Source organism: Apodemus sylvaticus, chromosome 10, assembly GCF_947179515.1.
Source record: "Apodemus sylvaticus chromosome 10, mApoSyl1.1, whole genome shotgun sequence".
Classification (NCBI taxonomy): Eukaryota; Metazoa; Chordata; class Mammalia; order Rodentia; family Muridae; genus Apodemus; species Apodemus sylvaticus.
Window position 1 is genome coordinate 66,749,235 of NC_067481.1, and position 101,343 is coordinate 66,850,577.

The following is a 101,343-nucleotide window of genomic DNA, read 5'->3' on the forward strand; positions in this document are numbered from 1 at the left end:
ATATGAGAACAACATTGTGTTTGTGTCAGTTTGTCTCCTGAGTATTAGTTGTTGCTGAGATGATCTTTTAGTGTGTGTGTGTGTGTGTGTGTGTGTGTGTGTGTGTGTGTGTGTGTGAGAGAGAGAGAGAGAGAGAGAGAGAGAGAGAATTTATGTGCACCACCTGTACACAGGTGCCCATGGAAACCAGAGGAGTCAAATCCCCTGGAGTTGGAATTACAGTTCCAGCACCTGTGAACTGCTATGTGGGTGGTGGGAACCAGACCCAAGTCCACTATAAGAGCAGTAAGTACTCTTAATCACTGAGCCGTGCCCACAGCAGGGGATGGCACCAGTTCCTCACAGTCTTTACTCTCTTTAAGTCTGCATATGTATTTGTCTGTGTTCGTGTGTGAGAGTGCAGGCACACACATGGTACAGTGTGTATATGGACGTCTGTGCTCACCGCTCCCGTGTTTTGAGCCCTGATCTCATTATTGGTTTTCCTCTCTGTTCCCCAGGCTAGCTGGCCTTTGGTTTTCTACGGTCTCCCCCATCTCTGCCTCTCGTCTCTCAGTAGGAACTCCAGGATTACAGATGAGCACACTACTCCATCTAAGTTTTATGTAGGTTCTGGGGTTTCTGACTCAGGTCTGCCCACTTGTGCAGCAAGTGCTTTGTCCACTGAGCCATCTCTCCAGACTTCACGGTATTCTTTTAGTCCAATCTCTTGGCTTCTCCTGGGCACAGCTGTATCTTTAAATTTTCATCTACCTTTTCTGAGTGTCTTGAACGTTCACATCTGGGGTGTAGGTTCTTTGTTATACAAGCAAAATTTAAGTTTCCATCCAGAGAGTTCTTAGAAATCAATAGACCATGTTACTTTTGCTGATAGGTAGTACCAGGTTCCAAAACAGATTTCTCTCATTTGTGTGTTACTCATGCTGCTCCATTCTATTCGCCTTTTGCTTGACACATGCAAAAAACTCAGTTAGAGATACTATATTTTTAAACCTTCTAAAATAATTTGATCATGGATAGAGAGAGAGATGACTTAACCATTAACATGTCTCTTGAGCACTGGAGTTGGGGTCCCAGTACCCACATCATATTATTTACAACCACTTATAACTCCAGCTCCAAAGAATCCAATGACTCTGGCCTCCACGGGCACTTGGGGTATAAACCCCATGCCCCCACACACATATACAGATAATTTAAAATAAATTTTTTTTAAAATAAAACAATTTGAGTGAGAAAATAGGCAATTCAATTTGCTAATAAAAGTATTCAAGGGGGGGGGGGGGCTGGCGAGATGGCTCAGAGGTTAAGAGCACTGACTGTTCTCCCAAAGCTTCTGAGTTCAAATCCCAACAACCACATGGTGGCATACAACCATCTGTAAGGAGATCTGAAGCCCTCTTCAGGGGTGTCTGAAGACAGCTACAGCAAGCGGGGCCGCAGTGAGAGCTGGAGAGTTAGCTCAGTGTTTAAGAGCACGGACTGCTCTTCCAGAAGTCCTGAGTTCAAATCCCAGCAAGCACACAGTGGTTCACAACCATCTGTAATGAGATCAGATGCCTTCCTCTGGTGTGTCTGAAAAACAGCTACAGAGCAACACTATGTATAATAAATATAAATAAATCTTTTTTAAAAAGTGTTCAAGATAAAACAATGTCCCCATTAAAAGTGAATAATGCAAGCTTCCAAACTGGAAAAACAACAATAACAACCACAAAGACAACAAACCAACCCACAAACAAGGGCTTTCTGGTGTGCTCTGCTCTCTGATGCATTTGTGTTTGCCAGTGCAAGTCTGTTCTGCCAGCCAGAATTGAAATCACACCATGACCCAAGCTCTTTGTCCCTACTATATACAAATAGTTATGTTTCCCAGACTAAGGGGCAATCACTTTCTCTTTCTATTAAGAAATGAGGGCTTAGTATGTAACACTGACCCCAGGCTGCTACTATGTGTGTATTTCACAAGGAAAAGAATGTATCTCCCAAACTAGTCTGCAGTTGTGACAGTTATCTATTCTTCCTTCACCCCTCCCCTCCACAGTAAAGCCTGGGCCACCCACATGCCCTGTGGGTCAGGAAAGGTGAGCACAGCAATGATGGACAGATGCCCAGCTACCAACAGATACATCCACTTGGAACACATTCCCTGCACTGCATGGGCTATTTGTCCACAGCCTTCTTATAACTACTCTCAATCCAGTATCTTAGTTCCAGAGATCTAGAGGTGCTTTGTAGCCCTGTGGGTAGTAATCAGCAACTCACCTTCCACTTTTGTCCCTCTGGTGTCCTGCTATCGCTTTGGGTGGTCCTTATCTTCCTGTAGGTTTTGACAGCTGTTCATTATTGATGCTATGTAATTATAAATTATCAACGTACATTTTATTGTAGGTCTAGCCACGCAGGAATCCCAAGTTTGGGTCCTCCTCTAAGTCTCAAGGTCCCATAATCACAAAAACAGTTTTCTTTTCCTGGAAATGCTCATGCTGCCCAGCAAGAAGCTAAAGCTTGCCTGCTTGGTTTTATTTTAGATGTTTGTGAAGGTGAGTCTCAACCAGACAGCTCCTTCCTGACAGAAGGACACAAGCCAGAGACTATTCCAGGCCTCATTCCAGGGGCTGTTTTATTCCCCTCCCCCTGCTTTCCATGCTGACATAGGAGTGTGTGCTTTTCTGAGCCAGACATATCTTTGGGATGTTTGTGGAGCCCTGTGCTACAGTGGCCACTTCAAGAGGCTCAGCATTGTCCACTGTTGGGGTGATGTTTTTAAGTTTTGGATCTGGTTGGTGCCAGAAGGGTTTTTTGTTTGTTTGTTTGGCTGGTTTTTTTTTTAATTTGTTTTCCTTTATTCCTTTGTGAATTTGGCCAATGAGAACCCTTTAAAGGCCAAAGAGAAGGGTCAGTGTTGGTACCAGGACCTCTGAAACCTGTGACATCACATTGGTGAAAGCATGACCTATATGCCTGTTGCCAAGGCAACGGCCACCAAATTCCCAGAATCCATTGGGCTCACCTTTCTTTACCTGTGATCACGTCGCCATCCCTATATATGAGAAGCACACCCCCTCTTCCCCTCTTCTCTTTCCACCGTCGCCCTTGCCCTTTCCCTTCTCAATAAACCTCACATGGAACTGTTTGGCCTGGTGTGGTCTTTCTGGAGCTGCCGCTGCTGCCCGCTGACCCCAACAGTTAGGGTACAGAGGTGATAGACAGATCCCTAGCTCAAGATAAAAGCTGCCAAGCCTAGGGACCTGAGTTTAATTCCTGGGTCCCACACAGAGAAAACAAACAAACAAACAAACAAACAATTCCACAAAGTTGTTCTCTGACGTGTACACGGTGGTATGCATTTGTGCTCCCCACAGGGAGAGAAAATAAATCAATAAAATGTAATAAAAATACAAAAAAGATAAAAGAAAACCCTTTGGACCTGCAGAGAGAGAGAGAGAGACAAAGACAGAGAGTGGCATTTTGTGCTTAGAGCACTTGGGGAGACACTATCAGACAGGCCCGGAATCAGACCACCATCTTTCCATAGAACCTGGGTCTGAAGATGCTTGCTGTTTTGCTAGAAAGTCAAAGGAATATTTAGGTTATTCAGGATGCTTACAAGGCCTCGCATGAAAAACCAGGCAGTGTTCACTCTAGACTGACTCTGTTTTTCATAGCTAATCACAAAGCAAATACGGTCTGTTGAGATTACTATGACCCCACCCCTAAGGACTCCCTCCCCAATGAACAACCCAAGCCCTGAGGACCTCACCCCTGAGTTCCCCATGTCTGAGAACCCTCCCCCTGGTGACCTTACCCTTGAGAACCCCAGCTGTAAGGACACTCAACCTGAAGAATCCCTGCCCCAAGGACTCCACCCCTGAGAACCCCCAACCCTGAGTACCTCAACACCTGCTGACCCCATCCCTGGTGGCCTCACCCCTGAGGACCTACCTTCATTAATAGTGGCCTCACCCTGTCAACCCTCACCTCTGGTGACCCATACTACCAGAGACCCTAACAGAAAACGAACACAAAGGCAAAGAATCACAGTCTAGACCCATTTTCTTTTTCTTGAACTTTACTGAGGCATAATTGACATTTAAAAATATTACAAGGTTTGGTAGATACACACCTAAGTTTGTTCTTTAAGCTTTGTAAATGCTATTATTTTAATTGTGTCTCTTTTTCTGCAAAGTTATCATTGGTGGAATCCTTAGGAGTGTTGTCTTTTTGGCTAGGGTTCACCCGGGGTGGGAGGCCTTAGGGGTGGTGTCATGTAGACCTCAACAGACAGCATTTGTGATTAACTATGGAAAGCATACAGAGTCATGAACCCAAATGACTTACACTGAACAATGCATGGCTCTCCACAGGAGGTGGGAGGAAGGTTAGGTCTCAAACCTGGGACCGATGGCTAAGTGAAGTGCCTATTTATCATATCAAAATGAAACTGGCTGCCAGGTTCTCCCAGCATCCCTCAATCCATACCTGTTTCATGGTATGGCTGCCCTTCCCTATATAATCCAAATGGTAACCCAGTCTTTTTGTCTACCCTTTACCCTCCTGGCCTTTTGGTCTCCTGGTCTCTTGACTCTCCTCTCCCCTTTCCTCACACGGCTGGGCTCAGGGTCATGTTCACTCTGGACTCTCCTAGATGTCCCTGCCTCGCTCTGCTCTCCCTCATGTCTACAAGAAACCTTCTCCTCTACCATACGTAGGAGCAGTCATGGCCTCCTTTTTTATTTCTCTTTATTTTTCCCCATTCAGGGATCTGAACAGTCTAAAGTATTGATGGAAATGTGTTGTATGTTGTAGTTGCCCGCAGCTACTACGAACTGGGTTGCTGGAACAGAAGCTGAGGGATAGATGGGGAAGGGACGAAAAGAAGGAGACCGGGACGATTCTTTGCCAATCGAGACCCAAACTTTAATCGAGGTCAGACCTTTTAACAGTTTGGGCAAATCCCTCCCCCCAGACTCTGGGCTGAGTTCCAGGAAAGGCTTCTGGAAGTCCTTGGCTCTCCTGCTCAGGCAGCTAGGTGGGTCACCTGCTTAATTCAGGAATTCGTAGACCTGGAGGAACAAGGAACTTAACCTTCACTCTGAGCTTCTCTCCACCTAGGATAAAAATTCCTGCTATAACCTACTTCCCTATTGTCCTAACATTAGATTCCTGCCCGAAAGCCAGTGATTGTCATTGGCCAATGTCAAGTTCCTACCATGAGGAACACCCCAATATGACTCTGTACAGAAATGTTATACAAAGAAAAACCTCCCTTTGCCAGGGTAGTGGCAGCTTTTATCCCAGCACTCAGGAGGCAGAAGCAGGCCTGTGAGTTCAAGGCCAAGGCCCGCCACCTAGTGAGTTCCAGGATAGCCAGGGCTACACAAGGAGACCCTATCTCAGAGAGAGAGAGAGAGAGAGAGAGAGAGAGAGAGAGAGAGAGAGAGAGAGAGAGAGAGAGAGAGAGAGAGAGAGAGAGAGAGAGAGAGAGAGAGAAGGGGAGGGGAGGGGAGGGGAGGGGAGGGAAGGGAAGGGAAGGGGGAAGGGAAGGGAAGGGAAGGGGGAAGGGAAGGGGGAAGGGAAGGGAAGGGAAGGGAAGGGAAGGGAAGGGAAGGGAAGGGAAGGGAAGGGAAGGGAAGGGAAGGGAAGGGAAGAACTACCTTCAACTTTTGAAAAAAAATTTAAAATTTTATGAGTGCTCTAGCTGCTTGTACCCCTGTATGCCAGAAGAGGGCATCAGATCCCATTACAGATGGTTGTGAGCCACCATGTGGTTGCAGGAAACTGAACTCAGGACCTCTGGACGAGCAACCAGTGCTCTTAACACTTAGCCCTTCCCAGCAGCTTTTATTTTAAAGTGTAATCTATACAAGTAAGGCAAGTTAAATACTCCCATGACAGTGATGGCGCACACCAACTTCCTCTCTCACAGTTTCCCTGCTGTATTTCAGAGTTAACCACACCTTTTTGGCTTTACTATGGCATTGCTGGTTTAATCTCACAGTTTGGTTTCCCTGCACTTGTCACACATATAGATTTCAGAGCAGCCTCGTGTTCATTTGTTCAGGAGAAACAGTCTCAAGCTGTGTTCCACTTCCCTTGGCACAACCCCAGCTGTGCCATATCGTCAGTAAAATCTCACATTTATTCTGTTCCTCTGTGCAGTGCTATAACTCTGCTTAAAAAATAATCAAATTGTATTCTTTAAGATATGTATGAGAATATACTTTAATCTTGATTTTCTGTAGACCAGCAGAGACTCACTGGGCATATTGTGTCTACATCTAGGGATTTGCATCTAGGAAGGAGACTACAGAGACATAGGTGCTATCCTTGATCTTCTGTCTGGTTGTCAGGCAACAGCCTGGGTGCTCTATCCCCTATCAAGGAACATTTGAATTGTTCATAGGCTTGTCCACATTTCTTAAGGATTTGTTTTCATGTTTAAGTATGTGTCTGTGTGTCTGTGTCGGGGTATGTGCTTGTGAGTGCAGGTGCCTTTGGTGGCCAGAAAAGAGCATCAGATTCCCCTGGAGCTGGAGTTATAGGGGATTGTGAGTTTTCTGGCATGGGTGCTGGGAACCAAACTCCAGTCCTATATTAGGATAGTATGTGCTCTTAAACCTCTGAGCCATCTCTCCAGTCTCTAGACACAATCAAGCTTTAAAAGTCCCACAGCTAATAACCCAAACATAAATATACAAGTTTGCACTGTTTGGCAATGTTTAGAGAGTGTCAAAGAATAACTGCATGTGTAATTTCCTTCGAGGTCATGCCACTACACACATCATGGGCTGTGTCAAGATTTTTGTGTTGACACCCACACTGCACCAGAGACATTGCTTATCTATGATCTCACTTGCAAATTCAACTTCCTCAAAGTGGCAGGACTGCTAATTTACATTTCAGTCTTTGGATGGGAGACTGAGTTCTTTGCGCATGATTAAGGAAATTCTGTATTTGGGGGGGTGGGGAGGTCCTCTTCAATCACTAGTGTCTTTCCTTAATTTCCTATCCTCATAATTCATGCACAAAACATCATCTGTTAACACGTGAGGACTCTCCAGTGTGCAAACCCCAGACTGCATTCCTGGCTTGTGTAATGGCACCTCTGCAGAAATGCTGCAGCAAACACTGTGACTCAGGCGGTGGTTCCCTGTTGTTTTCTGTTACACTGTTATATGAACTGTATATATGACAACCGTAAATTATGTCAGTCAGCCTGCTGTCACCAGAGCAGCACAAAGCCAAGTCATGTGGTAGATAGATGTATTTTATTAAAAAAATAATAATTTCTTCCAGGTGTGGTAGTGTATACCTGTAATCCGAGAATTCAAGAGGCAGAGGGAGAAGGATTTCTGTGTGAGTTCGAGGCCAGCCTGGTCTACTTCTGTCGAGAAGGAGATCCAGGAGAACCACAGTAAGATCCTGTCTAAAAACAAAGTCACTTCTGAAAACTCTGTGCCCAGAAAGGTTGTACCAGCACATTGTACAAGACTCTTGTTGGGAGTGACATAACCACCATGTGGCATAATTCTGATCCCTTTATTTTCCCAAGGGTCACAAAGCCTAAGAGATATCACAGCCTGGCCAGGGTGCCTCGGGAACACCCTCAGCCGTCTCTCCAGCGTCCTGAAAACACTACAGTCACCTGAGTCCCACACCAGCTGCCTCACTCTCTCAATCTTTAGAACCTTATTCAGAGTCCACACTCTCCTGCAAATAGACTTTTTTCTTAAGTAGAACTTTAGCATCCTCGGTCACTGTGTCAAGAAAATAATTTTGCATATAGTAATTCTTTCTAAAGTAAAGGCCAGTGGCCACGAATCCACCAGTGACAGCAAAAACTTTCTCCATGATTTTTACCAGCTTGTTTGCCACGGATTCATTCGGCTCACTTGACAGCAAATGGGGTGAGTTAATGGTGGACTTCAGTTCCTCTACAGACATGGACCACTCCCTGGCCATGTTTTCCAGAGACTCGTCATCCAGCCCAAAGGAAGCCCTGTAGTGGGTCAGGGTCTTCTCAAGTTCCTCAATGTCGTCGCTGAAGAATGACATCATAGGGATGGTGGCCGCTGCTCCAGCCTTCAGAGCCTCCAGCCAGATGGTCTGTCTCAGGGCATCTCTCCTGCGATCAATAGCAGTCTCGGTAATGTTAGGGAGGCACTGCATGAAGATGTGACGCTTATGTGCCGGCAGCTCTGTCAAAAGGGTGGACTCAAGCTTAGGAAAATCAAACTGTGCTACCTCAATGCTGGAGACCAAGAAGACACGAGTAGAAGGTACGTTGGCATTCTGCAGGTTCACCACACAGTCATTTCGGATATGCTCCAGGATTTTTTCCCTATTGTAGGACTTGGGTTTACACTTCTTCTCATTCCACAAATCACTGTCAATTTTAGTCCGAACAAAATAGAACTTCTTTGTCATTTTTCTGATTGCTTTGGCCAACTGGGCATCATTCTCTGAAAATCGAGTAGCTGAGATGATGAGAAAAAAGTCATATTCCTGGAACTGCATTTTCTTCAGATAGTCTTCTGGTTTGAAATTACTTGTGCCGACCCCAGGGAGATCCCAGATAGTCACGTTAGGGAACTTAGGGTGGATGTATTCCTTCCTAGACTTGGTTGTCTCTACTGCTCCAGTCTGAGCTGCCCCATTCTCCTCATGTCCCACTCCCCGAAGGGCATTAATGATCGTGGACTTTCCTGCCCCTGTCTGCCCTGTCACAGCAATGTTCAGGGGAGCTTTCTCAATGTCTGCCAAGGCAGTGTCGATTATAGAAATCACCTGCTGTATGTCTCCTTTTTGCACATTCGACTGAATTGAATTGATAGTCTGCTCAGAAATGATCTTACTTTCCAACTTGAAATTCTTGAAGAATGCCTCAAAGCTGAAGGCCATATTGTGAGCCTTTGCATCGGGGTTAGAAGAAGACTGACCCATGGCTGTGGGCACACAGGACACTGGAGGGGAGGCAGAAGTAGGAAAGAAGGTCAAAGTTTAGAACATCACAGAGGCACTCAACTCTGCAGGTAGGGCAGAAGCTGCTCTCCAAACTTAGGCTAGGACAGGGAGCATTTCCCTGCTCAATTCACTGCTATTCCTAGGACTTGGCTGCTTTGCTTCCTCAAGAGTGTTCATTCATTGCAATATCTGATTTCTCAAGCCAGACTTTCTAAACTATATCTTTTTCATCTTTTAAATTTTTCACTATTTTGAAAAAAACAAAAGTTAGTACCCAGTACCATCTAATAAGCAAAAGGAGAAATGCCACCACCCTGCAGCCCATTTGTGCTGTGACAGTCGCTGACTTTGAGATGTCCTGGAGGATATAACACAGAGGCACATGGTTTGCCTAGCTTGCACCAGATCCTAGGTTATGGTACATTAAGTTGGTACAGATGGTTTATTTCTTTTATTTTAACTTGTTTAAATTATTATAATCAATATAATGTTAAACTTTATGGTTATATTGTTCCTCTGGGAGCGAGGTCAAAATAAGGGAGACCTCCAAAAGACTAGATTCTAAAATATTAAATAAAAAAAACTGTCTTTATGATACTAAAATCTTGTTTTAAGATTTACATTACAGAAAATAGCACTCCTCTTCATATCAACATCCATGTTCAAATTAAAGAAACAGCCTTTCTAGAGAATATAAAAATGGTCAGATTTAAAACAGAGAGAAAATAAAATTAATTTCATTTAATAAAAATCTTTATAATTGTTATTAAGTTCAAAGCATAAGTTTCTATTTGATACAGGTTTTATTTTGATACAAAATCAAGGTTTTCATTGGTATAAATACTAAATTTAAAAGTACAAGATTTACACCCAGTTCTTTGTTATTATTACTGAGCTGAGATGTTTAAGCCTGTGAGTTTAGGGCCAAATAGAAGTTTAAGGCTCTGCGTTTATTGTTAGGGTGTTTTCTAGGTTTTAATCAAAAATAACTAAAGATAATTTAACAGACAACAGTCCATATTACTTTACATAGATAGTTGGTTTTCACAAATGTCAAAAATCCATAGACTATAATGTTTAAGTCTTAAAAGCTATGTTAAGCTTTCTATATATATTTTTAGTTAATATTGGTCACTGTTAGATTTCTGATGGTATTGAAGACTGTTAGTCTCGCAGACAGCCCAAGCTGTTTAATCCTGAGAAAGCTGATATAGATTTAAATAAATGATTTTCAGGTAACATAAAATTTAAAGCCAGGACATGAGTCAATTCTTACAATGTTAATTTTTAAATGTTAATTCTGACAGTCTTTTAAGATAATACAGTTTAATTGACAGGGATGATAAACTGTTATGTCTATCTCATAGTTTATAATTTACAAAATGGTAATAATTATGCTCAATTGATATTTAGAGAGAACTACAGAATGGAGCAGGAGAGGACCTGAGACCACCTATCCTGATACCATGGTAGCTCTCTCACTAAGGGTATATTTCCCAAGAGACTAATTAATCTCTTTGAGACTGTTTTATTTGTAATACAAAAAGCCAAGAAGATTACCCCCTCAGACAAAAGGTAAGAGGCACCTGAAAGACCAACACACCAGACTCCATTGGCAGGTCTCGAGGGCATGGCAGCCCACAAATTTGACCAAGGTATGTAAGGTTAAGCATGAACCAGATGAGTCACCTGCAGCTTTTCTAGAGCAGTTCATAGAGGCATTCTGTCCATATACATGCTATGAATCCAAGGGCAAAGAATATAAAGCTATTATATTATGACAATGGCTTTTATAGATGGGGCTAATAGAGATATCAAAAAAAAAAGCTTCAAAAGCTAGAAAAATTTGGTGCAGATTGCTGAGAAGGACTCTAAATATGGAGAGGGCGTAATAAAGGGATAGAACCTTTAGAAGATGGTCTTTAAAGATAAAATCTAATAAAAATGAGGACAAATGAGGAACAGTTTAGAGGCAAATAGAAGAGCTGGTTTGCTCCTTCAGCTACGTTTCCTTGCCTTAAAAATAAAAAGTCTATAAAAAGATTTAGTACAGTTTGCTAATACAGAGAGTCAGAAAAAGAGAAAAAAATAATAATAACAGAGAAAAAAGCTACAGAAGATCCTGGCTATAATAGTTTAAAAAAAGCAGAAAAGAGAGACAGAAAAGGACCAGTGTGCATACTATAAGGAAAGAGGCCACTGAGCCAGAGTGTGCCCTAAGAGATAGAAGCCGGGAGCAGAAATTCCCAGGTCTTGAGAAAAGTGCACCCAAATGGTAAACCCAGGTGTTAGCCCTGGGTGAAGACAATGACTAGGGGAGATGGGGTTTTCTGACCACCTTCCCCAACCCAAAAAAAACTGTGGGAATAAAAGAGAAACCCACTCAGTTCTTGGTGGACACACGGGCTCAACACTAGGTCTTTCAAGCCAATGGCGCTGTTTCCAAGAAAAGATCTTGGGTCCAAGAAGCCACTAGCACCAAAATGTATTCATGGACTACCTGAAGAACAGATGGGATGGGTAGCCCATTCATTTAGGATCACCCCAGACTGTTCCTACTCTCTGTTGGAGTGAGACATACTCTCCAAAATGGGGAGGAAGGGCAGATATGCTTCCTGCCCAAGGGGCTGCAACTAACTGGCCCAAAAAGAGAGACTGACCCCTGCTGAAAGTCGCTACAAACCAGAGCAGTTTTCTCCATGATAGAAGCAGGTGCTGCTATGATAGACGACACAAATGTCATCTGGGTAGAAGAATCTTTACCCCCTGGCATGTCAACGCAGAAAGTAGAGTTCGTTGCTGAAAGGACTTTCGGCACCAGGATGAAAGGGCTTAAAAAGGAAGGAGTATAGGGGGCTAGGTGAGTGTGGCTAGGTGGCGTGGGGGAAGGTATCCAGGCGGGCCCTTGCCTGGGCACCTCTGCCCCTGAGGGACCACACACACACAGAATGGTATAGAATAGAGTTTATTCAGGGTAGGGGATGGGAGTTAGTGGTAGAGAAAGGTAGAGAGAGAGGGAGAGAGAGAGAGAGAGAGAGAGAGAGAGAGAGAGAGAGAGAGAATAGAGAGAGTGGAGGCCAGCCATGACCACGTGGAGAGAGTGGAGGCCAGCCATGACCATGTGGAGGGGGGAAGAGCCCCAGGGGCAGAGAGGTGAGAGAGTGTGGGAGAGCAGAGAGCAAAAGAGGGAGAGGAGCAAGTAGCCCCTCTTACAATGGGCCAGATCTCTGGGGCGGGGCATACCTGGCTATTGCCAGGTAGGTGTGGGGTGGAGTTTAGACAAAACCCCAACAGTTGCCCTCACCAAGACCTTAGAACTTAGAACCAACAAGAAAATCAACAGCCATATGGATAACAGGTATGCCTTTGCCACAGCCCACGTTCACAGGGATATTTGCCAAGAGGACTGCTCACATCAGAGGAAACCAACAGGAATTCTTGGACTTCTTAGATGTCCTAATGAAGCCAGCCACTGTGAATATTCACTGCCCAGGACATCCAAAGGAAAAAGACTAAATGGGCAATAACCAGGCAGAGCAAATGGCTCCAGAAATGGATATGCAGGAGCCTATACTGGTTATGTGTCTATAAGAGACAGCCACTGGGAAATAGAACAAAATTAAAGAACAGCCTCACTTAAAAAAGACTAAGATTGCTAACCACTCTACCAACTATTGCCAAGAGAAGGTGCACAGAAAAAGGGAGAACTATACTCCCCAGAAAGTAAGCCAAAGACTCACTAGGCCAAATGCACAGATGGACTCATTTAGTGGATTAAAAACTTTGTCCTGGCAGTTAAGGGACCAAATGTATATATTTATGACTCAGGTTATAATAATAAAACAATATAAAATATGCCAGCAAATAAATACTTATACAGTAAAGAGTAAACAGGACAAAAGACCTAGAAGAGAACAGCTGCCAAGGTTAAAACAAATTTTCCTCGAGTTTCAGAGTGCCCAAGGTAATTAGATCAGATAATAGTTCTGGTTTTGTTTCTAAGGTAAGTTGACAGAGAGATTGGGGACTAATTGAAAACATTATTGGACGTACTATCCCCAGGGCTCAAGACAGGTTAAAAAAGTAAACAAAATCCTATTTGAGACCTTAACTAAATTGACCTTGGAGACTGGCTCAGGCTGGGTGGTGCCTCTCCCCTTGTTTCTGAACAGCTCCTACCATTTTAACCTGATCCTCCTAGAGATCTTCTTTGATAACCCAACTCCTTTGGTGTCCACTGGGCCCTCCCAGGAGGTGTCCCACACTATATAATTTGCCTTAAATGCTCCAGGCATGCCAGAGACTCTTCACTGCTTCCAGATAGGTGACTAGATCTATATAAAAAGGCTTCAGAAACAGTTGCTAAAACCCTGATTAAAAAAAAAACAAAAAACCCTCACCAAATTGACCACAGAGACTGGTGTTAATGATTAGATAGCTCTCCTACCCTTTGTACTCTTCAGGCTTTTGTTCTCTAGGCTCAAGGCGCTCGAGTGGATGAGGCAACGAACATAGAAACAGCTCCTACTCAAGAGGAGGCTTGGAAGTCCCACAATGTTTCCAAGTTGGAGATTCGGTCTACGTTAGACGCCACTGCGCAGAATACCTTGAGACTTGATGAAAAGGCCCTTATCTTGTACTCTTGACCACCCTGCTTTCTGCTTTGATGAGACCCTTTATAATTTTACTCCCTTTGCTTACAATTAGAACCAATATAATTAACCAGTTAATAGTTTTTATTAAAAAAATACATAAATGCTATGCAGATTCTTATGCTATGCCAACAATATCAGAGATTAGGGCAGGACAATCCAAAATATATAAAGTCAGAGATTTAATTCTATAGTTCTAAGATTAGAACTCCTAACAAAAAAAAAAAAAAAGAAGAAGAGGGGAAATGAAGGGAGTTGGGACTTTTCAGAATCCATAGTTGAGGCAGCAAGCAGACTAGAGCCGGGCACGTTGGACAAGCTTGAAACAAGGTTGTGGTTGAGCCATTCCACAAACAGACCGGCCATAAAAGATAAGGGGCATGCTGGGGAAACTCCTATGGGTCATACACTATCTGGACTGGAGTCTCCTGTCTCCTGTCCTTGGACGCAGTTTAAAATGACCTTCCTGCTAACAAAAATAAACCGCCCTCCTACATTGCTGACGGCCCGATCTGCACTATACTAAAAAAAAACTACCCTGCGCGCCAGAATCCCCTGCCAATGTTTGAATCAGCAAATCATGTGTAACCGCGCCAACACCCCTGACAACCCCCCTGACTTTTCCTATATAAACCCCTAACTTTTAAGCCTCAGGGTCAAATCCTCTGTCTCCTGTGAGATACAAGTTGGTCCAGAGCTCTGATAATAAACTACCTCATGTGTTTGCATCAAGTCGGTCTCTCGCGTTTCCTTGAGTGTACGCTATCCCGAGAATGGAGTGGGGGGTCTCCCCAAAAGGAGGTCCTACACTCTTTGGTATGTGAATGAACTAAACAGCTGTGGAATCTCCAAGATGACCACATACTGTTCAGAAGTACAAAAACTGAACTGTGAAACCATGAGAAGTCTGAGTGGAAGACACACCTGCAGCGGCAACATGACTCCTACAGCATGTCATACATGCTCAATGACCCTCTGTATACAGCAAAATTATGGAAAAAATCAAGTTGGTGGTGCCATGCGTCGTAGGGGCCTGAGTGAAAAGGCAGACTAGAGGGCAGTGGGAATCCTCAGTGGCACCCTGATTGGGTGTGTGCTGAGATGCATCTCGGATGTATAAGACCTGGAGGAAACTGTCACGTAATCTTGGGGCCTTGCCTGAGCACAAGGTATCAGAGACAGTTCACCATTCTGGTAGGGGATGCTGGTGATGGGCGAGATATATCGTGCACGTGTAGAGAGGCAGTATAAGTCGCTACCTTTTTTTTTCTCTTTTCCTCTGTGGAACTAAAACTTCTCTTAAAGAGTAAAATCTTAATTAAAAAGGAAAAAGAAAACCCCACCAAATGCTAAAGAAAAGACAACCACCCTCTAAGATATTTAATGAAATTCTTTTAAATTACATTTTATTTATTTTGTGTGTGTATGGGGGTGGGGTGAACATGCAGGGGTAAAGTAACTTGTGAGAATCGGTTCTCTCTCTCTACCACGTGGGGACTGGAGGTTGAATTCAGGTCATCAGACTGTGACTAGTGCCTTCACCTACTGAGTCACCTCATCTCTCAGTGGGATTTTCTAAGAGTCAGTCTACCTGAGCTGATATACCACTCCTTGCCCCATTCCATCTTGTGTATATAGAGTTCACACACACACATGCCAGGAAGTCACTAGGGGACTGACTGCTGCAGAATGTGTCACAGACAGAAGAGATGGTGTGGATGATACATGTAGGGGTCGAAGAAGACATTTGCCAGTCACACCAAGAAGATTCCCCTGTCACTTTGGAACTCACATGACTTCACAGGACTCAGAAGATTTTGACATAGGTAGGACACAAGAAAAAAAATCACACACCCAGGACTAAATATAATGAATGAGATGCAAATCCTCTATACTGAACCTCATAGAGAGAGGGGGCATTTGCTAGATCAGGAAACCAGACCATCCCAAGTCTGAGCAGCTGTTGGGGTAGAGAGCCGGCTGAAGGAAACTGGCTACAGTGAGGGAGCAGGTCTTTTCACTGGGGCCTCCCTGACAGCCACTTGTTACAGAAAGAGAAGAAAGGGAAAGGGTAGTTTGGGGAAGAATTCATCTGAGCAGGTATATAGATCTGGTTTAGTGTGTATATGATCAGGGATGGCAAAAATTCTTCTTAACAGAACTAAAGACATCTGGCCTGTCATTGGATGGGTGAGGGAGTTGTCAGATACCATGAGTACTCAGAAGATTTTGACATAGGACACAAGAAAAAAATTCACACACCCAGGACTAACCATAATGAATGAGATGCAAATCCTCTATACTGAACCTCATACAGAGAGGGGACATTTGCTAGATCAGGAAACCAGACTCACTCAGTGTGAGTATCCAACATGAATGCCCACACACATACTCCAGTGTGGACACACACACACAGCAGATTGAGAATTCTTAGGCATCTGACAGGGACCAACAGCATCCCACTATGTGGCAGCTCTGAGTATATGTGCTAAGTCTTAGAAGGAGGACAAAAAGGGTGGACTCCCCAGAACCTTGTCTTCTAAACACTGAGAGTGCATCGATCCACTGAGAAGAGGCCAGGGCAAACTGAGAGGGAATGCTGGGATGTGTCCTGTGAACCTCGAGTGGGCTCTGTACACACTGTCTCGCTTCATCCCGACAACGCTGCTGGCATAGTGTAATGATGCTCACCTTCAAACTAAGCACTTTTTGGGTACAGTCCTAAGGGTTGAACCAGAGGTCTTGCATGTGCCAAGCAAGTACTCTGCCACAGAGTTGCAGCCCCAGCCTTCTCCACCTTAAAATGAAGGATCAAAGAAACTGAAAAGTTAAGCCACAGGCAGGAGGGAGTCCTGCTGTTGACTAAGATCAGCTCTGGGACCCAAGGCTGAGGTTTGGCCCTCTGAGCTCAGAGTTCTTTGCAGAGGCCAGGACGAGCCTACAGTTTGGTGGAGAAATCAAAGTTCAGGGAGACACACAGACTCTTGAGTTTGTGCTTAGATAATGTTCCTTATCTTCCAAGTAGAAGGTGTTTGGGTATTAGATAAATGGTGTCTGCTGTCAGGTTATCTCCAGTACCATCCCTATCCATTAATACCCTTTCCATAGCCTGGATATGACTGCTTCCTAAAAATATTCCAAATATTAAGCTCTCTGAATGCCTTTTAGCTGTCCTCCACCCATCCTGCCTCTCAGCCTAAGGCTATGGCACCCCAACCATGTCAAGCATGCCTGCAATAGCACCTCCAGACTTACAGCCTATAATCTTGTTTGTAGACCTATATTAACTTAAAGAAAATGTATACATCGTCTCACTCACCAGCTCCTTTGAGAAAAAGAGATTTCCAGTGGCAGAGTGGAGACCAGTGAAGAGCTTCCCTCTCCACCAGGCACGGCAAGCGTACACAGACATGTACAGCTCCGTCTTTGCTACTTGGAAGTCCAAGTGTGCTGTGTGACTACCACAGAGAGCGAGCTGTGTATGAAGAGCTCTGAGGTTTACCCCTGGATGCTGTCCAGCCCTCACAGGAATCTAGCCAACAGAGGGAGGGAAGCACTGACAATGCAGAGTATGAACTTTCAGGAACATGAAACTGAAAGTAGACTACTTTTCATAACATAGAAATTTCTAGGCATAGAAACCGAAAGCCAGCAGGATCAAATGTTGCGTCGGTCAGCATGCTTTTGGCAGGGTATATAGGGGAGAGTGCAGGGATCCAGGCAGGAGGACTGAAGAGGGGAAGCTTCATCTAGAGCCCAGATTGTATCCCTGCCATCCAAGAGCTGAGCCAGAACTGAGCCCACAAACCTACTCATGGCCTTGCCCGCCCCCCAGGTCTGCACAACCAGGCTCCATGGGGATAAAATAATGGCGTGTTTACTTTACACCTCTTGACGTGGTGCAGACTTTCTGAAACTCCCTGGGCTTCCTCATTAACTCACTACGGGCTCCCAGCAAACCCTGAGATCCCACATAGGAAATAAAAACAAATGTTTGCTCAGACTCAGCAATTTGCTACATTTACAAGTTCAGTTTCATTGCAGAGAGAACATGGATGGCAGGTCTAGGAGGGAGCACAGGGCATCCCGCTCTTCCTCCCTGGAATCAGGGTACATCCGCCTCCAGGAATATTGATACATTCATCGCGTACGGGGCTCCACTGAGCGCAGTAATCCAGGGATTATGCCAGACTATCTGTCTCTGGGTTCCTTCCCCTTCACAGGTAACACTCATTGTGAGAGCTGTCAGGGGATCTAGGAGCATCTTCAGCACCTGCCAACGACATACCAGTAACACACGGGTTCTCGAAAGGGGAGAGAGAGGTAGACCCAGTTGAGGTACGTTAATCCAGAAAAAGAAAAAATTCCAATATTGAAATAAAAAATAATATCACTCTATTAAACACTCAACATCCTGTTGCTACTGTAACAATCTGCATAGTGCAAACCCATCATGGTGCTGCAGCTAAGAAGTTCAGAAAGAGTTCCAGCAGGCTAAAATCAAGACATCTGCAGGGCTGGCCTGAGACTGTAACCCAGCAGGGAGAGTGCTTGCCTGGCATTCATTAAGCCATTGGTCTATCCCCAGCACTGCATAAAATGGGCACAGTAATCACAACTGTAATTCCAGCAGTTAAGAGGAGGCAGGAGGACCAAGGTCAAGGTAGGTCAAGGATAGTCGGGGCTACATGAAACCATCTCAAGAATGAAAGGAAGTGGGTGGGGGAGGAAGAAAGAAAAAAAAAGACCTCTGCTGTATTGTTTTCTAGAGACCATAGGAGAATGTTTTTGTTTTGCTAGTTCTAGAAGCTTCTCAGATTCCTTGGTTCTCTTCAAAGCCAGGAAAACTGCCCTTCTCTGACCTCAGCGACTATGCCTCCCTCGACTTTTCCTTCTGTCTCCCTCTTCTGGTTGGAAAACTATGATCACAAGAAAAACAGGACAACTCTCTTAACGTGCACTCAACGAGCACTTTCGCTTCACAGGTAGCTTTACATTCCCTTTGTGACCTTGCACATTCCCAGGGCATTCAGTATTCTGGGGATGAGGATACAGGGGTATTTTGAAGGAAGGGTATGTTGCATTATTCTGACAGCTGCAAACACAGGATATTCATGCAGATGCATGCTAGCAAACTTGGAGACAAAAATAACTTTGAAAACATAAAACAAAACAAAACAAAAACACTTTTACCAAGGAAGCTGCAGACTTCACACAGTCCAGGTGGTTTCACTGAGAGCTTCAGAAATGATCAGCCCAGCCTGGAGGCTTTTTCTGAGAACCTCAGTACCACAGAAAGACTCTGGTTTCTAGCTTAAGGCAGGAAGCCCCAAACCCTCAGCTCTGACAAGTCTTTCTTTTCACATCTACCTAAGTGGCAGTCGTTTTCTGACTTCCTAATGTGGAAAACCAGACTTTCTTCTGATTCCCTTTTATCTCCTTATTTAATCTACCACCAACACGGCAATTTCAGGTGAAATTCCTAAAGTAGTCCTGACCAGACCCCCTAGTGACCCAGAGAACTGCACCTGTGGGAAATGATGAAGGTGGACTGGGAGGGGCTCAAAGCTCTGAGCTGGGCCGCAGCACCACAAGCCTGCATCCTGCCCTCAGCAGCAGCAGCAGCAGCAGCAGCAGCAGCAGCAGCAGCAGCAGCAGCAGCAGCACAAGCCCGCTCCCCGCCCTCAGCAGCTCAGAGTCCAGGCGCTGGCACTCAGCAGCCCCACAGCCCTGCACTTCTAACTTTAGCAATGAGTACCGTCGAGACATTTGAAAAGAATCCGTAGTTTTTTTTTCACGTTACTGACACATATCACTTGTACATGTTTTCCTGTTAATTGCACTAGCATATTCTAATTGTACAGTGGTTTCCTGACACTGTGTGTGTGTGTGTGTGTGTGTGTTATAAATGACAAGGAGCACATTTAGTGCCACTGCCACTTTGTCATCATTTGCCCAGCATTCAGTATGGCATTTCCACACTTAATGACAGTGTGTGTGCTGGCCAGTGCACCTCGCCTCCCCACCAGACCCCCCACCCAACTCCCGTGATCACTCTCAGTTCATCTGGTTTCCTTGTGTGCACTTTGTCACAGTCTCTCATTACTAAACACAGGCTTTTCCGCTTCTGCCCACTTTGCTGTAAACAGGATCTTGTCCTGGTTCCTATGTGAAAAGTGGTCTCCTCTTCTCTGCAAGTACGAACAGTGTGAGTTACCACCTTTGGACATCCCCTCTGTGTTTCCCCAAGAGTGACAGGGATGGACCCGAGGGCAGTCCTAACAACACAGTTCTCATCTACCCCTGGGCTACTGACACTTCTTTTTTCCCAAAGGGATAATCACATTGTCTGTTTATTTTAAACATCGGGGTTTTTTTGTTTTGTTTTTTGTTTTTTTGCTTTGTTTTAGAGACAGAGTCTCACTATGTAGCCCTGGTTAGCCTAGAACTCAATATGTAGACCAGGCTGGCATCAAACACACAGAGGCCCACTTGCCTCTGCCTCCTGAGTGATGGGATTAAAGGTGCTCAACTCCTCTATGGGCTGGGTGCAGCTCCTGTGGGGTGGGTCCTGCCCTTTTCCCTCATTGGAGATTCTGCTCACCCAGCGGCCTATGCCGCTTGGAGACTATTAGCTAGACAGAAGCCACATGTGGACTGTCTTTACCAGTGTCTTGAATTTTGTTTTCTCTTTCTCCCCATTTCTAGCTGCACTTGGGTCTTTGATCCATTCCAAGCTGCAGTTTGCAGAGGCAGAGGCAGACATCTTGTTCTTCTGTGTGTGCATACACATACCCTACCTGTCATTTCTCCTTGTTTCTTGAACCGTTGTCAAGAACGTGCAGGCTGGAGAGAAAGCACAGCAGTTAAGAGCACTTGCTGCTCTCGAGGAGGACCCGGGTTCAAATCCCAGCACCCACATGATAGCTGACATCCATTTGTCACTCTAGTTCTAAGAGATCTGTAGCCCTCTTCTGATTTCTGCAAGCACTGTGCTAACATAGTCACAGACACATATACAGGCAAAACATCAACACACATAAAATAATAAAATTCAATGGGGAAAAAAACCCTGTGGTAGTTTGAATAAGAATGTCTGCATAGGCTCATATATTACATGATTCAGCCCCCAGCTACTTGAACTGTTTTGGAAGGATTAAGAAGTGTGGCAAGATCCAGGACAGCCAGGGCTACCCACAGAAATCCTGTCTCAAAAATCCAAAAACAAACAAATAAACAAAACAACAAAAAAAGAAAGAGCCTGGAATTGAGGGTTTTGGTTAAAGTGTTCCTACTATGAGTAACACAGTGATTCAAGCAATCCGCATCGAAACACCAATGCCATTTTTCTTTCTTTTTTTTTTTTAGTTGGATTTTTAAAACATTTTTATTACATAGATTCAGTCAGTCATTGCCGGGGCTCACTTATGCCATAGTGCACTGAAGAAGGTGAAACCACAAGCTGCTTGAGTCATTTACTCTTTTTAATATGTGAGACCCCGGGGGCAAACTCCAGTCACCAGGCTTGGCAGCAAGTGTCTTTCCTGGCTGTTTCTATTTTGTGAATGAAGTTGATCAGGTCAAGAAAATCTCATTTAGGAAGCTGGAGCAATGACTCAGCAGTTAAGAGCACTAGCTGCTCTTCCAGAAGACCCAGGTTCAGTTCTCAACACCACGAGGTAGCTCACGGCCACCTGTAACTTCAGTTCTTGGGCATCCAATGCTGCCTTCTTACCTCTGCAGGCACCAGGTCCTCATGTGGTAGCCAGATATACAGGCAGGCAAAGCATTCACATATATAACATAAAATATAATAATAATAAAATTTAAAATAAGAAAATATCCTACAGTTCTTAACCTGGCTAATGTTTTTTGTTTGTTTGATTTGTTTTTTTATTCGATATATTATTTTTTTTAATTTATTGATATATTTATTTACATTTCAAATGATTTCCATTTTTCAAGGAGGGAGGGAGGTATCTATGAGAGTCACAGTAGTACTTTAGTAACTGATTATTGCCATGAGGAGAGCGCCACCTACTGTCTGGTTTTAGAATGCAGTGGTAAGGTTTCTTCAAGTCCACTTGAAAAATCCTCTGGCCTCTGCACATGCACATGAGGATATGTACCGCCACCCCCAACACACACACACCCACACCCACACCCACACACACACACACACACACACACAAACTTTGCAGTTATACACTACACTTCAATAATTTAATGAAAAAGCATAAAAATCATTTGTTTTTACTTTTTAAAATGAATGTAAAGTATATACACTGCGTAGCCAGAATGACGGGCACAGATCTCATAGAGTATGGATGATGGTCCGGCTGCGAAGCTGCTCAATATACTCCTTGGCGTGGTCAACTGCCGTCTTGGGTGCTTCAGGTCGGGGTGGGGGTCCTTCTACCAGCTTCACAAAATAGTGGCAATAGACCTTCTCCATGATGCCAAAGCGACCTCGGCCATGGTAACGGATGCGCTTCAGGCACTGGCCTCGACCTGAGGTAGACTCAGCTACAGAGGAAGGAAAGAGAATTATGGGAAATGTCTGCTATCCATAGGACTGCATCTGCACCAGCTGAGCAGGTCCTGACCCGCCCTTTAGTAAAGCACAGGAACTTGGTGGTTGGCTAGTCCACAGTCCTCTCAAACGCAAGTCTCTTGAGCACTATCCAGGAACCATGCACTGCTCCAGATGAGGCATGAGCCCACTGCTAGATCACAGTGGACAGAAGGACAGAAAATATAGTAAGAGCTTCAATTAATGGCAAGTTTCATGGATCAAACAAATCTGACTAAGGCAACACAGACTGATAGGATGGAAGAGATGCCAAGAGGCATCCTGAGACTAGACATAGTACTGGTACCTGTAATCCAGGAAGCAGAGGCAGGAGGATCAGGATTTCAAAGTCATCCTTAACTATACAGCAAGTGTGAGGTCAGTCTTCACTACATGAGATTAAGTCTCAGAAACAAAAATAAAAGTCATCAGAGGGAGAGAGGCCTGACCTGAGACTACTCTCCCCATCCCTGTTCCTGATGCAAGCACACTTGGCTTGCTTAGGATGATGGGGCACACGGACAGCGAGCGTGTTTAAGAGGCGAGAGATGAGACGAGCCTGGGAGACAGGTTATACGTGGTCCTACAGGCAAAGGGAAATGCCAGCCCCCGCACCCAGGAAGACAAGGCAGGAATGGGACTGCAAACAGCTCAGCACATGAAGCAGTTGCCATGCACACCTGACGTGAGTTTGCCCTTGGAATCCACATAAAGGTACAGAGACGAGACTGCAGCACTGCCTTCTGACCCCACCGATGGCGCGCACCGTGGCTGTGCAGGCAGTGCTGGCATGCTGACTCAGTCCTTGGGCGTGTGCTCAGGACGGGGCAGCTGCACCAGGCGCTCGGTCTATGTTTAGTTTCTGAGTGTTTAAGGCTCCCACTGCCCAACCTAGCTACGGATGTTGATTTTTTTTTCATGTATTTTATATAATTCTCTTAAGAATTATGTAACTCATTTGCTTGCTCATTGTTAGGATGATTCTGTGGTCTTGGTCTGCCTGTGTTTCTCTCACTCGTACAGATCAGCAGGTCTTTCAGCCTGATTACTTGAAGGCTCCATTTCATTCATTCTTATGACAGAGGCACATTACAAAACAACCTTTAGGAGCTGGAGCAATGACTCAGAAATTCAGAACACTGGCTGCTCTTCCAGAGGTCCAGACCCAGCAACCATGTGGTAGCTCACAACCAACTATAATGGAGTCTGACGTCCTCTTCTGGCATGCAGGTGTACACGCAGATAGAGCCCTCATACACACAAAATAAGTCTTTAAAACAAAACAAAAATGACCCTGAAAGTTTACATGTGAACCTTTATTCAACTCCCTCCACTTGACAATTCATCTATCTTTTCTGTCCACCACCCCTGTGCCCCCAATAATCTATGTAACTCTAGTTGTCCTAGAACTTGCTGTATAGACCAGACTGGACTTGAACTCACAGAGAGCCATCTGCTTCTGCCTCCTAGGTGCTGGCACTAAAGTGTGTGCACCATGATTAAAGATGATCTTTTAGGTGATTTGTGGTCATTCTCAGCTTATTGTGAGTAAAGGGTGGGGCGTGAGCTGCTCCTAGAACCTGCTGGTGTGAGACTTCATTCCCTCAGCCCTATTCAGAACAGGCTGTGAGACGCTACCAAGTCTACCACTTATGACACTGACACTGTGGTGCCAAAGGCTACAGAAAGAAGGACCTTGCCAACAGGCAAGCTGATACCAGAGACATCCCAGGTGCTGAAGACGGAAGAGTCTTACCTATGTGTAAGTTGGATCTGAATTCCACATTATGGTCTCTCACTGCCATGTCTTGTGCTTCTAAGAGAACCTTTAATGACAAAAGAAGCCGGCTCATATAGTGGGATTAAATATCTCTCTTTTGTCGTCTAAAACATACCAGTTCAAGCCTAAACTTCACAGTGAACTTTTATTAATTATTCATTTATTGGTGGGTTTTGTTTTGGTTTTTGAACGAGTTACCATTTTGTGCTCTCGATACCTTGGAACTCAGAGACGGCCCTGCCTCTGTCTCCCAAGAGTGCACGTGTAACTACACCCAGCCACAATCAACTTCAACTGCTGGTTGTATCAAGGAAAATGGTACAGTGAGGGTTTTTTCCTCAGAATGAATTAGGAGCCACCCTCCCTCCTGCTGAGCCTTGGAGGCTCTGTGTAAGGGAAGGGAGGACAGACCACACCCTTAAGCCACGCCATCAGCAAAAGACATTGAATCTGAGTCAGGGAACAGCCACATGCCAGCACACTGGTGCTGAACCCAGGGAGGCGATGGCAACCCTAGGGCCCACCTACGTACAAATACAAACCTACGACCACAAGAGAAGTATTCGAGACAGCACACTTGCAAGTTTCCTGGGTAGATGCCATGGCTTCCTCCACTTAATCACACACATAAAACCATAAGCTCTCATTGTGGAAGCTGGCTCCCCACCCCTCCCGAAAGAACTCTCTAAAAACAAACAAACAAACAAACAAAAAACCCATACCAAGTCTGGGGTGGAAGTGCAGCTTTTTGGTAGAGCACCTCCCTGACATACACTAGGCCCTGAGTTTTATCTTCAGTACCACCCTCAAAAGAAGCCCAAGTCATTTTATTCAAAAAGCTTCCAATCATTTCCCCAACAATTTAAAAACAGTGTCTGGTGCATGTAAAGGCACCTGAAGAAACCCATGTGAAAAATGAAAAGCACCTATTTCTCAGGAACAAGGGATGTGAGAGACTTAAGAAAAACCGGGAGCAACAAGTCTCTATCTCATAAAAAAAAAATACATGAATACCAGGAATTTCAGGAATCCAAAGATGGCCGCAAGCCCATCCCTCCGACCACCACGTCTGTCTTACCTCTTTAATTATCTGAGCCCCCTTTTTGTCACTGAACTCCAGCTGAGCCAAAGCCTGATCAATGGACATGCCTCGTATCTAAAGGGGGACAGATGAATGAACAAACTCAAAAGCTATATTCCCTGTCAGTAACAGTAATAGCATTACAGCACGATTCTGGAAACTTTTGAGTTAAACTCAAGCAAAACAGAAAAAAAGAGGTTTGAAAGAGATCCTACCTCTTGGTTATAACCAAACTTAAGTGCTGCAAGATAAAACCAACAGCTTTATGCGTAACAGAACTATTACGGCAGACATAACTGAGAGACAGGCTTCCACCAACCACACTCCTCCACCTTACATGAAATAAATGACTCTGTGTCTGCTGCATTTCTGCTCCTCACTGAGAATACACAAGAGCCAACAGTACCCTGGGATAAACCTCTGTGTACAGGTAAGTAAGCAAGCGTCCTGGGTTCTCTCTCCCTTCATCACCAAGATAAACACTCAAGAACCTACTGCGTCACGATATTAAAACTACTACAGGTGAGCAAGCAGGTGCCCTGGGTTCTCTGGCTGTTGGCGGTTCTGCTGCCCTGGCTTCAAGTATAGGTTTCCACTGTGATTTAGTGTCTCCCTTGATGGCCTGTTGGTCACTGAACATACAATGACACCCTCTACTCCTTAGGAAAGTGGGGTAACAATCATTTATCTTCCAGTCTTTAGGAAGAAGCCACAGCTGCTTTTCCTGGGAATCACATGGGAGGAGTCAGTTAGCTTACCATCTTTGCCAGGTACCACATCTTGTCCTTGCTGTACTTTATTTGTCTCCGACAGTGGTAAACTTCCTTGCAAGTAGGAAAAAAAGAAAAACATGGTACAGCAGGTTTGTTAAAGTGACAGTGGCATAGCTATTAGTTCCCGTATTCAATGCCCAATGACTAAACTGTTGTCACAAGAAATAAAACAAAACACTATAAAGACTCCAGAGAGTCTTTAGACAAATTTGCCTTTTTTCAAAGTCTCATTGTATTATGAAAAGATTAGTAATAAAGAAACAGAAACTGTAATCTTCTCAAATCTACTTCCTTTCTATGTGTGCATGTTTTGTGCATAGATGTGCATCAGGTGCACACCTGGTGTCCTTGGAGGGCCGAAGGCGCTAGTTCCCCTGAACTGGAGTTACATACGGGTGCTGGGGATTGAACTCAGCCCTCTGCAAGAACAAGTGTTTTAACCACTGAGCCACCTCTCCAACCCTGAGACTATAATTTTTAACCAAGTAGATATTAAATAATTCACAATTCATGAAGCACCTTTTTAGAAAGTTCAGTTGGGATAGGAACAATCTTATAATCCTTTGGTAAAGTGAAACTGACCAAGCGATTTCATCAACACCTAAAAACCTGTGAGCAAAAGGGACAGCCAGGTGTAGGAGGGACCAGGTCCAGCATGGTGCCTCCTGTGGTGGTGTGAAGAGAATGGCCCCCACTGGCTGACAGGGAGTGGCATTATTGTGATGTGCCCTTGTTAGAGTACGTGTGTCACTGTGGGTGAGCTTTGGGGTTTCAGAAGCTCAGGTCATGCCTAGTGCTTCTCTCTCTCCCTGTCTGTCCATCTGGATGGGCAACTCTTAGCTTCCTCTTCCACACCATGTCTGCCCGCATGCCACCACGCTGCCCACCATGGCAATAATGGACTAAACCTCTCAACTGTAAGGCAGGCCCAAATAAATATTTCTCTTTATAAGAGTTGTCATGGTCATGGTATCTCTTCACACCCATAGAAACCCTAAGAAAGACACTCCCAAAGTTCCCCGCAGATGCTAAAAGTCCACCTTCTTCCCTCTATTGGCTCTCCTACCACTTAAAAATGTTTAAAAAAATTTTAAAAACTCCTTTTTTAATAGATGGTTGGAGTTGTAGCTCAGTTGTTAGAACGTTTGCCTGGCTTTGAGTCACAGCACTTCATACACGGGATGTAGTAGTGCTCACGCACAATCCCCAAACCTTTTAGCAGCTGTGTGTGCCTGCCTCCACAAATTCACTTCAAGCTGCACTCTGCTTTACATGTCCTAGAATAATCTCTGACAGTGTGATGTATGCAACGTAATAATTTTATTACTAAGCAGCTTAAAAAAAAGATACATCTTTGGTAGGCATCCAGCGATTCAATACAAACCTGAGGTTTAAAGGTTTTCTGTAATTGTGCCTAAATTCAAAGACACAATGGTTACAGCAACATTTCCCAGCTCATTCTGCTTCACAGTCATAAGTTATCAGCTGGGTGTGCTGGCACACAACCTCAATCCAGCACTCAGGATGCAGTGGCAGGCAGATCTGTCAGTTCAAGGGCAGCCTGATCCACAGAGAGAGAACAACCAGGGATACGATGATGATGATGATGATGATGATGATGATGATAACAACAACAACAAAGACTCACCAGCAAGCCTCATATAGTCAAAATCAGCTTCTCAAGCCCTAGGTCAGTGTAGGAGGGTAGGTCAAGCCAAGCAATCACGAGGGTAATCTAAGACCCAGAGGCAATCTGGTCTGGGTAGGTCAGTTAATTGGAACATGTAAATTACTTCACAATGCCTCTTTAACCAGGAACAAACACCTCAGTGCTTGGCACGTAAGAACACAAGTACTGGTCAGGCAGGGCATGGTGGTACACACCACCAGTCCCTGCACCTGGGAGGCAGAGCTCTGTGAGGTCAAAACCAGCTTGGGCTAAGTGTTGAATTCAAAATCAGCATAAGACCTGACTCACAAGAAAATAAAAATAAATTGAAAAATTAGGGGATTACTTCTCCCTATAAACTTACTGCTGGTCTCCGAGGTTCACCAGGCAGTTGAGGTGGATAAACGATCTTATTCTTCTTCTCCCATCTTCGAGAAATGTCAAGAGAAGCACTTGTGTGGATGCATGACTGGGGTAAAACTCTGAAAGGAAGGAAGCCCATAAGACAACAGAAACTTGGAACTTTCTGCAGTTCCGGGAGCCATGTCACCACCACCTTGACAACTTCAGGCTCTCAATCGGAAGTTCCTTAACAGAAAGCATTTTCTAGACTCTACAGAGCTGGTTTACTGGAGGCTAAGAGTGAATGCTAGTGACTCTGTAAGGCAAATGGGAGTTGGTATTGACCCGCACTCTGCCCTGACTGCCTGCTGAATGCTGACTCTCTGTGGTAAGTCAGCTTAGCCCTACAAAAGACAGAAAGAAGAAACAATGGACTTATTCTTTATCTGACCTGTGCAGGTACCCAACCTTGCTGAATACACAAGACAAAAAAGTAAGAGAGCCAGAGGCAATGTAAAACTAAAGCACAGGAAAGGCTGCAGAGGACTGCAGAGTGACGGCACAACTTTTTTAGAAGGGGTGGATTTGAGATAGGGCCTCACTATGTAACCGTGGCTCTCCTGAAACTCACTGTGTAGACCAGGCTAGCCTCAAAATCAGAGACCTACCACCTCTGCCTCCCCTGGCAGAGTGCTGGGATTAAAGGCGCGCATCATCAAGGCTTGAAGATGGCTCTTAAAAGCCACCTTCACGATTCACCTGGAGAGATGGTTCGGTGGTTAAGAGCACTGACTGTTCTTCCAAAGGTCCTGAGTTCAAATCCCAGCAACTGCACAGTAGCTCACAACCATCTGTAGTGAGAGTCTTCTTCTGGTGTGTCTGAAGACAGCTACAGTGTACTTATGTATAGTAAGTAAATCTTTAAAAAAGATTCACCTCAGTTGGGTGTGGTGGTGCACACCTGTAATCCCAGCACTTGGGAGGCAGAGGCAGGCAGATTTCTGACAGAGTGAGTTCCAGGACAGCCAGGACCACACAGAGAAATCCTGTCTGGAAAAAACCAAATCCAAAAAAAAAAAGATTCACCTCGCAGAGGATGAAGATGCACTCCCATGGGCAGAGGCCTTTGTCACCTGTGCAAAGGGACAGGACTGAGAGCTGAGGGCTGTGCTGTCACAGGAGAGGTCAGTGCTATCAGTGAATGTCAAGTGCTGAAGCCACAAGAGAGGCCAGTGGGGGTTGGAAAGACTTCTGTTAATCCACTACTCCATGGCCTCTGCACCCCAAATGTTCAGTTATCCTCCCGTCTTCGCCAATAGCACGACATCACTAAATACATCACTAGATAAACCTTTCTTGGATGTCCTACTGTGCATCTTTGCCTTCTCTGTCAGAGCCAGTCACCAAGTATTATTGATGCTACCAAGAACTCTCTCAAATGCTTGGCCTCATCTCCCTCCTACTGCCACCACCCTAGTTCAGGACTGCTGTCTGCCACAACTAAACAGTAGCCTCTGCCCTCACCTCACCAAATTCCAACCCCTCTTCCTGTGTTTGAGCACGGCCTCAGTGGAGCCCCTTCTGAAACAAGGATGCTTATGTCTTCCTTCAACTGAAAATCTTTTGTTGAGGTAAGAAAAATGAGTGATTATTTTATTATTTATATATTTTAATTTTGTGTGTGGCGGTTTTTGAGATAGCTTCTCTCTATGTAGTCCTGGAGCTGTCTAAAGACTAGACTGGTGTACAGACACCCACCAGCCTCTGCATCCGAGTGCCAGAGTCAAGATATGCACCACCTATTGTATGCATTTGGGTATTTTGCCTGTGAGACATCTGCTCCACAGATATGCATTAGTCTTGGAGGAGAGAACAGAGCATTGGATGTATTGGAGTTGGAGTTACAGACAGTAGTTAGTCAACTTGTGGTTCTGGGAATTGGGCCCAGAGCTTCTGGAAGAACCTTTATAATGGTTTGAATGAGAATGGCCCCATAATGGCTGGGCAGTGGTGGTGCACGCCTTTAATCTCAGCACTCTGGGAGGCAGTGGCAGGCGAATTTCTGAGTTCGAGGCCAGCCTGGTCTACAGGGTGAGTTCCAGGACAGCCAGGGCTACACAGAGAAACCCTGTCTCAAAAAAACAAAAACAAAAACCACAAAACAAAAAAGGGGGGGAACAATCCAAACATTAGTAAAGATAATACCTTCATGGTATCATCTTTGATAACTAAACCTATCAAATACATTTAAGACCATAGCAAAATAGCACAAATAGTAAGATATTTAGTAAAATCCTTAACCTGGCACTTAGGACTGTCAATTAATTTCAGATATAATTACATGTAGTATGAGAGCAAAATGGGCTTCATTCTGTTGTTGGATGACTAATTAATACTTCATACCCTGCAGTATTCAACACAGCATAGCACTTGACGGTCAGTGTTATTGAAAGTGAGATCCACTGAACAGTTATGTCTTGTCTCTCCTCCAAATATGCCTGTGCTCTCTAGACCTTCAAACCTTCTTGTCCAGTTTGAATCACGGGTGTTTACATTTCTACATAGCTAAAGCCAGTGGGCGCACTGTCACTTCCATAGGCCGTGGTTTTCATATATGCTTTCATACATCACTCACAGCAGGACGATGGAACCATGAGCTGCTCAGCTCTGACTTCAAGACTTCTAAGAAGCCACTATGATAAACTATTAAACAGGATTTCTTTCAGAGTGAAGTACACACTGTCTGTTATCCCTTATGAAGCACTGCCTTGACCTTCTCAAAACCTCAATACAGATTTGGCCATTAATATGATGTTTGGTAAATTCAGTATGCCATGAATTAACAGTGACCAAGTTTCATGAATACTTACAGGTTTTATGAATACTCAAGATTGAAATGGGTCTTAAACGGAAACAAGCAAATACACAATTATATTAAATCAGAATATTACTCCAAACGAAGCAATCCATTTACAAGTACTATATATGCAATTTCGATTGCATATACCTATGCACCCTATGGATCCATGCCAGTGCTAACTCAACTGCACAGGAACGCTTGTTTCCTGGCAGGACATTGCATGGCAGGGGATCCAAGCCTCTGACTGGTAAGCAGAAGCCAGACTGACTTATGTAGAGAGACACAAACAAGCAAACAAAAGGCGTTCTCGAGAGGCTCCTGAATGCTCTGCAGGCAAAACGTTCAAACTTCAGTTGCGGAGAAACAACACCGAAGAGTTTACAAAGTCAGGCAAGCTTCGAGTCTCCAAACAGTCCTTGCCCACCCACGGTAAGTGAACAGAGAAATTACTAGGAATGTTTGTTGGTATACCACACAACGTCGAAGAGTCGAATCGTGCCTATGGAATCGGGAGAGGCTCCTCAGAAAACACTGTGAGGGGCCCTCGGAGGCAACAGTCCTCACGGGGTTACAGAGCACTCTCGGCCGGGCCGCCCTCTACCTGAGGCCTAAAATACTGCCTGGTACACATGTACACTGTGAAAGATGCAGACCAGGCGCAGCCTGCTAGAATCTTCGTGGCACAACTCTTACCGCAGCGTCTGCGTTGCCCAGATCCTCAGGTTAGGTACCCACAGTGCACCTGCAATAAGAATTCGAGCTGTCAACTTCGATTCTCACTATCTTCTCTTTCTCAAATTCTAAGAAAGTCTTAAGCCTTACCCAACTCTCGCAGCAGTGCCGCCGCCATGCTGAGCCCTACGGAAGCCTCGGGGTTCAAACGGCGGCTGACTGTACGCATGCGCAGTCCGAGGCCAGCTTCCCTCCCCAACCCGAAACGTCAGAGTGCGTTGTCATGGAGATCAGGAATGCGTCCTCCCTATGTAGTCTGGTCAAACCAGTCTTTTTTTTTTCTTTCTTTCTTTCTTTTTTTTTTTTTTTGGAGTGAACGATCTCCATTTCACTTCTGGAGTGAAAGACTGAAAATCAGAAAAATTGTGGTCTTATAACAGCCTGAAAAGGGAACCTGTTAATCCCAAATATTTAAGGTCAAAGATACGAGAAAGACCACCCATCCAAATCATCATGGCCAAATTAATTAAAGCAAGCGATTAATTAAAGCATGCTTTGCCAGGCGGTGGTGGCGCACACCTGTAATCCCAGCACTCGGGGAGGCGAAGGCAGGGGCAGATTTCTGAGTTCGAGGCCAGCCTGGTCTACAGAGTGAGTTCTAGGACAGCCAGGGCTATACAGAGAAACTCTGTCTCAAAAAACAAAACAAAACAAAAACAAAAACAAAACAAAAAAGAATCACCAAGATACACAAACCAGACCATGTCTCAAAAGAAAACAAGCCTGGGTTAGTGGCACATGTTTGTAATCCCAACATATGAGAGGCTGAAGCAGGAAGATCTCCACAAGTTTGAGGTCACTGTGGGCTGCAAATTCCAGGCCATTCAGAACTACACAGTGAGACTCTATCTCGAAGGAAAAGAAGAAAGAGGAAGGAAAGAAAGATCACTCTGCATACACAAATTTGTGAACATTACTGAGAAAAGTGTTTCAAAAACCAAATTGCCTGGCAGGGTGGCCCACACTTTTAATTCTAGCACTCAGGAAGGCAGAGGCAGGCAGATCTCTATGAACTCAACACAGTCTAGTCTACAAAGCAAGTTCCAGGCTAGTCAGAGCTGTATAGTGAGCTCCTGTCTCAAGAAGAAAAAAAAACAACAAAACCAATGGGGTAGGGTGTCATCCAGATGTTTCAGAAGATTAAGAAGCTTTGTACCAAGTCTGACAAGCTGAATTCAGTCTCTAAGCTCCATAACATGGAAAGAGAGAACCAACTCCTTGACCTCTGATCTCCATACATACACATTGTGAAATATGAACACACACATACACACACTATAAATAATAAAGACCAACATGATGTGTAATACACTGTTTCTACTAACCTCAAGGTTTGCTAAGAGATGAGCTAAAGCATTTGTGTGCATTTACCACCATATATACCTGTATTTTACTAAGTCTCCTTATTTTGTCCAGCAATCCAGGGAGGCAATTATTATTAAGTGAGAAACATCTGGGACAGGTTAGACCTAAGCTGGCAAAACTAGTAATCAATGTGGAGCCAGGTAACTCTGAATTTAGTGCCCTTGGGCTATGCTAGCATAGGTAAGGGCTCTATTAATGATAGCCATTGCAAGTTTTCATTTACCACATCCAGGAAGGGCGAACAGCAAATACAGAAGTACAGTCAAATCTGAGCAAGTTGCTTGTGTTTGAGTTGTAAGCAGAGTCCAATTCTTTTTTCCTCCATGCCACTAACCAGTTCTCCTCAGAGCACTGGCACTCCATCAAGCGGGAGGCAGAATATTAAACCTCTGCTCTTTAATCTTTGAATACCAAGAGCCCAGAATCAGAATTCCCACCCAACTACAGAATCTCTTCCTGCCCTTTCTGATTGCTGACTCATTTTATTTATTTTGACAGGCTCTCACACTATAGTCCAGGCTGCCTGGTCTGGAGCTCATGGCCATCCTCCTGCCTCAGCTTCCCACGTGCAGAGCCAGAGCTCAGATTGATTCTTTTAGTATTTTAGTTAAATACACTCTTGCAACCATCTTTAAAATACCTCCCAAAACTTGCAAAGTACGCCTCTACGTAGCATTAAAAAAACTGAATTGGGATACTGAATTGCCTTGAATATTAAGCCTCAACGGTTGGATGGTTGGTTGGCGGGTTCCACAGGTCTAAATCCTTAATTAAGGAAAATGCTTAGCCTCAGGGCCTAGAATTCAGTCCCAGGCGGCGCACCAGAGTGAGAGGCGCGGCTTGGGCCTCAACGCACACCGTAGCGCCCGCCTTCAGGGGCGGGGTTTAACTCGATCCCGCCCCCTCCCGCTACACGCCGCGGTTGCGAACCACCGTACCGGAGCTCCTCAGCCGAGCCTGGGCGGCCGCGGAGATGAAACCAGAGCCGCGGACGCTACCGCCGTCCCCCAACTGGTACTGCTCGCGCTGCAGCGACGCGGCGCCCGGAGGCATCTTTGGCTTCGCTGCGCGGACCTCCGTCTTCCTCGTCCGCGTGGGCCCGGGCGCGGGCGCGAGTCCAGGGGCGCCCCCGTTTCGAGGTGAGCCCCCCACGGGCCGGCGCAGTCCTTCCCGCCGCCCTCTTGGGGGTCTGTAAGTCGCCGGGTCCGGCGGTGCGCGCACGTGGAGGGGCTGACCCAGCCTAGACCAGGCATTTATGGCGCTCCTGGCCTTCCTACTTCGCCGAGGCCAAGCCGGCCCCTAGGACGCCCCCTGGGGTGGGGGCTGTTCTCTGTTCGCTGCTCCCGCTAGGCAATTAGGAGATGCTGGTTTCTGTTAGATGAGTGGGGTGAGTGATTTTGCGCCAGACGCGATGATGGCTTGTCTGTGATCCCAACTTCTTGGGAGGTTGAGGCTGGATGATTGCCGCGCGTTCAAAGCCAGCCTAGGCTACGTAAAGTGAGTTCCAGGTCAACCAATGGCTCCATAGCAAGATCCTAACTCAAAACGAAACAAAAGCAAAGGTTTATCTTTTTTTTTTTTTTTTTGTCTTGCGTTAGGAAATATCAACTTACTAATATTCCTTATGACCTATGGCAAAATTAAATAAATATGGCTTTCACGTTCACCGCTGAGCTAGGACTAGTCCATTGCCTGTAAACCTGGCTCGACAAAGGACATGAACATTGCTTAATAGATGAGAATAGAGAGATTCAAAGAAAATGGACCTGTACGAAGTCCCTAAGTACAGGCATCACTGGCACCCAGCGCTTCTGTCATTCCTCATGGAAGTTTCTGTTCCGTGTTTGTCAAGTGACTTCTATTTATCTGCATATTGTTCGTACAGCAGCATGCAGTCTAATTGTCTGGATAGTGGTTTAGTTAACCAAGTCTGGTTTTACCTGCAGTTGTAGGAGAGTTGGTGGGACACACTGAAAGAGTATCTGGTTTCACTTTTTCTCATCATCCTGGACAATACAACCTCTGTGCCACCAGCTCAGATGATGGGACTGTGAAGATTTGGGATGTAGAGACCAAGGCTGTAGTGACAGAACATGCACTCCATCAGGTAATGTGCATCCTGAGTCCTCAGAATGTTTTAATATCTCATCCAGGTGGAGGAATGCTAATAATTTGTGTTGGTTACTTAGATATGTTGGAAAGTCTCTCAAAACCTTTTTTTTTTTTTTAGATGCATGTTTTGTTTAGAAAGTAGAGTTTCTGGTAGGGGGTGTAACTCAGTAGAGTGCTTGGCTAGCATACTCAAAACCTGGGCCCAGTCCCCAGTCCCCAGAACTGCATTAACTGGACATAGCGGTGCATACCTATAATTGCACCACTTGGGACATGGAGGCAGAAAGATTAGGAGTTCAAGACCAGCTTGAGCTACAGGAGAACCTGTCTCTGAGTGAGAGAGGGGGGGGAGGGGGAGGTATGTGTTAACTAAGCTACCTATTTATGAAAGTAACAAAGCATGGCTAAATCTAGTCAGTCTTTTATATATATGGGCAATTTTTCCCATATATATAAAAGAAGAAGAGGTGAAAACTGAAGTTACTGGTGACTGTGTCACCATATGGGTGCTGGGAACCAAAGCTCTGCAAGAGCAGCAAGTGTTCTTAACCACTGAGCGGTCTCTCCAGCCCCTGAGCAGTTTCATCTCTGGAGTCCGCATGAAAGTAAGAGGGAACTGGCTCCACAGAGTCTCCCGACTTCCACATGCTCAGCTGTGGCACATGCTCCCCCAACACAATAAATAGAAAATTTAGGGTCTGGAGAGATGGTTCGTCCATTAAGGCCTCCTACTGTCCCAAAGGACCCGAGTTGGGTTCCTATTACCCTTGTGGATTGACTCATAACCGACTCCAGATCCAGGGAGTTCAGAGCCCACTTCATCTCCACACACACGCAGGGCATTGGTTTGTACAAACACGTAAGTAAACAGTGTGTGTCTGAGCGCACTGCACCCATTCCAGTGTCCCCAGGCATGATAGTACATGGCTGCAATTCTAGAATGCTAGTACTTAGGAGACAGGAGGATTGCCTTGAGTTCCAGACCAGCCTAAATTACAAAGTGAGACTGTCTCAAAACCACACAAAAAGTTCTAACTTTAGATTTACTGTATTGCTGTACAGGTAGTTATATTTCTGTAATGTGCATAGCATTAGGCTAGTTTACAGCCCAACATTGACAAATGAGACTCACCTGGCTTTGCTTTGTTTGAAGCATACAATATCAGCACTGCATTGGTCTCCGACAGTTAAGGACTTAATAGTCTCTGGGGATGAAAAAGGAGTCGTTTTCTGTTACTGGCTTAACAGAAATGACAGCCAGCACCTCTTCACAGAGCCCAGGACAATATTCTGTCTGACGTGTTCACCTCATCATGAAAACTTAGTAGCCATTGGGTGAGTATCAAGTACTGTGCTGCCTGCTGATGGTTTGGCTTAATTAGGGTCATGCTTTTCATTCCCCTTGCCTTGTGTACTGTAGTCCTCAAAGGAAGACTGCAGCCGCCTGGCGGTGGTGGCACACACCTGTAATCCCAGCACTCTGGGAGGCAGAGGCAGGCGGATTTCTGAGTCCGAGGCCAGCCTGGTCTACAGAGTGAGTGCCAAAACAGCCAGGGCTATACAGAGAGAAACCCTGTCTCGGGGGGGAAAAAAAAGAAGAAGAAGAAGAATGCAGCCCAGGGTGTCATATGTACCTGTGATCTCTAGATCTAGACTTTTCTCTGCTCCCCGTCACTTTCTGTCTAATTTTTCTGGCTACCCTTCAAAAGTTACAGGTGCCTTCTTTCATTCTTGGCTGACTTAGATTGTCCTTGGATGTTGCATTAACTATAGTGTCGGGTGACTCTGCTTCATGTACCTGAACTAGGGATATGTGTATCTAACATGTACCTCACAAGTAGGACAAAGAAAGCCAGCTTCATGATACCATTTATGAAGCCTTTGGATATACAAAATAGGTTGTGTCTTACTTGGGAACATTTATAAAGAAAGGCTAGGGATGCTAGATTATAACTCAGAAACATTGACTACCACTAGGAAAAGCAGAAATTTGGTAGGAGTAGATATAAGCTATTTTTCTTAAGCTAAGTATAAAATACTTTTAAGGTTTTTTGGTTGGTTGTCTTTTTACCATGTATGATTATTTTGCTTACATGTGTGTTTTGTGTATCATGTGTTTGCGGTGCCCTAGGGGACCTGAAGAGGGCACTAGATCCTCAGGGTCTGGAGTGACAGATGGTTGTGAGCCACCTAGTGAATACTGGGACTTTGGTTCCTCTAGAAGAGCAGCTGGTGCTCTTAAGTGCTGAACTATCTCTCTAGCTCCCAGTAGATACTTTTTAATGTATTCAAAATAATTCACTTTTTAAAAAGCTGTTAGAATCTCTCAGTTTCTGCTGAATTCATATGTTCACACTTAGGTATAGCTTAACAGTTCTTGTTAAGTTTGTAGTTAGTGTCATTTGTGGAGCTAAGGCTGTAGCTCCTCTGACAGAGTATTGTCTAGCACACACAAAGGCCGGGGTTCAGTTCTGAGTACTGTATAAAGCAAATATGTTGGTTGACTCATGCCATGATCTCAGCCCAGGAGGTGAATGAAGTTCATGATCATCCTTGGCATGTAGTAGCTTTGTGGCTAGTCTACAATGCGTAAAGCTGTCTCAAAAAAAAAAGTTTATTAACTGTTTTTACTGCTAAAGTCTTTTCCCCTTTCAGGGCATCAGCAATGCAGGCAAGCTGTAAACTTAGTGGGTACTGAGAGGAGGGTAGAGAAGAAGAGGAAAGCCTTGTCTTTTTTGAATTAGGGTCTGCCCTGGAGGTCTGCAAACCTGTAAGAGGAGGTGGGGCATGATGGAAAGTGAGTCTTCAGAAAAAGAATGGAGTCAAAAGTCTCAGCATAAGCATATGTAGGATATGAGCTAGTATCTAAACAGACAGGAAGGAAGAGAAAGGAAGGTTGTGCTACTTGGGTTAGGACTTAGACACGTGAGAGGTTTGGCAGTGTGAATCTGCAGGCCCCTGAAATGTTTCTAACTTATCTTTCAGCTACAAAGATGGCATAGTGGTTCTCATTGACATCAGTAAAAAGGGAGAAGTTATTCACAGGCTTCGAGGCCACGATGATGAAATTCACTCCATAGCCTGGTGTCCTCTGTCTGGTGAAGACTGCTTATCCGTGAACCAGGAGGAAAACTCGGGTAAGATGGTGGAAGGAGGGGCTGGGGAGATGGCTCAGTGGTTAAGAACACCGACTGCTCTTTCAGAGGTCCTGAGTTCAAATCCCAGCAACCACATGGTGGTTCACAACCATAACGAGATCTGAGGTTATCTTCTGGTGTCTGAAGACAGCTACAGTGTACACACATATAATAATAAACAAATCTTAAAAAAAAAAAAAAAGATGGTGGAAGGAGAGCTCTGCTCTTTCAACCCTGAAGAACCAAGTGCTGGACTGCAGCTTCTGAATTATACTTAGAACGTACAGCTTCTGAATTATACTTAGAATGTGAGCCTCACTGATCAGACTAGGAAAGGGGGAGGACAGTTTGGACAGTTACTTTGCAACTACAAGTTCATATTCGGTGTAAATTAAAAATAAGCAGCTATTAAGTACTCTTCCAGAAGTCCTGAGTTCAATTTCCTGCAACCACATGGTGCTTCACAACATATATGCATGCATGTGGGGTGTGTGTGTGTGTGTGTGTGTGTGTGTGTTCATTCTTTAAAAAAATAAAATGTCGCCGGGCAGTGGTGGTGCACGCCTGTAATCCCAGCACTCTGGGAGGCAGAGGCAGGCGGATTTCTGAGTTTGAGGCCAGCCTGGTCTACAGAGTAAGTTCCAGGACAGCCAGGACTACACAGAGAAACCCTGTCTCAAAAAAAAAAAAAAAAAACAAACCCAAAAAACCAAAAAAAAAAAAAAATGTCTATCTCTTTCCTAGAAGAACCTGAGATTCCCAATGGGAAGCTTATAGCAGAAACCCCCATCACAAAAGGCTGCTACTTAGCCACAGGAAGCAAGGATCAGACCATTCGAATCTGGAGCTGTTCCCGAGGCCGGGGTAAGGTTGATGCCTAGAGTTTATCCTGCTTTCTTTTCTGTTACTAAGGTAACACAACAAACCACCTTGGAGGGACTAAGTGATTGCAGGTTCTGGTCCATTATTTTGTTATTTATTTATTTTTAAGGATTGATTTGCTTTTTTGTGTATAGGTGTTTGCATAGACATATGTCTGTGTACTATGTATGTGCCATGTGTATGAAAACCAGAAAAAGGCACTGGCTTCTCTAGGAACTGGAGTTATGAACTGTTCTTAGTCACCATGTGGGTGCCAGAAACTGAATCTGGCTCTTGTCCTCCTGATGAGCCGTTTTCCTCCACTGCTCTCCAATCCATTGTTCAGAGTAATCGGGATGATGCGGCCTGTCTCTTCCAGTTAGGAGCAGAGAGGAGAGAGCTTGCATGCCCACCTGCTGCTCAGCTTTCTCTGCTCTCTGCACAGTTCAGAACCTAAGCCCGCAGAACGGCGCCACCCATCTGCAGGTTGTGCTCTAGCTCCTTTCTGCTGCTCTGATAAAACACAGACCAAAGGAAACTTGGGGGAGGAAAGGTTTTGCTTTGGTGTCTAAGTTACAGTCTGTCATTGAGGGAAGTCAGGGTGGGAACTTGAAGCAGAAACCATCCAATGGAGGCGTCCATGTGGCAGCTCACTCCTGGCTTATGCTCAGCCAGCTTTTTTGGATAGCCTGGGACTGCCTACACAAGAAGTGACACATCCCATAGTGGGCTGGGCCCTCTTGTATCGGTTGACAATCAAGGAGGCCAAACTAATGTAGAAAATCCCTCACTGAGACTCTTCCCAGGTTTTCTGTGACTTTGTTACGGTGTCTCCTCGGTGGCAAGTCCTGTACTGTTACAGTAGAGTTATCTACTGTATACAGAGTTATCTTGTTTCATCTTGTTCCAAGAATATCATCTGTCTAAAATCTTTCTTACCAAAAAGTTGCTGTCCCCTATAGCCTGTTTAGACCTCTCTGTTCTGGACATCTGGCGTGTTTTCTGGTGCCTTCTAGAAGCCAAGAACCCCATCTTTGCTGCAAGAGCCTTGCCTGGCATGCAGAGTAAGGCTGTCCTAGATCTTGCTGTATAGACCAAGCTGGCCTCAGACCCACAGAGCCACCTGAGAGCAGGATCTTTAGTAAGGACAGGAATAATGGGCTTTCCTTGAGTGTTAAGAATGGAAAAACTGAGTGATACTCAGCATGTGCATTGAGCCCATATACAAGCTTGCTATGTTTACATTGTCTTCAATTTTTTTTTTTTGTCACCGTGAGGTAGGGCCTTTGTGTGTGTGAAGGTGCACATCACCTTTATGTGAGTTCTGGGGATCAGACTCAGGTGGTGGCAAGCACTTTGTCAAGAGCCATCTCACCAGACCCATCACTTTGTTCAAATTAGGCTAGACATTCCCCTCCCCCCAAGACTCCTGTCTGAATCTGTGAACATGATGGCTGTCCACAGTGGCCTCGAGTTCTCCGTGAACAGCAGACCTGCTAGAGAGTACTGGAAAAGTAGTGTTTTCTTTCTGTATTCCATTTGGAATCGCCTGAATCACCTCTCTGAACTTGGACTCTGATGTGTATGTGTTGCTTTTTTTTTTGTTTAAGACAGGGTTTCTCTGTGAAGTCTTAGCTGTCCTAGAACTTGTTTTGTAGATCAGGCTGACCTTGAACTCACAGATGTGCCTGTATCTGCCTCCTGAGTGCTGGAAGTAAAGGTGTGGTCCACCATACCCAGCTGGCATGTATGTTTTTAAAGTTGGCCTTGTGGTTCTGATGGCCAATACAAATTACTGGGTCAGTGCTGGTGAAGGTTTCTTTTTGAGGGCTAAGCGACCCTTTCACAGGAGTTTCATGTCAGTTATCCTGCATATCAGTTATTTACATTATGTTTTATAACTGCAAAATAACAGCTATGAAGTAGCAACAAAAATAATTGTATGGTTAGGAGTCGTGAGGTTGCAGCACTAGGAAGATTAAGAACCACTGAACTAGGAATAGGAGTTAACTAGGAGAATTCCACTATCCTGCAGTTGTTGTAAAGTCTCAGGTTAGATTCTCATTCTAAGTAGGAACTCAATCCCCACACAAAGATACTGACAGGTGTGCATGTTCATGCATCTGCAGACCAATAACCTTTGGTGCCATTACTTAGGCGCCATTTACAGACAAGATTTGGAACTTGACAAGCTGGAGAGGTAGCCCGGGTACCCTGCTTCGCCTCCCTAGCAGTTGGACAAGCATATGTTACCCTGTCTGGTTTCGCATATGAAACCATTGAGTTTCAGATCAAACTCAAATCCCAATGCTTGCAAGGCATTGTCTCCCAGGCCTATCCCAGACAGAGATACAATTTTTTCAAGTTTCAAAGATAGCCTGAAAAGGTTTGTTTGACCTAAACATGGCTAGACTGGTCTTAACCTCTATCATAGTACTATCTTCATAACAAAAGGACATGTTCTTTCATGTGTATGCACATGTATGTAGAGGTGATGTTGCATGTCTTCCTTGGTTCTTCATGTTTGTTTTTTCTCTCAGCCTTGTTTTGTGAGACAGGTTTTAACTGACCTTGCTGCTCAGTGATAAGGCAGACCAGCAACTGGTCAGCAGCTCTAGGGATCTGCCTGTGATTGGGCCCCAGCAATGGGGTGATAGGTATACCCACTGCCCCAGGCTGCTGCTGCTTTTTCAGTGGGTGCTAGGGGCCTAAGCTGAGGTTTTCATGCTTGCACAGCAAGCAGTTTCATCACTCTAACCCCAAGGTTTTACTGTTAATTAGCCAAACAATTTATAAACCATAGATTGAGGGTTGCTGGGAGGGTCACACTACTGTTTCACTGTCTTGAGAACAAATTGACTTTCCTCTAATCTACAGGTGTAATGGTTTTGAAATTGCCCTTCCTGAAGAGACGAAGTGGGGGTGTGGACCCAACAGTTAAAGAACGGCTTTGGTTGACACTTCATTGGCCCAAGAACCAACCAACACAGCTGGTATCCAGTTGTTTTGGGTGAGTGTTGGGGGGGGGGGTCATACTTTCTAATAAATACTGTTTTCCTGTTGAGATTTAGAATTTCTAGGCTTGTATGTTCAGAAAATAGAGAAATAACAAAGATTTATGTTATCATTGTTTTTCGTTTTTCTTTTTCTTTCTTTTTCTTTAAAAGACAGAGCCTCACTTATGGCACAGATTGGCCTAGAACTCAGGATCCTCCTGCCTCAGCCTCTCCAGTGCCTCACTTTGCTCAGTCAGCTTAGCATGATAAATGAAATGATAGATGGGAAAATTCATGAGGCCTGTGCTATTTACTGACAAGAATGACTCTATAGGCTATGCCATGCCTCCCCCACTGTCACCCCTCTTACACATGCTAGTTGAAAACCCGAGGTGGTTCTGTAGACTAGGATTTCCACAGCCTCATCCTCTGGTTCAGGTCACTGGTACAAGCCACTGATAACCTGTGAAGAAGGACATTCAGGGGTATGGTTGAGATGCACAGGGCGGCCTGGGGAGAGAGACGGCCTTTCTGTTCTCTCTTTAGGTTTATGAGATCATTGCAGACATGTGATTGATGACATCTGTGGCTGTCGGTGATCAGCTTATCTTAACCCCTTCCCTTTCCCTAAGATGGAACTTGGACCTTAAGTCAGACCCCTACCCTGCCTGGGTCTACTGAGTGACTAGCCCACAGCTTGAAGCTACCTAGAGACTGCACCTACCAGCCTAACATGCAAAAAGATACTGCTCCGAGACACGTGCCAGAGAAGAGCAGATACTAAATATGTATGCCACAGTGTCAAGCTGCCCTGCTCTCCAGAGACACTGAGAATTTCATGGGCTGGTTCCCTGCTTTTTAAGTAAGACAATACAGAAAAGCACATACAAATTGCCCAGAATATTAGCCACATCCCTTCCTGACTACTTCTATCTCAAAAAAGATAAATCTTGAACTTTGCAAGTTATGGTTGACTTTTATAAATGAAAGCTAAATATGAAGAGAAATTATTTAAAAGATAGATCATGGATATGGTACCTTCAGAGGCTGAGGCAGGAGGATCTTAAGGCTAGCCTGGGCAACATAGTGAGTTCCAGGCTAGCCTGGGATACATCCCAAGACTCCTATCTCAAAAAACGTTTCTAAATTTATTTTTACATACATTGGTGTTTTTCCTGAATTGCATGTATGTCTTGGTGAGTGGGCCAAATTCCCTGGTCCTGGAGTTATAGATGGTTACCAACTGCCATGTGGGTACTGAGAACTGAACCCCAGTCCTCTAGAAGATCGGCTAGTGTTTAAAACCAGAGCCATCTCCAGCCTCTCAAAAAACAGTTTTCAGAAGGTAGTCCTGTACACTGAAGTCTCGGGAATACAAGCACACGTGTCCTTTCCTCTGCTCCCTGCCTTGCCCCTCCTATAGATAAACAGTAAAGGTGGCCTGTGTTGCAGGTTCTTTGCTTTAAGATTTTTCAAAGATGGGGCTGGAGAGATGGCTCAGCAACTAACAGCACTGGCTGCTCTTCCTAAGGACCCAGGTTCAATCTCAGCACCCACATGGAAGTTCATAACTGACGGTAATTCCAGTTTCAGGGGATCCAACATCCTCACATAGACATACATGGAAGCAGAGACTTATTTGTTTGTTGATTGTATGTGTTTGCACATGCATACCATGGCATGTGTGAGAAGTTGAGGGTACAGCTCTAGGTGTTGGTTCTCTGTTTCTATCATGTGGATTCCAGAAATAGAACTCAGCTTGGGCTCAGAGGCAAGTACTGTACCCACCAATCCACACCACCAAGCCCTTTGTTGGAAACGTACATCACTATATATTTGTGGTTTTCCTGAAACTATATAGATGAAGATGGTCTCAAACTCACAGAAATACACCTGCATCACCCTCCCAAGTGCTGGCATCAAGGGTGTGCACCATCATGTATGGTTTAATTTGTGGGATACTGTATACTGTATAGTAGAGCTATGCTTGAATTTATAATCCTGCCTTGAACTGAGTTCACACCACCATACCCAGCTCAAAAAACGTTTTTCTGGTGGTGATGGGTTGGGTGGTTAATTTTTCAAGACAGGGTTTCTCTGTATCCCTGGAACTTGCTCTATAGACCAGGCTGTCCTCAATTCACAGAGATTCGCCTGCCTCTGCTTCTCCAGTGCTGGAATTAGCTGGAATTAAAGGCATATGCCACCACCACCACCTGGCAAAAAAAAAAAAAAAAAAAAAAAAAAAAAAAAAAAAAAGTCCTGTTGGGGTACAGAGTGTGGCCATCAAGAAACGGGGCATGCTGCAGGCCAAGGCAGGACTAGCCCAGCAGTTGAGACCAACAGTTTAAGGTGATTGTAAATTCTGTCAGAAGCTGATTGGCCCACTATTAGATCCTAAGAGTATTCCCTGTGGCAGATTCTGTTCTCCATGTGAGAGCAATGTGGCATTCAGCTTCCTGTCTGGGAGCCTGGTGCTAAGAAGAGGATTTAGTTTCTCTCTTGACCCTACTAATCTTTTGGATGTTTAAGTTACCAAGCGAGCATTCAGCACATTTTCTACCAGTCTGTCTAGCTGGTAAGAGATGTGCTCTTGTTCTTTCAGAGGTGAGCTGCTGCTATGGGACCTCACCCAATCATGGAGACGGAAGTACACGCTCTTCAGCAGCTCAGCAGAAGGGCACAATCACTCCAGGATTGTCTTCAATTTGTGTCCACTGAAGACTGAGGATGGCAGGCAGCTGCTACTGTCCACATCCATGGACAGAGACGTAAGAACCCATAGAAGCTTTGTTCAGAGAAATTGTGTGTCACAGTCAGGCTAGAAAGTGTCTGTCCTCATACACATCTCTGCCTTCCAGTTCAGGCCCCTGCTAGCAAGTGCTCTGAGGAGGGCGTTACCAGCGGGGCTGTCAAAGGCTGCTAGAGACACTTTAGGAGACAGATCTCTAACTTAGTCTGGCTTTGAATTCTCTTTTCTCTTGAACTTTGGACACCTTTCGCCGCCTCCTTCCACATGCTAAAGTTACAGATGCAAGCCAAGTGTGGTTTCTGTGGTACTGGGGATTGAAGCCATGGCTGCGTGGTAAGCAGGAGCTCTACCAGCTAAGCTGTGGCCCTAGCTCCTGATAGACGTTCAGTCTCCTCCTGCCCCCCCAGGGCGGGAAGTCCAGTGGCTTGTCTGGCAGCAGTTCTAGATATTCCTGGAGGCCATGTGCATCCTTCCAGAGCTGTGACAGGTAGTTAGCTCTGCTGTGACCTGGGGGCATGGCAAGCCTGAGCTCCCCAGCGCTGACTAGATATCAGGATGCTGAATTCATTAAACATTCCTGGAAGTCAGAGTGCTCCCAGAGTACTTTGAGCTTTGTGAAACAGATTCTTTCCTCATAGGAGAAACTTCTTCCAGTTCCCTTTAAAAGAATTAATCCATTAAATCCCATTTGAAATCTTGAATTCTAGCTGGGCAGTGGTATCACACACCTTTGATCCCAGCACTTGGGAGGCAGAGGCAGGTGGACTCCAAGTTCTAGGACAGCCGGCTACACAGATAAAAACCCCTGTTCAAAACAAACAAACATACAAACAAAGAAAAAAATAATTCCTAACCCCATTCTTTTGCTTTCTCTACTCTTTCGTTTCCTTAGGTAAAATGTTGGGACATGGCCACCCTGGAGTGCTGCTGGACGTTGCCTTCCCTTGGAGGCTTTGCCTACAGCCTAGCTTTTTCTCCTGTGGACGTGGGCTCCCTGGCCATAGGTGTCGGGGATGGCATGATCCGGGTGTGGAACACACTCTCCATAAAGAACAACTATGATGTGAAAAACTTTTGGCAAGGAGTCAAGTCCAAGGTCACGGCGGTAAGGGCGCTCCCAGAGGTTTGCTCAGACTCTTCTTAGATACTGCCCATTTGTGTGAACTCTGTTGGAGATCAGTGGGTGTTTAACTTGCCTGTGACAAAGCATGAGCTTCTCGTTGTCAAAGCTCTAAATATTCTAGAATCTTTCTTCAGGTCATAGAGTGTGCTTCACTTAAATGTTTGAGGTGTGTAGGATCAGTCAGGGTTGTGCTGAACTGTGAGAATGCAGTGATTTTAACTTCGTTTCTCATTTTCTTGCTGCATATTTGTGTGTGTGTGTGTGTGTGTGTGTGTTTTGTCTATCTGTCTGGACAACACTGGGGAGGGGAGGTGGTTGTTAGGTCTTAGGAGGTAGAAAGCTTGGAGGCAAGTACTTTCCCCTGCTGAGCCATTAGAGGCCACACTGTTTGCTCCTTCTTTTCCTTATTAAACACTGAGAATCAGTGAAGAGCAAGAACATTTCCCACGGAGCAGTGAGGACTGCGCACAGCTCCTTTCTGTGTGTTTGACGTGCTCTCATCTGGAAACTTTCCTTGTAGCTATGCTGGCACCCGAACAAGGAAGGCTGCTTGGCCTTCGGGACAGATGATGGAAAAGTGGGATTGTATGACACCTGCTCCAACAAGTGAGTACGCTGACGCTCTCCAGCTTAGTGAGCAGATTTAACTTGGAGTTCATAAACGTGGCACACAATAGAGTGATTCAGGAGTGAAGTCTTGGCTCAGATACTGAGGTGCAGAACTCAGAATTTTGTCTAAAAACTTTGTGAGATACTAAGGACACAGCTCAGTGGTAGAGACCTTGACTAGCATATATGAAGTCCTGAGTTTAATATCCAAGACCTCATAAACTGGGAGACAAGGGCTCATCTGTAATTCCAGTATTTAGGAGGTAAAGGCAGAAAGATCAAGAGCTATGGCCAGCCCGGTCTACACAAGAGACCTTGTCTACATAAGAAGAAAGAAAGAAAAAATATTAGTTTTTCAGGTGATGAAAGTGTAGCCTGCCTGGTATTTAAGAAACACCATTTATTTAAGATAAACCAGTGGATTTTTGTACAAAAGTCTCCATATCGACATCTAGGTGAAGGACTAATGTAGAAACATACCTGTGCCTTTTCTGTTTTATCTGTGGTTCTTGACGTCTCTAGTAAATCAGTTGCAGGGCTAAGGATATAGTTGACTGGTAGAGTACGTGCATACACCAAAAAATACGAACTAAAACTTGGGCATTGTGAAGATGAGGTCAAGGCAGGTGTGTGTCGTGCATTTCCAAATCCTAAGGACATTTTTGTTGTTGTTGTTGTTGTTGTTGTTGTTGTTTGGTTTATTTGGTTTTTTTGAGACAGGGTTTCTCTGTGTAGCCCTGGCTGTCCTGGAACTCACTCTGTAGACCAGGCTGGCCTCAAACTCAGAAATCCGCCTGCCTCTGCCTCCCAGAGTGCTGGGATTACAGGCGTGCGCCACCACCGTCCGGCTTACTTAGATCTTTTTTGACTGTGGCTTATGATTTCTAGGCTACATTGGGGGTTTGTTTTGGCTCAGTCTGTATGTTGGACAGCTGCCCTGGTTACAGGTTAGACTTGCTTGTTCAGCACAGCAGCCCTTTGCCACACATGACTGAAAGTGGTTGAAATTACATGCATTTAGAAATATAGGTCTTCATTTATACTGGCCACGTTTCAGATCACTAGAGCAATGTGTGGCTCAGGTTTCTCCTTTCTAAAAGTGGGAGTTGGGTGACTTCAGTATCCAGGGCATAGGAAGAAGCAGATGGAGATCTCAGTGTGTAAATAAAAACCTATAGGAACTCATCCATCCTCACTGACTACATCCTGCCCACTGCTTCCACACCACTGCAACACCCTGGATGATTGGCAGACCACACGGCTGCAAAGCCTGACCTGCTTACTGTCCCCTTATGAATAGAATATGAGAGCCATTTCTACTGCAGTGCTACCCTCTTTGCATGTCCTCTCTCCCTCTGCAGTACCTCTCTGTGTTTCTTTCCTTTGCTGTGCTGGGATCTGTCTGTCTTGGTTAGTTTTCTACTGCTGTGATAAGTCGTGACTATGGCAACTTACGGAAGAAAGAGTTTAATTTGGGATTCACAGTTCCAGAGGGTAAGTTCGTGACTGGTGTGGCAGCAGGCAGGCATGGCACTAGAACACGAACTGAGAGCTCACATCTTGATCCACAAGCATGAGGAAGAGAGAGCTAACTGGGAATGGTGCTGGCTTTTGAAACGTCAAAACTCACCCCCAGTGACACACCTTCATCAAGGCCACACCTTCCTAGACAGTTCCACATAGAATTCAAACATAGTAGCCTATGGGACCACTCTCATTCAGACCACCATAAGACCTCATGGATGCGAATCATCCAAGTCGAATCCCAGCCTGTATGCAGTGCTTTAAGTATTTATGTAGAACCTATGTCTGCTTAACTACTTCTCCCTTTTGCTATTTCAAAGGGGGTATGTAACTAAATACAATTATGTGGATTTAAGTAAGACTAAATCACCACACAGGCTGACTAGTCATCCTACTGCTAGTTAAGCTGTGTGTTAGGACAGAAGATGTCATTGTTAAGATGACATTGTCAAGATGGTTTATTTTGACTTTTTTGAGCCAAAGAGCTTAGTACCATCTCTGAGTGTTCCAAGTGTGTCCAATACTTCAGTCAGTAGCATAGCTCTGTCAGCCACAGTTCTAGAGTTCTAAATCCATACCTAGACTATGATTGACACTAAAAGTCACAACAGTGCTGTTTTTTCCCAAGAAGTCAATCCACCTTGATGCCCCCTAAGAGCAAGACTCCCCTGAAAGACAATAAAAAGTGTTAGTTGTCTATCTGCCTTCAGGTATTATGCAGTGTAAGAGTGTGGCGCTGGCTAGTTGGCTTGGTGGTGCATACTTCTAATCCCAGCATTCAGGAGACAGGGGCAGGTGGACCTCTGTGACTTCCAGAACAACCAGACAGCCAGATCTACATTGCGAGACCTTGTCTCAGAAAGAGGGAGGGATGCTAACGGCAGAGCACCAGGTGAAGTGGCCTCTTATCTTCAGCCTGAGGTTTGGTGACTGGTTGTCATCATAGCTTCTGTACTTCTTCATAGCTACAGAAATGCCAAATATTTGACATTGCTTTGCTACAGACTATTTAGACAGACAGAAGAGAAAAATCATCCTAACTGGGACTTACATGGTAAGTTAAGTGCTTGCTTTTTAGAACTATTTTGGACAAAGGTCAACTGTTTTTCTCTAATACAACCAACCACATGTATAGGAAGATGTAGAGGAAGATGATCTGTTTTCTAGTGGGCCTCTTCTTTCATTTCATCCTGTTTTCCACATCCACAGACCTCCACAGATTTCAAGCACGTATCATAAGAAGACTGTGTATAGGTTGGCTTGGGGGCCACCAGTGCCCCCCATGTCACTTGGTAAGTGTACAAGTCTTTCTTAACACACAAGTTTATTTTACCACTTTAATTCTAGAGTCTGAAAGCTGAGGTCATAGATGGTTTAGTATAGTCACTGCACATGTGCTTGTGTAGTCTATGAGTAGCAGATGTGGGTGGTCATGATGGCTAAAGGAAAGTCTTGACTCCTACCTCCCTCAGCTCTGAAGTATTGCTCTTCTCTTTGAACCGGGTCTTCTACTGTGTAGAATAACCTTAGCCTGGGTGCTGGCCTCTGATTGCTAACGTCTGTATCTTTCTCTTCTGTAGCCCCGCCTCTCCTCATTTTCCCACCCTTGCCACTGCATCTTTCCCTAAAGTAGTATGCCTTTCTTATCTTTAAAATGAGTCAGAAGTTTCCACACTATTCTTACTTTGCTGAAGTGGCTGGATTCCATAGCACTGGCTTTATGCAGAGAGTAGAGAGTTGCCTTGCAGATAGGAGGCTAGCTTTACCACCAAGGGCTGTCCTTGAGACCTGGGAAGTCCTGAACTCCTGTGTTGCACAAACGATAAGAATCGTTTCTTGAAGAAAAACGACTATGTCATTTGAGAAATGGCATTTCCTCTGGTTGCATCTGTAGTGTCACTGCTTTTGAATGTCAGAAAGCCTGTACAGTGACCGCAGCACTCAGAAGTTAACACTATGTTTTCTTATGCCCACGCGGTCTACATTGGTAGGCGGGAGGCTTGGTCCCAGTGTGCTGGGTCACTTCCCACATTAAGCTTTTCTTCGTTTGATGCGCTGCACTAATGATGTAGCTGTAGAAACTGGTTTGCTGGTGAAGTGAGAAACTTCACTCAAGTTTTCTTTCATAGGAGGTGAAGGAGACAGGCCTTCCCTCACCTTGTACAGCTGTGGAGGGGAAGGCATTGTGCTGCAGCATAACCCCTGGAAGCTCAGTGGAGAGGCCTTCGACATCAACAAGCTCGTGAGGGACACCAATTCCATTAGAGTAAGTTCCAGTGGGCTGAAGTCGCTCAGCTTCCTTTGGTTTTCTGCCTTACTGACTCAAGGCCATCTGTAACGGTGCCATCATGCTTGGCCAGACTGCTCAGGTGACTAAGCTATTGGTGGGTTTGTATGTTGCCTGCTATCCCTTAGAAGTCATTATCACTGAGCACAGCGAAGAACTAAGTGGAGGGGAGCAGCTTCATGATAAAAACCTTCCATAGCTTCACTGTAAAGCAGCCTTTCTGTTTTGTTGATGTTTCTTTTTGAGACAGTTTCTTTTTTCACCATATGTAGTTGTGGATGGTGTGGAACTCACTGTAGACCGGCTAGCTTCAAATTCAGAGGTCCACTTGCTTTTAATTCCTAAGTACTGGGAGTAAAGATAAGTGGCCTTTGAAGCTCCCTCCCTCCCTTCCTCCCTCCGTGTCTCTGTCTCTGCCCCCCCCCCCCCCTGAGATGACATCTAACGTAGCTCAGACTAGCTTCAAGCTTGGTTCCTACCTCCATGTCCCAAGTGCTAGAATTACAGTTGTGCAGTACAATGTCTGGCTTCCACAACCGTCCTTAAGTTAAATCATAAATGTTGAGGGGCTGGTTTGTCTGTTTGTTTTTCAGATTTTATTTATTTTATGTATGTGAGTACACTGTAGCTGTATTCAGGCACATCAGAAGAGGGCATAGGATCCCATTACAGATGGTTATGAACTACCATGTAGTTGGTGGGATTTGAACTCAGGACCTCTGGAAGAGCAGTTAGTGCTCTTAATTGCCGAGCCATCTCTCTAACCCCCATGTTGAGATTTCTTTACCCTTGAAAATGAGCAGCTTTAATTGATGCTTATCGAGTATGGTAACATCATATTTCATTTTCTTCAGTGTTGTTTTTGTGTTAATGGTAACGAACAGATTTTCTGTCCTGACACTATTTTAGTTGAGTGGCAGCCGAATTTCTGTATCAAGAATTCAATTGGGCTGGTGAGAGGGCTCAGCGGTTAAGAGCACTGACTGCTCTTCCAGAGGTCCTTGAATTCAACTCCCAGCAACCACATGGTGGCTCACAGCCACCTGTAAAGAGATCTGGTGCCCTCTTCTGGTGTGTCTGAAGATAGCGACAGTGTACTCATACAAATAAAATAAGTAATTAAAAAAAATTTCAATTAAGGACTCTGTGTAGGAAATATAAATTTTGAATCTCTTTACATAAATGTTTTGAAGAAATTGTGGGCATAGATGGAGTAGACAAAAGAAACCAATAAGAGAGTAGGCTGATAGGGCCAGTGAGGAGGCTCAGCAGATAAAGTGCTTGCCACCACACCTGACCACCTGAACACACACACACACACACACAGGCCAGGACATGTGCCCACGCTCCTAAACGACATATACACACAGACATAATTTAAATAATTTTAAGAAAAAAACAAAAGCTGGGTGGTGGTAGCACACGCCTTTAATCCTAGCACTCTGGGAGGCAGAGGCAGGTGGATTTCTGAGTTCGAGGCCAGCCTGGTCTACAGAGTGAGTTCTAGGACAGCCAGGGCTATACAGAGAAACCCTGTCTCCAAAAAACCAAATCCAAAAAAACAAAAAAAAAAAAAACAAAAAAAAAAAAGAAAGAAAGAAAGAAAAAGAAAAAACAAATAAGCAGGCAAGACCCTAACAGGACCCTGAGGAACAGCTAATGTGCTCGTGAGCAGTGGAAGAGTGGGAAGATGTTAGCGAGTGTGCCCGTTGCTGGGGCACTGTCAAGGTAGAAGGGGTCCTTTTGGTTCGCTTTACTCTGCATGGTCGGAGGCTGCAGATAGTACTTACTGACCGCTCGGTTCTGTTTAAGAAACTGTAGTCAGGTGGGGCTGGAGAGATGGCTGAGTGGTTAAGAGCACTGACTGCTCTTCCAAAGGTCCTGAGTTCAAATCCCAGCCACCATGATGGCTCACAACCATCTGTAATGAGAGCTGATGTCCTCTTCTGGTGTGTCTGAAGACAGCTACAGTGTAGTTAGATAATAAATCTGAGAGGGGGGGGGGTCAGATACTTAATCAGTAACTTTTGGCTAAGTGTGATGTTGGTCTAGAAAAGTGCCCTTCATAATTAGAGCATGTTTTAACCCCAGGGATTGTCTCTTTCCTCATGAAGCCATTGTTCGTGAGATGAAGAGTGTGAAGAAAATGCTTACACCTGTCCCTGGCTTGTTTTGCTTTGTAGTATAAGCTGCCTGTGCACACAGAGATCAGCTGGAAAGGAGATGGCAAAGTCATGGCTCTTGGAAATGAAGACGGGTGAGTGTGTCCTTTGCAAAAAGCCCTTTGATTGCTGCATTCCCTGGCTGGCCAAGGCTTTCTGCAGCGCCCAGTTGTAGTCCTGTTACATTCTGTGGTAGGATTCACTATGGATATCCTCAGCTGATCTGGACTCTGCATCTTTGGGAAGACAGAATTGTTTGAATCTTTATAGCTCAATGACAGTGTCTCCCTACCCTGTTGGCTGCTGGAGTCTGGCTGTGTATTGTTTGTTTATTATTGTAGTTGTACACCTTCTGATGTTAGTTTATAATTCGCTCTCCCACGCCTCCTCCACCAGGGATAGAGTGTCCCATGCTTTCTCTCTGACCTTCCTGGGCTGAGAGAAGGGGCGGGGCAATAGCACAAATTATAACTTGATGAGCCACCATTCTCATCCTGCTGTGTCTTGTTCCAGATCAATAGAAATATTCCAAGTCCCCAACCTGAGACTGCTCTGCACCATCCAGCAGCACCACAAGCTTGTGAACGCCATAGTCTGGCACCATGAGCATGGCAGCCGTCCAGAGCTGAGCTGCCTCCTTGCTTCTGGCTCCAACAATGCCGTCATCTACGTGCACAACCTGAAAGCCGTCCTAGGTAACACTGACTTCTGGGCTGGGATGATGTAGGAGTTTTTTGTTTGGTTGGTTTTGGTTTGTTTGTTTTTTGTTTGTTTGTTTTTTTGGTTGGTTGTTTTTTTTGAGATGGGTTTCTCTGTGTAGCCCTAGCTGTCCTGAAACTCACTCTATAGACCAGGCTAGCCTCAAACTCAAGAGATCCTCCTGCCTCTGCCTCCCAAGTGCTGGGATTAGAGGCGTGCGCCACCACTGCCCAGCAATACAGGAGTTTTGAGACAGGACCTCATGTTGCCCAGTCTGGCTTCATGTACTCTTCAACACTATCCTCCTGCCTGTGCCTTCTGAGTACTGGCTTGTACCTTACACTTCATGTCCAGTATAATCTGGGATCCTATGCCTAAGGAAAGATCCTTTAAAATATAGGTATAGAGACGTCACAGATTGGTTGGATTTTTTTGTTCTTTGTTGTTATTGCTTTTGTTTTTTAATATTTTTAATTTATTTATTTAATTGATGTTTGAGTGCTCTGCTATATGTATACCTGCATGCCAGAAGAGGGCATCAGTCCCTTTATATGGTCATGAGCCATCCTGTGGGTGCTGGAAATTGAATTTAGGACTTCTGGAAGAGCAGCCACTGAGCCATCTCTCCAGTTCCTCCACCCTACCCCCTCTTTTAAGATGGGATAATCTGTCACCAGCAGAGCAAACCATATTACCAAGAAATGTCAGATTTCTTCAATTAAAGGAATTGATGGTGGCTAGAAACAAGAACAGTTGTTTGGTTGTTGTTGTTCTTGCTGTTTTATCTGGTATTTTCTCCTGAGCGGCTTCAGATGATCTCTTACCACCTAGAATACTATGAATGTAGATATATTCAGGTCGCTGTCTTGGTCAGGGTTTCTACTCCTGCACAGACATCATGACCAAGAAGCAAGTTGGGGAGGAAAGGGTTTTATTCAGCTTACACTTCCACACTGCTGTTCATCACCAAAGGAAAGAGATTGGAACTGATGGACTGGAACCAGACAGGTCAGGATACAGGAGCTGATGCAGAGGCCATGGAGGGATGTCTCTTACTGGCTTGCTTCCCCTGGCTTGCTCAGTCTGCTCTCTTATAGAACCCAAGACTACCAGCCCAGGAATAGTACCACCCTCAAGGGGCCCTCCCTACTTGATCATTGAGACAATGCCTTACAGCTCAGTCTCACGGAGGCATTTCCCAAAGTTCCTTTCTCTGTGGTAACTCCAGCCTGTGTCAAGTTGACACACAAAACCAGCCAGTACAGACGGATTGCTTTTGTGTTGGTGCCTTTATATAGGACACTTCCTGTGATAGCCTGCATGTCAGGCCGTCAGTGAGCTAAGTTCATCATTAACAATTCTTTAATTTTTGAGCTTATAGTAGAACTATGTCATTTCCTCCTTTCCTCGCTCCTAACCCTTCTGTGTACCCACCTTGCTTTCTTTCAAATTCTTGGGCTCTTTTGTTTTGTTTCTTTTGTCTGTTTGTTTTGTTTTGTTTTGTTGAGACAGGGTTTCTCTGTGTTGCCCTGGCTGTCCTGGAACTCACTCTGTAGACCAGGCTGGCCTCAAACTCAGAAATCCGCCTGCCTCTCCCTCCCAAGTGCTGGGACTAAAGACAGGTGCCATCACTGCCTTGCTTTTTTTTTTAATCATTGTTTCACATACGTATTCCTAAATATGTAAATGTTACCTGCCCAGTCTGTATAGTGTTGCTTGTATGTTTATGTTTTCAGGGTTGATGGTTTGATGTTGGATAACCAGTTGATGTGTTCTTCCCTGGGGAAGACTCTGTGTCTCCCTCTCAATATTTCTAAGTTGGCTGTAGTTCTTTGTCTTATGAGCCTTTCCCCTGGCATATTCAAGCCTTCTCCCTTCTACATTAGTGTGCCAAGTGGTGTCATCTTTGTTCAGGTCATGGTTGGGTGACCATATTAGTGAGACCTCAATCTCACAGCAAATTCCCTGTTCCTGTGGTTCTTATAATCTAGTGAACTACATTCTTACAAAGTCTTGTGTCCTGCCACGTTCTGTCTTCCTGTGTATCCTTCCTATAGCTGTTGTGACTTCTTCCCTTTGCCCTTCAGAAAGCAATCCTGAGTCTCCAGTAACCATCACAGAGCCCTACCGGACCCTCTCGGGGCACACAGCTAAGATTACCAGTCTGGCGTGGAGCCCACATCATGACGGAAGGCTGGTATCTGCTTGCTACGATGGCACAGCTCAGGTACAGTGTGTCCTTGATCCAGGAGTGCTTCCCTGTATAGTCTGACTTAATCTCCTCTTCCCTGTTTTATATTGTTTTCATTCCCCTTCTGTTGTCTGTAGAAAGAGAAGCTGGAAGACCTTGTAGTTTCATCATACATTTTTGCCTTACAGTTAGTGTGGTGACTTCTGATTACTCTCAGTGGACCCAAGTAGCCTGAAAAGTCTCTTTTAGCCAAACCAACAAAAAGTTTTAGCTAACTGTAGGCACTTTTTTGTTTGGGCCTTTGCTTCAGGGTCTTGCTATGCAAGATAGGCTGTGCTAAAACTCTTGGTATTTTGTATTGTTTTGGTTTTTTTAAATTACATTTATTTTGTAGGTATGTACATGCATGAGTGTGTGTGAGAGAGAAAGAGAGGGAGAGGGAGGGAGGGAAGAACAGGGAGAGATGGAGACAGACATAGAAACAAAGTCTGTGTGCATGCTGAAGGGGTGGACGGCCCAGGAAAACCTGTGGGTGTTGTGCTCTCCTCACATCATGTAGGTCCTAGGGATTGAACACAAGTCATCAGACTTGGCAACAAGTGTCTTTTCCACTGAACTGTCTCATGATCGATGCTCAAAACTTAAGCCTCTTGCTTCAACCTTCCATGATGGGATTGTAGGTGTGGGCCACTGGGCTAGCTCCGCAGGACAAATATTAACACAGTTCTGGTTTGAGACAGTGTGATCCACAGAGCACCAGTAGATCATTTCCATAGGAATGCCTCTCACACATGCTCCTCCCCTGGGAGATAGTATTGTCACATGAATGCCTTAGAATGAATCAAATCACATGAGAAATAAATGCCCATCATGAGTGTATTTATGATGGAGCAGTTTATGTCCCAGAACAATAAAATAACCAGCAGTTGTCCATTCTGCCCCGCTGCTGTGGTTCTAGGTGTGGGATGCCCTCCGGGAAGAACCTTTATTCAATTTCCGAGGACATCGAGGCCGGCTGCTATGTGTTGCATGGTCCCCAGTGGATCCAGAATGCATCTACTCAGGTGCCGATGACTTCTGTGTCTACAGGTGGCTGACCTCCATGCAGGACCATTCCCGGCCTCCTCAAGGTTGGTTAGGAAGAAGTTGGAGAGCCTATACACTGTTTTTTCTGATTTTCTTTTTCGCTGCCTTAGTAATTGTTGATCTAAACCCACAGATCAGCAGGATGGGCCTGCAACCTACAGGACCAAAGATAGCACTGGCAGATTGTAACAGGGAAGCTAAACTCTTACCAGGGTTGTACTAACTCCCAGGTACCTCAGAGGAGTACACTTGCCTCTCTGGCTAGTTGATCTACTCTATATCCCACGAAGAGTGGGAAGACAGGAGTGGAATTAATGGGTTCCAGGAGGGTTGATGTCTGTTGGAGGATGTGGAGGGCAGGACGGTATGGAAGCCTATCAGGAGAGCTATGTGGGCTCTGGAGGATCTTACAGGGTGCTTCTGACTCACGGTGTCTATATTTTAGTCTATATTATTTTTATTGTGATCTTTGTAGGGAAAAAATGTATTGAACTAGAGAAAAAACGGCTCTCTCAATTTAAGCCAAAGCTTAAAAAGAAGAAAAAACCTCCCTTGCGACTGCCTGCAAAGCAAGATTCATCCATTAGCAATGAAGACGAGAGTGTGAAGGAGAACTCAGGACCCGCTGAGAACGGCTTGTCGGACCAGGATGGTGAGGAGGAAGCCCAGGAGCCAGAGCTGCCTCCCTCTCCTGTGGGTAGGTGCTGGGAAACACTGTCCATACCGAGTCTGAATGCAGCAAGGCTTCCTCACTTGTGTAGCTTCTGTGTCAAATGAACCTTTGCAAACTGGGTTAGCATTGTTTAAAGGGTGTATGGCTGGTCTTGATTTTTAAGATTTTTGTTTGTTTGTTTCATGTGTATGAAATGAATCTACATCTGTGTACCACAAGAGTACAGTGCCCATAGAAGCCAGAAGCATAGGGTCCCTTAGAAATGGAATTATGGACAGTGGTGAGCTGCCATATAGGTGCTAGGAGCTGAAGCCAGATTCTTTGCAAAAGCAACCATGCTCTTCTGAGCTATCTCTCCATCTCTTTAAAAGGTTAAATCTCGGGCTCAGCGGTTAAGGGCACTGACTGCTCTCCCAGAGGTCCTAAGTTCAAATCCCAGCAACTACATGGTGGCTCACAACCATCTGTAATGGGATCCGATACAATCTTCTGGTGTGTGTCTGAAGCCAGCTAGTGTACTCATATAAATAAAAATCAATAAATCTTAAAAAATATAAAAAACTATCTAAAATTTCTTTTTAAAGTCTTTAAAAAATAAAAGATTAAATTTCTAAATGCCTCTTCGAAGTGTTACGGATGTAGTAGATGACTGTGGTGGAGACGGTAATATACAGAACAGCTTAAATGGTAAGACTGAGGGCACAGTGAGACCGGGCAGTGTGAGAGCCGAGGTGTGAATGTGGAAGACACTTCTGTGAAAGAAAACACTTTCCCTTGAATGCCTGAAATTAATGTCCCTACTTACATGGGAGTGAGCAAGGTTTCCCTGCCCAGCCTGAGATCGGGCTTAGCTTCTCTTCGCAGCGAAAAGCTAAAAAGGATGTCTTAGTCACTGTTCTGTGGCCATGATGAGAAACTATAGCCAAGGCAAGTGTTATGAAAGGAAGTTTTTAGTTGGGAGCTTGCTTATAATTTCAGAGGCTTAGTCTTCATGGCAGGGAGCCTGGCAGCACTCATGGCTCTAGAGCAGTCTCTGAGAGCTATATCCTGATTGGAGAGAGCCATTGGGCCTGGCATGGGCGCTGGAAGCCTCAAAGCCCGCCCCCACTGACACACTTCATCTAGCAAGGCCACACCTATTGCACCTATTGGGACCATTATTTTTATTTTTTCTTTCTTCTTCTTTTTGTTGTTGTTGTTTTGTTTTGTTTTGTTTTGTTTTGTTTGCTTGTTTGTTTTTTGAGACAGGGTTTCTCTGTGCAGCCCTGGCTGTGCTGGAACTCACTCTGTAGACTAGGCTGGCCTTGAACTCAAAAATCCACCTCTGCCTCCCAAGTGCTGGGATTAAAGGCATGTGCCACCACTGCCCAGTATTCTGGGGCCATTCTCATTTCAAACTATCATAAAGGATCAGTTCTTTATGTCAATTTAATAATGTCATTTGTCATGGGATGCATGTGTCACTAGCTCTCATATTGTAATCTTTTGCATGTTTGAAGAGAAATGACTGTTGTCTTAGGGTTTTACTGCTGTGAGCAGACACCATGACCAAGACAACTCTTATAAGGACAACATTTAATTGGGGCTGGTTTACAGGGTCAGAGGTTCAGTCCATTGTCATCATGGTGGAAGCATGGCGGTGTCCACGCAGACATGCAGGGGGAGCTGAGAGTTCAGCATCTTCATCTGAAGGCTGATGGGAGAAGACTGGCTTCCAGGCAGCTAGGAGGAGAGTCTTAAAAGCCTCTTCCATGACAACATACCTACTCCAACAAGGCCACACCCACTCCAGCAAGGCCACACCTCCTAATAGTGCCTGGGTCAAGCATATACAAATTACCACAGCTGTTTATAGATAAAATAGCACTTTTAAGTTTGGAAGTCCAAACTTTCTTAGCCCAAACTACTATCTTATGTTTACACCTGGTAAAATGAGTGATTAAATACCAGAGACTATAATCTGATTTATGCTGAATTCTGATATTTACATGTGGCAGGATTGAAATAGCCAAAGCAGAGGTGTCTCTGACCTCCATCCTAGACTGTGTCTGGTGGACCCATAATTTGCATAGACTAAGAACTTACCATGTTTATATGTTAACGCTTATCAAAATGCTTCTATCTTGGGGGATGGAGAGATGGCCACTGGGAAAGTGCATGCCACACAGTCCTGGGATTGATGCTGGAACCGCATGGAAGGTGGAAGGGGAGTCCTGACTCCAGAGCATTGTCCTGACCTCCACATACAGGAACACATGCCAGGATAATAATTTTAAATGCCATTGTATCATATAAGGGTTAAACAAAATATCCTTTGCCTCCTTAGGTCGGGAAACAGTCTGTGTGCTTAGGATTGTGACTGTCACGTGTACCTGCTCTTCTCTATTGGGGAAGCCTTTTCCTGTTTGTGCAGTGACGCATAAGTTATCTGACAGGTAGCTCGTCATGTGAACAGTCTCCAAATCAGTGTCAGGATGATAGATTTAGACACCGTTAAATCATAGGCTGTCTGTGAAGCAAGTGAGGCACAGTTACTAGAACTGGGTTACTGGGCCTATTAATACTCTTGAAACAACAGCTAGACCCCACAGTATTTTGTTAAACAGAGTCTCACTCTGTAACAATAGTTAGTTGTCCTGGGACTCACAGTGTAGCCCAGGCTGGCCCCAAATGGTAGTTACCCTGCCTCAGTATCCAGAATGCTGAGGTTACAGGTATGAGTCACTATGTCAACTGCCTTTCTTTTCTCAAACCTTTTCTGTGTTTTTCTCTTGATGTAGTTTGTGGAGAACCTGTTTCCTGCACTGCCGTTTCCTTAGGCTATGAAAAGTCAAAAGTCTCTATTAGTAGCAAAGTCGCCTCACTGAAAAAGGAACCACCTAAAGAGAAAACAGGTCAGTGTCTTCAATCAGCACATTTTACTGAACATTCCTAAGGCCTTCTGTGCTCGAGAGCCTTGTGTAAGCGTGAGGAGTTCTGATTCTGGCTCTGATTGTGTTGTTGGACATCGTTTCAGTCTTTGTTTTTTTCTCACATTTCTGAGCACTTGAAATGTCTGACAGTTATTGATAGCACTTGTTAACGTTAGCAAAGGTACTTAGTATGTTTTTTGTTGTTGTTAGTTTTGGTTTTGGTTTTTTGAGACAGGGTTTCTCTGTATAGCTCTGGCTGTCCTGGAACTCACTCTGTAGACCAGGCTGGCCTCGAACTCAGAAATCTGCCTGCCTCTGCCTCCCAGAGTGCTGGGATTACAGGCGTGTGCCAGCACTGCCCGGCGGCACTTAATATGTTTTATGAACACGTACGAGCCAGTGTGATGTACAAACTGTCTGGGAGTGAAGCTTGCTTCCTCCGCAGGCTGCACCCTCGCTGCCCACATCTGCGGTCCTTCGGTTCTGTCTCTGACCTGTTGTTCTGATACCGTGTGCTGTTGGTGCATTTCAGAAGCATTGCTCAAGAAGAGGAAGGCTCGCTCCATGCTCCCTCTGAGCACCAGCTTAGACCACAGGTCCAAAGAGGAGCTCCATCGAGACTGTTTGGTGCTAGCAACTGCAACACATGCCAAAGGTACCAAACCTGCCCCCTGTGCTTGCACATGCTCAGTTGAGAGTGGTGCTATGTGTTAAGGAATCAGGCAGATGTCTAAGACGGCTGCTGCCTGCGCTTTTCTCCCAGCTTTCCTCACCCTTGGCCTCCCTGCTCCACTGCCATAACCATGTCTGGCAGTCACTGTTCCGTGTGCAGTGTGTCACCCATCAAGAAGTCTACACATCTTGGTGTAAATCTGCTTTCCACTCTTCCTTATGTGACAGTGTGTTTTCTCACTAGAAATGCCCCATAATGTGGCTGTTACTTTAAGAATTTCATCAGGGTTTTACTTTTCAAAGGATTGTTGAATTTGTTTATGTGTCACGGTCCATTATCTTGGTATCTGACAACTTAGGGGTTTTGTTTTGAATTCAATGTGTTGAAAAGAACAGCACAATAGGACACAAGTCTAGGATCTGAAGAAAGTGAGTTCTGTGCCTGCTTCTCTGCCTACGGAAGTTTTCTCCCATGTTTTTTTATAGGTATGGCCTAGTTTTGCCTATAGTATAGGCAGCTTAGAACCTTCTTGGTTAACAGTAGTTAAACTTACTGGAAATTCCGGTTTTTTAAATATTTTCAGATAGAGTGTATTTTCTGGGTAGAGCCCAGAGCCTTCACATGCTAAGCAAGTCCTCCACCACTGCGACACACACAGACATAATTGATTGTTTTTAAAGGGTAGCAAGGATTGAATCCTTTTGTGATAGGTCTCAGAGAAGTCCTTTGTTTCTTGCTTTTTTTTTTTTTTTTTTTTTAAGAGACCCTCCTGTTCCTGTCTGCTTAGCACTGGATTTGGAATTTGGATTTATTTTTTAAAACAGGTTTTTTGTTTGTTTGTTTTTGTTTTTGTTTTGTTTTGTTTTTGGATTTTTGGGTTTTTTTTTTTTTCCGAGACGGGGTTTCTCTGTATAGCCCTGGCTGTCCTGGAACTCACTCTGTAGACCAGGCTGGCCTCGAACTCAGAAATCCACCTGCCTCTGCCTCCCAGAGTGCTGGGATTACAGGCGTTTGCCGCCGCCACCACCACCAACCACCACCACCACCCAACTTAAAACAGTATTTTTAAGACATGTTGAATTTGCAGTCCTCTTTTAGTATTTTTCTCTCAAGTCTTTGTTAGCCCAAACTATAAAACAGTGTTATCTCATTGGATTTTGCCCGAACTGAGTCTTAAAGGCTTCAAACTTTCTGTAACTAGCAGGTCTCTTAGGTATAATAATGAGGACCTGAAGACCCGGAGTATAGATTTTGAGGCACGAATTGGTGTTGAGGCATGTATCAAGAAATTAGTAGGGCTGGAGAGATGGCTCAGAGGTTAAGAGCACTCACTTCCAGAGGTCCTGAGTTCAGTTCCCAGCAACCACATGATGGCTCACAACCATCTGTAATAAGATCTGATGCCCTCTTCTAGTGTGTCTAAAGACAGCTAGCTGTACTCATATACATGAAATAAATAAATCTTTAAAAAAAAAATTAGTAGCCGTGTTAGCACTTCCTGTGTTGACTTTTTCCATTTTAAATTAGCAGAACTAAATGAAGATGTGTCTGCTGACCTTGAGGAGCGCTTTCACTTGGGCCTTTTCACAGACAGGGCGACTCTGTACAGGATGATGGAGACGGAAGGTGAGACCCGCTCAGTCTTCTTAGCCTGCCTGTCCTCACTCTCCCTAATTCTGACACGTGACGCTGTGACTGCAGTGCATACATTGCCATGCCATTCAGTTTGCTCTGTTTGCAAACATGTTGCCATCTTGGCTACACCCATTGTCTTTTCTGTGGTCATCCTATTCGTATGTGTTGGTTTTGGTCCGTAGTTCTTTCCTGGAATCCCAGCAATCTGGAGGCTAAAGCAGGAGCATCACAAGATTGAGACCATCTTGTGTGACCATCCATTGAGTTCTAGGGCAGCCTTAGCTATGAGGAGATTTTGTCTTTAAAAGAAGAAAAAAGCCAGGCGGTAGTAGCACAGAATTTTAATTCCAGCACTTGGGAGGCAGAGGCAGGTGGATCTCTATAATAGTCTACATTATAAATTCCAGGACAGCCAGGGCTACACAGAGAAACCTTGTCTGGGGTGGAAGGGAGAGCCAGGGAGCAGGGGGGTGGCTCAGCAGGCGAAAGTGCAGTCCTCAGAACACACATAGCTTAAATCTTAAAAATCATTTTAGCAGTAGCATCCTGATCAGGAAGAGACTACATACTTCTCTTCCAGTGTGACTTTTGTTTATAAAGATCAACACAGCTTTCAAATATTGTCTCTTCTAAACAGGGAAAGGTCACTTGGAAAGTGGCCACCCCGAGCTTTTTCACCAGCTCATGCTCTGGAAAGGAGATCTGAAAGGTGTTCTCCAGGCTGCAGCAGAAAGAGGCGAGCTGACAGACAGTCTCGTGGCTGTGGCACCAGTAGGTATGTGCTTCTTAAAAAAGTGCCTTACCTCCAGGATGTCCCCATATTAAGACGCCTTAACACTTGAGTGGTGTTGTGGTGGCATACAGCTACAGTGCCAGCATTCTTCAAGGCTGGGGCAGAGGAATCACCAGTTCAAGGCCAAAACCAGAAAAGATGACTTAGCAACCCTTGCCTTAAATTTAGTCCTGCACAAACAGATGGTTCTACAGAAGCTAGCCCTGCAATAGTGGCAAAGGCTCGGGACACATGGTCCATTGTGTACAGTCTAGATGGAAGAGCTGTCAATGCTTTGTAAAATAGGACTTCATTTTACTTATAGTTCTAGAGGCTGGGGATCCAGAGCCTGCATTGCTCAGTGGTGGCGGGGCCTCCTGGTCAGCGGCGTCACAGTGACAGATGTAGGTAAGAGAGACTGATAAGACAGGCATCTGAGACCAGAATTGGGACAGGCAGGCCTTGTGGGTGAGGCAGGTTGAACCAGGCCTTACTCTTTCAAACAATTCGTGGGAATTAGTTGACTCTACACATCGGCAGCAGTCAATCTATTCAGGAGCACTGCTGGTTTTTAGTTAATGTCCACTAGTCCCTAGCTTCTGGAGATGCCTCTAGCCCATAAGCCATTGATGGAGAAACTACATATTGATGGTCCATATATGACAAATTCAAATGCTTAAAACCCAGTAAGAAAAGGCTTAAAGCCCAGCAATTTTAATGATAGGAAATAAACTACACTTAACTCACACTTATTGACATAACAAAAGACTGTAAGAACCTACATGTCCATAAGTAGGCAGCCTGTCAGGTGATGTAGACAGAGTAGAAACCCTTACAGTACCCAGACACTAGGGTTGCCTTGCACGCTTACCGTGAGTGAGCTCCAGAGTATAAGAGAAGAATAAAGATGGCGTTCACAGAGACAGCTAGCATGAGCCTGGGAGCACTGAGCTGTGCTGTGTCCTGTGCTATACTATGAACCATTCGGTCAGGATGGCTAAAGTGACCCCGAGAAACCAAAGGGCAGCATGTCTGTTTAAAACACTGGGCATCCTGATTGGCTTTGTAGTTTTCTAAGAAGTGCAGTGAGAGGTGAAAGACAAAGTCAGGCAAAGAGAAATCTAAGTTTGGTGAAGTGATGAAGGCGAATGAAGTACACTCTGATTAGGAAATGAAGAATTATGGCCCAGCTCAAGAAAGCAAGGAGAAAAAAATTCCCCTTAATGCCCTTAAAATAAGACCATCATTCCTCCACCACACTTACTGGCATCCCCACTGGAGATGCAGTAAAAAAGCTGGGTACCAGTTGTACATGGTATTGCACACTAATCCCAGCTGAGGAAGTAGGCGGGCAGGCAGGCGGCTTTCTGTGAGTTCCAGGCGAGCTGAAGGTATGTGATGAGACCCTGTCTCAAAAGAACAAACAGAAGTGACAGCAGAAAGTGTCCTGCCACCAAAGCCATAAAAGCTGAAATGGGCAGGGGACGTTTGTTGGCACCAGGGGTCCTGCCACCCTTACATAAGAAGAGATAGAAGAGAGGGTGAATTTTATTTAAAAAAAACAATCTGTCTTCTTGTGAATAAATGCCTTCGAGTAGGGGCACCATGATTGTGTATACATCTCCTATAGCTGTGAGGTGGAGCTGTTGATGCTGTGATGAACAGGTAAGTGGACCACACTAAATCAGTGTATAGTGTACTCTTATAAACCCAGCCAGGCCAGCCTGGTCTACAGAGTGAGTTCCAGGACAGCCTAGGCTACACAGAGAAACCCTGTCTCGAAAAAAAACAAATCCCAAAAAACCAAAAAATAAAAAAAATAAAAAAAACCCAGCCAGAACCTCTTTCTGGACAGCACCCTCAGCAGAAGGCGTGTGTGGCCACCCTGTCTCGTTGTGATTGTCTACTCCTACCCAGATGCCTTCCCTGAACCGCTTATATGACAGTCAAAGAAACAATTCCTGTTACAGCATCTGCGTGTGGGGAGGGAGGTGGAGCAAAATGCTACAGAGGTGTTTGAAGTCCTTCCTGATGGTTCTGCCTACTGGAGTGACTAAAACAAGGCATTTTTAGTTCAAGTGTACCTCCTTTTCTGCATGCCCCACCTCCTTTGATTTCTTTCTTTCTTTTTTTTTAGCTGGCTACAGTGTGTGGCTGTGGGCTGTGGAAGCCTTTGCCAAGCAGCTGTGTTTCCAGGATCAGTATGTCAAGGCTGCCTCTTATCTGCTATCCATCCACAAGGTGTATGAAGCTGTGGAACTTCTCAAGTCGAACCATCTCTATAGGTCTGTGCCTCTTGAGTCTCAAGCAGCATCCAACCTAGTGGGATCTAAGATGTTGACAAAGTGCCGGGCACACGCCTTTAATCCCAGCATTGTGGGTAGCAGAGGCAGGCAGATATCTGAGTTCAAGGACAGCCTGGTCTACAGAGTGAGTTCCAGGACATCCAGGGCTATACAGAGAAACCCTGTCTCAAAAAAAAACAAATCCAAAAAACAAAAAAATAAAAATAAAAAAGTTGACGAAGTAATGGGAATAGAGAAAACAGCATAAAACTAGTCTTAACCACTAAGCCATCTCTTCAGCCCTGAATATTACTTTAGTATGTAGGATTCGCAGGAACACAGCTTCCAAAACAATTATAGAAAGGACAGAGACAGCTGTTTTGACTTCCTAGCTGTATCTTCTGAAATGTAGTATGTGTTTACCATAATGTGTGTGGATGTGTCGTCCATATACTTGTCTACACCACAAGGATGCCTGGCGCTTGAAGAGACTACAGGATGCCATTGGTCTCCTAGAGCCGGAGCTAAGGTGATTGTGAGCCTCTGTGTGGGTGCTAGAATTGAGCCCAGATCCTCTGGAAAAGCACTTAGCACTCTTAACCTTTTTTCCAGCCCCAGTTCCTTTTCTTTCTTTTTTTTTTTTAATATGTTCTACTAGTGATAATTCCCAAAACCTTTTGTGTATGAATGTGTATAATCTTACGTTCATCTTTTTAAACTTATTTATTTTTGTTTTGTCTACATGTAAATCCGTGTGAGGATGTTCAATACCATAGAGCTTGAGTTACAGACAGTTGTGATCTGCCATTTGGTTGGTGGGAATTGAACCCGGATCCTCTGGAAGAACAGCCAGTGCTGTTACTGCTAGCCATCTCTCCAGCCCCTCACTTCATCTTAAGAGCTCTTTTCCAGTTTACAGTGTTAGATTGTTTCAGGTTGTGGTGGTACACACTTGGCAGTACCTCACCAGGAAGAATGTTGGTTATGGTGGTGCACACAGATAGTTCAGCACCTTGAGGAAACAGAACCTACAGGGATCCTGCACTGCGGGTCTTCTTGCTACTGTTTTTAAGTTCACTTTTGTATTTATGTAAGCCTGGCTAGCCCTGAAACTTTTTAGTTTTCCAGGTGCTTAATTTGCAGGTACATACTCTGTGTCAGCTGCCTTTGTCTGTGCTGCATGAGAACATGGAGTTTTCTTTATTTGGGCCTTTCAGTTATGTGATAATGTGAGCTGGTCCTTGTGTTTATCTTGTCTCGGTTTTGTTGTACTTTAGCGAATGCTACATTTTGTTGTAGTTCACCTTGATCTTTCTGGAGATAGAGGAAAAAGTCTAACAGTGCTAGCCTCAGATCTGTGGCCATGTTGTCATCTGGAATGCTGGGATTATACACCCTTACCTTATTTCAGAAGGGCTGATTTAGAGACACCCATACTGGAGACTGCTGTGGGTCTCCTACCTTCTGATTTCTCTGTGGCAGGCCTCATTTAGTGAGCAAATATTGGCAAGCTCTGGGCCTCATTAAGCTCCCAACTCCCTGGTTGTTCTTTATTCAGCCTTTCAGAGTTTTCAGTATGGCCAGAAACCCAGCGAGATCCACAAGTAGAGCTCTGGCCACCTCTGTCTTGACAGCTTTCTCCTCTGGTGCTACATGTTTTTGGATTAAGGGATTGGGCTTAGAATAAAAGCCCCAAGAAGTTCGGAGATGTTCCTGCCTCTCTCCCGAGTGCTAGGGCTGAAGGTATGCGCTGCCAAGTACCCAGCACCTAAGTAGTTTTAAATGTTCTCTAGATTGGTTGTTCACCCTGCAGCTTCCTGGTGACTGCAGGTCAAGCTGAATTGCACTTGGGTGATGTTTACTAAATGACACAGATATGACACTGAGATGCTTAGTTAGAAGCACCAAAATGCCACACCTCTTAGTCTCGGTCACTTTCATTAGAAAACTTTTCACCTTTGGAGGCTCTTTGGGGTCCCCAGTGGCAGTCACAAATTTTCTGAAAATGTAATTTTCTAGGAAAGTGTAAGCTATCATTACCAACATAACATGGCTGCTCTACTTTGTTCGCTTTTGAGAACATTGCTGTAAAATACACAAAGATCTCTCTCTCTCTCGGTCTTTCTTGGTTTTTGAGGCAGTTTCACTTAAGCTCGGCTATTCTGTAATTCACTTTGTAGACCCAGCTAGCTAGCCTGAAACTCACAGGGATCTGCTGCTGCTTCTGTTTGCGGGGACTAAAAATGAGGACCACTTAGCCTGGGAGTGCCTCTAAGAAATGAGTTTTCACTGGGCAGTGGTGGTGCATGACTTTAATCCCAGCACTTGGGAGGCAGAGGCAGGTGGATTTCTAAGTGCGAGGTCAGCCTGGTCTACAGAGTGAGTTCTAGGACAGCCAGGGCTATACAGAGAAACCCTGTCTTGAAAAACGAAAAAGAAAAATGAGTTTTCATGAAGAAAGCGGCTAGCTAAGGCTGGAGAAATGGGCAAGTTGGTAAGAATGTTTGCTGGAAAACCAAAGGTGGGAAGGTGGGAAATGTTTGCTCTGCAGGCAGGAGACATATTTGGATCCCATCACCCAGTGAAAAGCTGGGTGTGGCTGCCTGTGCCTATGACCCCGGTGTCAGCAGGTGAGCATAAAAGGTTCCCAGGAGCTCACTGACCAGCCAGCCCAGCTGGTTCAGTGACAGAGCCTGTCTTAAGGAAGTGAGGAAGGGTAACAGGTAAGGGCTCTGGCTTCCCGCCTGTGGACCCATACTGAGGAAAGCCTTACAGAACCAGCTCCTGCAGTTTTGTGACATTTGCACACAGTCTAAAAGGGGAGGATGGTGAAGAGTGATAGAAGAGGGTGCCCAGAGTCCTCTGTGACCACCATGTATGTATACAGGCACATCCACTCGTATGCTCAGATATTAAAAGTAAAAGGCGCCAGGCAGTGGTGGCGCACGCCTTTAATCCCAGCACTTGGGAGGCAGAGGCAGGGGGATTTCTGAGTTCGAGGCCAGCCTGGTCTACAGAGTAAGTTCCAGGACAGCCAGGACTACACAGAGAAACCCTGTCTCGAAGAAAACAAAAACAAAAAAAAAGTAAAAGGCTCTCTTACAGGTTTCCCCAGACCTGACTGACATGGTTTAAAATAATGCCAGAAAAAAGGACCATTCTTGCCATTGTGTAATGGTGAGGGCTAAGTGCTGAGGGGAGTTAGTGAGATTAATCATTTGGCTGTCTCACCAAATGATTGGGTACTTACTGTTTGTATTGGTTGTTGGAGGAGTCCTTGAAGATTGGCTAACATGCCTATTTTTCTGCAGAGAAGCTATTGCAGTTGCCAAGGCTCGGCTGCGCCCTGAGGACCCTGTTCTGAAGGACCTATACCTCAGCTGGGGGTCCATCCTGGAGAAAGATGGCCACTATGCGATCGCAGCCAAGTGGTAAGCAGAGAGAGGTCACAGCCAACTTAGTATCTCCAGGAACACAACAGAATAAGACTCGAGTGTAGAAATGGGCACCGTGACTGGAAGTGTAAAAAGAAGGGACAGTGCAGCCCACCTGCATGTGCCATGGTTACATGCATTGCCACAGACACTCAGTAGAGCTCAGTGGCAGACTGTTTCCATCGATCAGATGAGCAGATTGTGGAGGGAATCCTCTGCAGTGCACAAGTCAACATCATGTGGCCATCGTGGCCTCACAGAGGCAGACAGAGCAGGGCCACCAGAGGGCAGTCACATAAACACAGGAGGTTCTGGGGTATGGGAAGCAATTATGGTGACTGGGTTTCATTCTTGCCACAGCTACTTAGGAGCCACTTCCGCCTATGATGCAGCCAAAGTTCTGGCCAGAAAGGGAGATGCAGCCTCGCTTCGAACAGCTGCAGAGCTAGCTGCCATAGCAGGAGAAAACGAGCTGGCTGCTTCCCTGGCCCTTAGATGTGCCCAAGAGCTGCTTCTGCTGAAGAACTGGGTGGGCGCACAGGAGGCGTTGGGACTGCATGAAAACCTGCAGGTCAGTCTCTGGAGTCTGAGGATGGAGCGGCCCTGGGTCACTCTGGCCAAACAAGTCTCCAGGGAAAAAAATTCCAGTTCAGGAAGTGTCCAAAAGCCATAATGGCTACTCTATCCCACCAAAATACTACAGCTTGCTCATTACCATGTTTGAGGTAAGAGATAGCCCACTGTTCACATTGATTCCTACTACTTTACATCTGAACAGCCACTGGTTTGCCACATGGGAATAGAGCTTTTCAGAAACCAGACGTGCCTATTACCCACCATGATCTTCCAGTCAGAGGCCAACTGCTCTCCCCATAGGGAGACAAATACTAATGCAGGAACCCTGGGCACTGTCCAGGTGCTGGGCAGACCAGAGGCCATCCTGAGCTATATAATCATAACATGTCAGTGAAACGTGCTGTTTGTACAGTTCAGAGGGCTTGCTAACTCAGCACACTGCCATTATTATGTACTGGGAATGGAACCTGGGATCTGCCCATGCCAGGGAAATGTGACACCTCTGAGATACATTCCTGCCCCTGAGTAATTTCTAGCCACATAGGAATAAAGCTTTTCAGCCGGGCGGTGGTGGCACACACCTGTAATCCCAGCACTCTGGGAGGCAGGCGGATTTCTGAGTTCGAGGCCAGCCTGGTCTGTAGAGTGAGTTCCAGGACAGCCAGGGCTATACAGAGAAACCCTGTCTCGAAAACAAACAAACAAAAAAAAAAGGAATAAAGGTTTTCAGAAACCAGACATGCCTGTTACCCACTATGATCTTCCAGTCAGAGGCCAACTGCTCTCCCCATAGGGAGACAATACTAATGCAGGAAATTACTCAGGGGCAGGGATGTACCTCAGCGGTATCACATTTCCCAGGTTTCACTGACATGTTCAGACCCTCACCGCCGCCACTGAGTTGTCTGACACATGACAACTGAGGTCTAGTCTGTAAGCTAGGCTCACCATAGCCCAGGATGGCCTCAAACTCAAAATCTTACTTCCTCAGCTTCTCGGGGGTCGCCTTTCCAGGTGTGAACAACAACCCAGTTCTGACGTGGACCAAAGCTCCTTTTTCCCTAGCAGAGGAATAAGACCTAGAAACAGTGCCCAGCTGGGGGTTTAGAGCCAATGAAGATATATAGGTAGTTAGCTTCCTTTAGAATTGGAAGACAGTGCCACGGGGACTCTTATGAAATGACCAAATCTAGATCATCATCTGCCTACAGCTAAGAAAAGGCTTTCCCAGTAAGTCTTTCGAATCTCATTTTATCCCCAAGCAGCACCCTTGAAAAAGGGAAAACTAAAGTAGCTCTGGCGCCTTTTAGTCTGGTGAGCCATTTTGACTGGCTGTGCAAGTGTCCTTCTCGGCTTAACTGAAGAGTGTCGGGTGCAGTAGACATCTTATGGCAATGAGAAATCAAACAAGTAATGATTGTCTGGAGGCATGGCCTGTGCTTGCCCAAGCTCCTGAGTCTGCCAAGCTTGTGTTTTCCAACATTACTGCACTGTTGGGCTGAGGAGAACCTGATGGTATAGAACAGGGGGTTAGACCTGGATATGGCTTCCAGGATAGAGATGGGGTGTCATTAAGGATCTGTGTTAGGGACAGTTTCCTGGACTACAAGGGCACCTGAGGGCTGCTGCATTTCCCCATTGTATGACCACAGTGGAGCAGCAGCCTTGCCAAGAGGCTTGGGTACGTTGCATTCAGACTGTAAGTTCAATGGACATCCCATGAAGAGCTCTTACAAGCACCGTCATGTATGTTTTCCTGTGTCACACCTCTTTGTTGCTGTATTCCAGGGCCAGAGACTGGTCTTCTGCCTCCTTGAACTTCTGTGCCGGCACCTGGAGGAAAAACAGCCTCCAGAGGTCAGAGGCCCCTCTTCCATTTACCACCAGTGGGCCACGGGTTCTGAGGGAACCTTGATGCAGAGAGTAACTGATGTGTGGCGCAGCGCCTTCAGTGTGGACACTCCGGAGCAGTGTCGGGCCGCCTTGCAGAAGCTGCAGGATGTCAAGTACCCATCAGCAACAAGTAACACTCCCTTCAGACAGGTGCGCCAATGTCCCCAACCTTACCAGGAGCCTTGGAGGGTAGATGTTCTTCATCTCTCGGAAAAATCAGTAAACTAATCTGTACCTCAAACAGGGTAAGGCAGTCCAGGCCTTTGGGAGGCACCACAAATTAAAGCCTTGAACTGTAGATTCATCTGGGGCTCTACTTGTTTAAAATACAACAAAGTTTGGGACTAGAGTAATGACTGTCTATAATTCCAGGTCCAGGAGATCCAACACTCTCTTCTGGCCTACATGGACACCAGGCACACACATCATGTACAGACATGCGTGCAGACAAACTACTACCTTCAATAAAGCTGAAGTCTTGTTCTCCTCCTCAGCTACTGTTTGCCCACACACACACCCATTCACCAGAGAGTACCTGCCTCCGAAGTCAGCTAGACTCAGGCAAAGATGTCAAGCTGATATACGAGTCCACTGTGTTGATCTTGTGAACAACCTCAGTTTATCTGCTTTTTAATTTTTAAATCAAAAGAGACTTCCTCAAATAGATACAAAACAGAAGCAGCTTTGGCAGATTCTTACAAAGATCCATCCTTCTGCCCAGGCAACCCAGTGCCTGGGTGGTTCACAAGAAATGAAATCAAGAGGCCACTCAGAGACCTACATATAAATATCTACAAATGTTTTGTCCACAACAGCCAAACTGAACAGCCATATGAGAAAAGAACAGACTTCTGGTGCACATTATCAGTAAGCCCCAGAAGTATTCTGACAGTCCCAAGTCCCAATAGACGGAAACTGGCTCCATTTACCAATGTGGTACAAAGAAGCTGCAGGGGGTGAAGGGAGAGTGACTAAATGTGCTGCTGGAATTGTTAGAACTGACAGAAATGTCCTGTGCCTGCCTTTTCCCGGTAGCTATAAACTTGTCAGAATGTGCTAAACTGCATACCCTAAGGGCTGGGGAGATGGTGCAGTCAGGTGAGCTGCTTTGAGTGGGGCCCTGTGTTTAATCCCTAACAGGGCAGCTTGTACCTATGTTCCAGCTTTAGAAAAGCAGGTAGAACCCAAGGGCTTGCTCTTAAGCCAGTCTATCCAAATTAGTGAGCTTCCAGCTCAGAGAGAACTGTCTCAAAAGATGAAATGGAGGCAGGGGGTAGTAACAGCTTACACCATGCCTTTAATCCCAGCATTCTGGACCAAGAGGACAGCCTGGTCATTAGAGTTCCAGGACATCCAGAGCTACATAGAGAAACCCTGTCTTAAAAAACAAACCAACAAAAAATAAAATGGAGAGGGATTGGGAAAAGACATGTGCCTCTGACCTCCATGCTAAAATGCATTGGTATCAATAATGGGATTGTGTCCCATTGTTTCTGTTGATCTTCTTTGTTTTATTTTGAGAAGGGGTCTCATGTAGCCCAGGCTGGCCAGGAACTTCTGATGTTCTGGTCCCCAATGCTAAGACTATAGGTGTGTATCGCCATACCAACTATATGTGATGCTGGGACGTGCGCCCAGGGCCATGTATGAGGCACTGTGCCAATTAAGCATTCCCACAACACTCCACCATTTTGTTTCTCTAAGTTTTTAGGTCCAGGAACTTTAGACTTAGAGTCTAAGGACAGGCTCTTGTATAGTCCAAGCTGTCTCTGAGCACATGGCCCTGCCTCTGCTCCTTAAGCACGCCCACTTACTTGGCCTTCATGTTTGATTTTATTGAGCAGAGCTGTCGGTGGATTTCCTTAGCATGCTCAGACAGGGTGACAGGTAGGAGATGCCGGTTTCTCAGAGATAGATGTGTGATTGGCTTCTAGGGCAGTTCCTAGCTATGGGACCAGGCTTGGCAAGCCTCTGCCACAAGAGGGCATTAGCAGGTGACTGAGATTCTGGCCTCTTTCCAGTTGCTGCTTCATGTCTGCCATGACCTAACCTTGGCAATGCTGAGCCAGCAGGCTGCTTCCTGGGAGGAGGCTGTGACTGCACTGCTACAGGCTGTGATTCGGAGCTACACCTCAGGGAACTTCACCCTCATGCAGGAAATCTACTCAGCCTTTCTCCCAGATGGTAAGTGATTTACCATCTTATAGTACAACATATACCACCCCTTATAGCACAACATAACCACCTCACACAGTACTGGACTGGGAGCCGCAATGTCTTTAAAAGGTGATGATGCTGTGGCAGAAGGCTCACCACAAATTCTGAGCTGCATAGAGATTCCCATGTTTCCTGAGGTTACAAAGTGAGACAAAAACAAAGCCAAAGTGTTTGCACTGGGCTCTTCGCCTGGCCCTGCTCACTCTCTTAAAGCTCAGTTGGAGAGGTAAAGAAACAGGGCTAGCATACAGTGCATACACCCATCATCCCAGCATGTCGTGGTGCGGGGAGGGAGGTAGACAGACCAGCACTTCAGGGTAATCTTTAGCTACCTGGTAAGTTTAAGTCCAGCCTGAGCTACATGAGATCCTGTTCAACCCACTACCAACACCATGGGAGGAGGGGAGGGTGCATGAGGCTAGGCATTCCTTAACTTTGTGATTAGACCCTGTAACTAATCTCAGTTTTTAGAGCACAGTATGGATCACACCCCAGCCTCCTCAGTGCAGCCCTGGAGCTCCTAGTGAAACAGTACATTTCTGTTGTGCTACGAGTAATGTTATCTGAGGCAATGGTAACATTGTCCCAAGGCAGGAAAGGAAGTTCCTTTGGCTTTGGGTAAAACGGTGTAATCAAGAGTCACATTGCTGTCCCTTTTTCTTGGGTGACAGAATTTAAGAGTGAGAAGCCAGGTTTCTCACAGATAAATGCATATCTTATCCCAAGGTCCTTTTCTTCTAGGCTGTGACCACCTACGAGACAAATTGGGTGACCTATCTCCGACCATGGCAGCTTTCAAAAGCTTAGAGGCCTTTTGTATTTATGGGCAACTGTATGAAGTCTGGTGGTCACTCTGCGGGCCTGGCCCTGAATCAGGCGTCGGGGTGTGGTCAGCTGAAAGCACAGTCTCTGATAACCAGAGCAAGCCAGAGGACAGTGCCAGTGCTGAAGATGGGGAGCAGCCTCCAGGCACAGGCCTGAAGCTCAGTGCAGAGAGTGAACATTTGCTCAGTGCCTGCAAGGAGCTTTTCTCAGAAAGGCATGCTAGCCTACAGACCTCCCAGAGGACCGTAGCTGAAGTCCAAGAGACACTGGCAGAAATGATCCGCCAGCACCAAAAGAGTCAGCTCTGCAAGGCCACAGCCAATGGCCCCAACAAAGATGAGCCCAGCCAGGAAGCAGAGAGGGCCCCGTCCCAACCTCTGAGCCCCACGTAAGTTTAGGTCTGGGACCATGATTGCATGTTGTCCACATAAGTATGTGATAAACATTGAGTACGCCTCTGGGAAGCAGCAGACCTGGGTCAGACAGCTAATTCAGCCCTTCCAAAGCCTCTCGGTGCTCTACAGATTACTACAGTAGCATCGCCGCTGAGATTACAGGGCTGTGCTGACTACAACTCCCCAGGCTAGAACCCAGAAAACACCAATAAGTTCAGTAAACCTACAAAGGTTATATTAACGTTAATCTGTTGATTATAGTTGAGGGTGCCTGCTCTTTTAGAAGACCTGAGTTCAGTTCCTAGCACCCACTTGAGGGCTCACAACTGTCTGTAACATTAATAACATCCAAAAGATCCACCCCCTTTTCTGACTTCCATGAACATTTGCTACTATGTGCACATACCCAGTCAGAGACATGTGCATACATATAAATAATATATATTCAAAACTGAAAAACACATGCCTGTAATCCCAGCACTCCAGAGTTAGAGGCAGGAGTTTCAGGGGTATCAAGGTCACAGCCTGGCATGGTTCTTGGGACCCCAAGTTTGAAACCACTCTGGGATACACAGCAAAATACTATCTAAATAAATACAGGGATAATGAAATAATTGAAATCCTACTATTTGTATAACCATATGCAGGCAGCACTGTGCATTTATAGCATTGAAAGCCCAGTATGGTTCAGTCAGTGGAATACTACTCAGTGTTAAGAAGGAAAAACATCATGGCGTATACTATAAGGTAAACAGCATAATGATGATTCCATGGTACAGGCTGCCAGGAAACAGCGAGAGCAAAGACAAGAACATTACCATGGAAGGGCGTGCCCTGGTCTCACAAGAGCTCTGGTCCTGAGCAAGTGTGGTAGTGAAGGCCTTTAGTTCCAAAACTCGGGGGCTAATCTGCCTTACAAATCAAGGGCGAGGCCAGCCAGGGTCACACTGAGACACTGACACTCCCCCTTAACACCCCCCAAAAAAGCTGTAGTCCTGGAGGTAGCTGCATAGCACCGTGCATGGAGGTATGCTTTAGGTGCATGGAATGGTTCTAGGGGTGGTTTTACTATAATGAACAGGGCACAGGGCAGGCGCCTTTCCTCACCAAGCCTGATGAACTTAGACCTGCGTATGGAAAGAGTGAACCATTAAGCAAAACTTGTCTTCTGACCTCCACCTATACACGCTGTAGCATGCAAGTTACAACCATGACTGCACAAATTGACACAGTAAACAAGATTTTATTTTCATTTTATATGCATTGTTTTGCCTGCATATATGTCTATATGAGGGTATCAGATTCTGGAGTTAAGACAGTTGTGAGCCGCCATGTGTGTACTGGGATTTGAACCCAGATCCTTTGGAAGAAGAGTCAGTGCTCTTAATCACTGAGCCATCTCTCCAGCCCCCAAAAGATTTTTTTTAATCGAAACATCTGGGGTAGGTAAAAACTAAGGTGACCATCATGTGTGACTTCAGTTTATTGTTGCTTTTAAAGCAGAGAAGAAAGAAATGCACCAGTTTCTCTCCCTGAATTAACCAGAAGGCTCACAGAGGCAAACGAGAGAATAGCTGAGTTTCCAGAGAGTGTAAAGGTAAGGGGATTCGGAGGTGCTTCTTTTTGTTTTTTGTTTGTTTGTTTTTTGTTTTGGTTTTTTCGAGACCGGGTTTCTTTGTGTAGCCCTGGCTATCCTGGAACTCACTTTGTAGACCAGGCTGGCCTCGAACTCAGAAATCCACCTGCCTCTGCCTCCCAAGTGCTGGGATTACAGGAGTGCGCCACCACCGCCCAGCATCAGAGCTGCTTCTTGACAAACCCAGAAGTCATCGACATCTACCAGTGTTGCAGGTTAAGATGAGGATACAAGGGCTGGATATCCTGGCGCATGTCTTTAATCCTAGCATTCAGAAGGCAGAGGCAGAAGGATCTCTGTTGAGTTCCAGGACAGCCAGGGCCACAAAAGCTATAAACAGAAAAACCCTATTTGGGGGGTGGGGGGGGAGAGACAGTTGACCTCTATCTCTGCTTCCCTAAAATGGTTTGTTAAAGTAACAATACTAACCACACAGAAGGCTTATAGCTCAGTCTTGGGGAAAACCAAACGAGTTATATGTGGTTGAGGGGTAAAACATTCAACTCAGATGTTAGATGTGCCTGTGCCCAGCACTCAGGGAGGGAGGGTAGCATTGGGCTGTGGCGTGGAACTGGGAACAGTGATGTGTGGGAGTTGACCCATGAGGATAAGCCACCAGACAGGCCAATTTCATCCATATCTCCATAGAATTGTCAGTGTGTGCTCTGCAGACACTTGTCTATCCTGTCATTTTACAGGCCTGGCCCTTTCCAGATGTGCTGGAGTGCTGTCTCGTCTTGCTTCACATTGGGTCTCAATGTCCTGGTGCTGTGGACCCTGAGATGCAGCAACAGGCCCAGAAGCTCCTTCAAAAGTATGGCCACACCAGAGCTTACAGAAGACACTGCCAGATTCGACACACATGAACTTTCAGAGGCCATAAACTGTACCACACAACCATGATAGCTCTCGCCTCAATCTCAGCTCACCAGGCCTTCTCCCTGACCTTCCATGGAAGGATGCTGTGATCCAACTGACAAGATGAGGGTGAAGTCTGAATCCACTCACAACAGAGCCTGCCTGGTGCCTCTCCGGTGGCTTCCTGTGGTGGAGGGAAAAGCCAGCAGGGTCACTAAGAACTAACCCTGCCAAGACTGTCTCACGCCTTACATGGTTTCCCCAAAGAGAAGCTTTGTATTCACCAAGAGTGTCCACCCCAGATGTAGCTGCCTTTATAAATCCTCACCATCAGAAGTGTCTTGTTCTGTGGGAGGTACACTTGACACATATCTATCACTGTCAGCGTTTGGGGTTCTTAGTTATATTCTTAGCTGGGCCTGCCCACCTCAAAGACTACAGGAATTAGCCTTGGAACATTAGGTGATTTTATTTTTTATGGAGTTGGTTACGTGGACAAATGGCAAAAGCTTTCCGAGAACAGAGCTAATGAGGCTGGCTGTTGTCCTCCAGGTTGTGACATGACTGACAGTGGTCAGACGGCTCAGGAAGAAATCACTCTTAGTGTTTCATAATCTTTTGGGGTCATATAACCCTTTCTTGAGAACTGACTTAACAGCCTGCCTCCCAGGACAATAGGCTCCTACTTTACACTCTGGAGTCCTGAGTACTATCTATTCACCAGTCCTGGGCTCGCTGCCAGAGTTATCACCCAGCAAGATAGGTCAGAGACCTGTGCCTCCATTATCACTGGTTTCTAGAACAGGAGAAGCAGACGTGCTCAGGTCGGGTGGGAAGAGCATCCCTTCCCCCTGTTTCTCCATGAGGTCCATTGTAAAGGCTTCATCTTTGGGCAACAAGAGATTTCCCCAACTGTAAATCCTTGGGATACACATCTTCAGATTTGTGTATACCTAGCTTTGGGGTCTAAAAAGTGCTAAGCCCCCAGAGAAAATCCTGTCCAGATGAGGGTGAAGCTTGAATCCACTCACACAACAATCAAGCCTTACATGGTTTCCTTGCATGTGAACTCAAGGACGTGCACTGGTCTTAAAGGCAAGAATCTTGACAAAGATGTGAGTGGGTATGACTACATGGAGGACTGGATAATTCTAAGGAGCTTCATCATAGAGATGGGAAACTTTGGTTCCCTTCACTTGAATAAAGAGCAGTTGGTAAACTACAAACTCAGCTTGTAATCCCAGCACTCTGGGAGGCAGAGGCAGGCGGATTTCTGAGTTCGAGGCCAGCCTGGTCTACAGAGTGAGTGCCAGGACAGCCAGGGCTACACAGAGAAACCCTGTCTCGGAAAAAAAAAAAAAATCCAAAAATCCAAAAAAAAAAATACTTGTTGGGAGTAGTCCTGTACACTGTGCATGCCTAGGAATTCAACCCAGCCTGGGCAATAAAGCAAGATCTTGTCTCAATAATCTAAGAGACTAGAGAGATAGCTTGGATTAAGAGCTCTGGCTGTTCTTCCACGAGACCTGGGTAGTTTTAGCCCCACAAGAAACCTAAAGTAAAACTACCCGATAGGAAAATTAAAATGGCAACTATTTTCCTCTTATCTGTTCTTTTCAATAATGTATATCAAATTACTATTACTTGAATATTATCATTTTGTATCCCTAATTATAAGAACCACAAAAACCCTAAGAAGCAAAGGGATTCACTCAAGAAATATATATATTACTTCTTTGGGGAGGGGGCAGGTCATTATCCCTTTCTAAGGTAATTTGGACTAGACCACCATTCCAGTTATTTCTTCACCCCCCCACCCTCACCCCATGGTTTTCTAACAGTTTCTCTGTATATCCCTGGCTGTCCTGGAACTTGCTCAGTTGACTAGGCTGGCCTTGAACCCAGAGATAGACCTCTCTGCCTGCCTCGTACTTGGATTAATGTTCGCCACCACTCAGCACTGTCTGCCTCTTACTGGCCTCGTGCTCTGATCTGCTCTAGTAGCTTCCTCCACTCCTCCAACAGGGACTGCATTCCTTCCCCTCCTGTCCTCTTGTCCGCTCCTTATCCCACGGCAATTCTGGCCCAGCGGTCGCCACCTTGGCTGACTTTACTTTAACCTCAGCTTAAATTTTTTTTTTTTAACCAAAAAACAGTGCCAATCCCTAGACATTGAACTCAGTGAGTTTATACAATTCAGATTATATCTGTGTAAATCATTCACTGTGCGGCAACAAAGTAGCTCCTCTGTTGTTTACCCCAGCATCTACTAGAGCATAGTTAGCTGGAGTTCACTGGCTGAGTAACTAGGGAACAAACGGACTTGAGTATACTTCTACTAGAGTATAGTTAGTGGGCGTTCACTGGCTGAGTAGGGAACAAACGGACTTGAGTATACTTCTACTAGAGTATAATTAGCGGGAGTTCACTGGCTGAGTAGGGAACAAAGGGACTTGAGTATACTTCTACTAGAGTATAGTTAGTGGGCGTTCACTGGCTGAGTAACTAGGGAACAAACGGACTTGAGTATACTTCTACTAGAGTATAGTTAGTGGGTGTTCACTGGCTGAGTAACTAGGGAACAAACGGACTTGAGTATACTTCTACTAGAGTATAGTTAGTGGGCGTTCACTGGCTGAGTAACTAGGGAACAAACGGACTTGAGTATACTTCTACTAGAGTATAGTTAGTGGGCATTCACTGGCTGAGTAACTAGGGAACAAACGGACTTGAGTATACTTCTACTAGAGTATAGTTAGTGGGCATTCACTGGCTGAGTAACTAGGGAACAAACGGACTTGAGTATACTTCTACTATAGTTAGTGGGCATTCACTGGCTGAGTAACTAGGGAACAAACGGACTTGAGTATACTTCTACTAGAGTATAGTTAGTGGGCGTTCACTGGCTGAGTAACTAGGGAACAAACGGACTTGAGTATACTTCTACTAGAGTATAGTTAGTGGGCATTCACTGGCTGAGTAACTAGGGAACAAACGGACTTGAGTATACTTCTACTAGAGTATAGTTAGTGGGCGTTCACTGGCTGAGTAACTAGGGAACAAACGGACTTGAGTATACTTCTACTAGAGTATAGTTAGTGGGCGTTCACTGGCTGAGTAACTAGGGAACAAACGGACTTGAGTATACTTCTACTAGAGTATAGTTAGTGGGCATTCACTGGCTGAGTAACTAGGGAACAAACGGACTTGAGTATACTTCTACTAGAGTATAGTTAGTGGGCGTTCACTGGCTGAGTAACTAGGGAACAAACGGACTTGAGTATACTTCTTCTAGAGTATAGTTAGTGGGTGTTCACTGGCTGAGTAACTAGGGAACAAACGGACTTGAGTATACTTCTACTAGAGTATAGTTAGTGGGCATTCACTGGCTGAGTAACTAGGGAACAAACGGACTTGAGTATACTTCTACTAGAGTATAGTTAGTGGGCATTCACTGGCTGAGTAACTAGGGAACAAACGGACTTGAGTATACTTCTACTAGAGTATAGTTAGTGGGCATTCACTGGCTGAGTAACTAGGGAACAAACGGACTTGAGTATACTTCTACTAGAGTATAGTTAGTGGGCATTCACTGGCTGAGTAACTAGGGAACAAACGGACTTGAGTATACTTCTACTAGAGTATAGTTAGTGGGTGTTCACTGGCTGAGTAACTAGGGAACAAACGGACTTGAGTATACTTCTACTAGAGTATAGTTAGTGGGCATTCACTGGCTGAGTAACTAGGGAACAAACGGACTTGAGTATACTTCTACTAGAGTATAGTTAGTGGGCGTTCACTGGCTGAGTAACTAGGGAACAAACGGACTTGAGTATACTTCTTCTAGAGTATAGTTAGTGGGCATTCACTGGCTGAGTAACTAGGGAACAAACGGACTTGAGTATACTTCTACTAGAGTATAGTTAGTGAGAGTTCACTGGCTGAGTAGGGAACAAAGGGCCTTGTTGGAAATTTGGAAACACGGGGCTCACATATGCCATTATTGGCTAAGGAGGCTTAAGGTTGATATCCAGCCTTGCAAACAGGTATCCAAGGATACAGGCTGACTGCTCAGGAGAGCTGTTCTCTTCATCCTCCCTAGCACCGTCTCTCAGACACCCACCCCTTGCATGGCCCTGTGCTCGTGACAATACTTGCCAGTCCTCACAGACCTGTGCCCTCCTCCAGCACCTCACTCTAATGCTTAGACAGTCCCTCTCTTCAGCTGGGTACTTTAGAAGACAGGTTGTTCTGCCTTCAGAGAAAAGCTGAGTTCCTGAATCTCCCTGTGTAAGACCCAGCAGCCCACCAGGGCACCTTTACTGAGACCCACTTTGCTGCCAGCCAAAATTCTAGATTTGTTGGGTGTGGTGGTGGAAGCCTGCTCTGCCTGCTATTCAGGTGGATGGCTCGGAGGTCAGGCCGGCCTAGGGGGCCGGACCCTGACTCAAACTCTGGAAGGGGCCCAGTACTCGACTTACATTTTTGTACCAACAGAAAAAGCTGGGGGAAGAGCTAAATCCGGAACTCTTTAAAGTTCAGTGTTTCCTACAGAATTCAATTGACTATAACACACCGTATGTGAGTAGTCAGGGGGAATACTATAAAAGCTACTCTACTGAGGAAGGCCCAACAGCCAGCAGGGTGTGAAGTGAATAGGAGTGAATTACACGTGTGCTCCCTCCAGGGATCTTAGGTGAGCCAATCCTGCCAGACGTCAGATCCTAGCTAGCAAAGACCACACCTCATGCCAATGGTTAAAAAGCAATCTTTATTTTACAAAATTAAAAACATAAATAATATTTACAAGCATCTTAAATACCAGCTTTAATACTTGACATTGTTATCATTTCAAATTCAGTTTCCCACAAGCTTTTAAAAGGTAAGATCATTCCTAAGTGAGCTCCTGCCGTCTGTCTCTGCCTTCCAAAGAAGTTTTTACTTTCTTACAATTGTCCTTTCTGTAGTCATTTAAAAAGCAGTGTGCTTCCTAAATGCCTAACCTTAAACACAGTCAACAGGCTTCCAAGCCCAGCTGTGGGGAAGACTGGATGGGTTCTGAGGAGAATCCCCGTACTGTCCTGCTCAGTGACTCCTGGCCTTTCCCAAGACTCAAGCTCCAGAGCTCAGCTCTCCCACCTCTTGACATCTCAGACTCCCTAAATACAGACAGGCAAAGGGAGGCCAAGAGAGCACCCTGCTGAGAACAAGATGGACTTGGAGCATGATCTCCCCTAAGGCAGTTCATCATCTGGAAACCAGGATGACCAAGGTGAGGCTCGGGGCCAGCCTAACAGCACGGAAGGAGGCAGAACTGTCTCCAGATTTCAGCATGGACCATTAATTATTGTGAGGACTGCTCTGTCCTGAAGAAGCACAAACAAGGCAAAACAGCCTGCTGGCACACAGCTGCTGGCACACAGCTGCTTCCCTTGTTCTGACAGCCTCAGCTCGTCTGAGCATCTTCAGAGTTCAGAGCAGCAAAGCCAAAAGAAGAATGACAACGCATAAGAGTCATATACATTTTACTGGTTTGTTTCAGACATCCTGGAGATTTAAAAAGGTGTCCATGGAGCCATGGATGCTGGTGGCAGGAGGCAGCAGAGGGATGGGCATGAGGACAAGGAAGACTTGTTTACAAATTCAGAGCAAACCCCCTCCTGAATCTAAAATAAAGGCATCTTTAAACAAAAACCCAAAGTCTCTGCTTGGAGCAGATGCCGGTCAGTGGCTGGGCAGGCGGCACGGGGCACCATCACTGCTGCATGCTGTTGATCATGGCCAGGATGCTCATCTTCTCCTGGGCACAGTCCACATCCTCATTCTGCTTCTGGGCCACTCCCGTGCCCAGGCCATAGAGGCGCCCACAATACTTGGCATCATCAATACTGTCCTCAAAGAATAGCTGCAGAACAGGACAAAACCAGCTGAAAATGGGGCCGGGAGTCATACCACCTCCCAGCTTCTTACACCCTGACACACAGCACACTGAACGGTAACTCGGCAACCTCCCTCAGACTTTTTCTGCTCCAGTCTCCACATCTGGGCTCTGCGTCCTAAACAGACTTGGCATTCCTATGACTTGTCAGTGCTGGGAGCCCTGGGCTGCTGCTGCGTAGAGAGTTACAGCCCTGCCAGGCAAGGCAATGAGTGACAGAGAACTCGGGCTTGCCAAGTCACTTCAGCTCCATTCCATCATGGTTCCTTAGCCATGAAGCTCTGCATGCCAGGTGTGGTGGCACACATGTAATCCTAGCACCCAAGAAGCTGAGGCAGGAAGTGACTACTGTGAGGAAAACAGGCACTCAGCAAGCAACTCAACCTTCGTATCACTGGACAGGAGCTGTCCGATGCAATCACCTCAAGATGTTGAGTACAGCCCTGACCAGAAGTGCACCTCTGTTAAGTCTAACAAGCATCTCCAAGGCATCAACCAGTGAGCCAGTCAGCAAGGACCGGCCTACTACGCTTGTCACTCTTCAGACTACATTGTCCCTAGAAGTCCTTGTGTGACAGGCTTAGCACCAACTGGTTGGATTACCGGAAACGGTAAAGCCCTGAGGTTGGTGGGGCCAGCGCCACTGTACTCAGCCTCTTCCTGTTTCCTAACCACTAAAGGATGAGCAGACACTACTCTGGCCTTCCATACCAGAGCCAGCCAACCACTGACTTAGCTGTCTAAGGTTGTAACCCTAAATACACTGATCCTTTAAACTGGGCCTCACAGTATTTTGTTACATCCACAGAAAACTAGTTAATTAAACACTGGTCCTAATAGTGGTTAAAAGCAGCAAAAAAGAATGCTAGCCAGGCATGGCAGCTCAAAGCTGTAATTCTAGCCCTTGGCTGAGGCAAGGGAAGAGCTATGGATTCAAGGACAAGCAGAAGCCTTTAATTCTCAAGAGGCAGTGCAGTAGAGCAGGCAGATCTCTAATCTGTGTAGAAAGCCAGCCAGGGCTACACAATGAGACCCTGTCTAAAAAAATGAAGTACCATTTTCTCCATTCTAAAATGAGACCCATACCATGTCTCATTCCTTTTTATCAACATTCATTTCTCAAAAATATCAACAGCCAGGTGGTGGTGGCACACGCCTGTAATCCCAGTACCTGGGAGGCAGAGGCAGGTGGATTTTCTGTAGCCAGCCTGGTCTACAGAGTGAGTTCCAGGACACCCAGGAACAGAGAAATCCTGTCTCGAAAAACAAACAAAACAAAAAGGAAAAAGAAAAAATATCAACAAATCTTCCAACAGTGCTACCTCACAATTTGATCTCAGCACTCCAGAGGCAGAGACAGGTGGAGATTTGAGTTCAAGGCTAGCCTGGGCTACATACATAAATAAGCAAACAACTAAATAATTAAATAAAACTAAAAGAAAAATGTCAACAAAATAGTAATTTTTCTTTTTTCTTTATTCTTTCTTTTTTCTTTTTTCTTTATCCTGGAATTTGATCTGTAGACCAGGCTGGCCTCGAACTCAGAGATCTATCTGCCTGCCTCTGCCTTCCAAGTGCTGGGATCAAAGTTGTGCACCACCATGACCCAGCTTTCCCTATAATTTTTCAAAGTGCCCTCCTCTTCAAATATATATTAAAACTTAAAAGAGGAGCTATAGAGATGGTTCAGAGGTTAATGAGCACTGACTGCTCTTCCTGAGGTCCTGAGTTCAATTCCCAGCAACCACATGGTGGCTTACAACCATCTGTAATAGGATCTGACACCCTCTTCTGGTGTGTCTGAAGACAGTGACAGTGTATGTATATAAAATAAATCTTAAAATATCAAAACAAAACAAAAACCTAAAAGAAAATTCACTTTTCCTTAGAGAAATAATATTCAGTAATTTACAATACTCAGCCTCCGTTTTAGACTAACAAATAACATTCCTACTGTCGAAAGCAGAAGAAAATGAAGGGGGCACTGTTTGGAAACTCAGGCCTCACACACTCAAGACCCCACACCTGGCAGCTGTCATCCTGAGACCCTCACACTCAGAGGCCTCACACTGAGGCATTACCTCTTTCATCCTGAAGAAAGCCATCCCCGTCAGCAAAGAGTCTGAGCCTGCTTGATGCTGCCTTCCAATCCTCTGCAAATCCAACTGATCAGCCACCTCCTGAAGGCCTCCCTAGGGGGCAGAAAACAGGGTGTCACATCAACACTACTCTCCTGGACTCAGCTAAGTGTACTCATGAACACTGAGCAGTGGGACAGGCCATTCATCTAACAGGCCTCAAGAGCCATTTTTTAGACCTCACTCTTATTCTTCCCAAACAATACCCTGCTGCGTGCCCTGTGTGCATGCAGAGAGGAGAGAAAACTTTTCACAAGTCAGTTCCATCGTACCCCATGGTCGCAGATCACACTCAGGCCCATAAAGTGGCAGCAGACACCTTTACCCACTGAGCCAGCTCACAAGACCAACTTAAACTCTTTAAGAATTAAAAATCCCGCTGGGCAGTGGTGGTGCACGCCTGTAATCCCAGCACTCTAGGAGGCAGAGGCAGGCAGATTTCTGAGTTTGAGGCCAGTCTGGTCTACAGAGTGACTTCCAGAACAGCCAGGACTACACAGAGAAACCCTGTCTCAAAAAACCAAAAAAAAAAACAAAAAAAAAAAAAAAAGAATTCAAAAGCCCTCACAGAACGTGGGACAGTCACAGCATACTGCACATGGCTTCATGTCACCAGCTGCTTTGAGAGGTTCTCTTTTTTTGTGTTTCTTTCTTTCTTTTTTTTTTTTCTTCGAGACAAGGTTTCTCTGTGTAGCCCTGGCTATCCTGGAACTTACTCTGTAGACCAGGCTGGCCTCAAAATCAGAAATCCACCTGCCTCTGCCTCCCAAAGGCTGGGATTAAAGGTGTGCGCCACCACCGTCCAGCAGGATTTTTAATTCTTAAAGCCTAAGAGGAAGACAGCGCGCCTCAGGATGGAAGAAATAGGGTTGTTCTGGTGTCCAAGTCACCAACAAAGACAGCTAAAGAAAGAGCAAGCTCAATCAACACCCTCTTTTGAGAAGTCTGGCCAGCACCTGCAGGCCTCAAGAAAGCATGCTGAGTACATTATTAACATAAAACAAGTCTGAGTTTGGGAGTTTGCTTGTTTTCTTGCTAGAGTTAAGGAACATGCCGTCCGTTACCTTAAGATTTTTGCAGCTCTTCATCAAGTATTTCACATCATAAATGGATGGGAAGAAAAGATTGAGGATGTGAAAAAACTCATGTTCTTCTTCTGGTAGTCGAGAATCCGTTAGCAGCTTTACCATGTAGCCAAAATCATAACCACTAGAGGAAGAATGAAGCAGATGTCTGAAGGCAGCCTCAGCCCGGCCTTAAACCACTCATGACTTAAGAAACCACCACCTCAGGCTGGGGGCTGGGCCTTTCAAAGAACACTGATCTGAACTTTCAGAACTTACATTCAGTAAGGACATAGGGATAGCTACTATGAGAAGCACACTAGGACCTGAGAGTTTGTGTGAATTTGGTTAATCAAAACTCAAAAGTAAAGCTACAAGAGCCAATGAGAAGGGTCACTTAGAGAGAAACTATGTATGAGGGTAGAGTTCCACTCCGGCACCCATGCCAGACTACATACCAAGGCCGCATCCTCTCTGGCTGGTGCTCACACACACCTATACAGACTCCCCTTCCTCTCTCCCTCTTCCTCTCTCTCTCCTATACATATCTCTCTCTTTCTCTTTCTCTCTCCCCCTCTCCTATACATATCACACACACACACACACACACACACACACTTCAAAAATAAAAACCTCCCAAACACACTGAAAGAATATCTGTATTTGAATATCTGTCATTTCAAATGACAATCCACACCAGGCTGAAAATAACCAAGCCCACGGCAGCCTCCATCCACCTGGAAGACAGCACTGCACAGCCACTAAAGCACTGCATGCTCATGTGCTCCCTAAACACTCGACAAGAAAACCAACACCACTTCCAACTTTGCACTGCTACTGCCAAACAGCCAGGAGGACTCAAATCAACAACAATTTAGTTCCTCTCCAGTGCAGCCTAAAGTCAGAAGGGGGAAGCTATGAGGAAGAGACAGGCCACAGTTCCCATGGACTGACCTGTGAAATGAAAGCCACTTGACGTTGTCACAGAGAACCACTCCTGACGTCATAAGCAGCTCTGCAAAGTGCAGCGTATCGATCCCTTCCTCCTCGTGTTTCTGGAACTGCAGCCCTGAGTTTGCAAGCAGGTCTATGGAATCCTGGGAGTACATATCCTCTCTGAAAAACAAGGTGTCACTGTGAAGCTGGTGGCAGTGAGACCAAAGCAGGAAAAATATTACAGTTAGATTATGATTTGGAAACATAGCATTCCTGAAACACTCCAAAAACCGACAGATCTATATTTCCTAATTACAGAAAATCTACATTCTCTCACTTAAAAATTTTTGTTTTAAGTAAATGAATGAGTTAGACAGTTGTGCGCCAAGCACTAAGAATGGAGCTCAGATCTTTTGGAAGGGCAGCCAGTGTCCTAACTACTGGGCCACACAATTTTTTAAATTTTGTTTTTAATCTTTTTTAAATATTTATTTATGTTTATGGGTGTTTGTCTGCATATATATCTGCACACCAGAAGAGAGAGCCCATCACAGACAGCTAGTGGCCACGTGGCTGCTGGGAACTAAACTCAGGATCTCTGGAAGAACAGCCTGTGCTTTTAACTTCTAAGCTATTATCTATACAGCTCTTGTTTTTTAATTTTTAATCGTATTTACACTTCTTCAAATCATTTACAGTGGAATTAAACAAAACAAACTTGTGACATAACTAGCACTCAAGTTTATTTCTAAAACAAACCAAAGGCAGGACTGGAGAGGCGGCTCAGCACTACAAGTTCCTGCTGCCCTGGCAAAACCCAGGCTCACCTCCCAACCATCTAGACTACCAGTCCCAGAGGTCTTCGGACTGCGGGGAACACCAGGCACATACATGATGGACAGACACATGCAGGCAAAACATTAATACACATAAAATTACAGTTAAAAATCTTGGACAGGGGACTGGAGAGATGGCTCAGTGGTTAAGAGCACTGACTGCTCTTCCAGAGGTCCTGGAATTCCCAGCAACCACATGGTGGCTCATAGACATCTGTGACAAGATCTGATGCCCTCTTCTGGTGTGTCATATACATAAAATAAATAAATACATCTTAAAAAAAAATCTTGGCCAGGCAGTAGTGGCGCACACCTGTAATTCCAGCACTCTGGGAGGCAGAGGCAGGCATATTTCTGAGTTCGAGGCCAGCCTGGTCTACAGAGTGAGTTCCAGGACAGCCAGGGCTATACAGAGAAACCCTGTCTCGAAAAAAACAGAAATCCACCTGCCTCTGCCTCCCAGAGTGCTGGGATTACAGGCATGCACCACCACCACCCGGCTTTTTTTTTTCTCTTATGCCAATTTTTAACTGTGTTGTGTCCCTTTCTTCTGTGGTACTAGGGATTAAAGCTAAAGGGCCTCGCATACATAATGAGAGTACAATTCTCCTGAGCTTCACATCAGCCTAGATGCCCTCTTCTGGTGTGTCTGAAGACAGCTACAATGTACTCATATCTATAAAATAAATCTTTTGGAAAAAAAAGAAAAAAACTCCTCTTGACTGTTCTAATACCCACCTATGTTCAATAATATAAAAATATAATTAGCCAGGCATGGTGGCACACACCTTTATTCCCAGCATTCTGGAGGCTGATGCTGGTGGATTTCTGAGTTTAAGGCTAGCCTGGTCAACATAGCAAGTTGCAGGACAGTCAGAGAAACCTAAAGAGAGAGACCATGTTTCCCCTGACCTCACCCCCCCTCAAAAAAATGATTAGTAAAACGTAGGGCAATCAGTCCACTCAGATGCAGCCATCTAACACCACCAAGGGTCCCTCAAGACACTCACGTGAGGTTGAACTTGAAGTTGAACTGCCACGTGTTGATTCCGGAAGGGTACTCCCCCTTCTCGTTTGTGAACGTAAGGCCCAGCTGGATGATTTTCAGAAGGTCAACATTGCACCGCAAAAGCTGATACTGGTAATCTATGGAGCTTCGAAATTCCCCAATCGGTCGCACAACCACACCTGGGAACTCTGTGTCCTAGGAACAAAAGCCTCTCGCCATTAAATCTCACCACGCAGGGGTGCTCGGCAACTCATGAGCAAACAGAACTGCTCTTCAATTTACTGTCATGTGTACATAAAACCCTTTCTGACCCTTATAAGGCTCAGCCTGGCCCATTCATTGGTCTTGAGCCCCCTGATCCCCACCCTCACCCCAGTGTTTTGGATGAGAGGACTGAGCCTGCTGGGAGACCGTGGGAGGCAGTGCCTCTATGGACAGGATGAGAGCAGGGTTTGGAGACAGACAGCAGCAAGCACCACGTCAGGAGTGGAGCACAATACCTCTTGCTCAGGGGCTGCTCTGAGAAGAGTGCCGCCTCACCCGCCATCAGGCTGGAAAATGAGCCACGTAGTTCCAGTCCTTCCCACTTTACCCAGAGATGCCAGATCTGCAATGTGACAGCTCCTGCCTTGTTGGTGCTAGCAATAAAATGTTTGAATATTTTGAAAACATAGGTTGGGCATGTTGGTACATGCCAATCATCCTAGAACTTGGGAGATGGAGGTAGGAGGATCAGAAAGTCAAGTCATCCTCTTGATACATGCCTGTGCTACATGAAACCCTGTCTCCAAATTTAAAAAACAAATAAATACCACATGCTCAAATTCACATGTGTGAGAGACATACCTAAGGGGCTGGGGCAGGTCAGGCTAGAACCCTTGCCCAGCACCACACATACTGGGCACAATGGTGCACACATATCTCAGCACCAAGAAAGCAGAAGCAGGAGGATAAGCATAAGGCCTGCCTGGGCTACCTAGCAAGTACTGGGCTAGCCCAGGCTTACATATCCAGATCCTATTTAAATAAACAAAAATAAAAACATAAGACTTTCCATCAGAGGAGCATTACAAAAAACACGTGTCAGAAGCTGTGCCCTTCTCAGAGATGCTAGCTGCCTTGACTCACAAAAGCAATATAGGTCCCCATCAGTCTAGCCTCCCCTGGCTTTGGTGGGCGGGCCTACTCACCATAGCGATATAGCTGTAGCTGAGGACAATCTCACGGATCTTCCGCATCTCCTCCTCAAGATTGCTAGCCCATACCTCACAGATGACCTGACTGTTTTCTACAAGTGCCGCAGGCATCCTGAAGGCACCTGAGGAGCCACTGTGAGCCAACCACGTAAGAAAACAAGCCTCCTTCTGTTTGACTTAACAGTCCACACTGGAGCCAATCTAGATATAAAGACAGTATGAAATCACATTAAGTTTCACTGTGGTATAAGATATCAACAAATCAAACACATTAATGTTAGTCAGATACAGTGACCCAGACACATGATCCTAACAATCAGGAGGCCAAGGTAGAAGGATGGAGACTTTAAAACCAACGTGGGTGGACTACATATTGAGTCCATTCAAGGACAACCAGGGCTACCTAGCAAGACCCTATCTGAAAACACACACACAAAGCAGAGTTTTACCATAAACTCATTAAGTCAGGGCATTCGGCATCCACTACCTATGGAGTGCTTACGCTTGCCTTCGTCAAGTTTGTTCTCTCTCCATACAAAGAAAACCCTACCTGTTGACCTGAACCCTTAACATGACATAAAAAATGGCAAGTGACGCCAGGCATGGATGGTGATGGTGGTAGTGCACACATTCAACCCAGCACTAGGAGGCAGAAGCAGATCTCTGAGTTTGAGGCCAGTGTGGTCTACAAAGTAAATTCCAGGATAACCAGAGCTACACAGAAAACCTTGTCTTAAAAAAAAAAAAGGGACTGGAGAAATGGCTCAGTGGTTAAGAGCACTGACTGTTCTTCCGAAGGTCCTGAGTTCAATTCCCAGCAACCACATGGAGGCTCACAACCTTCTGTAATGGGATCTGATGCCCTCTTCTGGAGTGTCTGAAGACAGCTACAGTGCACTTACATATAATAATAAATTAATCTTTTTTTTAAAGGGGGGAGGGGCTTTTGTCTACATTTTTTATATGTATTTTTATTTTATATATGCCATGCGTATGCAGTGCACAGAGCCCAAAGGAAGGCATCGCATCCTCTGGAACTGTACTTAGATATGGCTGTGAACCACCATACGGTACTAGAAAGCAAACCTAGATTTTCTGCAAAAGCAGAAAACAGTCCTGACTGCTGAGCCATCTCTGCAGCCCTGTGATGTCTACTTCTTAACTCATAATAAAGAAGTTAGGCAGTAAAGTCCACAATAAGATCGGAGGGTGGTAGGGCTGAAGAAATGGCTCAGCGGTTAAAAGCACTGGTGCTCTGATCCAGGTTCAGTTCCTAGTACCCAAATGGTGGTGTACATCCAACCATAATTCCAGTTCCAGGGGTCTAATGCCCTCTTCTGGCTTCAACAAGCACCAAACAGACACGTGATACACAGACATTCTGCAGGCAAAACATGTATACACATAAAATAAAATAATTAGAAAGAGAAAAGGGGGCCAGTAAAAGCAATTCAAACCGGAGCAGAATGGCCGATGGTGTACACCACAGCAAGTACTCAGCTGGGTCAAATGCAACATCGCCTGAGCTCAAAATAACAGTCACCACAGCAAACCAACACAAAAGGCTCAGTTATTAACAGAACAGAAAAGGCTTCCGATAGAGCTCATGCTTAACAGCCTCAGGCTTGATCCTTGACTCCAAAACACACACACACACACACACACACACACACACAGAGGCCAGTGTAGCAATATAGAGCTTCCTCATAAGGCACCCCCCCCCTTAAATCCTCAACACAATTTGTAACAGTGAGCTCCAGTGCACATGGGCAAAGACTTTGAGCAACAGTAAATGAGCATGAGGGGTTTCCGAAGACCAGAGCAAGGGAAATCCTGGTTTCCAGCTTTAGACCTGAGACACAGTAGAGAGTCCAGAAGACAACAAGGATCATTTTCAATGCTGTCAACTTCTCATTCACTCAGGACAGGCCACTCTTCACAGATGCTTCCCTGAAACTGAAAACTGCATGGTGGCTTTCAACATACACACACGTGGCAGCTACCTCCTAAAGGCACAATCCATTTCTTCTCCTGTTTTCCTTTTATTACTAAAGGCTTGCAAGTGAATTAGTAAGAGAATAGGAAAGATGCTTGTTCACAATGAATGCACAGTAAATTCAGTTTCCTGACAACTGAGAAAATGTTTACTCAAGAGTTCTCCAGGCTGGCCTCTGAATTGTAAAAATCTTCCTGTCTCTGCCTCCCAAGTACTGTAGCTATCAACGTGAGCCACTTCACCTGGCTCTGGAGGTCACTTCCCATGTTACTGAAACAGAGACACAATCTTGTTTCCCTGAGCACACTGTAAACTACCTAGCATTTAAGTGCTGTGTCACTCCTGGACTTCTAAAAGATGTTTCCACTGAAACAAAAAGGGACAAGAGCATAAACAAACAAACTGCCTAAAACTATCTACGACAGTTTGTTTCAGAAGCCAGCCACTTCCAATGCTACTGTTACATTATCAGGTAAAGCAGAGCCACATAGGAGCAGACACTGGCAAAGACACAGGAGCCATTCCTACAGCGAACTCTTCCCTAGCAAATCTGTGAGGATAATGAGATCACCAGACTCCAGCAATGAAAAGGGCAGTCCTTTTCCAATGAAAGGTACTAGGAGAGCGGTGGCTCATGCCTCCTGTGGCCATCCTGTGCTAAGACTTAGAAAGTTCCAGATCAGTCTTGGTTTAGGACTCTATCATTCACATAGATCCATGAGGGATCCTTCCTAGACATACGGAAGGAGATGCACATTTAACTGAGCAAGTGAACTTCCTGGGCACGCTGGCCACAGGGGAAGAGAGAAAACAGCAACTCAACACAGAGTAATAAACCTCCCTCCACTTTCCATTCAGGAAGCTCAGGCTCCAAGAAGCAGCACAGATTTCTCTTCTTCACCCTCTCCTTCCCATATCTCAGACAGAAGTAGTTTCAAGTACAGTTGCTAGTCTAACAACAGCCCCTGGAGTAGCCTTGTTATTGAGGTTACAACCAGAAGAACAATAATGAATTTCACAACATCCTGAATTATATATACTGAGAAATAAGATAGCAGTCCTGCACTCAGGAGGCCGAGAAAGGAGGACCACCAGGAACTTGAAGCCAGCCTGGACTACAGTTTGAGAAGATCCTGCTTTTATTTCATTTTGTTCTTTGAGACAGGTTTTTCAATGTAATCCTGGCTGTGCCAGAATTCACCGTGTACACCAAACTGACCTTGGGCCCAGAGATGCAAATGCCTCAGCCTCCAAGTGCTGGGATCAAAGGCATGCACCACCATCACCAGCTGAGACCGTTTTTTTTAGAAGACAAGAAAGGAAACCAAACTGACCAGTGAGGCAGCTCGGTGGTTGGTATGGAACCAGCACTTGCTGCCAGGCCTAACAACTTAAATTTTGAGCCCCAGACTCACTTGATGGACGAAAAGAACATAAACCCCAAATATCATGACTTCCACATGGGCAACTTGCCACATGTATACACATCATCGTCATCACAGCAACAGCAACAACAACTTAAAGAAGAATGGGCTGGAGTGATGGCTTAGCAGTTAAGCTAAGCTGCTCTTCCAGAGGTCCTGAGTTTGGTTTCCAGCAGCCATGTGAGTTAGCTCACAAATGCCTGTAACTCCAGACCCAGAGAATGTTGACACCTTTTCGGCCTATTTTTGGCACGTGACATTAATTATAAATTCATTCATTAATAAATATTAATCCCTAAAAAATTATCCTTCAAAATTCTTCAGGAGGGTTTGGTGGCTGAGGCTGCATTCTCCCTCAAAGATCTATTGTTATTCCATTTATTTATGAATATGTGAAAAGGGAGTAACAGCTGAGTGATCTCTCCAATCCCCTTAAAGAAAAATTTTGATCCCATGCAATGTTTGCCTCACAGGCTAGCTTTAAAACCTTGACCCCCAGACCAGCTACATTTGAAACTGCAAAGGGAAAGGTGTTCTCTCTCTCTCTCTCTCTCTCTCTCTCTCTCTCTCTCTCTCTCACACACACACACACACACACACACACACACAGCCCTGTGTAGGCTGCAAAGCAATCTGTTGAGACCGCTCCCGATTATCCAAACTTGGGAGCAGGGTCTCTGTGCACCCGGGTGAGCTCTGAACAGCGAGTAGTGCGAATACAAGAAGCACGCTCTCCTTACTGGCCCTGCAGACAGTCCAGCTGAGTGTCTCTGCTCGTCTGGGTTTGTTTTCGCCAGAGCGTCTGGGAAACAATAAGCTTCACTTCCCTGTTCCAGAAGACTAAACAAAAGGCTTAGCCGTGCAAGAAGGGCGCAGGAGGAAGCTGCGGCCCGTTAGAAGAAATGGCAACAGGTCCCCTCTGGAGGGTTCCCAGGCCACAGCCCTGAACTCAGACGGCACCCCATCCAGCTTGCTGGCTACCCGAGGGCGGCCCCGCCACGCAAAGCTGCAGCACCCCAAGATCCAAGCAGGGCGGCCTCTTGCCTGCCCCACCATTCCTTAGGCCTCCAGGCTGGACTCCGGGGGTTCCAAGAGTCCCGTAGCCTCTGTGCCTCAGTGTTCCCGTGTGTAGGATGGGTCGCCACGAAGGCACTTCCGCCTCATGCTCCTACCAGGAGTAACCCAGCCTGCTTACCCTGACTGGCGGCCCCGCCGAGTGCGGGCGGCAGCGGCCCTTGACCCCGAGCTCTCCTCCCTCTTGCCCCGGATCCGCTCTAGGAACCCAGCGCGACAGTGAGACGCGAGCCCCGGCGCCCAGAGCGACCTACGACGTGCACCAAACCAGAGGATTGCGCCGCTCTACCCTTCAGCCCTCCCGACTTGCCTACTCTCCGCGTCACTCTAGGCGTGCGCGGGCCCGCCGGTCTCGGCTCCGCCCCCAGTGCGCGCTCAGATACCTACGCCCCGCCTCCTTGCGCAGACGCAGAGCGAGAAAAATTGGGTTTATTGGGGGGCGCGTGCGCAAAATGAAGTATGCCCTGCGGCCTCAGACGGCGTCAAGCTGGGTAAATTGGGTTCCCGCCTAGGTTCCGGAGTATCCGGAGTCGCGCCTCGGGAAAAGACGGAATCTAGAACTGGCCCCACTACCTAACATCAGAGCGTTTTACGACTATTGTTTGGAGTTGATGGTGCAGGGCACATGGGGTGTCCTGACCCTCTATTATTGCAACCTGAACCCCTCATTCACAGAATATCTATAGAACTCCTTCTGGATGGCCATTAGGTGGGAATGGGGTAGCGCCACCAAACCAAGTCCTGAATGAGGTCAGCTGAGCTCTGCCTCCCAGAACCTGGAGGGAGTGCTGTCATGGCAACCAGATGGCCTAAGCAGCGCTGCACCGGGATCTGTGCTGTCTGCTCGCAGTATCACTGTGGCCAGTGCAGAGAGAGGGGCCAGTCAGAGTGAGGCTGTTCAGCTGGCAGGGAGGCCATGCTGGGATGCATCCGCTACCTCGTGCTCTCCCTGGGGGGCAAGAAGACTAAGGCCTCCGAGGAGCACCTCCCCCTCCCCTGGAGGAAGTGAGAAGCCTAGTGCAGTTCCAGCCTCCATCCCTGCTGTTTCCTCTCCGAGGGGCTGGAGGTAAGCATACAGCAGGTCTCCCCCTTCTGACATCCCAGCTCCCTTTTCACTCTGCCCTTTTCATTTTAAACTTCTATTCCAGAAGAAATTTCAGAATAGGACTTACTGACTAAATGAGAGCTAGCCTTTCAATCTATTAACTCCAGAGAACCGAAATCGCACAGCCAGCCTCTGGGGTAACAATGTCAAGGACAGTTTCTGAAGCCCAGCCTTTGCTGCTTCTCTCCAGGATTTCTAAATAGAGACACCAAGATTATGAGGATGAAACCCTAGATAGAGCAACAACCATCACCACACACACATACACACACACACACAAAACAGGCCTGCTCAGTTAGTAACTGTAGCTGTGGTGGATTCTCTGCAGCAATGCTGATGGCACTGGCTGCAGGGCTGGCCCCTTTTGAGGGTTCGGGTTGTCTAGACTAGCTAGACACTGCCTTCCCTTAGGCTGTTCAGTGCATGTCCAAGCTCTGTTCTGTGATTCAGTTCAGGAGAGGGTGGACCTAGCATGTGCTAGTCATGTGAGAAGCAGCCTCTGAATCCGATTCAGGAGAGGGTGGGCCTGTTATGTGCTGGTCATGTGAGGAGCATGGGATTTTGTGGTTTGTTTGTTTTTTTTTTCTTGCCATCAGGCCTGGTATGCTCTGAAAGAGTTGAACAGGAAACACCTGGTTTCCCCCCCACACCCTTCACCTAGAGATTTTCACAGAACACTAATTGTATTTCAGGAGGAACTGGAGTGGAGTGTCTACACTTTAAACAATGACTTTCAAACTGCAAACAAGAGAAACTAAGCTTCGAACAAGTGTCTTCAACTGGAAAAGCACAGTTTTGAAACTGCAGAGAAACATGGGTATAGCATGGATCTTTTCAAAAGCTGAGTGGTACTTCTCCACGGGCAGCCTGGATTCCTAAATGTTTGGACAAGGGGCCTAAGTGCTTATTTTACACACCAAAACAGACCTAGCCTCCATGTTTTCCCAGCATCCCTCAACTAACTCTCTCTCTCTCTCTCTCTCTCTCTCTCTCTCTCTCTCTCTCTCTCTCTCTGCCAGTGCCCCTTTCTCTCTTTCTCCCTCCCCTATTCCCTATTGACCCTGTCTCCCAGCAGCAACTGTCCTGGCCTTGGTCCTTGGGCCACTGGAGAGCAGGTTCCCAATAAATCTACCTTTAATCTAATCTGATTTAAATTGACTCATTTAACCAGGGGCAGAAAAATAACCTATCACTATAGTCCACAGTTCTAAACAAAAGTATGCCTTGCCAAAAAAAAAAAAAAAAAGTACAATAGGACTGGAGAGCGGTTAAGAGCAGCACCGGCTGCTCTTCCAGAGCTCCAGCAACCACATGGTGGCTCACAACCATCTGTAATGGGATCCGATGCCCTCTTCTGGTGTCTGAAGATAGCAACACTGCATATGTGTGTGTGTGTATGTGTATATATATGATCTTAAGAAAAATGTACAATATATGTAAGAAAATAATATCTAAAATACATTTGAGTTTGAAGTATTTGGGATATAAACAAATATATCCAGGTGCACTCACTGTGCCTAAATTTACAAAACCTGAAATGCTATAAAGCTGTGGATTGAGTGAATGTTCCCCACAACCTCCCGCTTGTCACTCTAGGTAGACCACTTTATATGAATCTGCCCTTCATTTGAGCCAGCACTTAGAAGATGGTTTTTCACCACACAATGACTAAAAGTTGATCGAAGAAGTGATAGTTTGACAGACAGGCACGAGTTTTTGATCCCAGCACTCGGGAGGCAGAGGCAGGTGGATCTCTGTGAGTTTGAGGCTAGCCTGATCTACAGAGCAAGTTCCAGGACATCCCAGGCTACACAAAGAAACCCTGCCTCCAAAAACAACAAAACAGACAAAAAAGGTAATTCATGCCTATTATCCCAGAACTTAAGATGCCAGAGGATGGCCAAAGGCTCCAGGCAAACCAGGACTATACAGGAGATACTGTCTCAAAATAGAGAAATACTTTTATTTAAAAGTAAATATAAAAACAGGTTAAAGATCAGTGAGATAGTCTGGTAGAGAAAGACCTACCAGGCCTGGATACTTGTGTCCGATCCCCAGGACCCACATTCTGACCTTCACATTTGAACCATGATGTTCACACACACATAAACACTACTGAAGAAAGTGAAAAGCAATAGACGTGGTGGTGCACACCTTTCACCCCAGTGAGTTTCAGGGGCTGTGATGCAGAGAAACACGGTCTCAAGGTCTCAAAACAGAAAAGCTGGTGCCCTGCTTTCACTTTACAGCTGGCTCCTTTGTCTTAGATTTGGGTCAGATGTCTAACTGCACATGGGCATGTTTATAAGTCAAGGAGCCTCTGTCCATGGCAGAGACCAGCCAGGCCATACCTCCGTGCTTCACCATGTAGACCTCGCCTCTAGATAAAGCCGGACCAGGCCACACTTCACCAGCCTGCCTATACAGGGTTCTCACCCAGACCCAGTCCTCTGTTTAAACCTGAAGTTCCTATCAGTGCCCTCAAAGATGGCAGAAAATTTTACCTCCCTCGTTGGCAAAATGGCTAGTTCAGTGAAACCCCTTTAGCCCCTTTTAGCCTCAAGATAAATGCTGTTATTTCTTTCTAAATATCTGAACATTTTAATTGCAGCTGAAAAGTGGGGAGGGGGAACTGCTGTGTGATGATTTCAGTTTTTTGTGTAGTGATGGCAGAGGCTGAACCCACGGCCTTACCAGCAAGCACTTTGTTCCTGAGCCCCAGCACCAGCCCCTAGTTCACTCTTGGTAACCCATAACCTAGATTAAATCTATTTTTATCTGTATTAGATTTTCTTTTTTCCTTCATAATCTACTAAAGTAACGTTTCACAACGTATACTATTCAGAGACCTTTAAACTTAAAAAAATATATAGGCAAGATGCAATAACACTTGTCTGTATCACAGCTCTTGGGAGGCAGCGGCAAGAGGTTTGCCTAATGTTCAAGGTCAACCTGGGCAATGTAATATGACCATATCTCAAAAGAATGAAATTACTTCCACAAGTGTTCAACCCACCCGGCAGTGGTGGCACACGCCTTTAATCCCAGCACTTGGGAGGCAGAGGCAGGAGGATTTCTAAATTCAAGGCCAGTCAAGGCTACACAGAGAAACCCTATCTCGGAAAAAAAAAAAAAAAAGGAGTGTACCAAAGGTGTTCAACCAATGCATCCTCTGATTTCACAGAGAGGAATAGACAGTTTGGTTGAAGTGCCTTGCTTCCTGGGCCTTCTGACTCCTCACCCAGGAGGCTTCCTGCTGATCACAGCCCACAGTGACACTGTGGGAGGAGGAGGATGAAACAGCTACAGATGACCGGAAACGAGCCTTTGAGTACAAAATGGCAGCACACACCTTTAATGTCAACACTCAGAGGGCATAGGTAGGAGGATCTCTGGGAGTTTGCAGCCAGCCTGGGCTACATAGCAAGTCCTAGGCCAGCCAGATCTACATAGTAAGTGAGACTCTGTCTCAAACCAAGAAAGAAATGTCAGCTGGCATCCTGGCGTACCTGTAGCCTAGCACCCAGAAAATAGAGACAGAAGGTTCATAGCCATCTTTGGCTACATACTGATTTCTAGGCCAATCTGGACTATGTGAGACTCTGTCTCAAACAAAACAAAACAAAATATGATTAATTGTGTTAGCTATCATAGAAGAGTCCAGTGAGATGCCACAGAAGAACATACTGGGGTGGGAGTGGGATTATAAGCAGGGAGTCTCACAGGCAGGTGAGAAGGCCTCCCTGAGGAGGTGAAATTTAAACACAAAGGAGAGAAACGAGAAGTTGGCAAATACATCTCAAGCAGAGGCTAAGACATGAAAAACCAGGTACCTTGGGGGCTGGAGAGATGGCTCAGCAGTTAAGAGCACTGACTGCTCTTCCAGAGGTGCTGAGTTCGATTCCCAGCAACCACATGGTGAGTTCCAGGACTACAGAGTGAGTTCCAGGACAGCCAGGGCTACACAGAGAAACCCTGTCTCGAAAAACCAAAAAAGAAGGAGGAGGAGGAAGGATATTGATTTCTACAAATATAAAGACAGAAATCATTTGAATACAACTAATATGGTTAAAGAAGGGAGCTGGTTTCTCACATAAGGTAATGGGCTCCTTCAGGTGACTGTCTGAAAATTAAGGCCATTGCAAACATAGTTATGCTGTGAAGAGAATACAGTACTGAGAAGGAAGCCAGTCTTGGCTTTCACAGTGGAAATATAGGACAATGGAAAGAGCTAGATGAGAGGGGAACCCACTAGACTCCTGTCACCTCTGAAACCTTCCTGGCCCTCTGCTTCTGAAAGATTCTGTAGAGTCCAGGCCTACCATGCACAAGGCCACGTTTCACCCCAGCTCTGAAGAAACCAACTCTGGCACATGCCTGCGTTCAAGAGAATCAAGAACTCAAGGTCATCTTTTTTTTAAAGATTTATTTATTAGTATTATATGTAAGTACTGACTGCTCTTCCAGAGGTGCTGAGTTCGATTCCCAGCAACCACATGGTGGCTCACAACCATCTGTAATGGGATCTGATGCCCTCTTCTGTTAGAGCCAGGCGTGATGGCACATGCCTATAATCCCAGCACTTGGGAGGCAGAGGCAGGTGGATTTCTGAGTTCAAGGCCAGCCTGGTCTACAGAGTGAGTTCCAGGACAGCCAGGGCTACACAGAGAAACCCTGTCTCGAAAAACCAAAAAAGAAGGAGGAGGAGGAAGGATATTGATTTCTACAAATATAAAGACAGAAATCATTTGAATACAACTAATATGGTTAAAGAAGGGAGCTGGTTTCTCACATAAGGTAATGGGCTCCTTCAGGTGACTGTCTGAAAATTAAGGCCATTGCAAACATAGTTATGCTGTGAAGAGAATACAGTACTGAGAAGGAAGCCAGTCTTGGCTTTCACAGTGGAAATATAGGACAATGGAAAGAGCTAGATGAGAGGGGAACCCACTAGACTCCTGTCACCTCTGAAACCTTCCTGGCCCTCTGCTTCTGAAAGATTCTGTAGAGTCCAGGCCTACCATGCACAAGGCCACGTTTCACCCCAGCTCTGAAGAAACCAACTCTGGCACATGCCTGCGTTCAAGAGAATCAAGAACTCAAGGTCATCTTTTTTTTAAAGATTTATTTATTAGTATTATATGTAAGTACACTGTAGCTGTCTTCAGATACTCCAGAAAAGGTGTCAAATCTCATTACAGATGGTTGTGAGCCACCATGTAGCTGCTAGGATTTGAACTCGGGACCTCCAGAAGAGCATTCACTGCTCTTAACTGCTGAGCCATCTCTCCAGCTCCCAAAGTCATCTTGATACACAATAAGCCAAAGCCCGGCCTGGGCTACGTGATGACCTGTCTCTCAGAAAATTGAGGAATGGAGCCGAGAGATGGCACAGTGACTGAGAGTGCTTGCTGCTCTTCCAGGGGTTCCTGGCAGCCACATGGAGTGCTCGCTCATGGAACCTGGTGCCCTCTTCCCGGCTCCAGTCATGTGGTATACATACATATACAC

At 45.5% G+C, this 101,343-nt stretch overlaps 4 protein-coding genes and 1 long non-coding RNA gene across 14 annotated transcripts; 2 read left to right on the forward strand and 3 right to left on the reverse strand.

Moving 5' to 3' along the window:
* Positions 1 to 7,252: 7,252 nt before the first annotated feature.
* LOC127694533 (T-cell-specific guanine nucleotide triphosphate-binding protein 2-like) lies at positions 7,253 to 17,167 on the reverse strand. 2 transcript variants are annotated; one of them, XM_052196022.1, is made up of 3 exons: positions 16,939 to 17,167; positions 16,311 to 16,416; positions 7,253 to 8,966 (listed from the first exon to the last, which is right to left on the reverse strand). In XM_052196022.1, the coding sequence occupies exon 3, from the start codon at positions 8,944 to 8,946 to the stop codon at positions 7,693 to 7,695; it is 1,254 nt and encodes a 417-aa protein (XP_052051982.1). In that variant the 5' UTR covers positions 8,947 to 8,966; positions 16,311 to 16,416; positions 16,939 to 17,167; the 3' UTR covers positions 7,253 to 7,692. The 2 variants fall into 2 exon arrangements, with proteins under 2 accessions (XP_052051982.1, XP_052051981.1); XM_052196021.1 differs by lacking the exon at positions 16,311 to 16,416.
* Positions 17,168 to 21,856: 4,689 nt separating this feature from the next.
* Mrpl22 (mitochondrial ribosomal protein L22) lies at positions 21,857 to 31,576 on the reverse strand. 2 transcript variants are annotated; one of them, XM_052196231.1, is made up of 7 exons: positions 31,519 to 31,576; positions 31,390 to 31,438; positions 27,859 to 27,976; positions 25,811 to 25,876; positions 25,050 to 25,127; positions 23,948 to 24,017; positions 21,857 to 22,145 (listed from the first exon to the last, which is right to left on the reverse strand). In XM_052196231.1, exons 1-7 carry the CDS (start codon positions 31,544 to 31,546, stop codon positions 21,934 to 21,936), a joined length of 621 nt encoding a protein of 206 aa, XP_052052191.1. In that variant the 5' UTR covers positions 31,547 to 31,576; the 3' UTR covers positions 21,857 to 21,933. The 2 variants fall into 2 exon arrangements, with proteins under 2 accessions (XP_052052191.1, XP_052052192.1); XM_052196232.1 differs by lacking the exons at positions 27,859 to 27,976; positions 31,390 to 31,438; positions 31,519 to 31,576 and adding an exon at positions 27,210 to 27,797.
* Positions 31,577 to 33,682: 2,106 nt separating this feature from the next.
* Gemin5 (gem nuclear organelle associated protein 5) lies at positions 33,683 to 77,457 on the forward strand. 7 transcript variants are annotated; one of them, XM_052197624.1, is made up of 28 exons: positions 33,683 to 33,932; positions 34,740 to 34,900; positions 36,059 to 36,240; positions 37,891 to 38,042; positions 38,787 to 38,906; positions 41,781 to 41,913; positions 44,505 to 44,670; positions 45,544 to 45,756; positions 46,295 to 46,380; positions 49,117 to 49,199; positions 50,037 to 50,173; positions 52,378 to 52,451; positions 52,870 to 53,051; positions 55,143 to 55,282; positions 56,205 to 56,376; positions 56,808 to 57,029; positions 59,786 to 59,899; positions 60,450 to 60,572; positions 62,118 to 62,216; positions 62,863 to 63,000; positions 65,135 to 65,282; positions 68,594 to 68,713; positions 69,077 to 69,287; positions 71,081 to 71,335; positions 73,207 to 73,369; positions 74,144 to 74,615; positions 76,123 to 76,219; positions 76,957 to 77,457. In XM_052197624.1, the coding sequence occupies exons 1-28, from the start codon at positions 33,767 to 33,769 to the stop codon at positions 77,122 to 77,124; spliced, it is 4,497 nt and encodes a 1,498-aa protein (XP_052053584.1). In that variant the 5' UTR covers positions 33,683 to 33,766; the 3' UTR covers positions 77,125 to 77,457. The 7 variants fall into 7 exon arrangements, with proteins under 7 accessions (XP_052053584.1, XP_052053586.1, XP_052053585.1 ...); XM_052197626.1 differs by having other exon boundaries at positions 76,126 to 76,219; XM_052197625.1 differs by having other exon boundaries at positions 62,121 to 62,216.
* A 4,409-nt stretch (positions 77,458 to 81,866) lies between these two features.
* Positions 81,867 to 95,045, reverse strand: Cnot8 (CCR4-NOT transcription complex subunit 8). Of its 2 annotated transcripts, none has more exons than XM_052197632.1 (7): positions 94,849 to 95,045; positions 90,228 to 90,434; positions 89,039 to 89,232; positions 87,211 to 87,372; positions 86,257 to 86,401; positions 85,136 to 85,246; positions 81,867 to 83,021 (listed from the first exon to the last, which is right to left on the reverse strand). In XM_052197632.1, the coding sequence occupies exons 2-7, from the start codon at positions 90,342 to 90,344 to the stop codon at positions 82,872 to 82,874; spliced, it is 879 nt and encodes a 292-aa protein (XP_052053592.1). In that variant the 5' UTR covers positions 90,345 to 90,434; positions 94,849 to 95,045; the 3' UTR covers positions 81,867 to 82,871. The 2 variants fall into 2 exon arrangements, with proteins under 2 accessions (XP_052053592.1, XP_052053593.1); XM_052197633.1 differs by lacking the exon at positions 94,849 to 95,045 and adding an exon at positions 94,394 to 94,500.
* A 41-nt stretch (positions 95,046 to 95,086) lies between these two features.
* On the forward strand, positions 95,087 to 96,975 carry LOC127695458 (uncharacterized). Its single transcript, XR_007979983.1, has 2 exons — positions 95,087 to 95,793; positions 96,525 to 96,975. It is a non-coding gene; the product is annotated as an uncharacterized LOC127695458 (long non-coding RNA).
* The last annotated feature ends 4,368 nt before the right edge of the window (positions 96,976 to 101,343 follow it).

What these genes read in the sequence shown, in the direction of transcription:
- LOC127694533 (XM_052196021.1), bottom strand. Translation starts at nt 8,946, where the DNA reads ATGGGTCAGTCTTCTTCTAACCCCGATGCAAAGGCTCACAATATGGCC.
- Mrpl22 (XM_052196231.1), bottom strand. Translation starts at nt 31,546, where the DNA reads ATGGCGGCGGCACTGCTGCGAGAGTTGG. An exon ending in GGGCTCAGATAATTAAAGAG is followed by an intron (nt 24,018 to 25,049) that starts GTAAGACAGACG and finishes TTGTCATTAAAG; the next exon opens with GTTCTCTTAGAAGCACAAGA. An exon ending in CAGATCCAACTTACACATAG is followed by an intron (nt 22,146 to 23,947) that starts GTAAGACTCTTC and finishes CTTCCTCTGTAG; the next exon opens with CTGAGTCTACCTCAGGTCGA.
- Gemin5 (XM_052197624.1), top strand. Translation starts at nt 33,767, where the DNA reads ATGAAACCAGAGCCGCGGACGCTACCGCCGTCCCCCAACTGGTACTGC. An exon ending in GCTACGATGGCACAGCTCAG is followed by an intron (nt 55,283 to 56,204) that starts GTACAGTGTGTC and finishes CTGTGGTTCTAG; the next exon opens with GTGTGGGATGCCCTCCGGGA. An exon ending in AACTGCAACACATGCCAAAG is followed by an intron (nt 60,573 to 62,117) that starts GTACCAAACCTG and finishes ATTTTAAATTAG; the next exon opens with CAGAACTAAATGAAGATGTG.
- Cnot8 (XM_052197632.1), bottom strand. Translation starts at nt 90,344, where the DNA reads ATGCCTGCGGCACTTGTAGAAAACAGTCAGGTCATCTGTGAGGTATGG. An exon ending in AACTTCAAGTTCAACCTCAC is followed by an intron (nt 87,373 to 89,038) that starts GTGAGTGTCTTG and finishes CTTGTTTTTCAG; the next exon opens with AGAGGATATGTACTCCCAGG. An exon ending in CTTTCTTCAGGATGAAAGAG is followed by an intron (nt 83,022 to 85,135) that starts GTAATGCCTCAG and finishes CCTGTTCTGCAG; the next exon opens with CTATTCTTTGAGGACAGTAT.